General features: G+C 42.2%; 2 protein-coding genes across 2 annotated transcripts; both read right to left on the minus strand.

Moving 5' to 3' along the window:
* Nucleotides 1-14,774: 14,774 nt before the first annotated feature.
* Nucleotides 14,775-79,105, minus strand: KCTD1 (potassium channel tetramerization domain containing 1). The gene is made up of 5 exons (XM_030445143.1): nt 79,075-79,105; nt 47,792-47,970; nt 21,220-21,364; nt 18,596-18,901; nt 14,775-14,969 (listed from the first exon to the last, which is right to left on the minus strand). The coding sequence occupies exons 2-5, from the start codon at nt 47,953-47,955 to the stop codon at nt 14,811-14,813; spliced, it is 774 nt and encodes a 257-aa protein (XP_030301003.1). The 5' UTR covers nt 47,956-47,970; nt 79,075-79,105; the 3' UTR covers nt 14,775-14,810.
* Nucleotides 53,484-82,199, minus strand: LOC115597820. Its single transcript, XM_030444681.1, has 2 exons — nt 80,343-82,199; nt 53,484-53,665 (listed from the first exon to the last, which is right to left on the minus strand). Exons 1-2 carry the CDS (start codon nt 82,197-82,199, stop codon nt 53,567-53,569), a joined length of 1,956 nt encoding a protein of 651 aa, XP_030300541.1. The 3' UTR covers nt 53,484-53,566.
* Between the last annotated feature and the right edge of the window lie 61,980 nt (nt 82,200-144,179).

The raw sequence follows: 144,179 nt of genomic DNA on the forward strand, positions 1-144,179 counted from the left end.
CTGGCTGCTTTCAGGTGCATCATGCTGGGCACCTGCCAAGGCAGCTGCTGCAATCACAAGTCTGCTTGGCAAATCTAGATGGGAGATTGAGATGGAGGAAACTGTCTGTGCTGCTATTGCTGAAGTTACTGATTTTTACCTCCTCTTGTTTTAAATTACTTTGTGGCTTTATGTGCTCTCAAGGAGACAATTGGAAACTTAAAACACAAGAGATGTCTTTTGTAGTTCAAGAGGCAAAAGACTTGATTTTCCTGGGATTTCTTGAGTGTTCAGACCCTGGTTAGGCTCCCACAACAGCTACGAGTCGTGGGCAACTGTTGCATCTCAGTCAGGTGCTACCAATTTCACCAAAGCCATCAGTCTGCACTGCAGTGAAATATTTGCAATATGTATAAGGACGAAAGCTGTTTACCACCCACTGGTGAGCTTTAATGTGTAAAACGCTCCTTTCACTCTGTGCTGAAGCAGACACTTGCTTTGATAGTTATATGAAAAAAAGCCTTGACTTTGCTTCAGGATATTTATAACCAAAACATGCAGAATTATTGGAATATAAAGTCTGCTTCACTGGGTCTTGCTGAAATAAAAAGAAATAAGAAAGAAAAAAAGAAAAGAAAAGAAAAAAAAAGAAAAAAAAAAGAAAAAACAAGGATAACATAATGAAGAAAAAAAAGGGCAAGTTGAGCACACAGAAAGAACACACTTCATATCTTCAGCATTATATCGTCTCAGCAATGCCACCAGTTCAATTTGAATCTTAAGGAAGACGCTGATGCTATTGAAGCACTGCAAATTAGCAACGTTGAGCCCCAGCCTTGTACATCACCCCTCCATGACAACCTGCACATCAAACACCTTTGCTGCTCTGCTTGGAGAGAGAGTGAAGGAAAAGTAGGATGAAAGTGAAATGGTTTCTTGTCCCCTGCCATGCCAGAGGCAAATACCAGCTCTGGGTGTTGGAAACTGTAAGGCAAGGCAATCTACAGCGTTATGGAAAGAAAACGAACCCCACACTGGCAGGAGGGCGGGCAGAATGAGACAGAGGTATTTTTAATTGATGCTAGACGAACATAAATAGATGGAGCTGGCATTAAGCAGCACAGCCCTTTTTCTCTCTCTGCCAGGTACCCATTTGCCCGGGCTCATAACCAAAGGCCAACATGACATCAGAAGCCCTATGGTGTTTTGCCTTTGGGCAACAGCCGGTAAAACTGGTTTCATCTGGCAGATGAGCGTGTGAGCTGAGGCAATTGGTGTGTTCTTTTCTGCCTCAGATTCCTTATCTCATCCTGAATATTCCCATAACCTCCCTTTTCCCAGTCCTTTTGTTTCTCAACAAAAAAATATTTACATCGACATAAGCAGTAGGAGCCTCTAGATCGCATCACAGGGAGACACAGGTGCTGGTAACTTCATGAACAATGAGCAGTGCAGTGACAGCTGCAGAAAAGATAAACTGGAAATGGGAGCCTTTTTCCAGTGGGACATTTCCTGCAGAGCAGAAGGGGTTTGAACAGACACCATTTGATAAAGAAGCCTCACTCAAAACCACCTGCCACTCCATTTTTCTTTCACTCCTGAGGTTGGTTTGGATTATTTTTATGCAGTGTTTTGCAACTGAGGAATAAAAAACCATCTGAGTGTGATGGAAGCACAGTGTGGGAGTCTTTCTTTCTACACACCAAGGCTGGAAACACCCAGGGCTGCCTATCTCCAGGTCTGCACTAGCAGTGCTTTGCCAGTTCAGCCATCCCAGGTTATGCAGAGGTTGAGCAGGCTTCCTGCAAGCATCCCTTGCATCAATTCCCTGTTTTGCTCACTGAGGAGAGAAGGGTCATGGAATAAATCCTGCCAGCAAAAGCATGTTTTTAGCATATCACTGATTGTACATTATGGGTTTTTCTTTGTTGCATGGGGATGAGTGGTTTACTTTATGGTAGCTGTTGCTTTGGGATGGGCACAGCGTGGCTACAGGATGCACATGCTCAAAAAAATACCATGGGGCACCATGGTCAGGTAATGTCTGAGTGTGTAAGCTTGGTGATGGGACAGACAATTCTGGCTCACCCAAAACAGGTGAACTTCTATGAGCTGCCCCTGGGAGGAAGTCAGAAGGCAAAAAAGATTTTCTTCTTCTTTCCAAACATAATAGTGATAAATATAAATGTAGCAGAAGGACTGGGCACCATGCGTACATGTGACTTGTTGGAGATAATGTTGCTGCTCTGACATGTTGGATCAAACCAGGTAGCATCCTGCCTCCATCACCTGTAACCTGAGGAAACATGGCCTGCTTTTCAGAAATGTTATTCTTTCTACTTACAGGTTCTTTTTGGAGCTGGAAGGTGCTGGAAGCATGGAGTAGCTTGGGAAATACGGCCACAGAAAAACCCAGACACTGTTTTAACCTCTCAAATTGGAACATTTTGAATTTTTTCTCCCTTCTCCTATGGAAATCACTGGTGAAGCTTCCTACTGAAGTTGAGCTGGATCTCAGGTCTGGAAACCCTGATGCATTAAGAGGAAGAGGAAAATACAGAACATAAGATAGAAAAGAGAGCCTTTAACCTGCTGAACAAGGCTAAAATACAAATCTAGTGGTTATGTTAAACAGTCCAAATGAAAATTATCCAAATGCACAGGATTATAGGAGAAGAAAGAAGAAAAATTACTGGAAAGAGATGATGAAAAATGGGGTAAGGGAGGAGGAAAATATAAAAGCTGGGAAAATGAATGGAAAAACCCACTCTGGGATGAGGGAGAGGCCAAAGAAGATACTACAGGACACAAGTGGAGGAACATTGGTGTGAAACAGGAGGTGCTGGGTGAAGGAATGGACACAGGGGCTTTGAAATCTGACAGGAAGAGATTCCCCTGAGGAGAACTGATGCCTCCAGAGAGGCTATAAAATGTCTGAGCTGTTTGTGATCTCTGTGGAAAAATACATAAGGGTAATGGATAGGAAAGGAACAGGGGGGATGGATAGAAGGCCTCTTATCTTTTCCACCTTACTGGATGTTCCCCAAGGACCAAGCCCAAGCAGAGGCTGCAGGTGCCCCTGCTTTATCCCAGGGGGCTTCCTGCAGGACAGAGGAGCACAGGGCAAGGGTGTGCAGCACAGCAAGCAGGGCTCCCCCACCACATCCCTCCTGCCCTGACACACACAAGCACAGCCCTCTTTTCTCTGCCCTGATGCTCCCAGCACCTGGGGTTACCCTTGACCCCCATGGGTTCTTGTTGGCTTCACACCCCTACACAGATATTTGGGGGCCAGGGGGATTGAGAGGCTGCTGAGCTAACCAGGCTGGGCAGCTCTCTTCACAGCCCCAGCCTTGTACCTGCTGGGCAGTTCAGTGACAGCACACGATGCTCCTTGGCCACCAGGTTGCAAACCAGGTCCATGTATACAAAGATGGGAATGCAGTTTTGACTTCTCCTCATATTCCTGTCCTGTCTCCTGCAGTCATCAATTTTTGGCCAACATCCCCCCCACCCCTTTTCCCCCTCCCTTTGGTGAAATACTCACTGTCACACCACTCTGGCAAGGAGACAAATGCCTCAGGTTCAGAAAACACATTTTGGACTTCTAAGAACAGTGCAATGAGGCTGCTGCTCATTGTGGGCAATTCAGCTTAATGTGATACTGAATTCAGCAGCTTAATACACCCAGATGCTCTGGCAGTGAGTATATTAAAAAAAAAAAGTCTTCAATGAATAATGGAGATGTGAATAGTTGTTTTTTTCTATTTGTTTCCTTTTTTAATGAAAATGGCAAACCCAGTAATTTGCTACTGTACAACTGCATCAGTTATTTAATATGACATCTTGCTGTAGCAATAATCCAGCAATATCCAGTATTACATATGTATTCATAAAAAGGTTTATGCTTGTTTTGGTGCATTTGCTGTCTGCCAAACCAATTATATACATTTTACAATAAATTACACATATTGAACTGAGAACCTGCTGTGTTAATTTCTCAGATTTTTACAGGGAAAAAACATGGTCATGGAATGATTTTTCTTTTTAAGCATATTGAAAGCATGGCAGCAGAAAATGCTAAGTCTTCAGTTTTTCAGTGATGAAAAAAATCAATATTTAGCCCTCCAATCAGTAAAACAAACAAAAAAAGAAAAATCAGAAAGAATGAACTTTGGTGAAGCTTTTGCTGGTGTCTTCTCACCCTTCTTTCCTTTAGGCAGCTGTGTCTTAACCTGGTGAGGAGTGGAAATACATGCAGAATATCAGTACTGTGAGTGTCCCATTGAAATGAAGACTAAAATTCTACCAAACTGATGGCTAAGGACACCCTGAAATGCCTTCCCAATTCAGGGCCCCACAAGGGAGCTTGAAGAAAACTGGCTCTTTACTTTTCCCAAAGCTCTGTTGTTCATTTGTTCATTCTTCAGCAACAATCTCATGTAATTACGAGCTTCAGCTTCACAGCTGCAGTTCACAGGCTTTCTATGAGTAATACTTTAAACACAGGTTATTGGATCAAGCTCAGCACTAGCACCTGATGGCTTTCAACCCCCATTAGGACTGAATCCTCATTCTGTTCCTAACTGGAAAAAAAAAAAAAGTTGTAAAAGATCTCTCTCAATTGAAAAAAAAAAAAAAGAGAGGACAGAATTAAAACCCCAGATAGCACAACAAGCAGAGGAAAGCATAATGAAGGGATATCTTACTTTTAACAAGATTGAAGACAACTGTGGTGGTCCAGAAATAAACAACCTAAAGTAAGAGTGACACTTGGAAATACATTTGTGGCTTCTCTGGCTCTCTGAGGAGTGCAAGGAAGCATGAAAGCCTTGCTGATGCTAATTTTTTTTCTTTTTTTTTTTTTTTTTTTGAGGCAACACATGCAGAAAATGTTTCCAACACTGTCTGAAAGCCTCTGGTTTTATTAAGAATCATAGAATGGTTAGGGCTGGAAGGCATCTTAAAGATCATCAAGATGATGATGGGCAGTGAGACCTCCCACTAGGCCAGGTTGCACATGGCCTCATCCAAGCTGCCCTTAACACCTCCATGGTGCCTCATCACAACCTCAATGCTTGTTGCAGGTGAGTTCCTGGGAGAAGAGCTCTTCCTGCAGGTGAGTACCTACTGTGTAGAGGGGAGATGTTCTCCTGTCCTGTGCTTCCCAACTCAAACTTTTGCTCAGGCTCTGCCTTGCCCAGATTCTCTCAGATCACAACTGAATGTCAAGGTGGGAGGGTGGACAGACACAGAGTGTACACTCATTTTTAAAAAAAACAGTCGTGTGTTAGTGTAAACAATGGTTATTTCTGGAAAAGAAAAAGATATGTATCTATATATTGTTTTGATTTCCTTTGGAAAACTTTCTTACAGTCCATAGCACACTTTGAGACAGATAGAATGAAGTGTTGGCCAGGCAGAAGATTTACTTTTTAATTAATATACAAATGGCAGCAGGAGAAAGTAATAAGCACATCCTCTATAACAAAACAGGCCTTTTCATGATGTCGCTTCTTTTTTACCCAGTGTTAAGGTGGCTGGTTGGCATTTTTTGTGCAGTAACAGGAGTAAATATAGTTTTTCTTCTTTAAAGAATGAAAACAATCAAGTTTATTTTTCTCCTCTGTGCATTTTCACTGAAATTCCTGTCCTTCTCTCACTCAGGCATGCAAAGCAAAAGATATATGCTTAACAACTTCCTTGTCATTTATCATTCCCATGTTTTACCATCACTAACCTGAATTAACAAGCAGCATACAAAATACAGACCTAATACCAGAGTCATAGAATCATTAAGGTTGGAAAAGACCTTCAAGATCACCAAGTCCAACTGTCAGCCCTACATCACTGTAACCAATAAACCATCCCCTGAAGTGCCACATCTACACAGTTTTTTGATACCCCAGGGACAGCCACTCCACCACCCCTCAGGGCAGCCTGTTTCAGTGCTTCACCACCCTTTTGTGAAGAAATTATTCCTAATATCCCATCTGAACCACAAATACTTCACCTGTGACATTGCCATTAGCCTTTTTTTTCTTTTCTTATAACTTACAGCTTTGTTTTCCCACATTAAGCCCCTTTCTTGTTTACACAGTGTTTCTTCCTTCCATATGCTACTTCCACCCTTACAGAGCTGAGCTTGCCCTGTAGAGAGGCAGGACTGAGACCCAGGACTCTGATCCCTCCATCCACCTACCTACTCAAGCATGCACTAATTATCCCTCAGGGACACAGCTGACCCATCCCAGTAATACCCTGCTCACACCCCAGTGTACTTTACCAGTACCCTTGGTCCTCAGGAGACCTCAGTGCTTTTCCATGGAAGGCTTTGATGCCTTTCTGCAGCCTCCTTTCTCTGGTGTAATTTTTTTTTTTTTTTAAACAAGTGTTACTGGCTTATTCAGGGTGCTACAAGCACCAGGTTTACAGTATTGCTGGTTTGTGCAGATAGTTCTTTTTGTGGCCTGGCTGCACACTTCTGTACCCAGCACCACCATCCCTCTGGAAATGTTTTGCACTACAGGTGCATTGCTCTGCAGAATAAAGAGGACCTTGATGGCACCAGGTAGAGGGCAAGGTCACATTTCACTCTTCAAGACAAACCTTTCACATCTCAGTCAGTCAAATCTTCTTGGAAACACAGGGAATCTTCTTAGTTGGTTTAGAAGGGACCTCTGGATCATTTTGTCCCCTGGTTGCCCAGCATGCTGGGGAAGGCACCATTACAATAGGAGGCACTTGGTCCCCCATGTCAATTGGTCACCACATCTGCTGTGCAGAGCACCAGATGAAATTGGACCAGCTGAGGCTGTGTAGCAAAAATAAAGCCAATACTGAGGACAAGGAAATGCTCTATTTTTTTATGACATACATTGAAAGAGATGGTTCACCGTTTGTTGCAGCTGCTATCAAGCCAATCAGAAAGACAATAAAAAGCAACAAACCAAGGATGTGGCTAAATCACTAAAGTTAAAAAAAAAAAGAGTTGCATGTTTTGAATGAAAGCATACTAGCTAAAAGATGACAGAAAAGACTAAGATAAAGAGTAACCTTTGCTACCAATATGTGCAGAAACATTTTGCTTCCCAGCTCCTTGTCACAACACACATCTTGTCTTTGATAACTCACATGCAAGAGATTGGAAAAAGATCCATACCATGCACAATAGGGAACAGGAAAGAGGCACTTCCTAAACTTTTTGAGAAATGCATTTTTTTTTCCTGCAAAAACAAACTATATGCCACTCTGATTGATTTATTATCTCAGCAGTATCCTTTGGGTTCAGTAGATAGATGAACATCAAACAGGTAGACTTAAGAATAACTTCAAATAGAGCTTACAGTCACAGATCAGACTGATTTCTGCTGTTGTACAGTGAAAAAAAAATTGAAAATCTCTATTAAATGTAGAGGGAAAGACAGTTGTGTTTAAGGGTGTCAGGCAGAAGCTGTATGTGGGACTGTATGTGGCTGTGAGCTCCTTGTCAAAGCAGTGCATGAACAACGTGGTGCAGTTGTTTTGGTCTCACAGAGGAGGTCCTTGTAGTTCCTCACTAAGCTTCAGAGTACTCCAAGTACTCTGCTCATGCAATTTCTGGTTTCAGGCAACTGGTGTGGCACTTTGCCTGAGCTGAGAAAATACATTTGAAGTCTGCATTCACAGGCAGCTTCAACATCCTTAGGAAAATGCTTTGGTTTTGTAGCCTGAAAGTATGTCACAAACATGAATAGAATTATACGCTCCCTCTCCCTCACCCTCAATCCTCTTTACCTTAGGAAAAAATTATACACTTCCAATTACAGGGCCAGTTAAAATCAATAGAAAGGTGGGAGAAAACAGATCATTTTTCTTATGGAAGTAACTGTTTTCATTAATTTTTCATTAGTCCTGCTTTTGTTGTGCTATCCATCACTGAAGGAGCTGGAATGCAGTAGATTACATTTAGGTTATCTTACATGCTTCCAGGATTTAGTAGATATTGCCTGATAAAGCTGCGAGCTTTGTGGCTTTAACTTACATCTATCAATAATGCATCAGAAGAGAATTTTTCTGCAGAACAGCTGTCCCTGAGCCAAGCAGCTTCCTCCTGGAATAGCTGCACTGGTTACAGCTGAGACGATAGCACAGCTTTTAAGCTATTCATCTAAAGGCTATAAGTGCAAGAAAGAAGAGCAGATGCTTAAGGAGGAAGATAATCTGTGAGGGTTTGAGCCCTAGTTTCCTACTGCTGTCATTTTTATTTTGGAGCACGTAAAGCCAGGAGGCAGCTGTGCTTTGCCCCATAGCAGCAACCACACCTGAAAAACATTCCTGCTCTGGACTACCAGAGAACACATCAGGATTCTATTGTGACCTCTACATAAATGACCAAAGCTCCTTCAAAAATTGCACAGGAGCATTTTGGGGTTGTTTTTTTTTTCCCCTCTTGTAATGCCTGAGCACTGTGATAAGGAACCAAAACATTATAAACAGAAAATTATAGTCACTACTGAAGAGCTGAGCCAGAGGAAGAAGATGAAGACATCAGTACTTAAAAACATGAAAGGGGAAGGGAATCTCATTTCATTTATTTTTCTCTCACTTGGGAAGGAATTAGAAAAAAAAATAATCTCAAAGGTACATCAAGCCTTACATGGTTGTAGTGTTCCTTTTTAAGCTTATTCAGACATCCCAGGGATGTTTTGCATTTGCTTAAATAGCTTGCAAGTCTCAGCTTTAAAAAAAATCCAACATGTGTCATAGCTCCTCAGCAATTCCATCCTCTTTCTATACTGCAAGAGGCATTGTGAAAAAGGGTGGCAGCTGAGCGTGACTCTTGAAGCACAGCTTGACACCTGGGTGGTTGGAAACCAAACCTCTCCAGCCTCCCCAGCTGCAAGGTGAGTTTTATTGCTACCTTCTTCCCTTAGAGGTAGAGAGATGCTTAATTGAAGGTTTCTACAATGCTTTGAAGAAACCAAGCACTGTATTAGGGCCAAAACTATTACTCTTGAGCCACCCAGGCACAGCCCCAAGCAGAAGAAAAGCAAACCTCCTGAGCTGGAGAAAGCAAGGGAAAGGAGCACACAGCTACTTTTGTTACTTATCTGGCAGTAAACGTTTTTAGGGTGAGTCACCCAGAGCTGCAGTGTGTATTCAGAAGTGGCAGGGATTATGTGAAATCACAGGTCTTCACAACTCTTGTTCACGCTCTGGTTTTTTTGCCTTTTGTTTTTTGCATTGAGAGTGATTGCTTGGAGATTAATCAAAACAAGTATCAACTACCCACTGGTGATCCCTGCTTGTGCCCCTGGCTAGAACTGGAATGAGTGGAGCAGCACAAGAGTTTTGGGGACCTCAGCATATGTAGTTTTTGTTTAAGTCAGTGCCTAACGTGAGGTGTGCACTGGATGGGTGGCTGCCTTGCCCTTCAGTCTCCATCCTAAGAGTGAGCAGGCAAGGCCAGCCACCACACACTGCCCACCTTCCTTGGGAAAATTAGTAACAACACTGGCAAGCTACATAAGAGAACAGAAGCTAGAAGACCATTTGGGCTTGTAGGTGAGATGATTTATCAGCCAGGCTCTGGAGTACAGAGACAAATCTCTTTCCCTCCATCTCTCCCCAGACCAGCAAGTCAGACTTATGCTCCAAGGACCAGGGCTCACTGGGCTGGGTGAGGGCACCAGACCCTCACACCCTCTGAGGGGCATAGACCCAGCCCCTTCACTCCAATAATGGGGTCTCCAGAAAGAAGAGCTCATGGAAATAGTCTCAGTTGGGTTGAAGAAAGGAAAGCCTGATCAAACCATGTTTCCTCTGAGCTGCAATGGAAAAAGCTGTATTTTTTAGAAGCGCCAAGTGACAGAGACAATATACAATTGCTGTCAGTGCAGCAATGCCAACAGCTGATCAACACATCAGGCATCTCTTTGCAATCCCCAAATTACACTGATCTGTAATTCAGTTCATAAGTTAAGCGTGGGAAAAGTTTACCATGAATACAGAGGGCAGGAGATGGGATATAGTCCGTAATATCTTACATCAAGTGAAAAATAAACTCTTCATTATTTCAGGGGACTCAACAAAATACTAAGCTCTTGGCCAACATTCTTTGATGAAAATTTACAGATTTAAGGAAAAGCAAACTTCTCCCAAACCATCAGAGGATGCTGCTGTTTTTGGAGCTCAATCTTGTACAAAGAGAGGATGCTTTGACAGGTTGGCCCCAGGGTTTCCCCCGCATGGACACTAGCAGCCTCGTTACCAGCCAGCAGCACTGGCTCAGCTTACAAAAGGAAGAACTTTAGTGTTATGTGCCTGTATCTTTTTTTGGAAGAGAGGTAGGGATGTGATTTTCACAGTTTCAAATAAAGGATCCCAAATGCTGTGTCATTTTTGAGGTCTTCAATAACCAGATCAATGAGGGAGCAGCCAAAGCCAACACAGAGACCTGAAGTAAGATGTTGATTTTTGGTGGTGGCGATCCCTCCAGATCCTCAAGAAATAATAAACTGCTCAAACTAAGTCTGAGAAAAATCAGTTGGTCTAAAGGCCCTGAGGATGTCTTGGTTTCATTTCCACTGTAAACAAACCTCAGGCAGCAAGAATGCCTACATACAAATACCAGTTGTCCCAAGAAATAATTCATAATATAGAATTCCACAGTCAAGAAATGACAGATGCAAGTAAATGTTTTTATTTCTCTGAAAAACTGACCATTGGTCAATAAAAGTTCTTTTCTCAACCCCCCAAATCAAGCCCTTCTTCCCACAAGCCCCCAAACATGTGAACATTAAAGAAAAATGCACTTGACAAGTTGCTTAGGTGACAGTAAAATCCCTGTAATTAGTATAGCAATCAATTTTTCAAGGTTGCTGCAAAACATTATGTTCATAAGCATTTCTCTTCAAATTGAAAACAGTGCCTGTTTAGCATAAAGAAAAATAATTGAACGGGTGGCTCAACTTTCATGTTTCAGAGGGCAGTAGGTTGTCACCATTGGATTTTGTTACAGATTTTTATTGGGCATCAAAATCCAGGGCCTCGACTGTGCCTGCTTGTGCCAGTCAAGCACTGAAATGACAGCTTGCATGACATGTGACAACAGAGAGGAAAAACATATGCCAGATCAGGCTATCTGGCCAATCCACACCTGGGAATAGAATAAATTAAGGCTTATTTTTATATATTAGTTCTTCTGGAAGGAAAGGTTAACCTAAGCAGGTTAAGCAAGACCGCTTTCTCTAGAGCAGGGTAGATTAACTTGATCTTCAATGGGACACTTGCAGTGCAAAGGTTCTGCCAGGATCCATACTTACTTTACATAGCTGTCTGGTATATTAAGGAGACAATAGGAGAGGAATTGAACCCTGGGTCGATGGTTATCACAGGAATCAGCATTCATGTTGCCAAAAGAAAGGATGAAGGCTCAGTTCCTCTGCCCGTGTCTCGGGAAGGTCTGTGAGGTGGCATCTGCAATCTCTGCATGCCCACAGCAGTTCTTCTGGCAGCTGCTTAACCAAGTTGCTGAAGTACAATGTTGGCAGCCAGAATTCACTGCAGCTCTTCCTCTTGTTATTAAATACAGCACCACTGATAGCATAAAATGGAGTCGTACTTTTTAAATAAAATATTAGATAAATATAAACCATTTTACATGTCAAAGTAATTAACCTCCAGAAGAGAGCTTACAGCAGTCTGGTCCCTAGTTCCCCCCACTTCCCTCTTCCTGGATCTATTGCTCATTTGTCTGTTGATCAGTTTTTCTAAAGAGTACTTTAAAAATACACGGTTACAAGCCTCAACTACAACCAGGACTAATCTTATTTGCTCTCTAAAAATCTTCACTTAGCTTATCCCCGCACACATTTTTCATCAGCTGTCATTTTCTTTACTCAGGACCTCTTATTCCCTGGCCAGACTGTACTAGCAGTGACATGTACCATCATAGCCTCAAAATGATTTTTGACTCCACCAATACTGAACGCAGGCTCAGTGGGAGGGTGACCAGCCAGCTGGGAATTTGGGAGGAGCACAAAGGTACCTTTGGTGTCACGGAGTGAGAGGGGTATGTGCTGAGCAAGCAAAACCACCAACTGAGCACAACCTACTGGCTTTGGAAGCAACACCAAGAAAAGCAAAGTAACAGGTTGGCCAGGGAGGCTGTGAATGCCCCCCTCTCTTCCAGAGTTCAAGGCCGGGTTGGATGGGGCTTTGAGCAATCTGGTCTAGTGGGAGGGGTCCCTTCCTATGCAAGGGGGTTTGGACCTAGGTGATCTTTATGGTCCCTTCCAACACAAACTGTTCTATGATTCTATGAAAGCTTCTCATCCTCCACACCCAGCCTGTGCAAAGGTTGCAGGCAGCATGGGCACTGCCAGTGCTGGGAGGTGGAAATTTGGGGGCCACTGATGCTCCTGGCCAAGCTCCTGCTGGACAAGGAGCAGGGAAAGGAGCTGCAGCCTACCCCAGCTCCAGCCTGCATGGGAGCAGATACCCACATATAAACGCAGTGGCTAGCAGGGCAGGTCTGGATGTGAGAGAACCTTCAGCCTTAACAGACAGTGTAAACACATCCCTGGGTAAACCATGGAGGCCCCAGAGGTGAGGATCCCCCTGGAAATGCAGGGAGAGCTGCTACAGCCAACAGTCTGAAACATCGCCTTGCTTCGCACAGGGAGCCCTTGAGGGGGGGTAGCACCTTTTTCAACATCACAAATTTCATACCACTTCCAACAGTCTGAAAATCTGTTTAAAAAATATTTATTTCCCAGGATTTTAGCTTTCTGACTTCTGTGCAAATTAACAACCAAATTGTGGGCAGTAAGAGCAAGCGTTTGTCTGTTTTGTAAGAGGACTACTTGCTGCTAATTGAAAACAAGCATTTCAATGAGGCAGCTGTTTCAGTACTGTAAATAGACAAATCAGCATCACACTGAAGATCTAATAATCTGTTAACAAACCTTAATTTGCTGAGCCCTCCCTACCCTTCCCCCCATCTCCATGTTTCAGTAATTTCAAAACCACCGATATGTGCTGCCGGAACATTATTTAAGTGCGCCCTCTGACATATTTTAATAAAAACCAGAAAAATGGTAGGGTGTTTTTTTTTGAGTTATCAGACTATATTAAAAACCTCGTTACATGTATTTAACAATCCCCTCCCCCCCTTTTTTTCCTTGAATAAATAGCAAAGTGTCACCAAAATGAATGGAACTCCGGCACCATTGCGTCAACAGAAACTTCCACACTCGGATGAATACACAGTCACACTCTGTAATATTGCATAAAAAGGTACTTTGGAGGAAAGGTGGTGGTTGCTGGTGCATTTTAGATTGTGGAAGCATCAACCCATAAGAGGTTCACACAGTGGTATCGTGATATGGCACCTTTGTGAAATCTCACCAGCCCAGACAAGGCAGCTGCAGTGGTGGCCTTGGTGAGACTGCAAGAGAAGAACTCACAGGACACATCCCAGGACATGGACTTACCACCTGCAGCCAACAGGGTAACACCAGGGGCTGATGGTCTCACTCTCGAGGCAGAACACCACTAGCTTTAAACAAGGGAAATGAACAACATTAAAAAGAAAGAGGCTGACTGACACTCAGCAGAGCAAGGGCTCGGAGAGGTGAAGCTGCCAACTCCTTGGTCAAGAGGAAGGGACGCAACTCTTCGCTGTTACGTTGAAGGTTAGACGACCAGGTGCCATTTTTTGATGGGTTTCCCTGGGCTGAGCCAGGGTTATTTTAAGTCTGACCAACAGCCTGTCTTGAAACCCAGAGAATGCTCAAAAAGACAGGAAGACTGGCAGCCCACGACAGTGTCTCTGACCTTTAACCTGCTCCCCCATGCACAGAGTAGCTGCTGCTCCCAGGCACCTGCGTGCGGTGAGCAAGGTCCCATCTCTCTGCTTCTGTTGGCTTAAACCAGACCTTCATTATTTTAAACAGAGTTTATTGTATTTAATACATTATAAAATTTGAAAAAAATTGTAGGAAAGCAGCAGATTCAAACCAGAGCATCTCTACCAAATATTAATTCTTCTGGCCCCCTTTGAAAAAAAACAAACGAACAAACAAACCAAAAAAAAAAAAAAAAAAAAAAAAAAAACAAACACCAAAACAAAAACATAAACAACAACAACAACAAAATAAAACCTCATTCAAAAGAAAAGTTAACCTTTCACATCTGTGAGGGCAGACAAAAAGTGTGCGACTTCTGTACAAACTACATTTAAAATTTCAGTCGACTAGCTTGCCAATGCAATGGATGGTCGTCTCCTGAACACCTGCCCATCCACCTCTAAAAAAAAGACAGACATGAACCTCCATACGCAGATAAAGTTGAGTCAAGGCGTGTACACGTTAAAAAGTGGGTGGGTGTTTGGCAATGGAAAATGTGTGAAGAGTATCTATGATTCCCCCAATGGTAATGGCTTGTACACCGTTAAGTGGGCCCAAGAAAGGCCTAGGACACTTAATGGCCATCACAGCACCAACCTCATCTACCACTTTTTTGCTGTTGCATTTTCTACCCTTTGACATATACATACATATATATATGTACATACATACATATACATACATATTTTATATATATATGTGTGTGTGTGTGTTTTCTTTTACACCTTGAGGTTATTATTATTACCACTATTCCAAATGTTCCCATATGAATTCAGGTGTGGTCTCTATTATTTGATATAAATGTGTCTTTTATTCAATTTTAGTTCCAGGACTTCTTTGGAGTCCAAACTGCACATGAAATGTCCCCCTTTTTTTTTTTTTTTTTTTTTCCCTCTCCTTTTATTTTTTTTTTTTTTTGCATAAAGAAACGTGTCCATTTTAGTCCAGAGGCTCTTGCTTTATTCGAATGACAGAGGGAGCACGAGATGTCCTTCTGAGTTCTCGTCTCAGTACGTATTCACTGAATTGGGAAGAGTCCACGCCACCTCCACATGAGCCAACAATCTCAAAACCTCTTTGCTGTAACCTCTCAAGTACCTGCAAAAAAGAGGAAAGTAAACAAACAGGCTATTTGCAGTTCAAAGATAATAAATGCTGTTTTGCTGTTTTAAATGGATACAGCTAAGGAATAAAAGCTGAGTGGGTTCCCTTGGCTTCTCTAGATTGGACTGATACCTACTGGCTTTGGCCACTGAACAATAAGAAGAAAATGAAGAAAAATGTCTTTTTTTTCCTGTCCTGTCAGCAAATCTAGGATTCTAGCTACAGAAACATTCCTGGAAAAATACTTTCTGCACTTCACAAAATTTACACTACAATAGGGCAAATACAGGAGTCCACAGCAGACTCCAGGGGATGCTGAGCAAACACCTCAACTAAATGGTAACGATGCAGATACTGCAGTCATAATTTCAGTCAAGTTACCATCATGCTTTCTAGACACTCAAAAACCAACCATGATCCCCAAAATCTGTGGTTTTGGCTAACTATGATAAAACCTGGGACCTTTTAACTCTAATTACAGGACTAATGAGTCCTACCTATCCACCTTCTTGCTTCTCTTTTCACAACCTGAGTGTCACTTCCAGTGGGAAATACAATAGCAAAAATTAAAAACCAACCAAAACAAAAAAACCCAGGAAAACAGAAGAGTCAGACAGGGCTCTCAGCAAGGCAGAGGGATGGAGGGATGCATCCAATCCATGCCAGTTAAGGAGACCTTTCCAGGGCTTACCAGGGTCAGCTGTGATGGCCACCATCCCCAGAAGAATGAGCTGCTGCTCCCACACCCCACAAGATGTGGGACCCTCTGTCCAGCATGACCAGACCACACTAGGGCTGTGCTGGGAGCAGGTGCCTACCAAGTCTTTCCCAGCTATTTCATGAATTAGCAAACTGGCTTGAATGTGTGCTGGGACAGCAAGGACAAACACAGTGGCAGAGGCCTGCTGAAGACTGGGGTGGAGGGAGAGGCAAACTGTGGTTTAAAAACACCTAAATCATGGCACGCCACATCTTTGTATGTATTGCTTCAGGTTGGAAAATGTCTTTCCAAAATATCTGAGCAAACAAATTTCAGAAAGGAGGGGGTGGGATAAGCAACCACCAAAACATCTGTGCAATTTCTGTTTATCCTGATCTTTAGCTTGTAACAACATAAGCCAGGATACCCCAGGATGCCTCAGTGCAAGCCACTGAAAAATAGCATAAGAAATTAAGTCCTGAGAAAAACTGTGATGGTAGCAATTGGTCAGGAAACTAACTCAGCCTTGGACATATAATTTAGTCTGTACTTCACTCTCCAGGTCTTTTGTTCATCCCTGTCCTACCCCACATTATTAGGACTAGGATATATTTAATGTCCCCCCAAAATGGAGACATATTGCATTATCACTGTGGGATCATTCACTCTCTTGAAGCCTGTGCATGTTTTGCCATTTCAGCTTCGGTTTTTCACATCAGTAAATACGCTTGGCAGTTCTTAATTGTGTGACAAAAACGCAAACATCAGGACAAGAGAGAAACTGCTAAAGGATATAACTGATTTGACAACTATCAGATGATGTTTGGCTAAATAGCCCTTCTTGAAAGTCCTATCCCTTTTCAGCTGGAGTCTTGCATTTAGAGCTGCTCTGAATTTGCATCTGTCACCATGACAAAACACCTTTGATGTTCCAGCATGACAGTAAAGGCAGATAAGAGATACAACTGTCCAAGCATAACATGGGTTAACCATATCTAGATAGGTCTAGATAAGTCTACCTAGACTCCTGTGTTAAGTGCTAGCACAACTGCAGCTAGATGAGCCTTCAGAGCATCCTGTGGTGCCTGGCTCATTCCCTCTGGGGAGAGAGCAGTGCAGAGCTTCCCTATCTGGACAGCAGGACCTGGCAGAAGGAAAAAGGTCACGCTCAGCTTGCAAGGCTCTTCTGTGGGAGAACTTGTTCATGAGTCTGTAGCATTTAGGAGGGGTATCTAAATCAAAGAGCATCAATAGTGCTAGTGACAAGTCAGATGGGAAGAAAAGCTCTCACTCCAAAGTGCTGGCTGTGCAGGATGTACTAAGTAGGTAGAGACAAGTGTGTGAGGTTGGTTGCTTTTAACCAACAGATGGCAGATAAAACAGATGGCACTATAACTTATGACTTTATTATAATTCTTCCAGAAATGACCTGCATTAGTCTCCCAGATTATTTCTTATCTATTTCTGATTTTAGATGTTGCTACATAGAATCACAGAATGCTTTTGGTTGAAAGGGACCTTAAAGATCACTTAGTTCCCTCCCATGGGCAAACAGAACTCTTACTAGACCAGGTTTCTCAAAACCCCATCCAAACTGGCCTGAAAGACTTCCAGGGATAAGCTTCCTTGGGCAACCTGTGCCAGTGTCTCCCCACTCCCACAGGAAAGAATTTCTTCAGAATGTCTAATCTAAATTTCCCCTCTTCCAGTTTAAAGGCATTATGCCTATCACTACACACTCTTGTAAAAAGTCCCTGCCCAGCTTTCCTGTAGGCCCCTTCAGGTACTGGAAGGCTGCTATAAGGTCTCCCCAGAGCTTTCTCTATTCCAGGCTAAACAACCCCTACTACGCCATAACAAATTAGGAAAAACTGCTGAAAGTGAAAGGGTCTTCCCTGAGACAACAAAAAGAGATGACTCTCTACATGCAGTAAGCAGACATGCCTTCGTTTTCACTACCTCAGCAAGGAGGAAGACTGAGAACAGTAAAGTAAAAAAGTATGCGGTGACTTATTCGAGAAGTATTAGGGAGGTCTTTAACAATTGCAAAAGACCTAGGTAGCACTGGAAAAATGACACACTTGTTTTTAACCACACACCTTGCCTGACAGTCTCACTGAATGGTCAAACCCCTCCTGGGATGTCCCAGTTTGAGGGGCAGCAGAGGGCACTGAGGCAAAGTCCCCTCTCGAAGGGTAAGTCTACTCAACAGATACCTTCTGCATCTGCAAACGGCTCTCTTCTCCAGAAACACTGGATCCTGTTTCAGGAGAAAGGAGGAGGAAAGCTGGCTGTGTTCTCCATCTGTGAAAGCGTGGCCCTTATTACAGCAGCTGGCTAATGCTACCGTGCAGTCCTCTCTTTCTCACGTTCATTTCCCTTTCTCTTCCCCCAGAATAAAAGCCCAGGGCTTCACCTTTTGCTCCTCCATTCTATTTAGTTGCAGAGCTCCTGTGGACTCTGGCAAGTTCAAGTACCTCCACTACCTTTTTCAGGGGAAGGCACAACTCCTGATACCCTCACAACAGGCTCCTTGGGGATGCTGTATCTTCCCTCTCTGGCTTGAGATGTCCCTGTGCTCTCTCATTAATCCAAAAAACAATCTATAACAAACAGAGCAAGGGACTGGAAGTAGGCTTGAATGGTTGCTTTGTACTCAAATGTCAAAAATTTTTTACAAAAGTTTCCTTTATATTGAGGCAAACTTTCACCTCCTAAAGCAGGTTTTTAACACTCCTGTAGTTTTCTTGACTTGGTGATGATATGTATGGATTAAGTTAAGAAAGCAGCCATGACCCCTAGAAGCAGAAAGGCTCAAAGCCTCCAGCTGATTTTGTCCATCAAAATGCTCAACTGACAGAGCAGGGGATCAACCCACTAGTACCTGGTACCTTCATGAAATGCATAGGTGGCTCCTTACCTGAACTGAGTTGAGGTGACAGTATCCGTTCAGTGGAAATCGGATGACGTGCGTTGAGTCGTGATTCCAGCCGGCATTGACAGAATTGCACATCACGTCACCAATTTCTGGAAACACTTCTTCTATCAATGACTTATCCCCACTCAGTGTAATCCTTTCTCCAAGATCTGGGGCAACTCGCACCACCAGGCACTCACAAGACTTTGAGAAGCGGCCACTCTCCCGGTCCTGTTTCCACCTTTCCATCTCTCCTAGCATGGGCTGAAGCTGGAAATACTTTGCTTCTTCATATAACAAACTGTAGTCCTGAAAGACACATATATTACTGTGCACAATTAAGGAAGAGGCATTGCTAATGTACCTCTTAATGTATATGGTTATTCGGGCTAACACTGCTCTAGATCTGGAATCCCTCAGACATGGTTCGTAATTACTGTGTAGGAAGGTGTAATAAAATAACAGTGCAAGCAAAAAATAACTCTCAGACACTTGAGACAGACTTGGTACAGCAGCACTTGGGAGAGGGAGGGGGAGGCTATGCTTGCTCAACTCCCTCCTGCTATGGAATGATCCAGGCAAAAAAAAAAGAAAAAAAAAAAATTAAAACATCTCACTTTTCCCCATATTTTATCCCCATAGTGATGTCATAAAATAATGACCTCATTGAACAGATGGAACAGAATTCAATCAGGATTCAGAAAATTCATCACTAGGATCCATTGTGTCTTACAGCAATACTAGCAGGCATTGTAACAGGTATAAGAATGTAAATGAGGGAGCCTGCAATGGTTCTAAGTGTAAAATGATTCAGATATTTGCATAATGAATTGCACATATTACTGCATTTTTAAAATTAAGTATTTAATACCTCCCCATTTTGTACTGTTTACCCCAACAGTATTGTTTACTACATTGTCTCAAATGCCAGAGCAGAGAGAATGCATTTCTAAGCACAGCCAGTACACAAACAATTTAGAACTGATGATCTGGAGTCTGTATACTGCCATTTTTTAAATTATAAAAAAAAAAATCTTGTTTTTCTAGGTTAAGAGCATAAGGCCATTTGGAAAATATATATACAGAGAAAAGCAATACATGAAGACAAGGGAAGACAGAAGAACAGAATGACTACCCAGGAAGACTGCTAATGGTCAATATAACCCTGAATTTGAGCTACAGACAGAATGCTTTATGACAACGGGACACCTAAATCACACTCAAAACACAACTTACATTTAATGTGTAATAAAAAAGTCCTTGAACTTATATATTTCTGGAGAAACAAGAACCACTGATCATTTTAAGCACTGATCTTCGGGACACCTTAAAGCCCAACGGGGAAGGACACCCCTTTGAACAACACTGGTTGAGTGAACTTGCCTGGCATTACATTTTTAATTTCAGCCCAGCTACAGGATATTTATGTGTCTAAAAGGCTCTGCATATGTAACTTCTTAATGCTGCATGGAAGGAAACTCTTCCTTTGGCTGTATTTCTGAGGACCTTGAGGACAAGTGCCCAAAACATCACAAAGCCATGCTAAGGCTTCAAAAGGGATATGATGCTTATCAGCTAGTTCCAAACTCTCCGTTTTCAGACAGGTCTACCCTTGTCACACATGGCAGAGGTAAGGATGAGTGTACAGCAGATGACTCCAAGGTTTCCACCGTATGGGTCCTGAACTCAGCCTCACACCTATTACGACCCAAACACCTGAAAACCTGTTGCAGATACATGGGATAAAAGACAGGATGGTGGGAACTGCTCTAACCCTTCCCCATCACCTTTCCCATTCGATTGGAACTGCTGTGTTTCCTGCAGTGAACTGATGGTCCAGGCAGCTATGCAGATACACAGAAGTTCATTAAGTAAGGATAAAGATCTGTTCTGATTGCAACCCTGGTCATACACACCCACATACCTACAAGCGGACAAACACAGAGCCAACACACAGAGTCTGAAGCTCTACCTCTGTAGTCTAATGTGGTGAACTACCCCAAATTTAATTTTTTATTAAAATGAAAAAAAAAAAAAAAGCAGGCTCTTTAATAAAGTTTAAACAATAAATGGGAAACTATTCTTCCCTGACTTCTCTAGAATTCCAAAATTAAACTTGCAGTATGCATTCAAGAATCTGAGGGAGAATATATTCTGTGACTTAATGCTCAAATATTACCATGTATGCAGTTTATTTTGTCAATACTGTGATTCCCACACCATTCTCTGAGTTTCAGCGTGGGAGTGGAAGCTGGAGTTGCTGCAATCAGAGGGGAAGCATAAAAGCAGATAAGAGGACAAGTAATCAGCAAAGCTTACAGTTGGTTCCAGACTGTAAGATCCTTTCTGTCTCCATCACCTTACTGCCATATTTAATTTCCCTAGGTCAAATGTGACGAGGTTGCTCCATTACACTATAGCCAGGAGGGGAAAACTTAATTTTGATGCCACTCTAGGAAAGGATGACAGATGCCACTTTAGCAACCCCCCACTTACTTTTGCCATGTACTTTAAATCAAGCACCATACCCTATATATCCTCCCCATCTAGGGCTCCATTTTGACTACATGCCAGATACTTGCTTTTCCAAGGTACATGCAAAACACCCAGGTCCTTCGAAATCTCACCTTGAAATCGTCAGGAATGAGGAGTTTCGATGTCCTTAAAAAATTCAAGATATATCTGAACATCTGCCCATCTCTGTCGATGAAATAATGCTGCTTGAGACTGTCGAGGACTATGGGCTCTGTGCCATCGAAAAGCCGTCCGATTCTGGAGAGGAAACAAGAGGCAAGTGGCAGGGTCAGACCAGTCCCAGCTTAGCAACCCAGTGCTGCAAAACACCCTCTCGTGCTGACTTCATGGAAGCAGCTCCATGGCTCCTCTTTGTAAGGAGAGGACAGGTTTCAAACCATGGTTTAAGCTGAGTGATTTCCAGTGCTGCCTCAGAAACTTCTGAGTAACACCACTGGGGAGGCAGAGGGGGAAGCAGATGGGCAGTGGCTTCTCGCAGAAGTCTCGCTTCCAAAATCTGTGCTTTGTGAGTTGACACCTCCTCGGTTATTTTGGACACTCCTCTTGATAGTGCCCATCAGCAGATCCCACCCCCACCTCCCCCCAGGGTGAGACAACCCCCTTGATTGAGTTCATCCTGCTTTCTGGGGGAATGCACAGTGAAACTGACTGAATTTGGAAACCACACTCAAAAATAGGGCTTTTTAGTTGTTTTTGTTGTCTTTGCTTATTTCTTTGTTTTTAAACCTAGAACATTGTTTTGGTTGCCATTTACTGCAACTAACACTTGGACAGGCACACCTGATAGGGCAGCACATTGTGGGAAGGTGCAGCTGGGGATACAAAGCTAAAAACATTTCAAGGTAAGGTATTAATTTCACAGTAAAAATTAACTGTTTGTGGCAGGTATCAATCAGCACACTCTAGAATAATCAGGAAAAATGCCTGACCACCACAATCACACAGCTACCTAGAGAGCCTCTGCTTGGCAAGACTTTTTGCAACATCAACTGCTAGGCGCACACACACATTTTCTAGATATGTGCCCCACAAACCTGCTTTCCTTAGAGCAGTAGGAAGGGCTGCAAATTCCAAACAAAACCTCACCAGAGCAACACAAAATACATGGCTGCGTCTCTGCATTTGCAAAATGTTCCTGAGTCACTGGCGGTTTCCCAATGAAATCACCAGGAGAGACTGGTAGGTTGTTTGATTTTGTGTGCTTGTTTATACAGCCAAATGGGGTATGTGGAAACACTTTCTCATTCTTTCCAATGCTGGTATCTCCATAGCTGTAAACAAAATGGCCTCTAAATAGCTCACTTGTGATACATCACACGGACACTCCTCGTGAAACACAAGCAATGGTTTTGGACGTGACTTCAGACACTTGCTGCTACATTCCCTGATATTCTGCAGATTTTGTGTTTTCATTATTTAAATGAAAATGCTAACTGATGTATTTTTTTTCCCAGTATAAGCAACCTGGTTTGGGAATCAGTCATGCAGAATTACATAATTGTTTGGGTTGGAAGGAACTTAAAGATCATCTATCTCCAGCCCCTTTGACAAGGGTAGGGACACTTCCCACTGGACCAGGTTGCCCCAAGCTCCGTTCAAGCCTGGCCTTGAACACTTCCAGGGAGAGAGCTGCCACAGTTTCCCTGGGCAAACTCTTCCAGTGTCTCACCAGCCTCACAGCAAAGAATGTCCTCATAACATCTCATCTAAATCTACCCTCTTCCAGCCTAAAACCACTACCTTATCACTAGTCTTATCACTACACGCCCTTGTTAAAAGTCCCTCCCCACCTTTCCTACAGCCCCATTATGTACTGGAAGGCTGCTATACAGCCTCCCAGGGACCTTTCCTTCTTCAGATTGAACAGTCACAACTCTCTCAGCTTGCCTTCACAGGAAAGGTACTCCAGCCCTCTGACCATCTTTCTGACTCTTCTCTGGACTTGCTCCAACAGCTCCATGTTTTTCCTATGTTGGGGACTCCAGAACTGGACGCAGCACTCCAGGTGGGGTCTCACAAGAGCAGAGCAGAGGGGGAGAATCCCCTCCTTCGACCTGCTGCCTGTGATTCTTTTGATGCAGCCCAGGATATGTTTGGCTTTCTGAGCTGAAACTACATGCTGGCGGCTCATGCTGAGCTTCTCATCAACCAACACTCCCCAGTCCTTCTCTTCGGGGCTATGGTCAATCCATTCTCTGCCCAGCGTGCATTTGTGCTTGGGATTGCCCCAGCCCATGTGCAGGACCTTGCCCTTGGCCTTTTTGAACTTCATGAGGCTGGCATGGGCTCACTCCTCATGCCTGTCAGGGTCCTTCTGGATGGCATCCCTTTCCTCAGGCACTGGCAGCAGGTTATTAAACATCTGCAGAGTACTAAAGAGCATACAGTACTATCACTGGACATCAGCATGGAGTCTGGGGACTGATTGCTACTTACGTTCCCTGACTGTGCTCAGTTTGTGGCCTAAGTAAGAATACAAGTCTGTCTTTTCACAAGAGGGATACACCAAGCACAACAAGCAGTGTCAGCACACTGTTTTTGTTATAAAGTGAAGAAAAAATGGCTCCCCACCACCAGCAGCAAAAAATCCAAACAAAAACTCAGGGATGATCAGCCCTCCTGGCTGCACGAAGCATCCTAACTTCTGTCCACAAGCCAGAAGAAGGAGATCTCCATGAAAGGTTCAAGAGGCAAAAGATGGATTCCCCCCCACCCCAAGGAGGGGGAGGATGGCAAGGCTTGCAGTGAAAAATGCCCTTTGAAAATGGCATGAGCAACACAAGTGGAGTCTGGGGTGATGTCTGTGCCCATGGCAGGGACATCAGTAGTGCATTCACCAGTAAGTTGTGAGCAGAATACCAGTCTCATCAAGTCATTCTCTCCAGCTGGGAAAGCTGAAGACCAGAAAAGAAATAAAGCCCCATTAATCTCAGGTGGCCACTGACAATTCTATAGGAAATGCCTGAATTAGTTTGAGTGGCGTGAAATCTGTAACATAAGGACTTAAACATGTTTTGCAGAACGATCAGGTGCAAATATTTTTTTCTCAATATTTTTTCCTTACAATAATTCAAGCTTTCTTCCTCAGATACTTGTTACTGCCTGCCCTGCTGCTCAAAATTAAAGCTCTGATGGGCCATATAATACAGATTCTTGTTCACTATGTGGATGAGCACCATTTATGTCTAATATGGTAGCACTCAATATTTCTAATTAATTTTCCCCTATACTCAAGCATGTTGTCTTGCGAACTATGATGGAGTTCACACACAAAACACACCTATCTGGCCAAGTCAGTCATTACTGAAATGTATAACAGTAATTGGTTTCTGCAGCATTTTCCTAGTTCTAAATTACTACTATAATTACATATTTTAAACCTCTAGGCTTTTTGTCTTCATTTTAGTAATTGTTTCGGAGAAAAACAAGATAATATCAGAGGATGGAGCCTTCTGACAAAACCATAATGCTGACAAGAGCACACAACCATCTGGAGTGCTACCTGGGACCTGAAAGATGCGGGCTGGAAGAATTAAGAGAAAGAAGTGCCTTAGTACACTGCTGAGTTCAGCAGCAATAAAAACCCAGGAACTGTAAAGTCCCAATCCCTCTCCCTTCCCCTCAGTTTTCAGGACCACTTTGCAATGCACAGCTTCACTTTCACATGTTAAAACAGCTTTGAAAGTGTAGACACCATGCAGAGAGACTTCTATAAACAAAAGTAAAGCCTTTCCTTTTCAGATGGAAAAATATAGAGTTCAACTTCCTTCAAATGGCCTCCAGGGAAAGACTTGAGATAATATGGGACCCAATTCTGGTGGCGTGGTCCTTTTCCTAAGCTGCATTTGCTACACCCATCAGGAGAGCAGATTGGGTCATGCCAGGATGTAGGGGAAGCCCAACACCTCCACCCTCTAGCCTCCCTCTGTACTCTCTGGTTCTTGGAAGCATAGCAGCAAGCTCTCTGCCATGCCCCCCTTGACAGCTTCTCTATACAATAATATTTCAGTACCCTCCCTCTCTGCCACCCGTAGTTCTGCTGCTCCTCCTGTTTGGGCTCACACTGCAATTATAAATACTTAAGGGGCATCAGTTTTGCTGGCATCAGAAGGGAGCGTTAAGGTACATTTATTATAATTTCACTTCCAAAAAAAAATCTGAAAGATATTTTTGCCTATATCCTTCTTGACAGCATTGGCTGATGATTGGCAAAGACATGTTGTTTTTTTTTTTTAAATAATTTGAAAAAGACAAATATGAAACAGCTGAGTGGATTTCCAAATGGGAAAGTGCTTTGAAGGGGGCTTGCAAAATAAGCTGATAATTATATGCAGAATTAGTCAAATATCAAGGGTAAAGGATAAAGAACTGTAGTCCATTTACAAGAAAATGCACTTCTGAAATATTTAATTAAAACTAGCAGGCTGGAATTTTCTGTATATCAGGAAAATTAATGTCCCATGGGTTGAAAGTGCGACCTCCAATGGGTAATAATTAATGTCTATGGCTTTAAGTATCATATTCCACTGTCAGAAAGCAAATGCTTCAAGGGTTGAAAAATATAACCAGTGGAAAACTCAGCTGCCATCAGAGAATTAGGTTTTACTTTAAGGACACAAAACAGATACAGCCACAAGCCCAGTTTTAGTGAGGAGAAAACAACTGGATACGGAAAAGATCAATGTTTTACTCCCATAAAAGCCTGTAGGGAACCTTCTCCTCACAGACCAGCACTCCCATAGCAGCCTTTCTAGACCAGAAAGCTGGCATGGGAAGATGACATTGCTTACAGGATTTTTGAAACTCTTCAGAAACAAGTTCTGTTTGTCAGGTATAAAAATACAGTCAGTCTGCAGCAAAACTGTCCACACAGTGTGCTTATAACCTTTGCTCTCAGTGTATAAATATTTACATATATTATTATACACATGAAGAGGAAGACTTCCCTTTATTATATTCTGCCTCAGTTGAGAATTTGGAAAAGCAGAAATAATTACAAACAAGATGGCCAATATTAATTAAATAAGTCAACTACTGCACAACTTAACCCTAAGAAAAATGACACAGCTTAGTGGACAGAGCCAAAATTCTCCTCCTTTGTAATCAAAGGGATACAAGGAACGTGGAAAAGCAGCAAGCCTTGGTGTCTGCAAGCATACAGAATACTGCATTACTTTCAGTCTAAGGCATAAATAAACCTAATATTATTTTTTTTTCTGAGAAAACAGAGATGCCATATTATTGAATATATGCGGTATAATATTTCTCATAATTATCAGAGGACAAAAACCCAAATCTGAAAATTCTTTTGCAACAAACTGTTTTCAAGAGTTCCAAGCTGTCAGCTTTCCCTGCTCCCTGTCTCCTTCACTGAACAACAAAAAGAGAAGAAAACTGCTGTTTAATAAGTTCGCAGGGAGAGCTGCACAGCAGGAGGAGCACTGGTGATGCCCTGGCACATCAGGGTAAGAAACTGCCTGGGACTCCACTGAGGTCAGATATTCAGTGGCTGGCAAAGAGCAAAGCATTCATGCAAACGCATCCCTCTCCCTCCAATAATGACAATATAGAAAGAAAAAGTATTTTAGTTGAACTCTCACTCACCTGATTGGAGCCACTGTGGCAAAGTGAGCAGGGGTTTGGTACTTAAGAGGGTAAGTGAATGCAAGATTTACTATCACCTCATTATATTTATGTGGCTAATGGGAATGCTTACTTAACACTCTGGGGTGTGCAGACAGTGAGCTGGAATACGTTTTTACTTTTTTCTCTGTGACTTTTCAGTCTGCGTTGTCCTTATTAATTTCTTTTAATTTTCTTTTACTAAGTGCTCAAAGGCAATTTGCGTAAGAGCCCATTATAAATTAGATCTGTTTAATGGTATGCTCATCTCATGGCTATTTAATTTTACTCCTCGTATGTCTAAATTACATAATTTTGCACTGTCCCCTAGAAGCTAGTACATTTGGAAAGGGATCCATGCCAACAAGAAATGCTATCCTGTCCGAGCAGATAATTCTTGTTTCAGAGGCCCACTTTAATGGTAATAATCTCCTTCTCTTTTTTCAATACTTCACGCCACTTGGGTCCACAGTGACTGAATACCTAGCAACCTTTATAACTCTGCATAACAAAAGTTGGCTCATAAACATGATATAACAGAATACATTTGCAATTTTCAGGAACATATATTATGAAAACCGCATTTTAACCAAATACTCTGTTGTAATCTCTTGCTCTAAGTGCTATTATAATTTGTTCTTATCTCTTCCTCCTTACATTTAATTTAAGGTTTCATGTCCGTGAGTCTCAGGAATTCTTTGGCACAGACAGTTCCTACATTATCAGAAGAAGCATGAATACAATAGTTATAAAGCAAAGGTAACAGGGGAAAAATTTATTAAAACCTAAAATCTCATTAAACCTTCTACAGAAAAGGTATTTATATAGGAGCCAAAATGACAGAGCAGAAAGGAAGTATGGGAGGAGGTATTAAAACACCAGTTCTTATGAGAGTTCAAAGAAAATGTTACATGGCATTTTAAAGAACAGATAAATTCCAGTCACTGAGTAGAAGGATGTCAAACCTTTGTGGAAATATTTGCTGAAGATTAAAGAACTGAAGCATTTACATGGAGATCATTTCAAACATCTAAGATTGTTATTTGAGCACAGAAGCCAAAGAAAAGGTAAGGGCAAGCTCAAAAGGCTAATGAAACATTTAGAAGAAATTGAGATAGACGAGAAGTGGTAAATAGACTTAAACACGGAGTAAAGCATGCGAAGAACAGATGGGAAGGGTCTGGAATAATGAGTGAGGTGGTATTGTCAGTGAATGCATCAGAGGAGAGAAGGAGAAAAAAAAAAAAGCATCATGGTATTTGCTATAACCTGCCTGATCAGAGGCAGCACCAGAAGCAGAGATGAAAGCAAATCAGACATGTTACAAAATTAACTAATAGCCATTGGGATCTCAGGCACATGGACAAACTGACACATTAACTAGAGAAGAGTAAATTGCACAACAACGTGTAGTCATGTTGCAAGAATGCCACTTGCATGAGAGTGAACTACATCTTTCTATGGCACTGATGAGTGTGGATATGAAGAGACACATAACGAAATGCCATCTGAACAGGAGAGGGTGTGTGGGTCACAAGAAACATTGGGGTGAACATTGGTAAAAAATGGATGGCTAGAGCTCCAGAAGTCAACAGCAACATCCTTATCTCTGTTTGTCTGAAAAAAAATTTTTTACAAGAAAAGTCAAGGCCTGTATTTTCCTGCTAAATGGGTCATCAAACAACCCAGGAGATTCACCCCAGAAGTAATAATTACACTACAAAATACAGGAACTCCTCTGATGTACATAATATGCTAGTTAGCAGCCTTATGGTGGGTGCAGAATGCCCAACAATAGAAGGCCAAAAAATGAAGGCTCTGTCACAACCTTCTCCAGGCATGTTCAAATGCCCATTCCCAAACTCAGGACCATCATTCACCCAGACTAAAATGCCACTTGCAGAAATGCTGACTATTTAGAAAATAAATAAATAAATGGTTGGGATGGGATGTTAACAAGAGGTGACTCATGGGAAGAAAACGATCTATGTGGGCAGACGGAAACCATCTCTCACATTGCAGGATGGCAGCCAGGGTGAGGCCAGAGGAGCACTATCCCTGGACTGCAGATGACGGGCCAGGGAGTTTCTGTTTACCATATACCTTCTCTCTCTGCTCTGGTATACCAAAGAGATATAGACAGATAAGAGGAACAGGCTGCAACCCAAATCTCCATCTTTTCACACAAGGCTGGGCAGGTTAAGTCTTTTAAAAGCAATTTCAATACTGTGGCTGCCAAACCTCCTGAACCTCAAGGTTGCATTATAGGCTTCAGATGTGGCTGAGAGAGGTTTGTCCTCTGCTCTACAGCTGTTTCCTAACCCCAAACCAAGGTCCTCACCTGGACAATCTCCCTCATTTTTTGGCACAGTGAGGTTCCTCTATCTGCAAGACACTGCAGTTGGTGGCACTCCCCAAGACATCCTACCTATCCCTGACAGTTTTGCTTGTCTCCAGTTACCAAGTTCTCCCTTAAGCCCTTTTGCTACCATACAGACCCGTCACAAGAAAAGCCTTGTAATTCCAAAAAAGGGTGTTCCCTCAGCCAAACCACTACATACAGAGTGGTATCACAGCCCTTCTTTTCCTCTAGGACCCTGAGACACCTCTCCAAACAGCTGGTGCTGATGAGGCCTGACCCAGCACACATCCCAAGCCAGGAGACCTGGAGCAGAGGCCGAGGCTGCAGATACCTTCTGTGAGCCCTCTTGCACCACAAGAAGTATTTTGCTTCAGATATTTGTCAGGACCTTAAAAACTTTTCAGTTTTCCAGTGCCAATCAAAACCACTTTTCCTAAAATCATTTAAACCAATGAAACATTAAATCAATTATTCATGCAAATATGTTTTCCATCTCTGCTTTTTGTAACCAACTTTTCTTGGCAATGATAACATTTCACTGAAAAAATTAACAAATATTCTCATTGCTTGCCAAGATAATTTTACTAAGCTGGAATCCGATTTCACTGAGGTTTGTTATTTATGTTTTATCTCGAGGGAAGCTGCCTATTAAGTTAGTAGCAACCGTGTCCTTTTGCTTATGATACGGTTATTACCAAGTTATCAGAAGTACCTTTAAGTTATTAGGGTGCAATGGCAAATTAAGTACTTTGCGTCATAATTAGCTAATAACGTTTGAATTATATTTTAATCATGTTTAAGATGGTCAGGTTTGCTGTGAGTACGGATAATGGAGGACAGGAGCAAAACTGGAGCGTTTATCATGCAATACCAAAAGCCAGAAAGTAGCTAAACTGGTGAAAGCACAACATCCCAAAGGCCATGATAATCTATATATTCAGAAGCCTGAACCCTTTTGCAGGCAGCAATGTAATAAAGTAGAACTTGTGTCTTGGGATCATGTTTAAGTAAAAAGGAAAAATGTATTCTCTCCAAACCACTCTCCTTCAATTCTGACATTTTTTCTTAAAAAGACATGGTAGTAACCTATCTTTAAAGTCTTATCTGTAAATGCAGATTCCACAGAGAGAACACTGGTAAAAGGCAACTTTAAAAAAAGGTACAGGAGCCATTTCCCTTTCAAAAATCTGGCAACTGAAAAAAAAGCCCAAAAACCAAAACACCAAAACAAGAACAAAAACACCCAACAACAAAACCTTCCCACAATGGGAAAATTCTTTGATGTGTTCCTCTCTACATCAAATTTGCCCCTCAGCTTTCATGAATTTCATTCAAACCACTGTTAGCTCTCAGTATTTCCTCTGTACCCTCAAGAAGGCTCAGCATCAAAATTTCATGTACATATCACCGGAAAGCAGGAAACACTGAGATTCTCCATGAAATCCTTTACAAAACTATCAGCAAAAGGAGGTCTGGATCCAAACCCAACAGATGGCTGTCCCAGTTAAGAACATATATGCACTGCCTAAGAAGTGCTATAGTATCACTAACTCTGCCCCTTCCCAGAATGTTGTTTTGGGAATCAGGCATTGTACTACTTACACCTGGAGCCTGTGCCCCTGAGAACAACAACCACTGCAATGCAACCGTAACAAGGTTTCCAAGATCTTCACAACTTTGGCTACTTAGCCAGAAATCCTGTCTATGTTGTTTTGTTACCTGGTGCTTCCTCTACGAAAAAGGACAACACATTTCCACAGACAGCATGAGGACACACTTGCCCTTTCACTTTGCAAGAGTTGCAAAAACTCCTTCCACATTGCAGCTCATGAAGGCAAGAGATGGTACAGGCAACTTCTGTGTGCTGTACTAGTGATCCTACAGACTCTTCAAGAGAGAGGGGCCAGTTCTACTATAAGGCCTAAGAAAAAGCTTCTCACTAATGAATAAAATTCAGAGAGAGAAAGTGCTTCTAAAACCTTAAGCTGTTACCTACACAGAGACTGTGTCCCCAGAAAACACCATCCTCCAGACCCCAGAATGGAATAAAGTATTCCTAAACATCCTTGCTCCTCTGCTATCAATAAACACTGGTGAAAGTCACCTGCAAAGTCTGTAACATCCTTCTCAAGTGCAGTTCATGCAGCAGCAGCCCATAAAACAGATTAATAGGTTTCAGCCCTGCTGCTGAACTTGGTCTTGGACTGTTACAAAACAAATTTGCCAGGGAAGGTTGAAAGGATGTTCAGCTTGCCTTTCTAAAGCCCTACAATAATGGACAAAGAAAAAACTTACATATTTAAAGAGCATTTTTAAGGTAGTCAAAATAAGCTTCTCCAGTTCAGATGTGTCAAATATTAGAGATGACTCTGCAACTTTCATTTTCAAACTTGTCTCTGGACTATTGACTTGGTCTTTACTGATCCATTGTTATCCTATTTCATCCCTCAATCCAGGCAGCACACAACCTGGGTAGAAGCTAGTGTTGCAGAGTGTAGCAGACTTGCCATGGGCTCTGATTCATCTGTTGGAGGAGTAGGAGATGGTATAATGCATGAGGAGGGGGTTCATAGACTCATAGAATGGTTTGGATTGGAAGGGAACTTACAGAGTTACACTTCCCATGGGACCAGGTTGCTCAAAGTCCCATCCAGCCTGGCCTTGAACACTTCCAGGGAGAGAGCTGCCACAGCTTCCCTGGGCAAACTCTTCCAGTGTCTCACCAGCCTCACAGCAAAGAATGTCCTCATAACATCTCATCTAAATCTACCCTCTTCCAGCCTAAAACCACTACCTTATCACTAGTCTTATCACTACACGCCCTTGTTAAAAGTCCCTCCCCACCTTTCCTACAGCCCCATTATGTACTGGAAGGCTGCTATACAGCCTCCCAGGGACCTTTCCTTCTTCAGATTGAACAGTCACAACTCTCTCAGCTTGCCTTCACAGGAAAGGTACTCCAGCCCTCTGACCATCTTTGTGACGCTCCTCTGGACTTGCTCCAACAGCTCCATGTTTTTCCTACGTTGGGGACTCCAGAACTGGATGCAGCACTCCAGGTGGGGTCTCACAAGAGCAGAGCAGAGGGGAAGAATCCCCTCCTTTGACCTGCTGGCTGTGATTCCTTTGATAGAGCCCAGGATATGTTTGGCTTTTCTGTGCTGCAAGTGCACACTGATGGCTCATGTTGAGTTGCAGGAAGGGAACATTGGTAGGGCCAGGGGGGGGGATGTGCTCTGAAGAAATGAACTCTGTCCAAGTGTGTGTCAGATTTCCTACACAACACTAGCACTAAGCATGCCTGCCTTATTTTTTTTTACCTCCTTCAACTGAAGCAAGAAGGTACTAAAGAATGCTGCAAAGAAAGCATGCAAGAATGGTTCTTCAAATAATATATTGAAAATTCAGCTCCAGGACACGTGTTGAACTAAGGAGGAACAGGAGATGCTGATGACCTGTTTATTAACTAAGCACCACGGTTCTCTGTGCACAGCAGGCAATCTAATATTGGAGATGATATTCCTACATGTAGACCACAAAACCCAACAAACTAGGGTTGCTCTGGCTGCTCTAATAATGTCATTTTTCTGTAAAGCTGACTTTAATTGCAACAAAGAAGCTGCAAGGCCACTTCTCTCAAACGTGTTTTGCTTTACTCACCTACTCACAGATTCCTCCACCTAAACCAAAAATTGTACTTCCAGACTAACATCCCAGATCATAAACTCTTTGAGAAAGGCAGTGCAGATAGCATGAGAGCATACACAGTAGAGGCAATACAGATGTGGGTGCTTTGAGCACAAATTTTAATATGAGAATCAGAACACCATACACTGCTTTTGATGAACCCTAATTTATACACGTGATGATCACATTGCTGTGATTCCTTGTGTAGACACACACATGTGCCTACATAGTAGAGAGACGTGTTTATACCCATATAACTCATACCCATATATTTACATGTTTAACTGCTTCCATGCTAGAGGTTGAAATGATTTAAGCATTTCAGTAAGTAGGAAAATTACACCATTAACCAAATCAGTCCATACAAAACCTGTGAACTAATCAGTTAAGAGGACAGGAAAGTCCACCTAAAACAGCTTAGGCAGTGTCTCTGAGCAATAAATAATGCTTAATGCAAAGGTTAGAAATGCCAAAGCCACACCTGCACATTCTGCTGGTGGTGGGGTGATAAAAACCATAAAGATAACATTATTTCCATTGGCAAACTTTAGATATACAAAACAGTGGCTTTATTGTTTATTAAATTAGATGCTGTCATGGTGTAATCATCCCTGCAGCCATTCCAAACCCAAGAGTACCTCAGATGTATTTCTCTGGAGGATGTAGAGAGAAAAGAAAGGAAAAAAGCTGAGATACAGTACAGAAGCAATACAGCCCCATGAAAAGAGACAGAAGGAATGATAACTCCACATATGTGAAAACAGATACTATAACTGCAGACAGTGAAATCCTCAAAAATATCACATGACAAAACTGTTACATCACGGTTCCTTTGATGCATGACATCCAGGATGTGATTGAGCTGCCTAAACACAGGTGTCTGGTGCCACTTGAGATGCTGCAGGGCACCTCTGGGGACTCCCAAAGGGCTGGAGGGGTGGCACAGGGACACTACTGTAGACCTGTGTGTGCCTGGAGCATTCACAGGAACCTTCAGGCATGGGCAATAGCTGCTCAGGTTATTGCAAACATACCCCCCACACAAAATGGCCAGAAACTGGCAGTACTGAAATTCGTATATTAAACATAGTGCAACGCTATTCTTCATCCATGTTTTCATCTTAATCTTCTTTTTTCATCTTCATACTCATTCCAAGACAAAAAAAAGTCTTTACTAAATAAAAAAGCAACAAATTTGTGTGATACAAAATTGTAAGCTACAGTTTGCACTGCTCCTCAAATGTGTAGGAATTTGTTGGGTTTTTTTAAATCAAAGCACTATTTTACTCTGCAGTCAGAGTAACTATTTACTCTGCAATCAGCATAACCTCACACAGAGGAGCTGCCTTCTTAGCTTCTTCCCAAGATGCAGCTTGACCAGGGAAATTACAGAAGAGAACCACTGGAAGCTGTATGGTCTCCTAAGTGTGTTAGGATCCCCATTTCCTAAATGCAGACAGTGAGCCCCAAGTATTTTAGCAGGGTTTTGTTGAAGCAAGATGACTCTTGTGTCGAGCTACAGCCAATGGAACAGGATGCAGACACCCATGGAGGGCAGCTCAGCCCTGCACACCATGACTATTTCATTATTTCATTCACTTTGAAACCTATCTCTAAAAAGATAGAATCAAGTATGACTTTACTTGTATTTTTTTGAAAAAAGCAAGCAAAAAAAAAAGCCACTGCCTAAGGGTCTTTTCCCCAGACATTAATACCACTGCACCAATCTGGTATCAACAGATGCAGTTGCATCTTGCACTAGATAGACTGGAACTGAAAAAGAACTGATAAACCACCAAAACAATTGAGAATGCCAAAAAACTATGACATCCCTACCATCCAGAAGAGGAAAAAAAAAAGACAACAATTTAGTGATAGAAATCCTAAATTTCAAGACTTGTTTGTTGGGGTTTTTTTTTTGAGAATAATGCAAGTTCCAATATCAGCATTTTCGGGGTCAGAAAACTATTTCAAAAAGTTCTCTTCCACTCTGCTTGCTGAAAATAAAACATGTTACAACAACCTTGCATGACTCTTTCTACTTAATACTGATATGTTCTGCTCTGTATCCGAATGCAAAAAAAAAAAAAAATCTAGCAGAAATCCAGTGTTTGGTATGTTTCTGATTTTTTTCTATTGCATCACCACAAGGCATGGATATAATTGTTTTCTACAATCTTTACAGAAGATCTACAGAACCACATTATTGAAAGGCACAGAAGACAAAAATGAGTTTGGAGTAATCAAGAGTTGCACTGTTTCATCTCTCTGTGCTATGATGATGCGCCCTTGTTTCATATGTACACTTAGTCAGCAACGTGCTACAACAAACTTGACCTTTATCGGGACAAGATTTACACAAACCCTGTTTCTTGGGGGGATCTCAACCCATTTATTTTGTTCTGTTTGCAGCCTCTGCAATTTCCAACTGATAAAGCTTTCATCAACCCTTCCCAGTGGAAGCCTCCTGCAAAGAAAAATATTCAATCATGCAAGGCCAAGGAACATAGTCCTTTCTGGGATTCTTCTTAGCAAAAGAAAGGGCCCTTGGAAGAAACATTCCCAGAGCATCCCCATCAGGAACAGCCCAGCACACCCTGTCAGACCTTATGCAGGTTTGGGGACAGGTTTGGAGAAGAACCCAATTTTTTTTTTTTTTCTTTAAATGAGAACTGCTCTACTAGCTTTCTGCCTTTTGTATGGTACAGAAGCCTATTTTATGTTCTTCCTCAATCTTAGGGCCCTTTGTGTTTATCATGACTTCAGGACTTCAATAAAGAGAAGGAAGAAGGACTAACACCTCTGATTTAGCTACTCAGCATTTTAATAGGAAATAAAATTATGTGTGCGGAGGCTAAACACAACTGAAAGTCACACCAGCTATTTCTGCTTTCAAACCAATGCTTTGTGCCTTGTAATAATACCAGACAAGCAGCAACTTCCAATAGTGTCCTTTTCACCCTTTCTACCAAAGAGAGAAGTATGGTATGTACTAGATTAGGGCTTTTATTTCTACTTCTGAAGAGAGGAATTAAACGCTCACCTGGAACCTGCCCTCTGTGGTCCAGGGAGCACCATCCATTCAGTTTTGGAGAGTGACTCCATCCATCCAAAGCAGAAGTGGAAAAGTGCAATTGTAACTCTGCTGATGAGTTTATTTGGGTTAGCTGCTAAGCAAGAAAAGGCCAGTGTGAAAAGAATGGCCCAAGGCTTAGCTTTATGAGAAAACAGTATTAGAAACTGGGAAAATGAGAATGCCTGATAAAAAGTGGAGCCTCCAAATACACTTTAGCTACAGAAAAACAACAGTTTTTCTCCTCTCCCTTTCCCATGAGTTGGGTCTTCCATGAAGGAAATGCAAGCAGGTCCCTGACATCATTTCCCCAGCTTACATCTTCTTGAATAATTTTTACTACCACTTCCTTACTGGTGTACCTCCTTTGCACCAAAAAGATGGACACTGTCACAGGCTTTCCTCTGCAGCAAGGTGAGGTTTCCTCTGGAGCCAAGGTGACTCCCTACGGAGTTACTGCAGTAGTGCTGGAAACTCCTGCGAGCAGGGGTATGGCACAACATTCCTCAGATTTTGGAAGGCCAGAGGGAAGATTAACATTCAGGGAGGCTTATTCCCAAGTGAAGCCAGTAAAGCAAAATTAAACCTTTGTATTCTGCAAAGGATGAGGACAGTGTTATTGAGAACATTAGCGAGACATGAGAAAAATCAGACACTGGCACATCAGGAGCAAATCATGATGGGCATCAAAATGTTTTAGCAAACTAGAAGAGGAAAATAAATATGGTCTATGTGATTGAAAAGTGCCCATGCTGACTCTCTGCTTTTCATATGCTTGATGGTGACTTCAGTCCTTTGCAGCTCCATCCACAGCACTTGGAGAACAAGAAACCATCTTATTGTTTCAAACAGAACATGAACAGTTTTCATGTGAGAAGCTCCAAATATAAAATTAAAAAAAAACAACGTATTTTTCTAAAAACTCTGAAATTGTGCTTCTAGTAAGCTAGAATTTAATAGTAAAAATGAGTAAACAATAGCTTTTGAAGCTGAAGAAGTTACCATTATGGTGTTATCTAATCTCTCCCCAGAAGTCAAGAATTATGACTAAACCCTTCCAACATACATATTGCCTGAAATTCTATGTCAGAAGTATAACCAATTGCATTTGGCAACCCTTAGTCAAGAGAGAGGCTGACTATAATTGGATGAATATTTGAAGTGCTTCATTATTCATGTAGGAAGGCTAGGTAAAAAGTGTTTTGTAGTCCCAAGACACTGGAGGGTGTGTGTTATTGGGTAATATGCAATTAGGAATGTTGACAGCACTCTGCCTTTAGGATCACCCTGTCCAACGAAGCACCTGGGTGTATGTTGTTGTGCAAAAGCACACACCCGCTGCCTACTACTCAGTTTATTTAAGCAAGCCTTTCATCAAAGGAAATGGAGGACACCCCCAAGGATGTGAAATTGACAGCTCAGTTGTGTTCTAAAATACTACTTTGTTCTTCCTATTGCCCTCCTTATATATATATATGTATATATATATATATATATATATATACTTTGATAGCGCTGCTGAATTATTGATACTACTGGTTACTGAAAACAAATCTGATTTCTTCTGTCTTATTGCACATAATCCACCAAAGAGTAACATCCATATTCATTGAAGTTAGAAAACACAGGCAGCAAAAAATGAGCTCTTAACAACATAATCTAGCAAAAAACACCACTATGTCATTAGGTAAAAATACTGAAATCTCAGAACAATAGAAATCAAAGATTTGTCTTACATGCTAGTATCAGAAAGACATCTGAATCATTAATACAGGCATGCAAGAGATTTTTTAAATTTCACTTTTTTAAAAACTAACAATTCTGACACACTTGCTCACAATCAACACCAATTTAGATTATGACAGTGCAAATCTAACCCTTTCACAACTTACAGAAACAAGGCTAGAAGGCACTGATGATGCAAATGATGCACCTATTTTTCTTTCTTCCCTTATTTTCTTTATCCTTGTAATGCAAAAAATCTGAAAAAAAAGTTTGTATTTGCATTAAAAGCAAAGCAACTTCTATAAGAGATGCCTAGCAGGACTTTCTCACCTGCAAAAGGAACATTCAAAACTTTGAGTGATTTGCTTGTTTCAGACATGTAAAATATGAAACCAATTTGTTATAAGGAGGAACATATCAGTTTTTCTGCAGCTCTCATTTTCTGGCATCATATTTAGCCAGTACTGCAGCACTTTCACTGAAATCCCCTGAATACCACTTCACCCTCCCCCCCCCATGTATCACCGAGATGATGATGTTTTGATGAAGCATCACACACGGGCCCTCGAGATAATGGATTCAATGGGATACACTTAAAAGATCATTTTTCTCTTTTGTATTGACTGCTTGCACTGCTCTAAGACAGGAAGGGCTTTCATTTTTCATGTAAGCTGTAAGACCCTGAGGGCCCTCTAAACTGTTTAAGAGGGATCAATTTTCAGATGGGTGGAAGGGGCCCAGCAGACCTTCATGGTTTGAAACGCCTTCATCCCCTCGGATCGCTGACAAGTTCAGGCGAACCTAAAACCAGCTCCCAGCGGAGCTGCTCTCTGGCATTCCTACTGTTTAGGATTTGTGGTTAGCATTTGCACAGAACTGTAATTTATAGTATGCATACAGGCAACAAAATGAGAGGGTAAAAAAAAAAAAAAAAAAAAAAGGTTTCACAGAAACAAAATAGTCACTACTGCTAATGGAGATAAACAGCAATGGGGCTGCTAAGCAAAGCAGTTCTTGGCACTGGTGCAGCGGCAGGAAACCATCATCCCGTGACAAGGGTTTAATATACTGACATTGATGCAATTACATCCAGGCAACCTAACAAAACAAATTCATTGTATGGCAGAAAATATTTCCAATTCAACATTGCAACATTTATTTTTTAATTACAGCACAAAGGCGACTTTTGGGGTGTGGAAGGACGTAATCCATCATTTGCTCTAAAGTGACACACTTATGGCAAATGCTGTGTATTATAACTTTCTGTGCCACAGTAAGTAACTACAAGCAATCTCTTGGGTGCGGAATGCAAAGGCTTTGGGTGTGGTCCTGGGAGATGCTGCTTATCCCATCCCATCTCCCTCCGTGTCAGCGGGAGCCAAAGGCAAGCCACGCGTTGCTGCACCGGGACTTCAGTCACTCCTCCTGTTTCACGTGTGTGTCACACAAGCTTTTGACAATTCTCTACCTGCAATGTCCCTTGTATGAAAAGAGTTTTTAACCACTCAATATGGCCTATGTAAGAACGCAAATACAAATTTTAATTAAAAGGAATGGGATTTTAATAGGTCACTTAAAGAACAATTATATCTACTGTTTGACTGACAGGCATGTCACATTTTAGCATGAAAACCTCACTGGGGTCTCAGAGGTAGAATTAATCTTTATCTTTATAAATTGATGAACTACTGGATTATGCCCCATTGCATTTAACACTGCTATGCTCAACCATCTCATCTTATGAACGAAAACCTTGCATCTTTCTGTTATTTTCCACTTTCACCTTTTTTAATCTTTCACAATTAAAAATTTTTTGAATCGCAGAAACCAAATTGCTGGTACTCCTCTCCTTCACTGAGTGCCTATTCTGCACAATGCAGTGGGGTGTGTAGATATATAGAAGATAGGTCTTCAGTAATTAGCCTGGGTACCAGACACAGCAGAGCTGAGTTAGCTGGAAGCAGGATAAACAAGTCCAGGTGGAGCATTGTGCTGTATTGCTTTGAGCACCTGAGCTAGCCCCAGTGCCCACACACATGGCTCTGCACAGTGGAAGGACCAGGTGAGAAAGTGACCATGAGCATGCTGCTTTCCTCAAGTTGTACCCCTACAAAGCAAGCCACACCAAATAGCCACCAGCTCAGCCTAAATGTTTTCAAACTGTTGCAGGTGCCTCTGAAGTTCCTTGAAGCAGGCAGAGAGGGGCTTGGGAGTGCCTAGAAAATTGTCCAAATGTGGTGGAGAAACAACTGTCCTGGAAGAGTACTACAGATCCAAGCTAATGTACACATCACAGTTGGAAATACTTTACTTTATTACCAGTGAAGACTCAATGAAAGAGATCAATATCAACGAATCTCAGAGCACCCTTTCATCTGATGTTACTGAGAGTGGAAGCATCATCTGAGATATCTATAAAACATGCTGGCTGCTTAACTACTCAAAGAAAGCTCATCACTAACAGCAGCCAGAAAATAAATAATATGTGGGGAGAAGATGACAAGGAAGCAAGCAATGTGCCTTCACATGGTCAGGTAAAGATCACCTCTGATCTTTGAGAGGTTTGACTCCCTCTGACAGTGATAGAAAAGTATAAATGGAAAAGAAATTAAGACAAAGCAATGAGAGAATTCAGATGATTAGTAGGGTTAGATGCTCAGAGCAAAATAGGAAGAGAAGAAAGATACTGAAGGGCAGGTGTCAAAGAGACAAATACAAGGAGGGAAAGAAAGACTGAGAACAAATGACAAAGGAGAAATAAAGCTTGCCAGATGACAGCTGTCTGGGTAGGACATGACCACATTTGAACAGAATGTAAACCAGTTAAGTTAGAAGACATATTCATGTAACATGAATGGGTGATGCTCCCCAGGCCAACACAGCATTTAAGCATTATTTGCACTAAAATGACTTCAGATAACCAGTCCTAAGCACTTTTCAACACTTCCTATGCAACCTTCGCAAATACATCCTCAAATAGCAAAGAGACTTGTGCATGTGAAACCTAGTCAGAAGGCTGATCATTACCAGAAAGAAGTAAGCCATTAATGGAATCTATATCCTAAAGCTCCAAACACACCCAAGAGGTGTCCGGGTGTTGACAGTAGAACTGGAAGCTAAATGTTTACTTCTGCAATTATGTAGGCACTAGATGCCAATTTGCTTAGCAACTACGTTACAATTTATGAAACACCAGTGAAGTACAAACAGTTCATGTGGGAGCAGGATGACAACCTAGTGCTAACAGAGAGGTACTTGAGATCATGGACTGAGCACAGCAAAAAGCAAAACAAACCACTGAACCTCAAAGACTATGGTTCAAGCCTGGATCCTATCAGAAATGACCGATAAGCAGAATACTTCAGTGACACCTTGGTTTCTAATGGGCTTTTTCTTATCAGACCAATGGACTCAGCACTCCTTTTTTTTCTCCCCAGGTATTTTCTTGGTCAGTTAGAATGAGAAATACTGCTTGGGTGGGTGCCTTCAGCCTGGTTTATGCAGCCATGCTACTGGGTGGAAAAGTGCAAACACTACAACAACAAACTGTTCCTCACTGCCAAATTTCCATCCACGGAGCTGACATCAAGGAGTCTGTGAAATGAAAGGCTTTCTCAGAGCACAAACCCTTCAACTAGCTACGGACAACCTCCCCTCTTCTTGACTTACAGGTCGATCCAACCCACACTGCCTCGCCTGAGCCTACTGGGAAAGGCATTTATGAACCATCCTGATGATACAGATATGGATTTTCTTCTTCCCCCTCAAGGAAAATGTTACTTCAGAGGACTACCAGCCTCAGAAATAAGGAGCTGAAGCCTTTAGCTTTTTTAACGCTCCTGAGTGTAGAAATTTATTCCTCTGAACACTTCCACCCTCGCTGTCATAGCCATGTAGCCATAGCTAAGAATGGCATGAATCCAACTCCTGCAATATAAAAATCTGCTTTCTTTGGATCTACTTTCTTTGGATCTGCACAGATGCAAAGAGTGCTCTAACAAAGCCCCACCTTGATTTTGCTGTCATTTTACACATTCGAGTGCAGATGCATTGACTATGTGTAAAACACTGCTTTTTGACCTCCAAATAATAATAATAAAAAAATACACCAACCCGACGCTTAGAATGAAGAAGACATCAACTCCATCACCCTCATGACTTCCCACCAGTTACTGACCACGCGATGTGAGAACTTGATAATCTGATCATGCTGCTTCTTTCATCAGCCACAAGCAACAGCAATGACTTGCTGACCTGGCAAGTTAGACACATTACAGGACTAAGATTCAGAAAATAGTAATTTCTGCTGATGCAACTGTGATGACCGACCTGTGGTGATCATTAGCTGAGGCAAAATGAGGTCAATATATACCCTAAGTTCAACATACACATCTAGAGATACAATTAATCAGAACTGAGCTAGGATCAGAAAAACAAAACAAAACAAAAAACCTCTCAGCTCTTTATTGACAGAGGAGTGCTACAAAAGATTTCTCTTTACAGCATCAGTTGTGTAAATTTGCTGAATTTCTTTAAATAAGCATAAAATATACTACCAGTTCAACTGCTATTTCTATTTTTGTCTCAAGTTTGTATACGTGCTTACACAAACAGAAAAAACATGAACCCTACTGCCTAACTGCATTGAGTCTGGTCCCCAGGAATCAAGATTTCATTTTTTTACTAATACACTTTCAATCATTATCCCAATACGTTTTAAAAATTGCTTTTTTTTTATCCTTGGTAGGAGGCAACCATGCCTCAAAGTCAAATCAGTTATCTTGGACCACTGAAGGGAGTCCTGGGTCAGTGAGAGGATCGATGTATTTCCTTATCCCAAGCCCTCCCTTTCCCTTGCCACAAGACCATGCAGTAATCAAATGAAGAAATATAGAAGGCAAATAACTAGGTGAGCAAGCCATGGTAAGTAACCAAGTTCACACTGAGCCTCTGCCAACTTCTTCTGCCTATTCACTCCTTGCCGGGAATGTTAGAAAATAATATAAAACCTGTGACCTGGACCATTCAGGCTAACACAACAGACAGAGCTTGTGTATAGCAATTTTGAAAACTCCCCAGGAAACTTGCTCTTTACAACTTACAACACAGTGTTTGTTCTCAAAAAGTGCAAGCCTACTGTAGTGTCATCTTTGGGCTTTGATACCCTAGGAAGATCACCAAATACCTCCAAAGATAGAGACATACCTTTCAGAAAGACAAATCCAAACAAAGAGAGTAGAAATAAAGGTGAAATAATACCCATTCTGTCCGTGTTCCCTTGAAAAAATATTCCTGCAATTCTCATTAGTTAAAAAACTTTGGATTTATTTCTTTAAAACATTAAGATCAATTACAGAAGTTTGAGATGTACCATCCAAGGTGAGTAGGAAGCTTGACAGGGACACTGTCATGGACGCATTACAGAGGGAGCCCTGCGTGAAGTGCAGAAAACCACAACAGATATACTGAACCAGAAATCTCTAGTAAGGTGCTGAAACCTGGACAATTGTGAACTAAGGGCTACATCAATGTCTTATTTTGGAACTGGGGACAGCCCACAGATAACAGAGACTGCCCAAGCTCTGAAACAGGTAAACAGTGCTAACCTGCCTAATTCATAGCATGTCCTTGGAGGACTACCTACATAATCTATGAAAAATAAAGTCTTGCTAACAAGCTTTAACAAGCTGTTGAAAAAGGCCAAGGACAGTCTGGGCATTCTCCTAAGTAATTCTGTGTTCTTGATGCAAAAGAAACCCTTACAAGCCAAAAAAATGCCAGTGTCCTAACTGGATCCAAGTGTGTGAAATTTAATTTCCCTGAGGGCTGAGAGTGAAGATTGGGTAAGAGAACTGGGACACGAATGAGTTGGTTCATATGAAAACCTGAAACAGCCCTGGGCAGAAATTTGGAAGTATTGTGAAATACCATATAAGAAGAATCCATCTTCATATGCAGGGAGTAGCTCAAGATGGGAGATGTAGCCATGCAGATACCCCAAAAGGTTCTACAAAGAAATATATACGAGGTTTTCCATAGAATCTTCCCATGCTATGGTGAGAGTACAGGATGTGGCAATCCAGTGCTACGGTGTTATGCAAATATTTGTACCAGATGACTTGGACAGAACTAATTAAATGTCCAAATGCTTTGAACATATAAGATAGACAACACTGCTGATATTGCTGATATCAGACAGCTGATGCTCATATGATCAAAGTTAAACATCTTCCCATTTAGCTCTGATAGTCAGTTGAGGTTGTCTTAGCATGGTGCACAGTAACTTTTGGTAGACACCACAAAGACAGCTTTAAGGTTGAGAGATTGTAGGAATGATGACTCCAAGCAAAGGGTTCAAAAGTGCTGCAAGATGCTACAGCACTGAAAGGAGAGTAGGCTGCTTAGGCTTAAATACCAGAACTAACAGGTCTATGCTTCCTCTACTCACAAATCCTAAAACCTCAACTTGTTTGCCTCAAACTCTCTGCTGATGACAGGGACCAATGAGACAGCATGATGCAATGATGCCTCAGCTCTCAGGGGAGAAAGGCTCCTCCAGCAGACCCTCATCTTTTATCCATCTTCCAGGGAATAAGAAAAAAAAATGGGTTTTTTTGCTTGTGTTTTTTCGTTTTTTGCTTCTGGGCAGTGGAAAGCAGAGGTATTTTTTTTAATTTTCCGTCGCAAAACCAAAATAATTTTAAGACACTGTGCACCCAAATCTCTAACAGGCAACTTTTTGTTGCCAAATATCATCCTACAGATCTGGTGACTTAAAGTAAAACAGGAGCAACAATCTGTATACAGGTGAATGCATCAAAGACTACAGTATTATTGGAGAGAGGTGCACAAAAGGACACCTGCCACCTCCTCAGGCATTTAAAGAAAATGTCTTCTGTCAGCAGACTGACCATACAGTAGGTGGTCTTGGTAGATGTACTGATTCAAATTGCCTTGTCTTGAAGCCTAAGCCTGGCAAATTGTATTACTCAGCTGCATGAGATCATGTCTGAGGAATGGCCTCACTGGTGTCTTGGGAGAACCTGAAGCCTGTTGATGAGATAAAATAATCTTATGGGATCTTCCTTGTGAAAACTGTAGGTTCCTCCTGGTCCAAAATATAACTGGGGTCCTTGAAATTCCATGCTACTGGATTTTTAATTTAATTGGGGGGTGGGGGGAGAGGGAGGAGTTAGCATTATTTCAGCTTCAGAATTTAAAATTCTAGGATTAATCAATTCAAAACATGTATTATAAAAGGTGCTTGTCTGTCAGATTGCTTCACTGTCTCAGCCTTTGGCCAAAACACAGACAAGCTCTGATTCCTCACATTCTTCAATCACAAGAACATTTGAGAGAAGTCCCCAATGGTTTTTCAATAGCAAAGGGCAGGAACCCCCCATCAGTAGCAAGATGCTATTATAGTTGCACCTGTGTTTCTTTGCAGGAATGAATGGATACCTGTCAGTATACATTCTACATATCAAGGTGCAAACCAGTTTGGAGGACCTAACAAAAGATTTATGGAAAATGAGCCTTGTGAGCTCCAAGTCTTTACCGGATATCATTTAAGGAAACCTTTCTAGAAGTACTCTTTCCAATTCCTACTCCACTGCCCAAGAAGGAGAAAACAGAGAGGTGCAAGATGGGATGATGCTATTGAACCTGAAGCAAGAAGGAAGAGCATGCTTGCTCCAAAGCAGAGACTGCTCTATCAGGGTAGGTCTCATCCACACCAGCAAGTCACAGTGACTCCAAAGCTGATGGATATCATCTTTTCAACCTCACAAAGAAAGATGACTCTGGTACCTGGCCCACAGATGAAAGGTTCGTTTTAGGCTTCTGGCCCTTAGACTAGATGTAATGCGAGTCAGAAGCCTAATGACTTTCATGCCTCAACCTGTTAGATGCTGGAGCCTGCAACCTATGTCTTGACTCATCCCTGCAGCAGTGCTCTTTCAGGCAAGATAATCAAGGCCTTATTTTTCATAGACAATACTTCATATGACAGTAAGCCTCAGGAGGCTTCAAGTGGCCCAAAGACATCTATGAGACCTTGCCTTAGTTTTGATCTTATTCACACATGTGATATTGGTAGAAAAAAAATCAAGTGATGTTGGCAAAAACCTTGGATTAATCAACACTAACAAAGACTGTAGATATAGACTGACTGCTTCAGGCTTCAAGGAACAATTTGTATTGAAGTCCAAATATTACTGGTTTGTAACAAGCATTCAGCATATCTATGTATATACAGAAAGAGAGAGCCGCATACACACATCCTCCCTCGCTGGAAGAAAAAGATAAGGTAAAATGTCACAGACAAAACCCTAATTACTATATAATGATCATCACCTTACTGCTTCATGCCATTGTCTTGACATCCAAATGAGTTTAATAATTGCTCTTTTGAAACTGCTAATGTTAAAAAAATAAAATAAAATAAAATAAAATCTCTTGAGTTCTGAAAGTGGTTGGGAATTCCAGGTTCTAAGAGCTACACTCAAAATATTCACTCATCGTGGGGTTCAAAAGACACTTACTGTCAGAACTGAAATGCAAATGCATGTCAGAACGACTTGAAACAGAATGAGTCTAACTCAGAGTTTGGGTTTTCTTTAAATTATGTTTGAAGAGCTTTAAAATGTTTAATTTATTAAACCGGCTTTGATACTAGAGGCATAGTTTCCACTTTCAAGTGCTACAATGGCTCAATTGAACACAGAATACATTAAGCTTAAATTCCACTGCCACTATACACACTTAAGAAAGACATTTTAGTGTTTCTTCACTTGAAGTAATATGCTGTCCCAGTGAATTTTACATGGAAAGAGGAGCTGCACGTATTAATAGCTGCAGCCTCTCATTCTGTACATACAACAGTTTCAGACACCATCACTACTCCAGCTACTGAAAAAACACTAAGTAACCACAAGTCCCAAGAGCTGAACACAAGCAAATCCCAAAAGTTTTCCCCAAAACGATAGATTCGGTTTTCAAAGAACAGTTCAAGTTTTTCCAGACATTGCTTCAACCTCTCCTGGCAGGCCTGCACTTTTGGCATGGCTTCTATTACTTCCTTCTGCCTGGCCTTCCTTGGGGGGGTTGTCGTAAGAAAGGCCATGTGCCCAGTGGTTTCTCTTTCATACACCTTTATTTACTGCTCACTGCCTCTAGCCCTGTCAGCTCTTAGTGTTAGAAGTCCTGCTCCAGTCCCACCTAAAACTATACAGAGGCTCTAGCACCACTGAAACTCATGCTTAGAACAAAATCAAATCCCACAAAGAATGGCTTATACCCGTTGGCAAGGCAGGTGAGACCTGCGAGATCAAGAAACTCAAATCTCCCCAAGTGGGAAGACCATGAACACAAGACCATGTTCCTTCTAGAGCAGGGTCAGGTCACCAAGGGCAAAGTATAGACAAATCCTGCAGACACAATCAACACCTGCTAACTGATAACCAACTCTTAAATTACAATATCACTACAGTGTTTATCTGCCATCACCACCATGTACTATCCACACACACTGAGTTCGATGCCACTGTTGTTTTCATAAAGCTGAACTCTTATTTCATCTACATACACCACCTGCTCATACATGCAAAAGTTTTCTAACTGCTTAATACCAGTAAGCTACCAGTCACAAGTGTTTCACTTGGGAAGTACGTGAGAGTTAAGACTGATCATTTGAAAAGATTTGAAAAGATTTTGTAGAAAGTATTCAGTTAATGCTGTCCTGTATTTTGTTACATACAACCTTGCCTTTACCTCAAGTGACACATCTGAGATAACACATTGATAGTACAGGAGAGCAGTTACTGCTCCAAAAGAAACAAAACAAATACCCCAACACCCCCACCTTTGGACTTAAATGCAGTATTGCTACAAATTTTGAATGTAATTAACCACAGGACAGGTACTCTCGCATAAAACCAGAATTCAAGGTGGTAGAAATTAAGTTGCCATCAGCTTGGTTTCAGTACATACACATAGGGATCAGCAGAACTACTGAAACATAGTGGAGTAGGGAAAGCAAATTCAGTCTCTGACCTCCTATGAACAAAGAAACCTAATTTAATTTTGAAAGAAAAGGAACTGAATTTATCACTTGAAGACAACCCTAGGATGTCCAAGCATGAAATGGAAGACAAAGAGTTGCCAAAGACATGCAGAACAAGCTTTTTAAAGTTACCTGGAATCAGGATATTTTGTAAGCGTGGCCAAGCTGCTGGTGTACATGTGCCCACCCACATCAATGTGAACTGGTGCGTTGGATTTTGTGAGCTGTGCTGGAGTGGGGATGCCTTGATTGTTCAATGGAGATGCAGGGGATCTAGTGATCAGAGGTCTTGACATATTGGGCCGACTGTCCTGTGAAAAGATAGACCTAGGTTAATGATCTCCTTAAAAAACCTCACAGAAACCCACAGTCTCGAGTCAATAGCAGCCTCTCATAGTCTCAGCTCATGATTTTTATCTTAGGAAAGTACAGACAAATATTTGGCAGGTTTCAAAATCAACCCAGCTCTAAACATTTTAAAGAAGTGGGACAAAATGCAGTGATAAAACCCACAAAGTAGAAATCTTATTCCATAAAACAAGTTCTTCCTAAATACTGATCATGATGGGCAATCCATACCAGGAAAAAAAAAAAAAAAAAAAAGTAATTCTCATATTTAGGAGCTGATAAAGGCTCTGCCGGAAAGAGTTGCAGATAGAAAGACCAAAAACAATTACTGTTTTCCTTAGTTAAGAGGACCCCAGGCAGACTTTTCTGCTCCTTCCCAAGCCCTCCGTCACTGCCACGCAGCCAGAACAGAAATACAAACCCTCAACTCCTCCATCCTGCACACTCTTCTCTTGAATTCCCAATTCACATAGCACGGAAACAGAAGCAGAAACACCTGGACTAGTCAACTGCTCATGGACTGCAGACCACTGGACATCGGCAGCCTTTGAGAAAGACATTTTCCATTTAAAAAAAAAGTTACACGTATGGCGACAGGTGACCCTGAGCGGCTTCCCCGAGGCGGGCGAGCTCCGGGGAGAGCGGAGAGGGAGCCGATGCTTCGCTGGTGAAACCAACTTTTAGTCACAAAGGAAGAAGAGCTGTAACGCCAGCAAAGAGCAGCCCCAGACCTGCGCACACGGCGGGTGGGGCAGGGCAGGGCTGTGTGCTGGAGCCAGTAAGGCAGGCTGCATTCAAACTGGGGGATTAAAATAGAAACACGCTGGAGAGCCGTTTTGGGAAGACAACCCCGCTTTCTGACTGGAGGAGAGGAGCTCCCAACCGGGTGGAATCTTCTTATAGGGATGCCCTGAGAACTGAAAGCCCTTGCAAATTAGTCGGTTTTACATTTAAAAGGTAAGCAAAGCAGCGAGAAGTCAGATACACTTCATCACAAAACTCTCTTTGTTCTTTCGACACGTCTTTGGGCTGCAAAAGGTAATGGATTCCTTGTAAACATCTGCACTGAGCGGGGCAGCAAACCTGGCAGAAGCAGAGCATGGCCGAGAGACAGAGAGCTACAGGAGATTCGGACCAGCAAAGTCCGCCACCGAAAACATCATGTCTCCGTTTTTCATGCCTGTTAAAAGACTGAAATCATAAAGGCAGTGCAAGCCAGGTAAATGTCTAACCAGAATGATTTACAGGCCCATGTTGCACAATAAATCCAAGTAATATGTAACAAAAAACATATATAAACCACAAGGTACTTAACTAATTTTCTTTCATACACAAAAGCAAGTTTGGGTCAAATACTAATAAAAACCGAAAGGGATGAAGAAAACCATCTAGTTTAGCAGTTGGGGGGGGAGAGGATTGGCTTTTTTCTGCTTCTTTATAAGCAGAAGTTAATATAAATCTGCAGAAATACCATGCTTAATCACTACAATTGCTTGAGGAGGTGCCTGCAGCGCAATGAAGACAAGTCCAGGCAAAATAAGGTACACACGCTATGCAAAACTAATGTCTGCTATAAATGCTATGTGGTACAACCACCACCCAAGATGCTACTGATCTGCAGTATGATATTTAGTAAAATAATGAAGAAAAAATTAAAAACAACAACTGCAAAGGCAAAAGTTAGAAGACAAGGAATGACAGAACCAGGGGGAGGGGAAGCATGCACTGGACACTTAGCAGGAAGAAAGAAAGTGGGTTTGAGGAAGGGAACATACTTCAGTGCCTAAAAACAGACAAACAAATTGAAAAAAAAAAAAAAATAAAACCATCAAAGGCTGAGACCAAAATGAAAAACAAATTCTGTAACTTGTACGAGACAGACACCACCACCTCCCTTAGCAGGATCCTCTCTGGCAGAAAAACACAGCCCTGCTGCAATTTAGCACACTGCAGCACCACCAAGCCTGTAATAGTTTTTCAATTGGACACATTCTCCTGTATACCCTGCCTCAGGCTGCTCGGGAGAAAATGAACAGATTTGCAGGGTTAATATTGTAGTTAGGCTGAGACCTCATTCAGCACAGCTGCAATAGTGCTGGCTCCATGAAAACGTAGAAGAATGTGCAGTATAAACATCACTGCCAGGATGGGAGATAGGTCAAAGGGCTGTGGGCATTTTACAAGGCACAAAAATCAAAACCAAACCATAGAAAAAGGGAACCAGTTTCCAAAAAGGAAGCTTAACCAAGATCTCATATACACAGCTTATCCACTAAACTTCCCAAGAAATAAAAGTGCTTTATAATAAATCCTTTTGCTATCTTGGTTTCACCCTCTTCCTTTTCAATATTCCCCTTTTAAGTTACCTGCATTTCTTGTGCCTCCAGAAACAATGTCCATCTGCTCAATGTTTAGATATTAAATACATTAATGCTAACCTTGCTCCAGCCTTAGGTTCATGAGGCAGACATCCCCTGGATCAAACAGTTCACTACTGTTTGGGAGACCTCTTTGAAATGAGACAATGGTGTTTCTACTGCAGTCGCCTCAGAAGATACTAAAGCAGAAATGGGATTCAGAGAACCAGGTGTTTAAAAACCAGCTTCTTTTATGTGGCACAGCCCTCAAGCACAGCCACAGCACAGATCAACATCCAATGGGTATGGCTTTATGACCACTCCAACATTTTACAGATCTAAATCTAAAGGGGCTAAATAACTGCATTGGTTCAGCTATGGAAAGGGTAACACAGGGGCAAATTGTCTCTGAAGAAATACATGGCTTGCATTGGACTGCTGCAAGTGAACAAGCTTAGGGAACAAATGGTAAAGAAAAAGACGTTGATAGTAAATCAAGCTTCTCCTACCTAAAGTGATCACAAATATACTTCCTCAGAAACAATTACAGGAGAAAGGAATCACAGAAGATAAATGCAATGGAAGCCAGCATTTTAATTAGAACAGCTGATGACAAAGAGGATCAAAAACCTCTTTAGAAGCCTTCCTTCATATCAGGCAGGTGAGACCTGCACCCAAGAAGGGTTTATAGCTCAGCCATGGCTGTTCCTACAGGGGAGACCACAGAGTTTGTCACCTACTTCACGAATGACACCAGATTTATTCATGAAGGGGACACAAAGCACAGCTAATGCCTGAATAGGCTGGATGGGCAGGGCAGCAACCTTTCTGATCTGTCAGCAGTCAGTTTTTCACTTGGTACCTTTTTTCCTCAAACATTTTAATATTTACAACAAATTAAATATCAGTAGAAAATCCCAGGTTCAACAACATCTCTTGAAGACCAAAATATTTCAAATAGCCTGCAAAATATTTATCATCATTCATGCTTAGATTTTTCTTTTTTCCCCAACAACTTTAAAAAAAATAACAAAACCCAAAACAAAAGAGTTCTGACTTTCAATCAGAATTAATTTATTACTGAAACTATATATTCAAAGGTGCTGAAAGCCTGTGTGCTAGGCATTTAGGTCATACAAAACTCTCCAGTTTTGGGTCAGCACACAAAAACACTGCTCTAACAGAACGCAGTCTGGGGCTCCTCTCATTCTTGTCAATATTTGAAGGAATCTTTCAACAGCAAGCAGTTGGTATGCCCAGGTCTTTTGAGTATATCTGAACCTGCTTCTCATTTTCTGCTCTAGGCAAGCCTTCCCATAGACTCAACAGAAGCAAAAGCAGACCTGCCCAAACTCTTCCCCTCCAGGATTTACAAAAATCCTTAGGATTTAGAAATCTTTCTACCGAGAGAGGACTGAGAACCATGGAAGAGAGCTTTTGGATCTTCTCCTCTGTGTCTTTTTCTTCTATATCACCTCCCCAACTCCATATTGTTAAAGAATACTTCTTTATCTGGGCTGAAAAAAACACAGTAGCTGTAATGCTGAGATGCTCACCCATGCAACTGGTCTACTGAGGAAGAACAGCTTAAGAACCACGACAGTCTTCTGGCAGCAAGTGGAAGAAGTAGGAGATATCTGAAGAATGCAAGTTATTACAATATGTGGCTAAGTGTACAAAAATTAAAGAGACAGGAGGCTTCCTTCTCTGCAGAAAATATTTGCTCATGTTCGACTGCTATGATTAGCAGTGGTTTCAGAAGTGTTATTTACACTCTGTGGTCTTGAGTAAAGTCATTCCAGATCCCTTCTTAAGCCAGAAACCTTGACAAAACCCATGGCACTACAAGACAACCCAAGATCACTCACAGGGGGACTGATGTTCAAGTACACAACATCTTGACTCACTGGACTCTGTGGGGATTATTTTAGGCTGCAGGTGCAGGCATTGCTGGATGGGGTTATTACAGCCAACATCTCTGTCAGCCAGTCCAGCCCAACCAGGAGTTTGTAAGTTAAGCTTCTACAACCTCAAGTGATTACTACTCAATATGCTGTAGCTCTAGCCATTGCAGCAAATTCTAAAACTACCAGATGCTGCCTGTCAAAGCCCAAGCAATTGCAAAGAAACTTGAAGTTATATATTTCGAACTTGCTTGCATTTCTAGTGGGAGGAGGGGGGGGGGTGTGAGGAAAAGCTTAGTTATCTAGTCTAGACATTAGAAACTGTAACCATGTGGTAGTTTATTCTAAAGCATCACATCCATCTGTGTTATCTTTTTTTTCACATCAGCAAGCCATGAGACAGGGGTTTCTCCTCAAAAAAGCATGGTGCTCATGAACAGCTGGTAAGAGCAATGAGTACATCCACTTTAGCCATCTCTTGCAGAAAAGTTTCCTCCGAACACACGCATGAAGAACAAACCCAAACAGTGAACAAACTTCGAAAGTTGGAGACAAAAATCCCTTTTCCTTCAGTATAAAGCAGGAATCACTCAAGTGCCACAGACAGCTCCATACACCTGACTGAAATAAATCACAGGCTAAATCAAGGGTGCCTGTGGGATGTGGGAAAGCCCAGTTCAAGGCCCTAACCCAAACCAGGAACATTAGGACTATGCTCAAATTCAACTCCTGTAAGTGTCCCCATTTTGAAGATGCACTTCTTCAAAACAAACATTTCATTAAAGATTAAAAAAAAAATAATCATGTCTCACCACAATGCTTAAAACAAGTGCCCCTCCGCCCCCCTTTTTTTTTTTTTTCAATTCAGCAAAAACTCTGGCCACAACAAAGAGGCTGGAGAAAACATTTATTCAACATAAACAATATCAGTACAGTACAAACAGCACTTCTGAAAGGTGTTGCAAGCAGGCAGAGATAGAGAGCTATGTGTGTCTAGCAAGCCCAGGTGCTTGTCATGCTGGAAGGGGAAAACCCTTCCCTGGGCACCTCTGTGGGCTGGTGATGTCCACACACTGAATTCCCTGGCTATGGCATGCTGCATCCACAGATGACACCAAATTTTGCTGACCCCTCAGACAAAACCCTTCAGGGTGGTCAAAGACAACCACGTGCACAGGACAGAGTGTGCAAGTAGCATTTTGGTCTATATTTAGGCATGCTAACAAATGCCATCTTCATCTTTGCTCTGGAAAGCCCAGAAGCACAAAAAAGTTGCCCAGATCTTGGGTAAAAATTCTTTACATATGAACACATCCATGCCCTTTCTTCTGCTTCTTCACCCTTACACCGATGGACATTTCTGAGGAGACAGTTGGGTGGTATTGGTGCCACTGGGTCTGCAAAACAAAGAAACAGAGCATTGTTTTCCCCTGGCAAAAATATGCCAATTGCACTGTCATGTTTTGCCTTTCACCAATATAATCCGAGCGCTCTTTCCCTCGCAGCTGCGAGCTTTAGGATTGCTGACTCTGAACATTACAGATTATGTTTATAAGGCAAAACTCCAAAACAATTGTGTTTGAGTGCCACATGAGAAACAGGCCCAAAACACTATCAGCTGCAATTCAGTACCACAGTCAGCAGAGATACCAAGTCCCTGGAGACTCAGTGGTAGTACTAGAATTATTATTTTAGACCTCTAGAGGAAAAGCCTCATTTTTACAACCTGAATGTCTGTCAAGATGTGACAGAAGGCCAAATTATCCTATGGAAGACAGTGAAATATGACAGAGCTTGAGAAGCAGAGAGGTTTTCTTGAGATGCTGAGGCATCTCAAGTGCACCCAAGTGCAGGAGAACAGTTACTGCTATACTGAGCATCCTATACTCACTCTTCCCACCACCAGTGCCATGTTTGCAGCACTCAGTACTATTTGCAGAAATGCATGCAGCAATACAATTTAGAAAGGTGAATGCCCCAAGGCTGCCTGAGAGGGGAGACTGAGGGTTTGTTCTTCATGCCTGTGTTCAGAGGAGACTTTTCTGCAAGAGATGGCTAAAGTGGGGGTGCTAACTGCTCTACCTAAACAGGTCTATCATAGCCAGGGTGAAAGGTATAGGCCATTAGAAAACAAAACCTTGGCTGAAACCATTTCCTGGAGTGGCCAGGAACTGTGTTAGGCTACCTTTTGTATCCCACAATATACATATATAGGCCTAATACAGATCAAGCCTACAAAGGCCATAACAGACCTCATGTCACACCGGAGTGGCTACAGTGTTGGTGACTGGAGCACTTACCCAACAGGACAATTTTCACTGCTACATCCTCCTGGTCCCAGAGGCACTGTCCCCAGGATGGAGCACTGATCTGGCTCCTTGAGATGGGGGGAAATGTGTGTCCCTTGCTCCACATCCTACATGCTGACTTCTCACAGCCTCCTCCTGGAGATGCCAGCGCTGCTGAGCACGTAACACCCACTCAGAGCTGTGAGTGCTGGGAGAGACTGTGGTTGCATTTCCTTGGTAAAATGAGTCTTGCTGGGGTTTCATCAGAGCTGATCAGGACCTAGAATAAATGCCAGATGTGCAGAGAACCAAACGCAAGGCAAGGGGGTGAAGGGAGCAAGATATTTGTGCTGGATGGAGAGCGCTGCCTACCTGGAGATGCAGAGCAGTTAAAAAATGCCCTTGGACAAGAGCTTTGAGAATCCCAGTGCACAGTAGCTGAGCCTGCAGCACACAATAAACTTCAGCAGAACAAGCCTAACCACACCATCAGAAACTGGTCAATGAGACCTTAAGAAAAATCTTTAACAGTAGAAAAAAGGAATTAGATAAGGAGTCAAATAAGAACCTGCACTTTTAACAGTATGGCAATGAAAGTGAGCCCAAAACATGGAAAAGATCAAGGTTAGAAACACAGGATGAATCTTCTCAAGTGCTTATAAACTTAAAGATTCCCCTAACCCTTGAAGCTGCAGAAAGGAGTTTAATACCTCATTCAAGATATTATACAGATAGATGCTCTTTATTGAAGATTAATTCAGTCCGCTTGCTTGTTTTGGTAAGCAGTGCAGAACTGAGCCCAAATGATGTCATTTATTGCATTCAGGCCCTCCAGTGCCTGCCCACTTCTTCCTGTGCACACCCTCTACACTTTGGTCAAGCAATTGGTAAATGCAGCTGGCACAGGATTTGACTTAAGCTCATAAAGCAAGCAGAATCTTTGGCATACATCCAACCCACTGTACTGTTAAAAAAAATAAATAAATGAAAACCAGTGTAAATGTATCTTGGAGGTCCAGCCCAACTTCACTACCCCCAAACATACACTTCCACTGTCTACTTTGGCTTTCACAATGGAAGGAGGCAACTCCTATGGTCTTCAGATGTGCTGATCCGATTCTTGCTCAGTAAAAGCATCCATTTAATTTACAAGCAAAACCGGATTTGAAAGCTGCTCTCAATTACTGCATAGCACACCGCTGCCCACCTGACACTCTATAATCACAGGGTGTTTACCCCAGAATGCAGCAGGCAAAAAAAAAAAACCAAATTAAAAAAATCTCCTAACCATGCTGGAGGACACAGTGTTTAGATGTAGGAGGACTTTGGACCAAAGGTCAACAGACCTGCTGTGCTCCTTCTAATGGTGTCCTGTGATAGGGGCTGACTGGATACCTGGCATTTCAGGCCACCTGCTCCACCAGGGGCTTGCCTGCTCTGTACCAGCTTCTACTCAAACTAGCAGTAAAATTGATTTAGCAGTGACTGAACTGAAGCACAACTGCCCAGCCTGAGCCTTCTCGAACCGGCCATGCCCAGCTCAAAATTTGTTCACGAGGTGTACAGCAAAGCAACTCGGTGACCTTCACTCAGCCTTCTTTATTCTCACAGGCAAATGAGGAACAATGCCACATACTGCAGAAACTATTACGAGTCAGCAAGTGCCAAGAGATCCCCGAGTCTCAGCAGAGAAAGGCTGTAGTTATGGTGGACACATTTTTTTAAAGAAAACAGGAAAAAAAAAAAAAAGGAACACTATTAAAAGGATGAGCAGTCCCTGGGAAAGAGGCTGCAATTTCTGAAGAGCCTTTAGCAGTCTGGCATCCCTGCCCACAAGACTACAGCTGATACAAAAGTCTTTGCTTCTGCTGCCCTGAGGACAGTTTCATTCGCTTCCCTTTAAACCTGGAAAATAGGTCACATTTCTTCTCTTACCTCTATCAAACCTCAGGTACCAGAGACAACACAAATTTACCTGTACTTCATAGAAAAGCAAGCATATAAAGGGAGTTTCACCTTTTGGCAAAGGACAGAGACAACAGACCAGTTCTCCTGTGTGCAAGGCTTCAGTCCATTCCAGCAACCAGCATTGACCCAAACACCTTGGACCACTTCATCCCTGCAAGAGGTGTGGCTTGCCAGCACCTTTGCAAGTAACATACCTAGATACTCTGGGGTTCCAGAGTCCATACCTCCCATCCTTGAAAGAGGCAGCTGCTTGGGCAGCTCTCCCCTATCCCTGGGAACAGGAGAGCAGCCAACAGCTCCTGCCACTCCCCTGAGGGATAGAGGATCTCCCAGATCGCCTCCTGCACCAGTGAAGACAGGAATGCAAGAGGCATCTCCACCCCATGCATGGGGTTTGGACCAAGAACAGACACAGGAAGGGACAGGGGAGCTCTGAACACTGGAATCCATCTTCCAACTGTTCCCAGGCAGACGCCTCGCAAGCTGAGATATAATAATGTAATCTTCAGTCAGACTTCTCACAAGTGTTGTTGCCTTTTATCCACTTCTAGCAGGCACTCAGTGCATATTTTGTAAGAGTCTTTACATAAGAAAAGGACAAGAAAAAAAAATACTCCCTTCTGGGTTTAGAAGGAAAGGGCTTCTGTTTGCCAGAACCATGCTGGTACATTTGAATGCAAAGTTAAACAAATTCTTAAAGACAGTGTCAAAACTTGAGTGGGAAAGAAACCAACTAGTTACATTCTTCTCGGACCAAATTTTCAATTTGTCCAATAACTTTCTGGTGAGAAGCAACACCAAAACACAAGCATTGCTAAAATCTGTGTTTTGTTTCCAAGTTAAGATTCTATCGGTAGTACATGAATAAAGATTAGCATCTTGAATTGCAGTCATATCTGAAGATTTTAAAGACCCATAAAAATGCAGACTTCAGTGGGGTAACTGGAAGACCGTCGTGAACTGTCACAATTTGAGAAATGGGCTTTTCTGCTTTAGATTTGACTCTCAAATTGAATAAAAGTAAGCCCATACTGCCTTATTTGAAGTTAATTTACACTCCAGTTTGAATAGCACCTGCCTTTGGGTATGTTCCAGAAGAATGTCTACCTTTCCACAAAGGGAGGCTTACACCCATTGTAAAACTTCCAGAGGCACATTAGATGTCTATTTCCCCCCCCAGCAATTTCACCCTTAGAAGTAAAAGGAACGCTGCCAGTTACAGCCTGTGCTGAGGAAACATGAGTTATAATTTTACCCTGGGAAAATTGCTGAACTGGGAGCTTCTGGTGTGGCATAGGTCTTGCCTTCGCAATCCAATGGTTCTTTTGATTCAGAGAGGCTTTGAAAGGGTGGTGATGAAAAACATAGCCTCTCCCTTTGAATCAGCCAGCCGCCTGCTTTCCTTTGCACTTTCAAAATTTGGTTTATTAATTTGCCTAGGAGCAGAAAGAGATAATACTGACCCACCTAGAGAAGACGCAGTTTTGGACATATGAACAGAATATTATCCACTGTTCAGACTGAACATCCACGGAACAAAAGCCCACCTTCAGACTCTCTGACATGGAATCACCTTACCAAGCTTAAAAAAACACACTGTAAAGCCTCTATTACCTCTTGCTGCCATGTGAAGAGGAAAAAGGAAAGGGACAAATAATACAAATCCAATAAACCCATGTCTTTGAAATGCTGTAACACACAAGAGCTCTAAGCACTCTCTAGATGTTTCTTGCAGCAACAGATAAACTGTTCTCAGATGGAATTGTAATTTTGAAGACATTGTGTCCACTTAGTAATTATGAGACTAGACAATAAAACAGATAGACGGCTTAATCTATAACCTAACTGCAGAAAAGAAGGCACAATAGGGCTTTAAAGCCACACATTTGTAATTATCTAATTTATGATGATGATGTAAACAGAACTGCAATTCTGACAGTAATAATTCAGGCTGGTATAGAATTAGAAATACAGGGCAAAATTGTAGTCTTAAATTATACATCCCTCACTCCCAGCACCAATGCAATGCTATGGGCAAAAAAGGATTGACTTTTAGGAGCTCTGTGTCATCACTGGGTTTTCTTCCTCTCCCCCATTCACTTCCCCTCCCAGCAAGCAGGTCTTCGAAGCTGAATTTAGCAAAACAACAACCTTATCTCACAAAAATTATAATCTACTGAAACCCCACCAGAGGAACAGAGACTAAGATGGAGAACAGCACGAAGAAAGTGTAAAAGCTGAACTTACTGAAATGACAGGGTTTTTGGAAGTCCTTGTTAAGACAGATTGCAATAGGGACTGTTTACTCAGCTCTGCCTGGATGTATATCCAGGGCTGGCTGGGACTTTTTCCTCTCTTTTTGTAACTCCCATTAAAACTGTCAGCCTACAGATTTCATAACATAGCAGGAGAATGAAAAAAGCCCAAGCACTATCACAAGAAAAATCATATTATCATGAGCTATTTCAAAATGAACGTGGGTTACTTAACACCTCGGGACAGGCAGCAAAACACTACACACAGGTACATCTGGTGTGGGGACAGGGAGCAACCTCCCTGCTAAAAATACACATGAAGCAGCACACAGCAAAGAGAGGCCTCCCCAGAGCTCTGGAAATGGGCTATCCACATGGCATACAGGAACTGAGCTGAAAACCAGTGACCCAGATACTTCCCTACCCTTGCCCCATACTAAAATGCCCTTAGAAGAATAAGTGTGCTTTTGGGGGGCTGGTAGGAAGGGGCTGAAGTCCTGAAGTAAACTAAATACAGCTGTGGTTATGTGAGGAATGTTCCTTCAATGCAGTAGTGTGTGAAGGCTTTTAGTTTGTTTTACCTCTTTTCTAGTGTTTGAAATTGGGAAAGCATTTAGGGACAAAGTGAGAAAATAAAAGGCAGAGATATGACTATGGAGGTCAAGCAGCAATTTTTTGCTGGGTGTGAAGGGCAGGATTTGAAGAAAGAACACAAGAGACTGCTCTGGAAGGCAAGAAGAGTGTTAGGCAAGATGATGACCATATGACATATGAACAGAGTGTATTTTAGATTTGGTTCACTTGATCCCATTATGCAAAAAAAATATACTTCAGGATCCAAGCTTTAACATATACAACTTTGATTATTATTGTTTTCAGACCTGTAGGGATTTGTCCAGGTAGTCATTGTACCTCATAGAATGAAAACATCAATTTGGCAACTAATTTTAGCATTTTTTGCCCACAAGGGTGGATTAAACCTGAGTCTACATAAACATGTGCTGTATGGTAACAGAAGCCACCACTGCCATTGCCAGCCACATAAAGCAGCGATCCACTACCTAGTTGTAGACAGAATGACCCCTGTGCTAACTACCTCAGCAAATTCTTAATTTTATATTAAAAGGCTTTTACTTGATCCAACACCACAACTGTGCACATACCTGTGCACTCTTATACAATATTCATTTCTTTGGACTGTGTGACCCGTTTTTAAGTCTGCATTTGTGCCTTTCTGGTCACTACTAACACACAAAGCACCAGTGCTTGGACAGTAAAAGGACCTGAAAATGTTTAAAGAAGCAGAAAAGATTATGCTTGTCAATCAATAAGACATGCCTGTTTGACTTTAGCTATTTGTTTGGAGTTTTTTTACTCCAATGTACAATACATTTCAATAAAACTGAAAAGCAAGAAATAAAGACGTATTCACATAAACTGATAGCACATATAGCTATTTCATAACACAAAAGGCAACAACAGATAAGAATCACATCAGTAGATGATTCTGAAGGACAGTTCAAAATAAAGGCAAATAGCAGCTTCACTAAGAAATGAAAGCTAAAAAACCACAGTTATTTAATTTTGAAAACATAGAAGTTAAGTGAAATGACACAGGAGACACTATTGCTTGCCCTGGCTGGACCAGCCACCATGTAGGTATGAAATCTCCCTTTTGGTAGGCTGTTCTCCAATGGGACTCCTCAAGAAGCTGGCCCTTGGGGCAAGAGGTTTGGCTAATTTAACTGATGAAGCAGTAAGCTTTATATGAAATTATCCTCATTCCAAATAAATCTTGAAGAAAGCTTGGTGAGAAATAAGGGAGGAAGACTTCATGTAGCTAAAGCTACAGAAAACAAACTCATTGAATACCTGGAGTGGTAAAGATCATGACAATAAGTGGAAACATTCTCTATAGATCCAAACTGATAACTCTGACATAAACCTAGCTTCTGCAATAGAGAAAAAGCAACTTCAAAGAAGGATCAAGACCACAAGACCTGAAAGCATTGGGAAAAAAAATCTTTAAAAGTGCAGTTTCAGCATCAGAGGTATGAAAAGTTATCAGGTAGAGACAACCATCAACTACATTGAAATAATGATTTTAAAAACACATGCAAAGCCCCCTACACATTCCAATAGAGACCTGAAAGGTGGAAGAAAACAACACAAGAGGAGCAGCTGACAAGTTAAAGAGTAGATAAAGGGACAATCATACACAGCAATACATCCAGAGTCTTCAAAAGACCAATTCCAGATAAAGTCAGTGAGATAACATCTGCCAAGGATTTTAGCTGGGACCAGGTAAGTTTGAGGCAAACATTAAGAAGGCCTTACAGCTTTTGTCTTACTTGTCTCTGTTTTACACGATGCATGTCTCCTGCCCAAAGGAAAAGTGCAGGAAACCATCAACTCCCTGCCAGGCATGGAAGAGGAGGAATGGAGAGAGGCTGAAGCACTGCTCCAGAGGTATAAAATACATTGGAAGTGGGAAACCAAAGCATCCCCCATTGGAACAACAAAGCCCTGCAAGAACAAGAACTAGGCAGGCAGAAGAAGGAAGAGGCATTTAATCAGTAAAAGTGGGAAGAAGGGAGGTGAAATATATATTTAAAAACAAAACCCAAAAAAACCTCACAAGCACAAACAAAAATCCCCTCAAAAAACCCCAAAGAACATTATAGTTGACAGGCTTTGGTCTCAGGAACAAATATTTGAAAAGTTTGCCTTCAGGAACAGATTAATTGTAATGTCATAAATAAAAGAGCATTTGAAACAAACAGGAAAGGTTCCTGGGGTCTTGTGGTGATCATCTAGTAGAGTATAGCAGAAATTAACTTCAGCAACAATGCCTAAATTACAGATTTGTTTCACAGAAGCCACTTTCTGTCCCACTACAGACACACTCAACCAAGAGCTTGCTTTCTGCTGAACACTGCCTTGAAGGGGATTAGTTTGGAGAGAGGTTTTTCTGGGTGGAGTGAAAGGACGCACTGCATGAGTTTTGTTTTCCAGCAGAAACACTAAATGTCATGATTTCCACCCATGCTGCCTTGCACAGCAAACAGAGCTTCATCCCAGAGGACAACAAGGGGTGAGGGTATGTGTGTGTCTTATTCCACATATTTGACAAGCAGTGTGGAATGAGGTGTGGTGACTGGAACTCATAAATCCAGCCCTGTCTGGAAAGGGTGGCTGGATGCCAACCATGCCATAAAGTCTCATCATCTAAACTTCAAGCCAGGTTCACTTTCTCATGTTGAGATGTGCCACAGATACAGAAAAAAATGTAATTTAGCCATAGAGTTTGATAGCCACAGGAGTCTCAGTCACCACACTCTTGCTTTAAACAAAACAACCCTAAACCATCTCACAGTGAAGAGTCTTATGAAGTGCTCAGCACCAAGTAACTTTACTGAGAAATAAAGTGCTCCTGCCATTTGACCAGGAGCAAACCTGAAGTTTCTAGGACACTGAAGCTGTGCTAATTGGTGGAAGACACCTACCAAAAAGGATGGAAGTTCAGATAGTGGTAGCATAACAAAGAAAACCAGGAGACTCCTCTGAGACTAAGAAACCCAAAAGAAATTTGAATGTATGGCTGAGCTTAAGCAGTAGCAGTTTCATTAGAAATGGGTTTAAACATGAAAAGGGACCTGAAGACAACCAGATAAATTCTAACACTCATATGCAAATTAGAATCAATGACAATGATTGATTTTTATAAAGGGTCTAACGATACAATGAAAACTAATTCTTCCCATCTGCAGCCTGGAATCATTTGGTACATTTAATTCAAAATAATCCTGAGTGCCTTTTTTGCTTCCTCCCCTTCTTCTGGCTCTTTTACCATGCTGATGTGTGTTTGCATTACATCTATTTTGAGCTAAATTAAATAGGAGAAGCAGAGTTTTGATTCAGTAGTAGCAATAAATGGGGTTAGCCTGGCATTGATCTGTGTAAAGAGGCCACAGCTAGGACTGCCAGAAGCAAAATGTGGTCAGTGAACTCTACAGCACTAAGAGTGACCCTGCAGCTGAATTCCTAGCCCTGATTACAACAGAAAGAGACTTGCTTTCCTGAACAAAGACTATTTCAGGCAGCAGATTAGCAAGAGAAAGTCTACTTGCAACAGCAGACAGGAAACAGATCAAAAATAAGAACCACAGCACACTTCAGAGTATTTTAGAATGCTTCTGAACTGTGGAAGACAAATGTCTCCCCTGCTCTATGTTCCTTGTAAGCCAGTGTTAGGTCCAAATGCTGAAGAAACAGCATTTTTCTTTTGCATCTGAGTTAAACAGCTTCAATTGGTAAGTGTGCTGCAGGGAAGATGAGCCAAAACCATGTTAAGGATAGGACACTGAAAAAGTTACCTTGCAGATTAAGAACATTTGTCTTGCAGCCCCACAGAAAGGGAAATAATGTTTACTACAAGAGGAAAGTCCCCATTTATAAATCAGACTTCAAATTCAGCCAAATTTATACAGAAGGAAAATTTCACAATCCTGAGGAAATACAGATCAAATTCACTTGCTCTCTGGGTGTTTGTGCTGTTGTGCAATGCAAAATAGCAAGAGCACAGCAGTAAATCTAGCCTCATGACTACTGAGTTTAATCACAGTTTATCTATGATGGAGAACAAAGTGCCTCTTATTCCTGCTGCACCGTGATCCCACCAGATCTCAAGCCAAGCAGGGTCAGTTCAGGCCAGCATTTAGATAGAGGCCGGCAGAGCCCTGGAATAGGCAGCTCCAAGGCTCAATCCAGCTCACACCTTGCTCCCAGGGAGGCCACTTCACACAGCAGGAGCACACAAGGTGCTGGGTGCTCACAGGCATCCCCATCAGCACCTTCAACCACTGCTTTGGCAGCTCTGCCAGATATTCACAAGTCCTGTATGAGGAAGAAGGTGTTGAGAAGAGCACCCCTGCCAAGCAATCTGACAGGGCTAAACAGGAATGCTTCCTACCCTTGTCTTTTTTTTTATCTGGAATGATGACACTGGGCTGTCTGGCCAGAGCTCACCATTGCTGGGAATCCTGAGACAGCCCCACTCCTTGTGCTGGTTTCACCAGAAGCAGTGGGGACCTCAGGCCCAAGGAGAGAAAAAAAAAAAAAAGAATTACTCATCACTACTTTGACTTTTAACCTGTTTCTTTTCCATATTTTACATTCAGTAAATGCTCACTGACATGAGCATTTATTTCCTTATAAACACAGATCAGAAAATACTGAGCCATGTCAAATCCCTGTGAACAAGCCGTTAAAGGTCTTCCACCCATGAAGTCCCATAATGGATTTTTTGCTTGCTGCTTTATCAAGTAGGAGCAGGCAAGGTGGGGACCCATAGAGGAAAAAGAGGGCAATGTAAAGAACCTGACTGTGCACTGACAGCCTGAAAAAAAATTAAATCTGCAAGACAGCACCCTGTTTTTTAATGCCACTTGTTGGGCTTGCCACTCTTATTATGGATTGATTGCACCCTTCACTTGAGTTTTGTCATGACTATGTCAGAACATGGGACGTGGTTGTCACAACTGAGAACTTGCTAACTGACTTTTGGGAACTTACAGGCCCACAAAACAGAAAGATGTTATCTGCTTACATTCTGAATGTTCCTTTTACTTCTTATTGACCAAATCTCAGGCAAGTGAAAGCTTATTTTTAGTTCCAAATCTGGTTTCCCTTCTGTGGAGGGGAGTCCAAGTGTAATGGACTTCTGCTATGGAAATCACCCCACAGTATATTTCTCCTGAATACCTCTAGGTCAATACACCTACATTGGTAACATACCTTGAAATGAAGTTATTTTAACTGTTTAGAGGGCACTGAGACATCTCAGGTAGATTGGCTCATTTTTAAAAGTGGCAATTATTGTAAATTGCACTCTTCACAACAACAACAGCCTAAGCTTTAAATGTTATGACACCTGCCTGACCATTCCCTTTCAAATGAGGATAGCTGAGGTCTCAGACTCACCATCGTGTAGCAAATAGCTGTGCAATCTTTTTTTAACCACTCCTCTCCCCAGGGCTACCACCCCCATAGCAGAGCTGGCAAAACAGACCATATATGCCCGTGCCTCCTGTGTTCCAGTTCACAGACTAAACACAGCAACTCAAATTGCTGGTGACGATGACAGCACCCAAAAAAATAATAACCCCTTGACCAAGGTTTGCCAGAGCCACTGAAGCACAGGCACATGGTACCTTTTCCTGACTCCGCAAGGGAGCAAAAGCCTTCCACAAGGAAGTAGGGCAGCCGAGGGCAGTAACATCAAGCTAAGATTTGCCAGGGCTTGCCTCTCTGAGGACAAAGTCTTGCATTTTAACCTTTTTTTTTTTTGGCACATTCCACAATCAGTATTTTCAGGAGCTTTCTAGGATGTTTATGAAACAGCTGCAAGGTAGGCAACTAAATAGACGGCGGCACAAAGAATGCCTCCCCACATTCCTCTCCCATGCTCTACCATTGAAATAAATGAAGATGTAGTTTACGTTTCTGTAATTACAGTTTGTTAAAAGGAGAACAGGTTGTTAAGCTATGGTAAGGAGTCCGTGAGCGTGCCCCTTGCTTTGAATACCACAGTGATGTAGTTTTTACCAAATAAAAGGACCAATCAAAACATTACTCAGAAGAAATTAATGCTCTGGTATCATCCAGCATAAAACAGTCTTCCTTTCAATTAGTCACATTAAACAAACCAATGAATTGGAAATTTTTCTTACGAAAGCTGTTTTAAGAGAGGTGACATTCAGAACACTGACAAGTTCCAGTGAATTTATATTAAATACTTAAAGGATAATATTAGACGTTTGGTTTAGATATTTTTGTTCCATGTATCATCCCGCTGTTTGCTTTTAATTCTGCATTTCCCCATTAAATACTTACAGTATTTATATAGCCTTGTAAAACTCCAGTACAAAAGAATAAGAAACAAGAGCTTTTCCCCATACATTACTTACCAACTTAATTATGTAATGTGAAATGTTTATGGACACCAGCTGGATCTCATTACAGCAAAGTTTCTGTCTTTTTAAAATGTACTTTATATTGAAGCCATTAAGAACTTCACTTGAGGATACACTGAGCTGGCATACAAGAAGTTTATACTGCAGGACACTAACTTATTAAATAGGTTCACAACAAGTCAAGTTTGTAGATGCTTATTTCCAAAGTTTAAAATGCATCAGCTAAGTTTAAATATTTAAGTATTTGAAGCCAACTACAGATTATTAACACTTCAGTTTACCTCAGTCTTCCCCTCTCAAGCTTCACAGTAATGAGAAAGATGCTAGTCATTGTACAATAAGAAAACTAAAAAGAAAGTTAAAGTTTCAAGAGAGCATTGGTATCACCTCCCTCCTGATACTGTCAAGACTCAGAAATGCACAGGTGTTTTTTGGTTATACCAAACTTCTCTAAAAAGCAGGAGTTACAGAATTGTGAAGAATTCAGTAGCAAGACCTTCAAAGAGTTTATTAAATACTCAGGTGAAACAAAGCAAACTTGTTACACACTTTGGTATAACCAGTTGAGAGATTCCTGTTCAATCGTGAGGCAAGAATTGTGGTTTAATAAATGTAGAGAACAAAACCAAGCATAAAAAAAATCATGTGCAGTGATTTTATTTTTGTTGTATATTTGACTGTAATTACTGTCTTAAGTGCTTTAATTGCCTGGCAACTCCTCAAGTGCCTTGCCTGTGGGGAGGCAGGGCAGTTTATAGTTTGTTATTAATGATAAAGTACAAACAAGTTTACCTTGTCTGTAATCAACATTCCCATCAAAACACTTTGGGAGGAAAATGCAAAGGGGTCCATCCATCCCACAGGCCCAAAGCAATGGCTTTAATATCTGCTTTTTAATTATTAATGTCCTCCTGCCATGTTCCTTACACCTCAGAGCTGGCAAACCTCCTTATAAGACCCACATGAGAAGCATCACCTATTCACCCATCCCAGTTCCCTTCTACAGCCATATGCTCTGGGCCACTGATCTGGGGATGGCGTCCAGGGGACAGACACCCCTGGGGCCTGGCCCCACATGACCTCTCTTGAAGGCATTCTAGGTGAGAAAAGGAGGATGTGCACTGAGGGGAAATATGTTCTGCTTTTTGGAAGCAAATCTGTAGGGTCATTTACAATTGCTCTGGAATGACACGCATCCAGCCCCTCTCAGCTGGAAATAATTCTTGCCCGGAGTGGAAATGAAATGAAGGGAAACAAGAACGAGTTGCAAAAAGAAGCCCATCCAGGATAAAATAAAATATACTCACCTGCTTCATTATGAAATTACTAAACACAAGAAGCCATCAATAAAAGTCAGTACAGTTATATGAAGATGGTGCCAGAAGGATGGAGAAGCAAACTGCTATTTTTCATGATTACTGAAAAAAGCACGGAGAGAACAAATTTGGCCATTAGTCTGGTTTTCCACTTAAATTGGTACAGGAGACTGAACTTATAGCTAACATCACATTCACAGCCCAGCAGACTATCCAGAGAGCAACCACACCATCATCAGAGCAAGCTTCCTCACATGGCCATCAACCTAACCTGGTGGTCAGGAGGTCACCTCTGGCACCATGGCAGCTCTATCCACCACCTCACCACTCAGGCTGCCAACAGGAGCGACAATCAGTGTTGATTCTGGTGGCCTCCTCCACTGTGAGGATACCAGGATCAAATTTAAACTGCTAATTTTCACATAAGTCACAAAAAAAAAAAAAAACAAAAAAAAAAAACAAAAAACAAAAAAAAAAAAAAAAACAAAAACTGCTTTAAGAACAGCTTTAAGAACAAACTTTCCGTTACTACAGATGAGAACTTTTTTCTCCCCACCCTCTTTCAGGCTAGATTGCTGCTGCAACCAGATTAACATCTCTTATCAGCTTTTTCAGTCATGTAAATCCATCTCCTCCTTATAGCCTTTAATCAGCTGGTACACCACCTCCAACACTGTCACCTCCTACCAATGGAAGCACAACTTCCTAACCTCGTGGCATCATCCCCCTGGCAAGCAGGCAGCCCACTGCTCACTCCAGGGAGGCTTTCTGTTGTGGTGGCCACTTCTCATATACCTTTTTTCCACAGTAAAACAACAAGGTTTAATTTCCAAGTCATGAGAAAACCAGCATCCTTGACAGCATCTCCAAATTACAGTACTACTGCTTTTGCAGAGCTCAAAGCACCCCCTTACCATTGCCAACAAGTAGATATTGCTGATCAGATGAACAGCTCTCCTCGAAGCTTCCTGTTCACATGCTGCTCAACCACATATTTTAACACAGCTGCATATAAGGCAGGGTAGAAGATGCTGTAAATACTGATTTGAGGTTTCCTACTCATTAAGATGACACCTGATAGAGATCTGGAAAGAGCATGCATAGTTTACAATATATTTATGAAAAAGTGGAGTACAGTATGATAGCAGCTTAACTTCTCAAGAGTGGGTTGCTGAAAGCTAGTTCCCAGCCATCTATCACCAGAACCAATTCCTGACTTCTCAGAGCTATGACCCTACGTTTGTATCCTTAGGGGAAAAAAGGTGTTTTGATCAAGGTACACCACTGAGACATTTAAGGTTGTCAAATATAACATGAGCTGACTACACAACAAAAATACAGGCATTAACATACAGAAAGGACTAGCACACACAGGTCATTTTGGATGCAGGCAGCTATGCATGGAAGTAATTCAACAATCTGCAAATCAGGTAAACATGGGACAAACAAGACCCTCCAACTGTCTCCTCTTTTCTAGATCCTGTAAAGCTGCCCCAAGCCTTTCCATCACACAGTGGAGCTGCTCTCTGTTTGACATCCATGTGGGATGAAGTGGTCCTTGAAAACAGGAACCCACCAAGGTTGTTCTCAGAAATTTTATGAAGCAGATTAAAGATTAATGGAGTAGATGACTGGTTTATACAGCGCTTTGATCAAAAACATCTTTTCCCAACTTCCTCACTGAATTTTAACAAGATGTGAATGAGAAATTGATCTGGGCACTTTAGTTTACAAGGAGTATTTCAAGTAGCTTGGGGAAACCGGTTTATTGTCCATTAGGCATGAAAACAAACACAATGCTTATGGGCCATTTTACCACAGTGCTGACAGTGGATTTCTTCTGCGATACATACCCAAGAACCGATGATGACTCTGACTCAAAACTCTACAGTAAACCACTAGTTTAAATGTCACATTTTTTTGAGATGAAAGAAAAAGATCCTTAGATTTTACTTTCCATAACAGGCAAGAATACCATGTACTTAATTTACATTATACTACTTCTAACTAACTTGAAAGTTGAAGAAAAACACACACCCCTTTTTACTGTTCTTTTACATTTTGCTTTAGCATTTTTACTTTAAAGTAGAAAGATCCTCTGGATCTATCTTTTCCTTGATCAAATCTTCCCCAAGTGCTTACTACATTTGTTACTTAGTACAAGGAGAAACGGATTAAATAAATAAATAAATATCCTAATTTTCTCTTCCATTTTAGTCGCTTTTCAAACAGTAGTATTATATCCCACCCCTTGAATCCAAGCTAATCCAGCAGAGGCACAGTGAAATTAATCTATTTTCCAAATTGACATGCTGCAACAAGACAGTAAAGTTTTCTCACCCTGCTTTCTCCCCCTTATTTTCTACTTCAAATTTTGTCTAGGAATTTTTCTTCTTACAAAATGTTCTGCCTTCAAAATCCTTCCGGCACAGCTATTTAACTCCCGCTTCCTGACCTCCAAATAAATAAGTGGGTAAGCTCATTTCTTTTCTCCTCCACCACCCCCCCATCCTCCAAAATCTAGTCCCTTCAGGTAAAGCTGCCTCTCATCACTGCCATTAATGCTGAAGAGAACAAAAGTTTTTCAAATTAGTGCTTATCTTGGAGCTTTTCAGTTTCAGAAGGAATAGGAAGGGTCAGGGGGAGTGGGGGGAGATATTTTTATTTTTCTTTACAGTATTAATTTACTATTTTGGAAGAAAGCCTGAGAAGCCCCAAGGAGCCCAGAGCCATGGGCTGACAGTAGCAGTGCTGGGCATCACTGCAGCAGGGATGCAGCTTCCAGTGTTTGCTTGTGCCAGAGCCTGAATCAGCTTGCTACAGGAAGGACAGGGCCATGGAGGACTCTGCCACTTCACATGCCCACCAAAGGGCAGGGAAGTCATCCTGGAGATCTTCACAGAAACTGCCAGAAAATCACCACACCGGATCATTTTATAGAGGCTAACATCAGGAAGATCATTACCCCTGTAGCAAAAAAGAAGTGTCCAGTGGAATCATTCCAGCACCTTGCAGAAACAGAAATGCCTTCGCAACTTAAAATATCCAGCAGAGCTAAGCCAACAAGCACAAGAGCAGGGGGAGGTTGTTTTGCTCTTTTAGCAATAATTTGGACATGGGTCTTGGGAATCTATAAATAAATAAATATCTCAAAATCATAGAATAGTTTTGGCTGGAAGGGACCTCAGAGATCATCTAGTTCCAACCTGCCCCCCCCCCCAACACACAAGATGGGCAGGGACACCTACCACTGAATCAGGTTTCTCAAAGCCCCATCCAGCCTGGTCTTGAACACTTCCAGGCAGGGGGCAACCCCAACAACTTATCAGCTGTTACATCTTTTCCTGGACATATACGAATTTGACCTAATGCTTTATTATCTCTCAACAATTAAAACAACACTCATAAGCTTCCGAAAGTGTCTGCTACACATTTTACATGACTGCAACAATTACTACCATGTCATTATCCTGCACTGGAAATCTAGCCTACCATTATACTCATGATCCTGACTACAGCTATTAGCAGTTCAGAAGCAAATAAAATATACTGAGGAAAACTGACTGGTTAAAATTCAACTTCAGCACAGGCATGAGGAATCCTTTCCTAATGAATCAGCATAGCAAACTTTAAAAAAGCATTGAATTATTTTCCATTGTATCATGGGGATACTTTTGCTATTTACATAGTAGTGCAGTGCTACTTTCATATACCCATGTACTAGCATTTCAATTAATACTATGAGTAGTATTATTTCACTGTACATTTTAAACTCAATACCCATTTTGACACAGTTGTAATTGCTGTTACAGTAAACCTGGATTTTCATCAACATTTCTTTTTTTTTAATAGTTTTCAACACCTAAAAGTGGAGAGCTTATATCTAAAAGGCCTTTCAGGGGAAACATTTGTATCCAGGCTTTACATAAGAGATATTTAAAAGCCTCACAATGTTTTATTCGAAACCAGCTGGCAAATGCAGGTCTAGTTCAAAACTAATGCATGTTTAAAAAAATAAGGTAACTTGCAAGACTTTTAGACAACCAGAAATAAGGCTTCTTTAGAAGTGTGTCAAATACCACAAAAGGAAGGCAAAACTACAAAGTTAGGACAGGACACTGAAGTTGTTTCTGCTTTAAGAAAAAAAAAACAAAATGGTAACTGTGTTACACATACTGCTTTGGACTGGCAGCAGCTCCAGAAATCTGATTTCATAGCAATTTTATTTTTTAAATGACACTGAAACCATGTTAGTCCCACTCTGCCTGTTTGTTTTCAAACAGTACTTGGACAAAAGAATCAGAATCAATAGGTGGAGGATTTGCACTGCCATCCCTCCTAAGGAGTATAAATTTTTCAAGTGTTTGTGCTGGAAAGAAACCTTACTCCTACCAACATCAGTCAGTTGGAGAAAACTTGATTCTTCTCATGTGGATTCATGGACCACAGAGCTTTGCTTTATCCCTTATTGCCTCCTTCAGCGCTAACAAATTGAAAGACTTAAGAAAGTGTAAAATCTGCTAAAAGGCTACATAGTTCTTTAGAACTATAACTTTGGTTATTTTCCAAAATCCACATGTTTAAAGAATCTTATTAAACACCACCACCCCACCCCCTAAAATAAGAGAAATAAGGGCATTTTAAAGAATTGAGCAGAAACATGAGCCTGATCTTGCAACAGCCTAGTAAGAGCTTCCAGAATTTAGTGGTATGATGACAGGAAAAAGATAACATGTTTCTTAAGCCACTTGATAAAAACCTACACAAAACCATCTCCGGATCACCCCAAATATGGTCTGTAATCATTTTCTTAGCTAACTCCTGTGACTAACAACTGCAGCCAGTATCAGCTCTTATATCTGAGGGGGAAGAGTAAGAAATCAACCTTTACATGAGCACTGCTAGTGCTAAAATTATTAGAAACACTCTGAAAGCCTCAAATGGCCAATTCAAGCAGGTTCTCCATCTGACATTGACACACCATTTGTAAGACAGACAGTAGGTTGGTTTGTCTGTCACGGCATCTGTGCTCCCATTTATACTTTCCAACTTGTCAACCTCACCACCACACTTAAGTCCTCCCAATTTATCATCAAAACTCTATGGGTTAACTACAGCACTTCAGAAGACTCACGTATTTCTGAACAGGGTGATTTCAATATGAGGGAGGGAATTTATCAGGAGCATCACAGGTAGCAGCCAGCTCTTGTAAGGAGGGAGAGAGGAAGGAAGCTGCTTAAGCCCACTTCACCTCCCTCACTCCTCCTCTTCTCCACATTTCATACACAGGGAGAGAATGTCTACGCCCATCCCAAGCAGAACTGGGGTGAACAGGGCAACTCAAGTGGATTTCCCCTTCTCTTTTGTGTTAAACCCACATACCCAACGCTCCCACCCCCACATGGATCAGACACACCACATGCTTCCGCTGCTGCTTCTCTCTGGGGAACTTTAAGCCAGAGGACACTAGCAATTAACTACTGATGATTTCCTGCTGTGTCTGAGAATTTTGGTGCTGTTCCTTCAGGAATGCCTTAGAGTTTTGGTGCTGTTGCTGAAGACCCGTGAAGCAAGAGCTGATGCTGGCAAGGCGAGTGAGCACAAGCTTCATAGCCAGGAACTTCAGATCATAGGATGACTACACTGGACCTTAACTCAAGAATTAAAGCATCAGACACAGCATGCTATACTTACTCCCGAACAACCTCTCCTTGCCCCTTTTGAAGCCTGCTAAGAAAACATGGAGAAAAAAAAAAAAAAAAAATCAACAGCAGCAAAAGAAGCAGCTATATATATTGCTGCAGTGAGTAAATGCTCAGGACTGAGCTGAAGGATGCTGAGAAATCACTCTTGAAATTTCTCCAGCAATCCTTAAGCATACATAAACAGACACACGCAAAACAAACAAACAAAAAATAAGAGGAGCCTAAAATACAGTGGTGTCCTAGAGAAGAGTTTGTTTATACCATTACATTTCCGACAGATGCAAAAGTAGTAACAGCGAACACAGGAACCAATTTGCAAGGAAGCCCAAGAGCTGTGGCTCCTTCATTTAAGCTACCAAGCACAAGAGGCCCAACTACACAGCCTCTGCTTCATCCCACTCCCTGTATCAAAACTAAACCAAATGACAGAGTCAGACTCAGTTCCTGGGCACTTTGAGGAGGAAAGAATGATTTCAAGAGATAAGCCCCAGCTCAGAAAGCACCCCAGCAACTCCACAGGATCCCTGGGATAACAAAACAGAAGGAAAGACAAAATTCATCCTCACATCTTGCCTCCAATAAAGTGATGCTTGCCCCTTCCCTTCACCAGGACAACTGCTGCCACCCGTGCTATCTGAACAGCACCTACTGAACAAACTAACTACCCCTGTGAGTTGTGCGCTACCAAAAAAGCTACACCCAAACCTCCTCTCCTAACCCAACTTTAGGAAAGCTTCACCAAGGGATTTACCATCCATGGTTTCCTGAAGATCACATCAGCTTTGTCTTCCTGGACTCCTGTTGTTCCCCAGTGGAAGATCTTGAGACTACTACAGAAAGAGAATGGGTTGCATACTGCTGGTGCCACTGACTGAAGTGATTACCCCTTGCCAAAATCTACATGGTAACGTATTATCCAGGCTACTCTACTTGGTTTAAGCACCAGAAATACTGCAAACCACATCAGCACAGAGCACCACCCAGGCCACTACAAGAAGCAAGTCAGGAATCCTGAGGAGGTGCCAGCTCAAGTATCCATGTACAGGACTGTGTCACACAGAGCAGATAATACAGTGAGAAAAAAAAATGGTTTCATACATTGGTAAAGTGAACAGGGCTTTAAAGATTCACTCAATTTCAAATTCATTAAAATGATCTGTCCTAGCTACAGAAGTGTGACAATGCATACAATAAGCAAGCATATCAATTAACTAAGAATTTACTGGAAATTTATGTACTGAATCTGTGTGCTACAACTTTGATTATTTCCCCAACTAAAAATGGTATTAAGAACAGATCAAAGGCACTTGTCCTGATTAGGGATTAAGGCTCTAGCAAGTTTGAAGGTTTTCAGATCAACTAACTAAAATCAGCTGAGTGCAAAAAGCACGTGAATTTCTAAAAGCCCAGAAAAGCCATATTCCCTCATGGATAATCTCCTAAAACTAACCAGAACAGAATTCATTTTTAAGTCTTCCAGTGTTACTTTTAGATCAAGGTATTATGAGACATTTCAATCCCTTCCTTACCCCTTCCTCAAATGCCTGGAAAATACTTAGAAAGTATTCCCTGGAAACATGATTATATATTTTTACTATCACAACACTAATAAATCTCTTCTACATCAGATAAAATGCAGTTACCAACACTTGTCCCTTCAATCCCAAATATGATAAAAAATTATCTTGCACATACATATTTGGTGACATGCCCTTAACAATTTCCTTCTGAAAAAAGGGTGCATTTATTGCTTCAGAAACAGAAAATCAAAACAATAACAACAACAACAAAAAAAAGACACAGGGAAAAAAGATGAACAGAAGGGCTTCGAAAGTAACTGAAAATCTACAACATCACTAATTAGGTTCCAGCTTCTAACACAATAGTGGGTATACCATGGTCTGTTATCAAGTTTATAGCCAAGGGCACAAGACAATACAACCCCACATTGAATTTAATTACAGCCTATGGCTTCTGCTGTAGTGGTGTGTTTCAAAGGGTTTAAGCACTCATTTATTTCTACACCATACATGAAATACGGCAGGTCACTGTCATACAGACTCACCAATTAGACTGAACAGTTTCTGATCTCTTGCTCTCTGGAAGGAAAGCAGTGGGCAATGGGAAATGTTTTACAGGATAATCACAGAAGACTTTTTGTTGAAAAAAAAAAAAAAAGCATCACAAAAAAAAACCCAGCCCCCTGCTGCCTTTAAGTTTGTGCATTTCATCTTTGATGTGCACAGAGGAAGAGTACCAACATATTAATTTCAGATGCTATACAAATAAGGGTCAAAATCCAGCAGTGCTTCAGTGATGCTGGGTTTTTCCTTCTAATTGTTCTAAAAAGCTCATCTTCATTTGCATTATGCAAAACAGATCACCTCTTGCATTTCTAACATCACTGAAGACTGGACCAAGCAAGTTTTCTTGGTCACATGATGCAATGAAATAAAAGGAGCCTAATCTTTAAAAAATAAGCAATTTTTTATAACTAAAGTGATAATGGAAGAAATCACCATCTGAAACAGCTAGAAATCATACCAATGCAACCACGAGGACCTACAGTTTCATTTAAAACTCTACAACCACAATTCTAAATTCTTGTATTGAAATGTCATTCTCAGATCTGTGAAACAGTCTCCTGAGCCACCATAAACTGAGTCCCTCACTAACAGCTGATCCAAAAGGGACCAACTTCAGACTTAAAAAAACAAAACAAAAAACAAATCAAAACAAAAAACAAACAAAAAACCCAACCAAACAGTTCCCTTCATTCCTTTCAGCACATACAAACCCCCAAGGCTGGATATGAGGTCACTAAGCATAATCTCCATTCTGCTTTTCTTGCACTCATCATGGGAAACATTCATGTTAGTGCTGAAAAAGGTAACTTGGAATATCCTACTGTCTTAAAAAAAAAAAAAACAACAACCCAAAAAAACCAAACAAACTTATGGTCCGTGATCTTTAGCAACATTCAGTTACAAACACTGACTTCCACCAAGGAGAGCAATAGCCAGGGTTCATACATTTCATTAAGATTGATAAGAAAGCTCTTCAGAGACCATACTTGACACACCAGCTACCCTACCCCATCTCCCGAGGATTTCAGAGCAATTTTGATGACTATCAGGTATAATAAGTCCCTTCTATGCTTAATTGCTTCCCACATCTGTAACTAAGATGATGAAAATCTTCCCCATTAAAAAAGCCACAAGCAACCAAGAAACGGTAGCCCTTGAGGTAGAGTGTTGTTACAGTTCCTTTAATCCTCACACATCCACTGTTTCTGTTTCAGAAGACACCAAGCAAATCCTAGATTTTCCTGCAACCTAGGATAAGCCATGAGTCAAAGAGGATGGCACTAACTGGGCAGTAGGGCAGCCAGTACTAACCTCTGAAACCAGATCAGCACAAGTACTGCCACAAGAACTAACAAGGTGTTTAGCAGTCATCAGTCATTAACAGGTACTGTACTTCAAGCCTTAAAGATAGGGATATTGCCCCATCTATTATCTCTGTATAAATAAAGCCTAGCATCCTAACAGTGCCATCCTAACCTAAGCATCCTTCCCTGAAGCTGTCTGAGGAGTCCTACCCTACATACCTGGAAAGCACATAATGGTTATTCTAGTCAGAGTACTAAAAACATTTGTACAGAACACAAGCCTTTTTTTGTAGTTGTTTCATGGAGATGGACAGTGCTCCCAGACCAAAGATCAAGCAGAAATATTCTTATCCATCTCTAAAAAACTCCAAAGAAAGTGTTAGACTAACTCACCAGTTACTTTGACTTGTTCCCAGTTGTGCCTGCTGCCTACTTACTTAAATTCATGTGCAACCCTTTTGCCTTCTGAGAAACCTGTAGTCAGAACCAGATACCCTGTTCTGGTCAAAGTAAGCCATTCAAAGAGAGCATAAGGCAACAAAAATGACATGTGCCAGATCAAAAGAAAACAACTCAGATCTAGATATAAAGCAGGAGGAAAAATGGTCAGGGATTCTCTGCAACAGCCAAGAAAAATGCACATGAGTGGTGTCTTAACAACTCTTTGGTCCTAATAGTTGATGCAACTCTTCACAAGCAATCCTGAGAAGCCAAACTGAATTAGAGAACTGACATACCAGAAGCATTTTCAAGTGACATACAACTCTCTCCATCCATGGCAGAAGCCACTAATTTCTTAGACCTATTTTCAAGTATTATTACTGTAGTAAGTTCAGTGTGTACCAGAAGTATAAATCAACAGCTACCACCACATTGTAGCATCAAAAGCTCAAACTTCAGCTATTGTTCATCTTTCAGTAACACAAGAGATGAACAACAGCCAAATTACATCCCTCTGTCATCAGCTTGAACTGAAGTACTGTCAGTGGCAAGAAAATTGCTACACTTCAGAGCAAATGAGGACTGAAAAGAAAGTTGTGCATGGATGGCACAGTGCTGTATGCTTAAAATACACTCTACAAATGCTGCTCTGAAGGCTGCAACCTAAAGCAATAGCTGGATCAAGATGAACTCTTAATGTACCCTTCCCTAAGCTCTAGAATAGGCTCCTAGAAACCCAACAGTGAAGAGAGGAAAAAAAAAAAAAAAAAAAAAAAAAGGGGGGGAGCAACCACAACAGAAAAGCATACAATTAATGTATTTGCTCCCATTCTTAAAGTTTGTAGTCAGGGCAAATTGAAAGCATCTCATCTTTGTTTGACCTCTTCCATACGTTTATCTCATTGATAGCATCAAGCAAAGAGCATACATGCATGCTAAGAAGCCAAATCATCATCTATCATCTATCATCAACAGAGCATTGCAGAAGTTTATGAGGGCAGCAGGATAGGTCCCCTGGAAGAATAATTACAAGGACAACCCAATAAACCACAAGCTTATGACCTTCAAGTTTTCAAGGAATCAGTAATATTTGTCAACAGTGGAATTTAGCATGATGTTACTTGATGAAGTGTATTCAGTAAAAAAGGCCTGGAAAGTCTTTGTTTATAATTAAGCAGCAAGGATTGAAGGCCAGGGCATTTCCTGGGGATTAATGACCAACTGGGAGAGCCAATGATTTGAGGCATTGCCTTGGGCCATTAACCCTGGCCAGTCATTAATTTCCCCAGGAAATGCCCTGGACCTTGATTAGAATAACTATTATAAAAGGTAGCTATGGCAAAAAAGTTTAGCATTAACATTCTCCCAAGGTAATCTATGTCACAGCCAGTACTTTTTCATTTTGTCGCATCCCAGAAGTGCGGAGAGCTAGAAGTGACATGAGAAGATCAGTTATTTAAAAAAATAAACTTTCCCTTCTCTGAGAGACTTAAACTAATAAGTTTTGCAGCAAAAGCAACGTTGTGCTCCAGAAGTGTCTGGGCAACTTGTTGATCTCATGAAATCGTGAATGAAGATGAACATTTTTATATAATTACTGGAACCATCCCCCTCTCCCATACACACTGGTTACTATCCTTGTTGATTGCTCATCTGCTTTCTTTACACACTTCAGAAAACAACACACGCCTGTGTACTTTATCATCTATGTTAGATATTTCCCTCTTTCCCCTCGCAGCCCTCACTCGTGAGAACTGCAGCTCCAAACGCTTCACGTAGGAAGAGCAACTCTGAGACACAGAGAGCAGCAGCCGGCACTCTCCTCATCTAAGCTTTATGCAAGCGTGAAGAGATTTGTGGTCAGGGGTAAAGACGCAGCTCTCCAGCCTGAAGGTACCACGACACCTCATTTATCAGGTTAAAGATACGCGGAACTGTTACCACTAACTGGGTCGGAACTGCCCGGTTCCCTCTTCCCCTTCCCGTACTCACGTGTGCCGCTGCTCTAGAAAAGCCAAACTATGCCTGAACTTTTTAAAATTACTTTCAAGGTCATGAAAAGCAAGGGTAAGAGGAGTCTAGGGTTAAATACAGCAAGGAGCATTAGCTTATACCTGAAATAATGAGCTAGAGCAAAAACATTTATCTGCACATAATCAAACCTCTAAGCCATTCTGAGACACCAGATACACACAGCGGGAGATCAAACTACAGCACTCCACTGAAGTGGTCATTAAAAAACAAAACAATCCTTTGCTAGAAAGGCGAGGTCACAGGTATTTTAAAGAACATAGATGCTTATGCAGGCATTCACAGAAAGTCTCCCTTTCCCCGCCCTCCTTCCCCCCTCCCCCCCTCCCTCCCAATTAGCCTTCAGGCTGGTTGATTAGCTGGCAAACTCTTTGAAAAGGTCAGTCTGTCCAGAACTGGTATTTCCACTTGGGAAACAGCTCAGGCATGTCATATACCTGTGCTCACCCAGCGCCGCGCTCTCCGGCCGACGGCTGCGCGCCCTGTTATTGACACAAGAATGTAATCGTGTAGGGCAGCCAGCAGTAAAGTTCTTGCCTGAAACGCGGTCTTTTTTATGGGGCACAACGTTAACTCTACGCGCCTTAGAGATTTCACTATAATTTATTTTTTTTATTCCTCCCCTCCAACCCCCCCAAGACAAACTTCAAGCCAATTGAAGAGGTGCAGTTGGTTTTTAATTGAAGTAATTTAGCTCAAACACCCGTACCTTTTGGAGGATACGGGGAGCAGGCACCAGCACGTGCCGGCAGACAGCAGAGGGGGGATCGCAAGGCGCGCATCAAGGCACAGCTCAGCAGCAGCAGCATTTTTGACAAGACCGCTTTACCTCAGCGAAACACAGCTAATGAACTTGGGCTCGTTCCACATTTAAGCTACACCTAAAGCCGGTTAATTGTGCTCTTACTGTATATTTCACCACCATGGCAACTAACGCAACTAAAGCCAATTTGCCTTGTTTAAAAAAAAAAAAAAAAAAAAAAAAAAAAATCACTGCCAGGAAACAGAGCTATTTTAAATAAACAAATACAAGATGAATGCAATTGCCGTATTAACCCTCTTGTTAACTTCTGAAGTTTAAAATTACACCCTCATTACTAGTGTGTAATTGAGTATTCTCCTGGCTGTTTCCTGCATTTGAGGTTATTCAAATACTTCATTAGCACATCAAGAACACCACACACACTAATGATACCTGAACGCCCTTATCTACTATTTTGGCCCGACTTTCATAACTCACATCTCCCGCAAACAAAACAAAACAAAAAACCAAAACAAAACAAAAAAAAAGGAAAACGGAGAAAAAGGAGGGAAAAGAGAAGCCCGAGAGGCTCAGCCGTCAGTGGTGGTGCCGCTGATGTGGAGCATGGCAGCACTGGGGCACCTCTCACATCTGCCCCATGGGCATGCAGCAAGTGGTCACCAGACCATTAGACCAGGGGCAAGGGGTGAGAAAATTGAAGGGGTGAATGAGCTGGAAAACTCACATTTGGGTTCGTAGGGTGCCTGAACAAAGAGTCACCCCAGGAGCCACCCTGGCAGTGGTGGCTGGCAGTGTGCACAGGCACCCAACCTTGGGGCAGATAAGAAGGAAGGAGAGGGCAGTGGGGGCTATGTGGGACGGGGTACAAGGTTGCCACCTTCTTTTTTTTTTTTTTTTTTTTTTTTTTCTTTTTTTTTTTTCTCCTTTTTTTTTTCCAGTTACCTGTGTGGGGGAAACAATAGCAGGTGAAACTACTGTGGGTGAGGTGGTGCTTCTGTGCCCATTGGCTTCGGGGAGGAGGTGAGGCAGGGGGTCTTGTTTCACTGAGACCACCACCACGGCAGGCGCGGCAGCGTCCAGGGGTTCAGCGGGGCGGCGGCAGAGTCTTTTGGGGGAGGCAGAGGGCCCACAGGCATCGCCACCGGCCGCAGCCCCTGCGGGGAACACCGCCTCGTAGAGGGGCCGCTTGGCCGGGGCCACGGCGGCTGCTTCTGCCTTCACTGACGCGGCATCACCGTCTTTGGGCAGCATGTAGGGGTTGGCAGCGGGTAGCCGAGGCCGGGGCCCACCGTTGATGGCGGCAGGGGTGTAGCAGCCCCCGCCAGCGGGGTGATGGAGGAGGTGGTGGTGGTGGTGATGGGGAGGAGGATGGTGGTGCGGCGGCTGCGGCCCCCCCAGCTTGGTGCCGATGCCAGCGATGCTGTTGAGGGTGGCAATGGAGACGGCGCCAATGCAATGGTTGGTGTAGGTCTTTGAGAGCTTGGCTGCCTTGGAGAGCATCTGCATGCGGGTGCCCAGGAGGTTCTTGCCAATGGCCTTGTTCTCGTACCAGGTGATGTCACCCTCACTGCAGTGGTCCCGTGGGCGCTGGAAGAAGGCCTTGCAGAGGGGGTTGCGCTTCGAAAGGTATTTGACAAAGCTGGCATAGGGGCAGAACTCAGTGCCAGTCTCATACATGCGAGGCAGGTTCTCCTCGTCGCTGCTCTCCGCCCGCTTCTTGCTCCAGGAGGATGAGCGTGACTTGTGGTAGGGCCCCAGTGCCTTGAAGTAGACGAACTTGCGTCCATCCTCGTCCACAGCTAGCCCAAAAGAGTCCTCCTCCAGCTCCCGCTGGTTCTCCCGGCCCCGCGTGCAGAAATACATGCAGGTCTCGAACCAGACCTTGTTGAGGAGGCCAAAGGGGCTCTGGGTGCTGAAGACACTGCAGGTGTAGAGCTTGCGGAGGTCAGCGCGGGTGATGGCCTGCTTCTGGACCACCGGACCGGCGCCTTGCTCTTCCAGCTTACGGATGACGGCGGCCAGGGTGAGGTTGGCAGCTCGGAGCTCAGGGTCCTTGGTGAGGTCCAGGGTGCGGCAGTAGGGTGGCTCGTTGAGGTAGCGGTTGAGGGAGCTGCGGATGCTGATGAGGGAGGACTTGGAGTAGAGCTGCCCGCTCTTGGAGCGTGCCTCGGCGTAGAAGGAGCGCAGGACGCGGCAGAGCGCTCCCTTGTCCATCGTCTCGAAGTCGGGGCTCTGTGCCTTCTCGCTCAGGTACTCGCGGAAGATGCGCACAGCGTAGCGGGTGGCCAGCCGCGTGTTCTCGCTCAGCCGCGCCCGCTCCGGCCGCTGCAACAGCAGGGCCGCCTCCAGCTCCGCGTCCTCCGCCGCCCCCCCGGGGCCACCGCCGCCGCCACCCCCCGGGGCAACCACCGCGGCGCCCCCCGGGGCCGCCCCGACGCCGCCGCTGCCGCCGCCGCCCGGAGTACGGCCCGGGGCGGGCGGCAGCGGCTCCGTCTCCTCCTCGCCGTCCCACTCCAGACCCATCTCCTCTTCCTCCTCCTCCTCCTCCTCCTCCTCCTCCTCGTCCAGCAGCAGCCCCCCATCGGCTCCGTCCTCCTCCTCCTCGTCCCCCGTTATCTGCACCTCCTGGATCTCATCCTCCTCCTCGCCCTCCTCCTCCTCGCCTGCGCTGCAGTAGCGATGCGGGCGGGGGGCAACGCCGCGGCCGGGCGGCCGGTCCCCGGCATTGTTCCCGCCGCCGCCTCCGCCTCCCCCTCCGCTCCACTCTCCGCCGCCGCCGCTGCCAGGCATTCTCGCCATATTGCCGTCTTCCTGCCAGTCCTCGGGCAGGGCGCATGCGCTATATTGGACCGCAGCGCTGGAGCGCTTTTGTGTTTTAATGACCTTCAGCTACCGGGAGGCAAAGCCCGGGCTCTTAAAGGGGCCGCGCTCCCAGTGGTGGCGGCGGGGAAGGGGCGGGAGGGGTTGGGATGGATGGGGAGGAGGCTGAGCCGCGATAAGGGGGTACAGCGGGAAAGGGAGCGGTACTTACCGCGCCTGACGCTCACCTCGGGTCCGTCCCGTCGAGCAACGGAGGTGGACGCCGCGGGTGAGGGGAACCGCCGGGCCCGGGGGAACGCAGCGCCCGACGGTTCCCCCCACCCCACCCCAGGCACTCGTCCCACCTCACCATCCCCGAAAATAAAGCACTCCGTTCGTGGAGCGGCTCTTTCGGAAGCGACGGACCGCCACCGAGCAGCCGGGATGGAGGTCGGCGCGCATCACACCTTCTAACACTCGCACATCCTCATTTCATAGTAACTTAAAAAACAAAGATAGAGGAAAAAAAAAAAAGCAAGCCACCACAAAACCAAAACCTTAAACGAAAAATAACCAAAACAAAACCAAAAAACACCAAAACCACCAAAAAAAAGTCGAGCTGCCGCTGACCGGCAGCACGGCTCTTCTCGACGGGATGCTGCCTGGCCAGACCCGGTCCCCGCTAGCGGGACCGCCGCGGCATCGCCCGCCGCCGGCCTCGTCGCACCTTTAGCCGTGAGCCTTGATTTCGATCCAGGGGCTCGGGAGGAGATGGTCGCTCGGGGCTTTGCATCCGTGCGGTTCGGAGTCCGTCCGGCAAGAGCCGGCTGGAAGCCGCGGCGCTCGCTTGGCTTGCGGCAGCCCCGGCAAGGTTGATTGCGGATGGAGAGAAACAACAACTCGGGGGCTGACGGGCCGCCCTCTAGCTCGCTGGGGCTGCAGACTTTAGGGGAGCCGGAGGGCTCTCAGCTCCCCCGTACCGCCCCTGCCTCCCAGGGAGAGCGGCTCTTCTCTCAACTGCCCCCCCCCCCTCTCCTTCTCTTCCCCCCCCCCCCCAACCTTTAGCGATGGGGTGAAAACTGAGGGGACTCTCGCAACCACGCCGGAGAGCGCGGGGTTACAGAGCCGGCCCTAGCAAGGACACTCTGCGGGGGCTTCCGTAAAGGGTAATCGCCGGACACCCCAGCGTGGGTGGGGGGAGCCGAGACCCGGCCGACTACAAGCCCCCTCCCGGTACGCGCCAGCGGGGTGCTCCTTCCCTGGGGCAGCTGTAGCTAGCGGAGCTGTAGCCAGAAACCTCGCCGCTCACGCCTTACCCTTCCCTCCCCGGGGAAGGTTTCTCGGCCGGGATGGGCAGGGGGGCACAAGCCCTGCGACAGCGCAACGCAGAACCTATCCCACTCAGGACAGGTCAGGGTGGCTGTACCCCCCAACACTACACGAGCGGAACCACCACACAACTCTCCCCAGACCGCTCAGGCGGGCTATTTCTTTTATTTAGTACCTTGAAATAAATATTCATTACGACTACTGGCTACACCTGAAATTATAGCACTAATTGCAGAGCTGCTGGCCTGAGTTGCCACATTTGCTGCTTACTCATCCGTAGGCAGCTGCTCAGCGCCGGGCCCCAGCAGCGGTGGTTACCTGGGGGGTGGTTACCTGGGGGGTGGTTACCTGGGGGGTGGTTACCTGGGGGGTGGTTACCGGAGCGGCCGGGGCAGCTCCCGCCCGCGTTTTTCGGAGCAGACGCGGGATAACCAAGAAAGGATGATCAAATTATTGAGCAAATTAGGCCAATTCGAAGCAAATCAGCACTCCGGGAAGAGGGCTGCCACTCCCATAAAATAATTGAAAAGAACCCCGGGACTGTTATATTGATGGAGCAATTACACGGAGGTCAAAGTTGTTGCACGCACTAAAGAAGTTGTACTAGCTCTGTAGTTTGAGAGTAGGTTATGTTCCTTTGCAGGCCGATGGCAAATATATATATATATTATAGAGATTTTTTTTCCTATGTACATAATGAGAAAATAACTTTCACCTGTCCTCCATCAAATGCCATCTCCAACCCAATCATGAACTAAATTCTCAAAGCCCTTCCAATGAGATGGACCAGATGCTGAAACAGATAGTTAAAAGCAGCAAGACATTCTTTTGGTTAAAATCTAACTTACCCAGACAAGGTCCTTTCAGAGCTATAACAGCCCACCTTATAAGACAGAGACTGTAGGGCTTGGAGCATACAGCCTTTCTAGAGATATTTTTTTTTTCCCTTTTTGCCATAAATACTAAAAAATAATATGACTGGCATGGACTTTTGAACTTAATTCTATTCTATTCTAGGATCAGAGAGAAGACCCTTTATTTTTTTTTTTTTTTTTTTTTTTTTACTTTAAAAAGGATGAACACCAGGTTGACAGCTTTTGTACATGGATGTTCATTTAATCACCATTTCCTGATTGCAGAAAGTGAACTATGTTGACAGACTTGCATATTAACATGGAGCCCAGGTTGGAGGAGTAAAACATATACGAAGCATCCATATTACACACATCAATTGGAAGCACCTCAGCAGCCAGGGGGAATTCAGAGAGTAGCAAGTGAGGTGTTTAGAGTGCTGCAAGTGCCCATAATTGGAAAGACACCCACATAAGGTGTATATATATATACACCTGTACATAGGTCTGTGTATGTATTACACATAGATATGTAAGTCAGTCACATATATGTGTTAACTTACTTATTTGTCTACTTTTCTAAAGATAAGATTCAGCCTAGTCAGTTGTATTCTGAAAGTTTACATCCTACTGTTCAAGTTCTCAAGTTAGACGAGGTAATCAAACTGCATTCCAAAACTGCCAGAGTTGCACAAGTTTGTCTAATGCAAGTTGGCATAATAACATTAAACCTGCATCCACTCCACCCTCCATGTCACTACTCAGAGTTTCATCCTGTGCTCTGCACAGGCATAGACAGAATTCTCCTCCAGGACTCAAGGTTTGAGGCTGATTCTCATACAGGTCCCGTTGACACTTCAAGAATACATTTTATTACTGTTGTCAGTAAAGAAGATGTAATACCCACAGAACGCTAATAATGCACCTGCCCCACTAAGGCTGCAACCCTAGACTGGGTTTTCCTTCCTTGTATATGCTTCGAGATCAGTTCAGATGCCATAGAACTAGGATGCCAGGTTAGAAACCAAAACCATAGAATCATAGAATCATAGAATCATAGAATCATAGAATCATAGAATCATAGAATTGGCTGGGTTGGAAGGGACCTCAGAGATCATCAAGTCCAACCCTTGATCCACTCCCACTGCAGTTACTAGACCATGGCACTGAGTGCCACATCCAGTCTATTTTTAAATATCTCCAGGGACGGAGAATCCACTACTTCCCTGGGCAGCCCATTCCAATGTCTGATCACCCTCTCAGTAAAGAAATTCTTTCTAATGTCCAACCTAAACTTCCCCTGGCACAACTTAAGACCATGCCCTCTTGTCTTGCTGAGAGTTGCCTGGGAAAAGAGACCAACCCCCACCTGGCTACACCCTCCTTTCAGGGAGTTGTAGAGAGTGATGAGGTCTCCTCTGAGCCTCCTCTTCTCCAGGCTGAACAGCCCCAGCTCCCTCAGCCTCTCCTCATAGGATCTGTGCTTGAGTCCCTTCACCAGCCTAGTTGCCCTCCTTTGAACCCTCTCCAGGACCACAATCTCCTTCCTAAACTGAGGAGCCCATAAAACCTTCTGCATGAGTCAGTTGGTTTACATTAAAGGTAATGCTTGCAACCACATTACCAAATAGTTTCAGGCCTTCCTTCACTTCTTTTTGAAGCTACTCTTCCCCCTGGCCCCTGGTCTTGGTCTTGGCAAGCACAAAGCTTGCTAGAACCACGCGGTTTCACAACCTGACTATTGTACTAAAGCTCTCCACAGTCTTAGTGTTCTTCCAACCAACACAGGCTACTTCTCCTGCTGTCTCTCTGAGTGGTTGTTTCACTTAAAGCCACCTAGGCTTTCCTGGTTCAGTGTTTCTTGGTAGGTGTTTCGTCATGAAGCTTCACTAGGAACTGAAATGGAACATCTCCCAAAAGCCAAGAAGCAAAAAAAATCTAGTGGAGTCATTTGATCCCCAGGATCCAGTCTACGCATCTAGAAAGGATTTTAGGAAAATGGTGATTAAAACTTGTGGGTTAACCCTAAGGCTGATTGCAAGCCCTCTTTTTAAGAAAAAAGCTTTTTCTTCAGGTACAATTGTCACTCTAAGTTCAACAATCACATTCTTAAAATGCGTTCATTTGTTTCTAAACACCAGATATTTTTGCTGTAGAGGCAAGTTACATGGAAATCAGTATCAGACATCCATATTGAAACTACAGAACTAGAAGGCAAATAACACTTCGTCCCTTGGAAAATTCACTTCAGGAAAAATCATGTCCTAGAAATCCTTCTCCCACCCAGAAACACACAGTTTTGAAATAAGCTTTTTTAGCATTGCAGAACTAACATTTCAATGCTAATTCCATTTTTATTTTATTCTTTTAATTGTATATAGGTAATTTTAGATGTTTCATTACTTCTTGATGCTAAGGACAGCTGATACTGGCACATAATGTGCTATAATAGATTTTAAGCTTATTTTATTTTAATTTTTTCTTTTTTTCAGATTAGCATCACCTGTCAGTGTGGCAATGAAATGGCTTTATATAACTAAGCAAAGGCGACGTTGATTTAGGAAAGCAATGATGTATCCATCAGCACCAAGTTGCAGCTGCTCTTAATGAATTTTAAAATACAAAGGCTATTTCACCTCTGAGATTGTCATATTATGAAATGTTAGTGGTAGTTGTGCATATCAAAGCACCAGCTTCTACCAAAATGTTGTGAAACGTGAAGGCAACATCAAGCCAGACGCCTCATAAAGTTCCATGCTGTCAACTGAAATGGTATTTCCAAAGTACACTCCTATTTTTTTCTTTTTTTTTTTTGCTCCAGGTATTTGCCATAAGCTACTTTTTTTTTTTTTTTTTCCTTTCACAAAAGCAATATTTTTGTTGCTGAAGCCATAATTTGTTTCCTGGTTGCTCTTTTTTCCAAGCAAATGGGAGAAAACCTGAGTCATCATCTTCGCAAGAAAGCACGCATTTAGTGCTTTGCAAATTAAAAATCAAAACTTTGTGAATCATCGTTATTTTCAGTGTCAAGCAGCTGGAGCATTTTTGCTTCAGAAAATACAGAAGAGCTGTGTTGTCAGACAGCTTGGAGAGAGGCAGATAATAAATTACATTGCACTACATAAAGGTTTGAAGGGTCTTTTAAAACATGCTGGAAGTAAACTGCTAGGAGATATATTAATGTTTTATTTAGCTGGGTTTCGGTTTATGTTTGTCTTTGCTTCTGTGGTGATGGGGGCACTTGAAACAAAGTGGATGATCTGTGAGGCACAGCAGTAGCAGGATGTAGCTGCTCTTAGCAGCTGTCTGGACAGTTCTATGAAGCACTGACACTGAACAACCCAGCAGGTTAGTGGTGTCACGTTTATCCACTGTGGAAAGGAAGAGCTCTTTCCATCCAAGATGAAAATTTGTGTTAGTTTTCAGTCCTCTTCAACTGGGTCCATAATTCTACATGGATGTGAGCGAAATTTAGAAGGCCCAAGACAGTAACTCAGGAAAGGAAACTCCAAAGAGAGATCCCTGTGAAAACATGAAGCCTGTTTTATAGGTGTTGTAGTCTGTGTAAGTGCAAGTTTTCACTTCATACAGTGTTTTTAGTACTATGTAATGGAGCACAAATTAACGCTTCTGTGGATATGGAGCTCTTGAAATACTATATTCTGTTCATAATCTTCCAATTAAATATTTTGAACTAAAACTCAGGCTGGAAATCACACTGGGCTGAATGATGTTTAGATATGAAGGGAGGGATGTCTGGTTATATGACAACAATGTCTGGCTGAGAAGGCTTCTTAACCATTCCCTTAAGAATAAAGGAATAAAAAACCTGAGCCTTAACAATATAATAAACAAAAATGTAATGTAATGAGACTGAACAAACGCACTTTCCAGCTTGTTTCTGTACCTTGTGGCTTCTATCTTGTTTACTTTTTCAGTCCTCATTGCATGACACAAAGTTTTTGTGTTGTCATGAGGTGTGCTGAATGCTTGTGCAGGCCCTTTGAAGGGCTTTACAGGCAGGGCTGTATACTCCAAAGTATTTATTCACAACAGGTTTTTCTCAGAGCTGGGGGTCCCCAAGGGACAGGGAGACAACTGGCCTCCAGCACAGCCTGGAAAAGGGAATCAGAGAATCTGACAGTCGGCTAGTGGCTTTAATGCCTCTTTATACCCTGAATTCACTGTCAATATACTTTTGTTTTGACTTAGTAACTGAAATAAACTGATTATTCCCCTTTTCCACCAGTGTTATGTCTGTGTCACAGTGAATTTAGAAATTCCTTTTCAGGTATCTATGTAGCAAAAACCCCAGCACCAATGGCCTGTCTCTTTGGATTTTCTTTTCTGGATTGAGTTATCTCAGCTGCGTTGACACAAACCCACTTTAAGCAACTTTAAAAATGGGTGAGTTCAAATGATGCCCATGGAGACCATAACCATACTGTAAAACAGTGTCAGAGCCCTTCTCAAGCTGTCACCCAGACCCACCTTTCTATTGCTGGAAAAGTAACTTACAATCAAACACGATTTTATTTTCTACTCCTTCCTTTTCATTCTCCCCCATTTTGTGCGATGTTATGTTGACAAATCTGACCTGTGCAAATTTTGCATCTATTTTCTTTTAAACTATGATCTGGTCACAATGCTTTCTGGTCCTAATAATAGAATGTCACATTCCCTTCTCAGTGTGAGAGGTGCTAAAGCATTGCTGGTTACACCATGAGATACAAACTGACAGAAACTGCCTAATTAAGGTTTGCTTCACAGATTACACAAACTGGTTAAGCAGCACATGAATAGATGGGAACACATACAGAGATGATATGGAAGAAAAATATAGGGATAAAAAAAGTATAGCACGTTCACCTCCAGCCTCCATGACGTCCTTTATCAGATAATGATTTGATCAAGGAAAGCAGTTGTAAAGCATGTAGCAGAAGTAAAGGTGTCATCAAATAAATAAATAAAAATAATTCAAAACCCCCTAGAACCAACACTTGGCACACTCATAGACTGTATTATTTCATTACTAGAAGGTAGTAATTTGCTAGTAGAAGCCCCACATTTTGGGATCAATGAGCATTGCTAAAATAAACAAGAAAAAATGTAAGTTCTTTTTTTGCCTTGTATAAAAAAAGGTCATTTTTGTATTTTGCAGTGCAACATCTCTCCATTAGCAATCATTGCAAAGGTTTATCAAGTTATTCTGTGTAATTTTCTCCAAGTTATCAGTGTGTCACTTGGACTGTTACGGACCTGACCCTGCAGTATACTCTGCTGTTTACCTGTGTATTGTCAGACTTATTCTTGCTGACTTGTGTCAAAAGAGAAAAAAGCAGGTTTTACAATCAAAGCTACAGTATGGAAGGATATAAAGTGTGAAATCCAGACCCATTGCTTTCATTCTGGCTTTAGTGATCATAGAAACCTGCTGTAGGGCAGGACTAATCTGCCAGAAAATTATTATTGAGCCCTGGTAACTCAGATATATGTGCAGACTTGAAAATGTTGTTCTTTGTGCCAACCCCAGGTCCTACAAGAACCTCACATAGTATCCTCCACCTGGCTCAGAAATATGCTGCATTCCACTGCAAAGAGAAGGAAGTTTGTTAATTCCCAGGCAGCTGTGAACAATTTAATCTCTTTCCAAACAAACTGGCATTCTACTCCAATGGCAAAGTTTCTTGGGGGATGGCTAGTTTGAAGAGCTTGTGAGAGATAATTTACTTGAAATTCCTACAGATTTGGCCTAGACAGTAACATCTTGATAACAGGATTGCCAAATCTCACAGGCTCATGATATTTACTGGGTTTGCAGTTTCCTCCTCCATATGCTGGAATGGAGGGATTGAAAATTAGTGTTTGGAAGACAAATGTGAAATCTGGAATTACTTCTCTGCAAAAACTTGGAAATCAGGTGGAGAACCACAATTTTCTAATTTTAGGATTAAGAAATGTTAGTGATTTTTAAGACAGACTTCTTGTTTTGAAGACTGATGATGGACATTCCTGGGATTTCCCAGATCAACTTGCCTATGAAAACTGAGCTGGTAACTTGACTTGATTTTCTGGACAAGTCTCTAAATCACTGACATCTTTTCCTCTCAAGATTTCTTTATCAGAAAGTCACCATCCAAATCCTATGCAAGACATTTTTAACACCTCTCTTGCACTATGTTAAAAGAATCAAAGAACCACAAGAAAGTACTTCAAGAAATTCATATCCAGATTTCTTCATGTTCTCAGAACGAATACCTCTCTTCTGGTTATTGGAAGGTCTCTTCGTACAAAAACTGTTGTATAGGTATTTAAGCCAGCTGTATTTTTAAGAGGTTTGCACCTGATATGGTTTCCATGGGATCTGCTTGGTGCTTAGCCATTTGCAAACATGGCTGCTTATGTAGATAATTAAATTGAAGTTAGTGAACACAGTGTTTTTCTGAAAATCTGACTTGCTCTTTCTGGCATGCTGCTAGAAGAGTGAAACAAAATATACTCTTTCCATGCTTCACCTGTTCTGTACCACAACTACAATTCTGTACCACAACTAGCTAGATACTCAGGGTACTTTGACCAAACACTCCCCCCACTATTTCACTGCATTTCCAGCTGTTACAGCTGCAATGTTCTCCCCAACAATAGATACAGCATTTATTCAGCTTAGTTCTTCCACTTTCACTGGAGTGCTCAAATTTTGAAGCTTTTCTTTTGTTCAGCAAGTTGTATTTGGCTTATCTTACTCTAAAATGTTTAGTAATACTTTCTAAGAACTAGTTTTATTCCATTTGAAAGTACTGGTATTTAAGTACTTAGGAATCTCACTAATATGTAAAGCGGAGAGGCAGAATTACAGATTTTTTTGTGAAGCTAAAGGGATCAGAGTGTCTGGATTACTTAGTAATGTGGGTTTTGGGTTTTTTGGGGGGGAGTGGGGGGACAGGCACTGTATTTGAAAGGAAGTTCTAGATTCAATTGAACCCATCACTTCAAGAAAGCTTGTCAGATCTGAAACAATGAGGGACAGGAGCTTGTCTTCTCAATTCCAGTTTGGCCACTACTGCCTGGGCTAATTAAGGTTAGGTAGAGAGAACCCCCACATGCTGCTGAATAAACTAGAAATTCCTGGTATCCCGCTGAGGTCAGCAGCACTAATTAGCATCCATGGACAGAAAATCTGCTTGAACCTGCCTGCTACACTTCCTGGTTTTGAACACATCCAAAATCTTATTGAAAAATTATTCTGATGCTGTATCATAGGCAGAAACACATGGTGTGTCACTCATGGGCTAACCTGTCCACCCAGGACTTTTCTAATCATTCTCACCCACTGAGGTTGCTGAAATATTGTTGTACAGAGGGTAGAAGCCCAGAGGCTTTTCAGTGCCCAAAAGAACAAGTGTGTCCCTTGCAGGGTACCTCTCTGCACTGCTCTTAAGCTCCATGAGGTCCAAGAAGCCTGGTACTATTTTTTGGAAAGTCATGGTGAGAGTTTTGGCTCTCAGCGGTAATGCCAGTAAGAGGCAGAAGCTACACAACCAACCCTATGTTGGGGAAGGTTTTCAGGTCTTAATTTCTTCATGCTTTCCGGCCACAAACTCCAAGCTTCCATCAAGGTTCCCCCTAATTCCATGAACAAATGCCACTACCCCATTTCCCTGCCCTCTCAGAAGACCACCCGAGGGACAGGCTGCTGCATTCTGGTTTTGTGCATGCTTGCTGAAGGGCTGTCATATCTCTTATGCTTTATCTAGATCTGGGTGACCATTGTTAAAACAACAAATACTTCTTCAGTATTTCTGAATACGCTATTGTAGTAATACCTTCAAGCTTATAATATTTTTACTTTTTTATCTGCTGGTCAATAGGGAGATTTTGAGATAAAAATTTGAAGAGTTTATACCGCAAGAAAGCTTCAGAAAAATCAAAGATTTTTCATCACAATTTTAACATAAGCCCTGTGGTATTTGCATTAGGCAAGTTTACTTCACTTAGTACATCAGTAATACATATTTTTGATATAAGGTGGTCAATACTGGTCCTACAATAGTTTCTCAAAGTCCTATACCTGAACTTTAATAGACAGTAGGCTAGCACTTGCCTGTATGAGAGGTATACCATTCATTTTAACCTCAGAGAGAGAACTATTCCTCTCAGTTTCTTCTGCTTCGCAGAAAGGACATGAAACAACAACAAAAAATTTGTGAATAATCTACAGCTTTGGATTTGAAAGAGAATAAAAACCTAAACCAAAACAAAAAGCCACCAAAGCTAAAAATATACTAATGTAAACAAGAAAACAAACAAAAAAATCAGGTAAGAAAACCTGTGGCTTGGATGACATGAGGGCTTTCCACAGTGCTAAATGAAGTTCTTTTCCTCAAGTGTATCAGAAATGTCACTGAGTCAACAGTCTGCAGAAATGGGCAGTAATTGTATTGTATTGGCATAATCAGTCTGAAGGCACTTGGTTAGATAATGAAGAGGACACACTCATCATGTAGAAATTACCCATTACTACAAAGCACCTTTTACCTATACGGCAAAGCAAATCACTTCCAGAAGCATCTAAAAAGCCAGAAAAGGGAAAGCTCTGAGTCTGTGGCCACTGGTTGCACCTCTTTTTTTGCATCCTACCATGAAGAGCATCATTGTGTTCTGGGCTGACACAGTCTGGGTTGACTCTGATGAATCTGCCAACAGATTATGTCCTAGCAAATAGACTGGGAAAGGAGATTGAGTCTCAGCTGTTTGCAGTCTGAGAGCATCTGAGAGCTTGTGGTGATCCATGCCCTGCTGTTTGTGCTTGCTGCAAAATGTATACACCTTGGGGGAAAATGTTAGTAATCTGGGCACAAGAGCAAAAGACTTTCCGGTAGAATAATCTGCATCACATATTTGGCTCAGTTCCTTCATGGAAGAAATAAGGGCCCTCTTGCTCAACCTGTATTCAACTCATTATATTATTTATTTAAAGGACATTATCTGTTAACATCAAGAATGTCAAGACTGCTGCTGTGCTCTAATGATACACATGAGACCTTTATGTTCCCCTGTTAATACAGAGCTCATAGTCATAAAGATTTTCCAGGAGAGAGAAGGAGCTCTAGAAAATCTCCCACCACATTTGCAAATCCAGCAGTATCAGAGGGAGCTCATCCTGAACTCATGGCAACCAGTATGACATATGATGACTTGCAAAGTCATAACAGATAGAACTACAATTTCACCATGAACATGCCTCTTGAATTAAAACTCTCCCAAAACACCCCAGAAATCCAGACTAAACAGATAGCTATTTCCTCCATTAACATCCTGTCTTGCTCCTTTTGAACCAGTGCCACAGCTGTATCAGAGAATATCTGATACCAGGGTGCCAGGTTGGGGCTGAGTTAATCAAGGAAAACAACCTGAAACAATGGTGAATGACAGAAAAAAAGTGGGAAGCTGGGCTACAAAAGAATAGGAAGCGATTCTGAAATTACTCCCACTCATGTTGTACTTTGCTCCAGCAATCCCTGCATGCCCCCTAAGTCTGTTGGCAATTATCTCAACCTTTATAGCCCTAAAGCCATCCTCTTGTCAAACTGTGTGCAATTCATCCTATACTTTGCTGAGAGGAGCATTTAATAGAAGATGATGTGGTATGGCTGCCTGCAGTTTCTTCCCAGCAGCAGTCTCAGTGGATAGAAGAAGTCACCATGGGAGGATTCCTACAGCCCCGATCCATCTGTGATCCTTGAGCACATACAAGCATATTCATGAGCATATTCACCTGTCCAGAACAGGTGAACACTTCTCAGTGGCACAACTAAGTTTGAACTCTGCTGTCCCAGTAAAGGGGCAGTAGTGGACAGGGTTCAGGGCTAGTCCACATCTGACACAGAAAAGAGAGGGGACAGGTGTGACAGGGCTACAAAAAGGGTGTTGTAGAGCCAGACTTCCTTCATTCCACAGCTGACAAGAGGAGGGATCTGAGCCTCTTTCCTCCCAGCAGTGACTCTCCGTTGGTGAGGAAGGAACAAGTCTCATTTTCTAGGGCTCAGGCATAGGTGATGTAGAATTTGGGCCAGAGTCGGTTCTTTCCTCAAGGTAATCTGCTGCCCTCAGCAACTTCTGCACTGCAAGAGCCTCAAGCCAGCCCTGCTCAAAGTATCCAGCAATCTTCTCTCAAGTCAAACTCCTGGTGTTACTACCTAAGCCTAAGTAAAATTGCTGTGCCTGCAGAGGCAAGAGAAGATTTCTCCTGGGACACTAGTAAAGACTCTAGACAGCGGTACCAAGTGGCACACATCTTGCAGAGGTCATGCAGGTGTTGTCATGGGCAGTCACTTTGCCTTGAAGGTGGCTGAGGGTGAACAAGCAATCCAGTTTTAAGACACATCTTCCATTTTCCTTTCTGCAGTCTCCAGAGGGGTACAAAACATACTAGTTTCTCACTGTTCACTCTAATTAAAAACAACTGTGGATAAATTTATCTTACATCCCTTCTGCTTTTTCTCCTTTGATGCCACTCTTGGCAGTCCAGTTTCATTCTGGTAAAATTGGCTGATAAGTGCCCTGGGACTGGCACATTTTACATTTTGTTCTAAGAGATACTCCCTATTTTTAAGTCTCCCTTGTGCATCACTCCTAGGTAATGAAGATGCTGAGCATCAGTCCCAGCATGGGCAATACTTCCTCTTCTTGTCTGCCCTCCATTCTGTCCAAATCATCTTGTTATTTCTCCTATATCCTCTCCTTCACCATCTCATCTTCCTTCAGCAATGAGCAAAGGTATGTGCCCATATGTCTGAACTGTTTCCTAGATTGCTGGTGGTGTGGGTCAGGAAGATGAAAGACAGAGAAAGGTGGAACAGAAAATACGCTGAGCTGATATGCCAAACTACCTTGAACACCTCTTTCACTATCTACCCATTCTGCTTTATCTCTTCTCCTTTGCAATTCCTTGAAAACTGGCAGGAAAAAGCTGAACAGCTGTCAGCTTCAAAGCAGAGGAAGAGGAAAACTGTTCCCCTCTGAGCTGTGATAGTATCTCAGTCAACGACTTCCACTCTTTTTCAGAATCCTTGGCTGTTCCACTGTTCCTACAGGGGCATACAAACAGCTGAACAGAAAGTGCTAATATCTTTGAGAAAGACAGAAACTTCCTTCTGCAAGGTCCTCCAGTTTTGTATAGCCCTGCTTGCTTTCTCCAGAGGTTCCACCTCCTCCCCTTGGCACTGTGATGCTCTTCTCAAGGTGGCACCAAGCAGTGCAGCAGTCTGCCCATACTGATCTCCCTCACCACCCGTAGAGGAGTCTCTGTACTTTCAGCCACGTGTCCTTGCAACTATTTGGATACAACAGTGCCCAGTCCTCACCATTCTAAAATAGTCATGGCCACAGGAACTTCCCAAACCAAGCATGAAGAAATAGAAATAGCCCGGATTATTTTAAAGCAGTGTATTTGCGATTATTCCCTTAATTTCCAGTTTTAAGATTTCAGATTGCTTTTTGTTAGGTTTTGGTTTGGTTTGTTGTTTTTTTTCTTTTAGGTCCTATTCTGCCTTCCTCTTCTCCCAGTGCCCTACTTATTCACCCTCCACCTCAAAGATAAGGGGCTAAGGTTGATTGCTTCTCCCTTTGAAATCTGAGAATCTCTTGATTCCTGGATAGGAGGCACGGGGAAGCATACTAGGAGGTGACGTGGTGAAGAGGCTTGGCAACCCAAGAAAGCAAGCAATAAACCAGTCATTTCCTTCCAAAGCATTAAATTCCACACTCTAGAGTTAGTGTTCTTTATAACAGCTTAGTCAAATAGAAAAAGACACAGAAAAACAGAGGAAAATGATCCTTTGTTTTCAAACTGATGCATGGTCAAGGTGCCAAATAGTGGTATTTCTTTCTTTTGCCACAAACTGGGTTAGCTTTGAGCTTGAAGGAAAGAGAATAGCGGGTTTTTAAGTACTGCTTCTGGGCCTGGCATCAGCACTTCTGTTGCCATAATGAATCAGACATCAGAGACAATACACATGAAAGGATGCAGGCCAAATCCTAGGCAAAAAGGAGTGGGAGAGGACTGAAAAGCAAGTGCACATGGCATGGAAGAAGTACTTCATCCCCCAAAAGGCTCTGAAATTACAACCTAAATTTCCTTCATTTCAGCAAATAAAGTCACTTTGAAACAAAACCAATGGAAAAAACCCTCTAAAATTCTGTGCAAGGTTAATTTGCCAGAGGCAGATTTTGTTCTATTAATTGCCATTTGCATGTACCAAAGCCACAGTCCCCAAATGCTCTTGCACTTTTCCCATCAGACAAGCACGCCCATGATTAAGAACATTTGAGAAGTCATCCTTAGGACTGTGAAAAATATAAATCCTTAAATGAAGGGAAATTAGACTTCTCAGTCACAGATGCTCCTTCCCCTTGCCACCTACCAGGACTTCTGGAGGGCTCTTGGATGACTTTGGGGGGTAGACAACTGACTCTAGGGACAAGCTATGGGATGGCAAGTACATTGAGGGAAAATATTGGAAACTTTGACTTGCACCCTTACTTGGGGGCTCCCCTGGGAACTCAGGGCAGTCAAGAGACACATATTTGGCACTTCTCACTTACCTCAGCTGCCAAGGAATTCCCTGATTTGTTCTCTTCTGCATCATATTCTACAGTTTTTTCTTCCTCCTGTTTATTTTCAGACCATCCCTTCTTCTTTGCTCCCTCTTTCAACTTCTAGCACCATGACCTGGAGAACTGATACACCTTGCCTGGTGCTCTTTTTTACTTTCCCTTGTTCTCTGCAACACTTCATCAAACGTAAGCATCACAAAGAAAATATCATCTACAAGAAATCACAGCAACTTGCTAATCAGCTGGTACAAAATGACCAACTACGGATCTCTAAAACACCTCCCAGGTCCCTTCCATTCCCTTGTCAACTTGTCAACCCTAGACAGTTTACTAATGTGATTGACTAATGGAAAAGTTTTCATTTTACTTTGATCAACAGTTATAGAGTCTCAGCACCATTATCACAGTTGCACTGTTGTGAAGATGACTTACACGAGCCACCTTTCTGGTGAGAACACCACCACCCAAGTGCTGTGCGGGTGCAAATGGGTATAATTTCTTTGATCCTGGATATGTCATGGAGCCTGCCTTAGGAATTAGAGTGGCATGCTACCAACTGTAAAAAAAACCTCCACTAAAGCACACAGAATTCAATAACCGTGTTTGAAAACCTCTGTTACCTCGGTTTCCACAGTGTTAGACAGGGCTAACATGATAGAAGCCAAAAAGGTGAGGTCACTGCTCCAATGATAACAGTGTAATGAGCAGAGGTATCCACAAAGAGTTTGCACTCACATGCCCTTGTTCTGGAGTCAGCTAATAATTAACACAGATTAACCCCTCTGCCTTGTGGACATAGTATCAGGGTTTCTCCAAAGTGCAGGAATCCATGGATATTCTATAAGGATTTTAAAAAATATTGTATTTTTTAAGACAGCACACTGGTGACAAAAGCAAAAATCTTAGAGTGTTTTAAAAATGTATACAATTCCTGACTTTGCTGCCAAAGACCAGCCATTATTTTACATCTAGAGCCTTGGTATTAGAGGTCATGCCTGAACCTTATGTGACCCCCACACATGTTGCAATTAAGGAGAACTTGATAAAGAAGCAGGAATATGATTGAACTTCTATCTGAGGATTGTTCCTGTCTCATTTATGTTGCTGAGAGTTTGTGGGCACCAAAAAGAATATGGTAAGTTTTCTTAGCAAACTAAGACTTTGACATCAATACAAGTCACCCAGCACTGGAGTCTTCCGTGCAGCCACATCTACAATAAAACCATTTCTCCACTAATTAGATTAAAGCCAGCATGGCTGTGCTTCTCCTACTGTCACATTTTCTTTTGCACTTAATGATCTAATCACATCTTCTCTTTTCTACAGGGCCTTTGCCTCATTCAGTGCTCAGGAAGGATGGGACTCATTGAATAGGCATCTGTAGGCTGACAGTTCATCTGCAGATTTGCCTGGAGCAGAAGATACATCCTTTGATTCTACCCTTGGCTCTGCAACAAAGTTCGTATCCTAAGATACTGGACTTAAAACAAACCCAAGTGGGCACTAAGAGCCTCTTTTTTATTCTGTGGATGCCTGACTCAACTAACTTAAGATCTAATTTGTGAAGGAGCTACACACTCACTGCATGCAAGTAGAGCAGAAAACTACAGAAATGTTAAATATTCTGAAAAAAAGATAGACACTCAGCAGCTCAAACTTAAAATTGGTGCAGAGTTTTAATCACAATCTCCCTGAATTTCCTTTTCTTTATACAATTTGCTTCTTCCAGCATGAGGAAAGTATTATAGTTACAAATATGACTTTGGGAAACAATATTTTGTTGGGAAGTTACTTTCTTTTTATAAAATGTTGAGGTTTCACGCCCCCATTAGAACAAAAAGAAACCATTCACTGTTCTGAGGAGGGGGGGGCTCACATATTGATTTCAGGTGTTCAGGTCAGCCCATGTAGTTGCTTGAATCAGCAGACTTTGGGCATTTCTAGGTCATTTGTACACTCCATTCAACTGAGAAAACTTTCCTGGATAGGATTTCATCAAAATCAATACATTCCAGCAAAAAGCTTCAGTTTTGAACAGGAATTTTCTTCTCAGACAACTTTTTTGCACACATTTCCAGCCTGGACTGCTGAGACTTGCTGGAAAAACATGCACTGGTTCTGTTGTACAGGTTTGTTTCCAAAAGCTGTTGCTTTGGGGGAAGTCAAACCAGGCTTGCAAAGGCAACATTCACCTTCATCTGAGCTCTTGTGGTACCAAGTATATATGGTCCACAGCTCCAGGGGAGCAGCTCACCTGGCTCAGGTCATCATTCCACACTACCAAGGGTGACCAATGTCCTTGGAAAAGCCAGTAACCCTTGGAAAGGCCATTTAGCCAACCTGCAAGGCCTTCAGATTTGCTCAGAAAGGTACCTCCTTCAGATTCAAAGTTGTCAATTGGTAGAAGATTATAGAAACTATTTGAATGAAGTTGCAACCTATGTAAGTGACAAAAGCTTCTACCTTCTTCACATGCTTATGTCCCAGTCCATATCTGAATGTCACAATCTTAAAAGTGAGGTCATCTGTCCTTCAAGTCCAGCGGCCAAGGATGGCAATGAGCACTTTGAGTGGCACTATTTATGAGGCACTACAAAAGCAGGGGCAATCAAAGCTCTTCCAAGGAGAGGAGACACTAATTTTATCCTTCCTGGCCTGCAGCCAGGTATTTCTATATCCTTTTCCATCAGTGCTTCACAGTCTTGGGGGACAATAAAATTTAGACCAAGCTATTAAAAGAGATGACGGAAAGATTTTGGGAGGTGGTGGCAGCAGCTACAGACTTTGCTGTCTGGGTTCTATGTGCATAATTTCTAACAGGGATCAGTGCAATCTGGCATTTAAATAATGTTACTGTGGGAGTGGTTCTTTTCTGCAGTGTGCTACAGTTTCTTGTGCGGTGTCAAGTTTGGTATCATTTTGACATCTGGTCTGTGGCACTCATCCATCTGTTGTAACTGAGTAGGTGTTGGGTGGGGTTGGCAGTAGAGGTTTGTTTAAGTGTTTGTTTTCATCCTGTAGAGGAACTGCAGAGCCAGCTCAGTAATTAATTAAACACTGATATTAAAAAAAAAAAAAAAAAAAAAAGTGTGTAACAATATTCTAAAGAAATGGTGAATAAGGCAGCTGGTGCTTCTTACTGCTTAAATGCAGACTTTGTTCCCATTTCTCCTTGGTTCCATGTTTTTTTCAGGAAGCCTTCCCCATTAGACTGGCACTCTGGTTGCTATTCCTGACTCAGTCAAATCCCTCCTGGCTGAATTTGGATAGGTCACTCCATCTTCTGTGCAGCAGAATTTTACATCTCTGTAAAATTCATCCAAAGTTAAACACCTCTTTTGTTATAAACTTTGAAATCTGCTGATATCAAGTGCAATGGAAGAGGTGGCCATTACCATTACTATCATTATCTCAGTTTCTGGTTATTCTATTGAAATAATCATTGTTTTAAATTAACCTTTGGAGTCATATGCTCATAGCAAAACAGAGGCTATCCTGGGCACAATGGAAACATGCCCACAACTTCTGTGGCTGCCTCTCCAGGTAAATCTGTGTCTTTTGAGAACCTATTCCTCTCAGAATAGAGGATAAAAATCCTTCTCTCCGTCTAACTACCTACCCATAAATTTTCATAAATACATGGTGTACCAAACAATCCTTTCCTCCTCTGTGTGTGACTAGGGAATGATCCACCTGCACAGTTTTAACTTCTTTTAACCCTGGTATTAATTTCTTTGCCTTAGGACAGTGACTCCTGCTGTTCTGTTTGCCAGGCTACCGGGAAATGGTTGCATTTTATATCTAATGATCAGTTTTACTCTACTCTGTGATCAGATTATGGATGGAAGAAGAAGTTATTGACAGCACTGATTAATGCCTTCAGCAGAATATTTATTTGCAAATGTAATAGATAACCAAGAAAATGAAGCTCCCTATGCACATCTAAATACAGAAGGTTTTGTCCAGTGTATCTAATCCTGTGAGGTTCTGGCTCCCTCCACGGAAAACCTGGCACAGAGCGGGATGCTCTAAGCAGCTTGCAGATTGCTATTTTGTGGCTGACAGACATGAATGCCAAATTCATTAATACTCAGAGTATATTTAAAGATGTGTACCCATCTATGGAGATTACATAGTCTGCCCTTGAGAAATTCACTGAAAATTTACTGATGTGGCTGCTCTCTTTTGTCCCCTCCCCTTCACATGTACACACAGCAATAGGTGTAACCCTACAAGTCTCTGTAAAAGAGTTTGAGGGAAGTTATCACTTATTGCATTTTTCCTATTTTCTGTTGGCCTCTGTAAGGCTGGAATATCAGCACTCTCCGAGGTAGTGACTTTGCACTTAAGATGATCAGCCATGTTAGGCAAAAATAGAAGTCTAATAGTAGACTTTCAGTGCAGTTTCTTATAAAATACTCTAGAGCAAGAACAGAAGCATCCACTGGGGACAGTGCTTAGAAAGGGAAAAATGTGACCTTTATTCTTTTTAAAGCTAAATAATAATAATAAAAAAAAATACATGTTGACAATATCACCCTGAAGTCACCTATGTTTTACCTGTACTGTCACCTCTTTACTAACTGGGACAGATGGAGGAATTAAACTGATTTTATTTGTAGATCAAGTTAGGCAGAGAAGCTTTGTATTATTATTTCGTAGTTTGCTGACTGTATGTGGGAACAAAATTCATCTTGTATTTCTCCATTGTGATTTGTGTCATAATAAATTTTTAGGTTTTTCTGTCTTGCCCACCCCAGGACTAACAAAATTTCAAATAACTCATACTAAACTGCATGTTTTTCTCTAGTAATTTTGAAGCAGAACAAGGCCACAGCAGGAGAAAGGGCATGAAAATACACAAGAACAGTGAAAGAAACCTTTGGGTCACAAAATTTACGATTATGAAGGGTCCAGTAGAGTTGTCCTTGAAAATGGATCACAGGTTTGTGGTAGGCACTAAGTCCAGTCTTTGCTCAGCCTGGTCTTCTATCTCTCTCCCAGGGACCAGCCTGCATGAACCTCACCATGCCAGCCCATACTGAGGTAAATGGTGTTTGCTGTCAATTATGCACTGCATCAGGGAGATTCCATTTGGTACCAAAATATAATTCCTTTTATCAGCTTTAGACTTGCTGGCTTTATGTTTTATTTGATTTCTGATCTTTGTGAGAACATTGCTCTGGCTGTTTCAGTTTGCATAGAGGGAAACTCACATGGAAACAGGGACGTGGTTAGTTTCCTTGCCTCTGTTTTTTCTGTCCTCTTTACGTCCCTCCTGTGTTTACCCTCACTTTTGTACAACAGGTTGACCAGACCTGCTCACTAAGGTGAGATGCTCTCTCCTTGCAGGCCAGGCTGTATCCCCCTGGTCCTGGGAAGCCCCCCCAGCACCTGGTGAGGAATCTGGGTGTGTTATGGGACCCTTCCTCTCTGCCCTCTGGCTCTGGTGCTGCCTGGGATCTCTGCAGCTCTGCCTTCAGCAATTGCTCACCACAGTTTGCCCCTTCCACTGCTGCTCTCCCCTCACACGGGATACATAAAATAAGCCTGTAAGAGGTTTTTCACAACCTGATGGTGTATGCAGAGAACTCAGTATTTATTCTCATATTTGTCACTGTCCATGTTACCAAAGTAAAAAACGAATGTCATCTTCCTCTTCACATAACCGCATTTGAGTCTCCAAGTATTTCAGTGTCTTGTCTCACTCTGGGTGACCAAGGGGACAGACAATTTCAAGAGTGTTTTTACCTCCAAACATCCCAATTTATTGTTCTGATAATTCATCAAAAATTTTAAGATCACCCTTAGGGTCTAGCTGTGGATGTTCTACTGCCTTCCTTGCTGACCTTTCACTCTTCATTCTTGATCTCTTTTATAAAACACACATTAGGGTAGAATTTTGCATCTCTCCTCATGACTGCTAGATTTTCTTAACAGCATCTTGTGAGAAAAACCTATCAAAGACTTTCTGAGATTTCCTCTAAAATGTATATTTAGTGGTTCTGCATAAGCTTCATTGTGATGTTTCAGAGGTCTTTTAGGATGTTAAATCTTGCTTTTCTGTTATTGGATTATAATGTTTAGCGTTAGGCTTGTGTTAAGGTTTTATAACTCACTAACTTATATTTCAACTCCTCTTTTTTGTGAGGTCAAGATTATCTTGATTTTAAAGTAAAATACATGCCATGTTCTATTGATCTGGTGTAGCAGAATAAGTCTTTTTTTCAAGGAAAATTTGCATGATTTTGTTAACAACTATCAGCCTTGATTGATGCCATCTGCTCTGGGAGATTTGTTATCCAGCATGTCAGTCCTGCAGTTTCTCTTCTGATACCTCAATGTTTGACAGGCTCCCATCTTAACTAATTAAATAAAATGGGTAGAGGGTGAATGTATTTTCAATCAGTAAAGACTGATGGGAGGATATAATGTAGTTTCTGTAATATCTGTCATTTTTTAATTGCCCCTTTCATCCAGAAAATCCACTAATTCTCTTTCAGATATTTCTCATTTGTTTGCAGAAATGTATCTGCACTTGAAAATTTCCTCTCAGTTCTTCTGTTTCGCGTTTCTCATTTTTCCTTGCCAGCTTGTGTTCCTTTCTTTAAGGGTAGCCAGGGCTAGATTTCCTTTTCCTGAAGGTTACCTGTTTGGTTCATCAGACTGTGTTTGTTTTTTCTTGCCTTCCTGCTTCCTTTTTGGTTTCGGGGTATGCATACCTTCTGTGATGCAATTATGGTGTGCTTAAGTAGTTCCATGTTGAGGCTAAGGATTGTAATGTCTTCACTTCTGACTTGTTTCCCTCTCCATACATCTTCCCAACTCCCTCCTCCCTCCACATTCAAGAAATGTAAAGTATTATATTTTAATTGCAGTGCAGCTTAGGTGTTAGCTAGCTACTAGATTTCTATCTCCACCCTAGAAGGCTTTGTATGATGTTTTGGGTTTCTTGAATTGTATTTGGGTGAGGAGTATTTGCATTAGCTTCTTTAAGACTGGCCCAGACCCAAGTCTCTGCACTTCTAGATGCTACATGAAACATGGCTGTGACACAAAAAAACAGCAAATGCATTTTCCAATACAATTCCCTCTAAAGCACTTTGAGGGGAAATGAGGAATTCAGGTTGGTCGGACTATGGGATGCTAGAGCATGTGTTTAAGGGTGCTAGCAGGGTTTGGGAAGAAAAAGCTGGATGTCTTATCGGGCTGGTGCTCTCCAGGAAGGGAGGAGTTGCTTTACTTTTTTTACTGCATGATTCTGCTTAACTATATTTGCTAAACAAGAAAACAGGAAAAGAGTAAGATAAATCCTGATTTAAAACCAAGAGACACACATGCTTTTTTTTATCATCTCCCTACCCTGGTGGGACAAACTGCTTTAATCAGTTCAAAACCCATGAACAGTTCTGGAACCCAAAGGAAGGAAAGAAGCTTTTTTTTAAAAATGCCCGAAGCACTGGGAAAGGGGGAAACAAGAGGGTCAGAGAGAGAAGAAGTGACATCTTACTTTCTGCTCACACACTGAAAGCAGGAGCATGAGCTGTACAGGAGGTGAAAAAGGGTAAAAATGAGGAAAGGGTCAGGCAAGGCTCTGAACACAAATGGTTTGTATATATTTGCTGGCCATAAGTAACACTTTATCACTGGACTGTAAAGCTGCAACCAAATCCACACTGGTCTAACTTCCAGTGGGTAACTGGGAGTGTTTCAAATCTGTATGCCTGATCCAGTCCCATCTCAGCTCTGCTCTTGGCAAGAACTCACTGCTCTTCCCTGTGAGCTGGTGCAGCAACCAGGTGGGAGCTCTGCACCCCTCAAGTCACATCCCTGGTTTGGATGTCTCGGCACACAGCTGGCACAAGTGCCACTGCACACAGTGGAGGTCACGTTAGAAAGGGTGTCAGTGACTTCAGCATGGTGGCGTGGGACCTATTTGGCTGTGGCTAAGTGAAGTTACTGGAAATCACAGAAAAGTGTCCTTCCTGATGTAAGTGCAGGACTGAGACCTACATGGGAAAGGAAGAAGCAACTTCCAGTTTTATATTGTTATCTATGGCCTTCAAAGTAAGGCAACAACGTAACATTTACTTGGCTTTAAAAGGAGATGAATAAAATAGAAGAACATATATTTAGGGCACAGGCAATTAAAAAAGAAACATATTTTTTTAAATTGACCCTTGGCAACCTGCTTAAAAGAGCTTGAAACTATCTGAACTACACAAGGGAAAAAAAAAAAAAAAAAAAAAAAAAAAGAGAGAGAAAGAAAAACATGCCCAGAAGGGCTGAAAAATCAGTTCAGTATTAGATGACTTCTAACTTTGCAACAGAAAATGTTTGGCAGGCATAATTTTAAAGTGTTAGGAAAATATGTGTGATAACTGCTTGGGTGAAAGAGCAAATGTAGTCCACAGTGAGAGTTATCAAATGGTCACACAAATGGTCAGAATCTGGCAGGGCCAGCTGCCCACGCAGAGGGGCAAAGAGGATCACAGTTCTAAACTTTGAAAATTTAATGAAGCTCATTGATTTTTCTTTGAGCATGTTCACGTGTCATGGGAATGCTAGTGAGCAGGAGGCTCTGACAAAATGCCAGCTATATGGCATAAGGGAAATAAAACCCTCCAAGCACCACCAAAGGCCAAACCACCCTTTCTTCTTTTAAAGCTGCAAAGATTCTTGATGCATCAAACCCCTGAGCATCCTTACATGCATCCTTTAGTCACACAAACAGCCCTATTGACAGGATTGCTATTATCAGGAGACTGTCTAGGACTGGTCCCTTTTCAAAGAGACCAAAAGAGCACTGAACTTCCTCTGCTTGTGTAGGAATGTGCACAGGGGCTTGAGTCAGCCATCAAAAGGAGCAGCCAGTACCAGCTGGGGTATATGTGGGAGCAGTAGCTGAGTATCTGCTTACAAAAGTAAAGAGGGGCATCAAGGCAAAAAAGGAGGTACAGGACTAGGAGAATAACAAACAGGAAAAAAAAATTGAAAAAGCGGTTTAAGCCAGAATTTAGTTATCCTTACTTTTATGCTAGAGGTATCTAAGCAGCTTCCATTTGCTGTTCTGCAAATGAAATGATACACATCTATCAAGGATGTGTATTTTTAAACTCCTTTTGTGGCACAAGATGTTTTTTAAAAAGTAGGTTTTATGGTTCAGAAACCTCAAAGATCTCCTATGCCAGTGATTGAGACGTGACCATGTCGCAGTGACTGATGACATCTGGGAACACATTTGCTTATGAGCAGGGGGCCATGATGGCAGCAAACACCCAGCTGCAGTGTCTTGTGTGCCAGAAATTACAGGGCACTGAAAGACACACGAAGGCAGTGAGGTGCCTCAGGCCTGGGGAAGGCTTTTGGAGAATGAGAGATGTGCTAGAAAGATGTAACAACCATGCCCAGATGTAAATGTCAAAGGGGCAACAAGATGGCTGAGTTTTGTGTTCATTGTGAGAGTCTTGACAGGTTGTGGGTAATTAGATCATTTAGACTAGAGACAAACCAGCAATACCTTAGTCTTGATCCCACATGTGCAAAGTATGAGTGGGAACGAGGGGTACCCAGCTCCTCCCAGGGATAGGCCATGTCCCACATGTAAAAGGTCAGAATTTGATTCTGCTTTTCACTTTCAGCAGAACTGTGCTGGCTTTCCATGTCCCCAAGGATGCATGAAAGCTTTGAGTCTGTTTGGTCCAAACTGTTTGTAACTCATATTTTCCATATGAAGTTCACCATAAAATAACAAAGAGAAACAACTTAATTGAATTTGTTTGGAACTCAATATCAGAGCACTGTAACAAATAGAAAACAGTGAAGTGCCACACAATCAGTTAAGGAGAAGTTACAAATTTCAACACACGCAGCTCCCTTGTGGAAAAACAATAGAAACTACTACACTTAATATGGCTGTGCTGCTATAATAATTTCCATTCAGGCATGGAGAATCATTTAACATATTTTGCTTGAAATTTCCCTGTACCATTTCCTGGGACTAAAAGGGATGTCCACAGCTGAGTGATTAGTCCAAGATCATCAGGCAGGATATCGGGAAAGAGAATTTCAGACTCTTCGTGCTGTGCTGTAACCACAAGACCATCCTTCAGTCTCCTTCACGCTGATGACTTTGGAACTTGCTTTGAAAGACCCAGTGAGACACAATGATGGGAGTGCTAGATAGCTACACTAGATAGCCAGAGGCAAGAAAAATGATTAGAGACATGTGGGGGTATTTCTAAACAAAAAGATTAAGACCAGAACTATTTCATTTAGAAAGGAAAACAGTAAAAGATGATAGAATTGAGGTATATAAAATAATGAATGGTGTGAAGGAGAAATCAGATGCCCTTCATAAAACAAGAGGGCACCTAATGGAATTTAAAAAGGCATTAACTTATAAATGGATAAGGATATCACTCTTCAGCTTATCTCCAAGCAACTCGTGGAACTCTCAGTTGCAGGACATTGATGTAAATACTTCAAGGAGATTAAGGAAAAAGAGGAAAGATTATATGTATCCAGTAATAAATACAGATTTTTGACCTAAAGAAAATACTTCTTCAAAGCTGTAGTTTTCCTTTGAAAGGACAACCTCTTTCCCTGTGAAAGAGTTAACTTTTTTATACAACAGATTTGAGTTTCATCTGCCCAAGTGCAGAAGGCCCAGCAAAAACTGCAGCTGCTCTCTCATATGTCCCCATTCCAGGTACACACACACACCTACATGTTTTTCAGGAAGCCTTTTCCTCAGCAGAGCATCAACAGCCTTAGAAATTTAGCTTTCTGCTAAAAGTAAAAATCACATCCTCATTCTGCCTCCAGGAATCCCAAGCTGTCTTTGTAAGGAAAAGCTGCAGAGGGTAAGGAAGGTTGCACCATCTTGTTCTTTCCCCCTTAGTTCACACCTGCAGTCACCTCCAAACTCCACTGCTTCTTCCCTTCCTTTTTTCTCCAGAGCAAAGCTGCAGATCCATGTAAGGTACCAAGTGGATCCATCAATATCCATCTCTTGGATGTCTGGTGTATATCCATCAACCCTTTTGCTTTTCTACACAGAATGGAGCCTTAGCTGTCCAGGTCTCCCTTTTGACTCTCTTTGAATCCCTCCATTAGTGCTCCGTCTGCCAGTTTTTACCAGTCTTCAAGGCTTTCCCTAACTTCTCTGCATCTGTGAGTTCCCTTTAATAATCAGGGTGTTAATTGTCCTCTATAGATCTATCATGACCTCTTCTCATTTTCTTATGTAATACATATGCCTCTACTTACAGCAGAACAGATAAATCCTGTTGAAATTGCCAGTTACTGGTGAGCTGTGGAGTTCTATTTACATTATGCCAGTGGTCCTTAGCCATGGATTCTCCCTCTTCAGTGCTTAGAAAAGTGTTTGGTATAACGGGTCCATAATGGGCTACAGGAATTTTAATGATCTGTTAATTGTTCAGCACTGGTCCATCCAGCACCCCCCTGTCCCTGATGCTGAATGGATAAACCATCAGTCTCTCTTCAGACACCTTAACTAAACCTGCAGGCCAGTTATTTTGCCTTGAGTTATTTAGAAAGCAGTACACCTTGAGGAGACCAGCATTGGTATTTTAGGCAGAGACCCCCATTTTATTCCTTCTTCTGAGTCTGGGGAACTGTGGCACTCCTCCCTCCCTCCTTCCCTTGACAGCTGTAGAATCATGCTGATGGACCTGTACTCCCTTTGTAATATGTGACATGCACTGTGCTGCTTTCATCTAAAGCCACTGCCAGGTTCAGTTCACACAGGGAAATAAATCTGGTTTTATTTCATAAGAACACTTTGCCTTGACTTTGAGCTACTTCAGCAGCCCCTGGATACTTTGGTTTCCTGCAGTTATTTATATGTTCTCAGTGTCTGCTACTCCTCTCCTCTCTTCTCCCTGCTCCTCTGGCAACACTGACAGAGGGAGCTATTATTAATTACTTGTTGAATACCTGCAGTGCTCTGCTGTAGCAGGATAGACAGTCCTTCTCCAGCAGGATTTATATATTGGGTATACAAGTAAACTAGAATGCAGAAAGTTTGTTAGATGAAGAGAGTGTTTTTAAGTCAATGTTTGTAAGAAGGTGACAAAAAGGAGCTCTTTGGCCCTGTCTCTTTGTTAAATCTCTCCTCTTGCTCTTACAGAGTATGATGAAAATCAAATTAATGCCACTAAATAAATCAGGGGAAAGCTGATTTATTTAAAGCGTGCACCTTAATGGTCTGACTTGGAAAAAATGAAGAACTACAGAAAAAGTTTTGCAGCTGGAATGAAGAAGAAATTAAGGACCTTCTCTAAAGAGTAATTCCTCCCACTGACAAACATTTACGCAAACTTTTCACTGATCATAAAAACAGACATTGACTGAGGATTTTCTAATGTGAAAAATTCAGGTTTCCTTCTCATTTTTTTTCTGTCAGTATTTTTTGTAATATCTGTCTAATGAAAATTCAAAATAGTGGGTTTCAGGTATGAGAAGGGTCTGTTTTCAGTTTTGTAAAAGAGTATCAAATTGGCTTTTGACAGATTTAAAAAAATATTGAAATGTAAATTTTGTTAAAAAAAATAAACCTTTTCTCTTTGACAGAAACATTGATGAAAAAACCTGGTCAACCACTGCCCTTTGGAACCATGCAGGTAAGGTCACTGAGGTAAAGGTTTGGCAGTGCTTTGTTTGGTAAATATTCTCCAAATAGCCCAGGTTTTAAAGACATGCCCAAGGCAGAGTATTACCAAATTTAAGGTCTCATTTTCAATGCTGAATCTTCTAGATAATGTGTCAGAAAATTTTCTAGGAAACTATTGCCTAAACAGGGACAGTTTATATCCACTTTTACTGTCATTTAGCTTGAGCTGTTATTTCTCTTTTCTGTAGGACTCAGTACCTGTGTGTATTTATAGGGAACAGTTATATCACTTTCCAGGCTACACTTTGCTAACATGGACATTCAAGCCTCTTCCAATATCCTTTCAGAAGGCACACACTCCTTTTCTCAGTCATCCCTCTAGCTGTGGTTCCAGCTTAAATTCGCCTTTCTGAAAGATGGATGTTCAGGCTGCACACCATGCTCCAGATTAAGTTTCACCTGCACCTTACACAGAATTGTTAATATTTCCTCATGTCTGCTGGAAATGCCTGAGAAAACCTCCCATCGTTTCTGCCAGACCAAATCACAGTGTGACTTCACAGCTCTTCTGTGAGAAGAGAAAGCTGACAAGGTGAGATCTGGCAAAACCTACTAGAGCAGTAGGAGACAGTTTTGTCCCCACCCCAGCCGCCTGTTTGACAGAGGCAGCCACACACATGGAGTGTCAGAGGCACACGCCTGAGCCTATGTACTACCAGTCAAGAGCCCTAAACATTAGCTGTTCTCCAAATCATCCTGAATTAGGCCAGTGAAAATAAAGAAAAACCTCTAGATGAACCTGAGTGTTGGGGCAGAATTGAGTCACTAACGCTGGATGAGGAGGAACAACCACAGTTGTGACGGTCTTGTGTGAGAAGCAGCAAGAGCCTCAGCTCATTTCCCTACCATCTTGGGGCAACCCTGCTGTGCCATGTTACTTTTTGTGTTTCTAAAGACTGTTCCTTACTCATGAGTGCACTGGGCAGTGAAAACCGGTTGAGTAAAAGCCACTGAACAATTTGCCAGGATGAGCTGCCCTTTGCCCCAGCAAGAACTTCTCTGGTTTGTATCCCTCACCTGTAGACTTCAGCCACACAGAAACCACCTGCAAAGCCGCATCTGTGCTAACCTGCCAACCACATCAAACACCCAGTAACTTCCATTGCCAGTGGGGGTAACCAGACAGATCAACAGCTATCAAGAGAAGGTTATCAGGTGAGCTTTTCATTCCAGAAACACAGTCCTACAACAACTCAACATGCAACACTATCAATTTTGGTTCGGTTGGATATGGGAAGTTGCTGGTTTGACTTCTGGATCAAAAGCATGACTAAAATACATGAGAGAACCCAAGGTTAGTAAAGCTACAACATACATCATCAATATGGAATGTGCTAATGTCTTTCACATTATTTTTTCTTTTTAAGGTGTTATAAGCTAGGAAGATAGTAGTCACTCCCTCTTCCTGCCTGTAGACATTATCTAAATGTATATATATGTATATATATATATTCAACTTTATTTACTAGAGAAGGGCAAAAGAAAATATATATCTTCCTGCACTAGTAATAAAAGTGGACAAAATAAAAACTAAAGGGTGCATTTTATATCTTTCTCCTTCAACCTAAAAAAAAGAAAGAAAAAAAAATTTGTAATCTGTGGAAAGCAGGAAAACAGAAATCTGTATTTTAACACAAAATGGCAAATTAATTCATTGTGAAATAACACAGAAGTCAATGGCACTAGACCAGAGATGAATTGTAACCAGGCTGTAAAAAGAAAACATAAGTGCAAAGCAGACCAACAAAAGAGATTCCATTTAAAGTAAGAATTATGTTTCTGTCAGAAAAAAAACAACCAACTAAATTTGTTTCCTGGAAGGAGATCCAACTTGGCTTCAATGCAGCAGTGTAAAAGGATCCAAAATGAGTAACAGCAGGCATCTCTGCTAAAATTTACTTCTGATCAACATTATTTTTCCTCTGGTACCAGAGTAGAGTTGAACACACATTGCAAGTGAGGCACAGTAATTTACTTCACAGAACAAGAGAAAGGGAGCTTAAGTGCTGTTGTTTAAAACTGGGCTTAGCTAGGAAGTCAGTACATAGTATTAAAGAAACCACATAGACTCTGTCAGGCTAAATCCCACCTAAATGCTTTCTATTTCAGACATGGAAGTTCCAACTGGGGGGTAGGGAGGACAGATGGGGAGGAAGGATGAGTCTTAATTACACCCACGTTCTATGTCTGCTTCCCAACACATTAAGATGTAGGGTCAGACTCTGACTGCAGGGGTGTGAGAAACACTGAGGGACTATCAGCTCCCTCAAGTATCAGCATTTTGCTCAAGCCATATGATGACTACTTACGTGAATGCCAGAACTTTACATTAAGCTTTAGTGGTGGCAGTTTGTTTATACCAGCAAACACTTAAAAATGAACAGTAAAGCACGAAAATCACATTCTGTGTATCTCTGGCTGTTTTATGATATCCTGAAAATGTTTCTAAAGTAGTTGGAATACAGAAAGCAGAAATTACCATTTTCCCCAGCTGGGCTCATGTGAAATACTCTCTGACTGTGACTGGCAGATTTGATATTTTGTTAATTGTGAGAGACCCCACTTTGAATAATGCACTCACATTTGTTATGAGCAGTGAATATTTCCTTTCACATCGCATTTTCTCCATACATAAACCTATCATAATCCAATAAAGAGCATATGTGAGCAAGACGTCTACATGCAGCCTTCCCTATATGCAGGGGAAAAGCTGGCTTTTTTTGTGTACAGTGGTCATGCAGTTTTTCATTTCTGCCTGAGTGAGATCCACAGTGAATGGAAGTCTTCCTCACACAAAGTCGTATATTCTCGGGTTGTTCTGACACAGAACTGAAGGCTTCATTCAGAGATATTCAGTATGAAGCGCTTCTCAGAAACCAGTAACAAAAGCTGCACTAGACATGAGGAAATTGTTAATTAAAAAAAAAAGCAAACCAATACCAAAATCCAACTAAGGAACTGCACTGATGTGACAGATGAAATAGCAATGGGAAAAAATAATAAATCAAGAGCCGACGTAGTCCTAAAGTTTCACAGTAATTTGTGTTTTAAAAATCAGGTGTACACCAAATATTCTCCTGAAAAAACTTGCATCTAATTCAGTCATATTCAAAAGGGAATTTAGATGAAGGCAGAATTTCTAAGGGACTGAACAACACCTAAGGTTCAAATCTGACTTAAATCCAGAAGAATTCCAGTGAAATCAATGGTTACAGCAGCGCAAATCAGCAAGAGATCTAAATCTGTCCTAGCTGATTCCAGATCTATCTTTTATTTGCTATATGGCTTTAGGCAAGTCAGTGACCTTCTTTTTATTTCTCAGTTTCTCCATCCGTAAAATGGTGATAATTCTGCTTGTAATACATGAAGATTGGAGAGACTAGTTACTTCTCTAACACAGTCTGGATAAAAAAAAAATTCTGGGGATCAAAAATTTTCAGTCACCTCCATCACCTTGACCGAGTCTTTATGAATTTGATACTAGGCTTTTTGCTTCCTTGTGTATTTCTCTTTAAAAAACCATGAGCCATACCCTGGAATCCTTATTCAAGTTTTAAACTGTATACTTCCATGGCAGGATTCATGTGAGAAAGACAAGTACAAAATTTGGAATTTGGCCCCCACAGCAACACCAAACTGCAATATCATTTTAAACAGAACTCACAGATTACCGCGTGAAATTAAATTTCGTTTACTCTTTTATAACTCAAAGGAACCTGTGCGTTTACTGACCCACTGATGCCCAGACAACAAGGGCACGAACAAAAACGTCGGAAATCCTTTCATCTCCCTCATTGGAATGCTCTGATATCTGCAGCAACAGTCAGTGCTGTTCAAACGGTGAAACGGGGAAGGTGGTGGTGGTGGTGGGGAGATAAAAAAAATAAAGAACAACCCAACCCGAAAACACCCTAACGTCTGACAGCTCTGCGAGGGACCTCTAGTGTGTGCTAGAACATTTTGTGTTGTGCTGCGGGCGTAATTAATACAGCAAAATCACCGCAGTCATCTTGAAGAAGCGAGAGGAAGTTTAGCCGAGCGCCTCCGACCTGCGGGGCGAGCATCCTTCCACGGGCGCTGATGAGCCCACCCGGCACCGGTTAAAAGTCCCGGGTTTGGGGGTGGATTGAGGAGTGTGTGGTTGATTTTTTAGTTTGTTCCCCCCTCCTTACCCCTCCTCTTTTTTGTTTTTTTTCTTTTTCGTGCACCAACTTCCCCGGCTCTCCCCGGAGTTCACCCGCTCCACCCGCAACCCCCGGCCCCCTCCACCGAGCTTCTGCCGGCGCTCGGGGCAAGAAGATGAAAAGTTGCGTTCCAGGCACTGCGCTTGTGACGGAGAACAAAAATAATGACCCCAGGCCCACCAGCCCCACAGCTCCCGCCTGCTGCCGGGTGTCCCCCTCCTCCCCCGCAACCCCCGCACACTCTGCCATACTCGGGGTGCACCGTGTGGTTCTGCCCTTGCCCTCCCCCCGCCCGCCGGTAAGAGCCGGAGGTCTCTTGAGCAGCCGGCGGCGCTGGGAAGGGAGAAGCGTTTCGCCCATGTTTAATTCGCCCCAACAACCCGAGCACGCTCGGTGCCCGCAGGGCACGCTCAGATAAACTTGTATCTCAGTGACTGGAAACAGGCGGCAGGCGGCTTTTTTTCTACCCTGTCCCGGTTTTGTTTTGGATTTTTTTGTTTGTTTGGGGTTTTTTGGTGTGTTTTCAGCCTTTTTTACGGCTCTTTCTCTTCTGGGACACCGGGGGCCGGGGCAGCGCAGACAGCTCCGCGGTGGGGGCAACCGCCGTCCCGCCGCCAACGGCCGCGGCGCCTCGGTCACCTCGGCCCCCGCCGGCGCGCGCGGCTGGCGGCAACGGCCGCGGCGCCTCTGTCACCTCAGCCCCCGCTGGCGGCAACGGCGGCGCCGCCGCCGCCTCAGCCCCCGCGGCCGCCGGGGACGAGAGGGCAGCGCGGAGGGAAGACGGCCGCTACCCCCGCCGCCTCGACCCGCCGCGATGGCGGTGGGGGGAAGAGGCCGTCTTTCCCTTTTGCCACCCCAGCAACAAAGGGCGCTGCGGGCGGCTCCTGAGGGGGTGCGCGGCGGAGGGACAGCGGTAGAGCGAGGGAGGGGGAAGGTGCCTTCCGCTCTCCTTCTCCCGACCCCCCCGCACACACACAATGGCGGCCCCCTCCCGCAGCCCAGCGGAGAACAATGCCAACCGCGCAGCCCCCGCGCGAAAACAGAGAAATTTAAATCAAATAAATCCCCCCGCTCCGCACGCTCGCACCCCCAAATCCCCCGTCCTCCCATTCTCCCCCTACGCCCCCCCGAGAGAGGTGGTGGGGGAAGGAGGAGCCCCCCGCCCGCCGCACAGCCCCCTCCTCCCCTCCCTCTCTCCCTCCCTCTTTCTCTCGCTCCCTCTCCTTCCCTCCCTCCCCGCGGCGCTGCGCGGGGGCGCGGGTTGCGCGGGGGAGCGCGGCGGGCGAGGAGGCGGCCGCGCCGCGTCCCCGCACGGGGTGCGAGCGCCCGGCACATGCGTGGAAGCGAGAGGCGCCCGAGTCCCTCCGCACCCTCCGCTGCAAACAACAATCCCGAGCAGCCCTTACCTGGAACATCGGAGCCGCGAAAGAAGTGGTGTCCCCCTTTTTTTTTTTTTTTTTTTTCTCCTCCTTTTTTTTCCCCCTTTTTTTTTTTTTCCCTTTTTTTTTTTTTTTTTTTTTTTTTTTTTTCTTTTTTTTTTTTTTTCTTTTTTTCTTCCCTTCTCTCCCCTTTACACACCTCTTCCCCCCACCCCCCCAACTCACACTTCCGATATTTCTCTCTCCCGGCAGCGGTCTGCTCTCCTCGCTACACCAGAGAGAAATGCAATAGCTTGGCTAAGGTAGACAGAGCAAAATACAGAGAATAGTTGCTCCAGGGCTTTGAAACCCCTCAAGGCAAGGATCAGGATACAATTAGCTCATGTCTCTACCTCCAGTCTGAATCAATCTCCGAAATAAAAGTTAAATTAAATTAACTGATCACACGGGCATAAAATTGATCTCCTTCGAAACGTGCATATATATATATATATACATATATCGCGTGTATTTTTTTTTCCGATTTTTTTTTGGTGGAAAAAACAGTCTCATTCCAGCCTCCAACTTGCTTTTTACTCTCCTCTTGCACAGAAAAGCTGATTTTAATCGTTGTGATTAGTTTTGATGTAACGTTTCCGCGGGCGATTTCTGCAAATGGATGGAGTGTTTCTTTGCCAGAAGAGGGAAAAGCAGCAGATGATGATAATTATAAGGATTGTTGGTTGTTTCTTTTTTTTTTTTTTTTTTTTCTCTCTTTCTTTTTATTTGTCTTTAGAGCTGCCTCTTCACTTTCCCGAGTTGACCTGACATTGCCATTGCACTAAGGTCGCACAACTTGTTGATTAGGATCACCTCCCGTTTTGATCGAGGGATATGTGATAATCTGGCAGTGGAGCAACACATTTTCTGTTCCCTTGGCTATATAACTTCCCAAATGACGTGTATAAAAATAAGCACATGGAGTCTGCTTTGCCCCAATCAAGACTGAATCAATGCCTGGGGGTGATACACAAACTCATTTCAAATGTTCAACCATGCAGAATTACAAAAAGATTGAAGGAGTTGCAGTGCATTTTTTTTTCCTGTGGCTTTTTTTTTTTTTTTTTTTTTTTTTTTTGGCAGCAAAATTAAAATAAAACAAATCCATGTAAGCAAATCCAGGAATTTACCACTTCTGTTCATGTGACATTGCTCCCAAATGCTACTAACTTCTCTTCTCCAGTTATCCAGTTGAAACGGAGCCTTGAGTTTTTCCTTTCCTTCAGCCGGGAGTTTGCAGTTCCCGTCTCCTGGAGAAAACAAAACCGAGGATAACCAAATAATATACGTGTCTTATTATCCTTGATCGGGGTTCTCTCCTTCTTCATGTCCCCCTCCACTGTTTATTGCTTTGTCCAAAGCTACTGTGTATAGAAGCTGGATTAATTTGTTGCTGCTGTTGTTAAGAGTGGGCTATTTTGTCATAAACACACGGGTCACCTCCCATTAGTGTCACATCCTCGCAGTATACTTTTGTGAAACGGTATGTTTCTAAGCACTTCACAGTCCATTAATTCAGAGACTTGGCTGACATTTCATGTGAAAAAGACCAGGCTGTGAGGCCAAAACGGCCCAGTAAAGCCCCTGAATAAAACCAGACCTGTCCGGCGTATACCTACAATTAGCTTCTCATTATATGCTTTTAGTATTTTAAAGAAAGTAACGCGAAATATAACAATTGCCTGTTTCTCCTAAGGCAATTGCTGCAGCGTAAGGAATGACTAATTCTGCTTAAAAATACTTCCAGTCCAATACATTCTTCTCATCTTTCCTCTTCCGTTTAAATGGTAAGTATAACAACATTGTAGGATTTCTTGCATGGGAATCACGCCATTTACAATTGCTTCGTCATCGCAATATAATGAGCACAAATATGTTCGGTTAATTAACCAGGAATGGCTGACAGAAATTAAAAGGAAAAGCTTTTAGTCAGACACTTAGATGCTTCAAGAAAGACCCAACATGGATTCATTTTCAGATTTCATTTTTAATGTTGTTCCAAAACCTAGGAGCTCACCAGAGGAAAAACTCCCCTCAACCTCCTCCAGCTTGGGGTTGTGTGGACCAGGATCATTACAACCCTGACTAATGTCATGCAGCTTTAGCAAGAGTAATTTTAAAGTACTTAAAGAGTTGGTATAATTACTCGGAGGTTTTAATGGCTTGCCAATTAAAGAATTTTTTTGAAGTTTTTCATCCAGATGATATGAACCATTTAGTAGACTTATGACTTGTCCTAACTTTATTTCTGTCTTACAGTGTGTCACTGCAAAAACTTTCATGGCTTTTTATATGCGAGTGTTTTAAATGCTTCACTGCACTTCTCCTTTTGATAAATAAATAATTAAAGCAATGCCAGCAGCCTGGCACTCATTAGCGACCTGACTAATACAGGAAAAAAAAAAATCAGTACAGGAAAAAAATTCAACTGTGAACTTGCAAATCGCTATTATTGAGAAAGGTGAAGAAACATAGCAATGTACCATACTTTAAAAATGTGAAAAATATCTTGTGCTCTTATTTTACCTGCAGCAAAGAGTTTATCAAATGATGTCAGCACTAGATTAAAAAAGGTGTATTTTCTTCAGGACTAAGAAAATGTGTTTGTTACCTCAAGAAGGCTCGTTTGGTAGAACTTTAATCTCCGAGTAAGGAGATCATGGGCTTAGGTCTCCCATCACATTCACAGTGTGGGACAAACTGTTACCATAGTGTGTGGTAACTGCAGACCATTTTGGGTAAAGATTTTTACCTCCATTTGTCTGCTGTCACATCATGATGGGACTGCACCTTGGTCCTTCCTTCTGCAAGGTAGGGAAAAAATAGAAAAGTACCTGAATAATATTGGAGGTGTTCTGAAGAAGCCGATGCTAACTGCTGCACTGAAGTACTATCCATACCTCTTTTCATATGCAAATTAAACATTTCCATAGTACTTTCCCAGGAGAGAATAGGAAAGACCCTGTCTTTGCTTAATTCTTCTTTCTCACACTTTTTGGTATATGCAGCTTTCTCTGCCTCAACTCAGGTTTGAATTTATTACTGGTGTGGCCTTACTCTGATCCAGGGATGAATTTTTTACATCAATAGAGTTTACAAGCTATCAATATAACCCATACTGTAATGTATATGTAAAGAAGTGAGCAAGGTTTATCCTTATTAACTTCTTGGAAGTAAATTTGCATTAAAAAAAACCAAAACAAAAAACAAACCAAAAAACCCCCCAAACATTAAACCAAATTCTGGTCGGTTTTACTTGGAGTTATTAAAAAAAAAAAAACGAAAACAAAAACCAACAGGTTTACCAAAAAACCCCAACATTGTGTTTGTGCATAATGAATATTTTACTGATGCTGAATACAAACCTTAATGAGCTCAAACCAAGCTCAATATTTGATTTCTGAATTCCTTCCTCAAATCATCACCTGTTCATAATTAGCCTCTGGAAAACTACAGTAGTTTTGCCATATCATTGTCGAAGTGAACAGTCTGGGAAACTGCAGCTTTTGAAGAGGGAGGCTTTTAGACGATTGCAGATCGTATGTATCCCCCTGCTAAAGGGCATTTTTTCTGATTTAGCTGTAATTCTGTCTGGAAACAAGTACAGGGGCTCTTCTCAGGAAGGCCCTCTTGTCAGCCTAACCTTCTTTTTGAAAATTCCCTCCTGAAGTTCTGTAGGCTTCCTATGTGTTTGCAGTCTTGTTTCAAAAAGCATTAAGAAGTGTTGCTCAGTGCCGAATTAGAAGTTAGCAACTGTTGCCTTTATTAGCTATCTCAGTGGCTCCTTTTTCACCTTGGAAAAACCAGTACGATTTTACATGGTATTCAAAAGAGGACATTTATGAACAGTTTCTCCAGATTTGTTTTTCCCAAGAAGTGTTAAAAATAATGTGTGTTTTTTCTTTATTACTAGTGATATTTCGATGCAGTATTAGAAGAAGTAGGGCTTTTGGGTGGTTTTTGTTTGTTTGTTTGTTTGTTGTTTGTTTGGGTTTTTTTGTCTTCTGTGAAATGGATGAACTAGTGCAAACTGTATCAAACAGTGAAGTAGCCTAAATAATATCATCCCTTCTGCACAGTGAGAAGAAAACCTAGCCAGATATCTACTATAGCAAGGTGGCTGAACTAATGCAACAAGTACTTCTAACCTGTTTCTATGGAATCCTTTGTACCACTTGGACTTATGTAATTTTCTCTCCTACTTAAAAAAGAGGAGCAGAATAAAAATATTTCCATATCCCATGACAGTTCTTCCTTGTGAGGCTGTCTTTTCATTAAGCAATGCAAATGTATACAGAAACAGAAGCAGTAATGGATTTCCATGTGGATCCCTTAGCTCTGCCCTCAGCTGCCCAGATATGATGGTTCTGCCTGCCAGACATTCTGAAGGGGTGATATTTCCCTCTGCATCACAGTACCAAAATCTCTTGATCTCTGCACTCACTAAGTTGTCTGCTTCAGAGAATAAGCCCAGAGTCTGTGGGCAGCTGTTTTAAGGAGAAACAGCATCACTGGGGTGGGATGTGAAACTCATTTATGTAATTTCATCATTGGTGTGAAAACTTCCAGCTTGAACTAGCCTGTTCTCCAGAAACATCAGTTTTTAGTGTAGCAAAATCTCCTGGGCATTTCTGCATCCCTTGTGAAGGTATGGATAAGCTTGCAGACTGCATGGATAAGCAAGAGACTACAGAGTAGTTTCATAGAAAGTTCCTCTTCTGATTTTTGAGGCTCTTTTGGAAGCCTTCAACACCCCTAAATTATCTCTGCAAGCAACAAGATTTGGAGATGCTAAGACCACCAGCATCACTTGTGGAAATGTAATAGAAGAAGGGCTTAGGGGATTGCCTTCTAGTATGCAGAATTGAAAACAGGAACTCTGGAGTCATTGCCTCCTATGTGTAGGTGTAGAGAAGACAAACCAGGTGCCTTGAGTTGCCAAAGAGTGGATGTGAGTCCACCTGTGCCTGATTAGGACAGGCCCCTATTGGGCATGAGCAAGGCCAGGGGGCCAATAAAGGTGGGACACACACCCACAGAAAAAACCTCAGCTCACTCTGGTGCGAGGCATGGAGAGGCCAGCAGCTCATCGAGCCTCTGGAGCAAGAAAGGCTCTTCCCACTACACTTCTACCCTGGAAGCGCTGTGTGGTGGCTGGAGTCCTGGAAGAGACCAGCAGCTCGTCGAGCATCAGGAGCAAGAATGGCTCCTCCCGCTACATGTAGGCAATTTAATTTATTTATAATAGATTTGGGGAAATTCTCTGCATTTTTTCTGGTGTTCTCTGCTTCTCTCTCCCCTCCCCAGTTACTCTGCCCCCTGAGAAGTGGCCCCTCAGCTTGCTTGACGATTGCAGAGCCTTTCTGAGAGATAGAACCACAAGGACTTAGTTTCCTGCCTTCAGACAGTTGTTGCACAGAAACAAATGGGTGACAGAGGACCAATTCTGTACAACCTCTGAAGGCAGAGAGAAAATCAGAGTTCACCTCTGCTCCTGCTGTCTGCTCCTCTGTCTGGGTTTCCCCTATGCACATTTGCAATCTCTCCTCTTATTGCAAGCCAGATGTTTTATTCAGATTAGTTTGTATGCTTTAAAAAAAAAGATTAGTGTACCCTTATGGTTGATGTAAGCTTTTCTGGGCCAGATCAAAGGAATTACCATTGAGGCTGAACACAGAAGGAACTTCAGCTGGCCTAAGCATTCCAATAAAGGGTGCAGAATTCAGGGTATAACTGATAATGTATCTCATGAGACTGTACAAATTGCTCTAAGATTGTTCTACTTTAAACTGATCAGCTCATTCTAATTAAAGGCGACACTGAGGAAAAGAGGGTGAAGTGTGTGTGTGCATTTATATGTGTGTATGTTGGGAGGAAATCAGTAAGGAGAAACCAGCAAGGAGAAAAATAAGTATATGGTTAACTTATTTCTGCTATTTTGTATTATAGTACCCTGTAACAAAACAGTTACCCCACAGTTTCTAGAGGTAGCATAGTCTGCCTCATTGTCAGACCATGTAGTCCAGAGACACTCAGCTTTGCTTCACAGTCCTGTTGCCTGAGCCAAAACTGCTCATTAGAAGCCTTATAACACAATGGAAGTCCCTTCAGGGCACCAGAGAAATTTATGTTGGTGTATCTCTTTGTGCATCCTTTGGATGTTGGGATCTTGCAGCTTTCCTACCTGTAAAAATCATTCCCTGACACGCCTATATGCATAGAGACAATGAACAGAGGTATGTGGTATTGCTAAATAAAAAAAAAAACCTACACTGACAACCTTCCCTCCTAGGTTTTTAACATTAAAACAATTGTTCTCAGAAGTGTTATTCAACTGTACCATGAGTTTTCAGAGAAAAAACTGACATTTATGTGACAGTACTCTCATTCAATATAGCTATATTTCTACATACACTCCTCCAGAAAGGGTGGGATATCAGTATAATATGGTAATACATTGAGATAGTTATTTGAATTATGGCCCTCTACCCAATAAACCATCCTATTCAACTGAGGAAATAATTCAGAGGGAGAGGCAATACAGCTGCAAGAGACACTCCGTCTGTGAAATCTCAATTTGTGTCTGTATATTAAATAGCCCAAAGTGTAGGAGTATGTATATTGGTCTGTGACTGTCAAGAAGACGATTGGAGTAAAGAAAGGGGTAGAATTTCAACAGGGCAGTTGTTGTGTCCACCCTGCAGAAATAGTCTATTTCAAGGTTTTAGACCTAAAAATATTGATTGTAATGAGTGATTTGCAGATTCTGGAACCAGCCTAATACTCTACACTAATCTTCTAGACTCATCGTAGACAGAATGTATATTTTCTAAAAAAATATATTTGACAGAGAAAATCATTACCTTTGTGCTGAAGAAGAAGAAACTGTCTGGAACATTCCCCCTCCAAAAACAAAAGTGTACTGTACTTTGTGTTATATTTCTGTGAGACAGAAATTACCCTATGCATTCAATGCTCTTCATGAGCTTTGAAAAACTGATGCTGCAAGTATCTCCTTGCTCTCTCTTTGCAGAAAAAGGAATCTGTGGAAGGCAGATGTACTGTTTGGAATAATTTGGAGAAACCTGTTTTTAAATTAATGAAGGTTTTCTCTAAGAATTCCTGAAAAGCAGCAGCTTTTTACCTCATTTGTATTTTATATCATTGTGACCTCTCATGTTTGCAAGGAACTACAGAAGCTGGGATGAGTTTAAGCAAAGGAGCAAAGGTGCATAACGATCAAGCTGCTATGTGCTTTGCTCTTGGTTTCATAGCTAGTGTATATATCACAGCTGAACTTATAAAGGAAATTTTCCTGTTTTAATAATGTCCGAGTACCTTGTTTTATACAAGAAACTTGTAGACAATGAGCAGAGATAGACAACAGTAGGCTTTTGGGTCTTGATAGCAGTCAGGGGTACAAACCTTGCAGCCTCATCACAATCTTTGTTTGTTCATTTCCTAGGCAAAAATAGTGGTTTACCAGAAGCTTATAGATATTTTAATCCATTCCAGACTCGTCCTGTTACAGCTGCTAGGGGACATGAAGAGATCTAGAAGTTTAAAGAGGATTTTAGTTGGCTGCCTGTGCAAACAGACAGAGTCATCTACTTAATGCAGAGGCTGAAAATGTCTGCCTGGGAAAAATGCCCATCTGGCAAAACTCTCCTTCTCTTACCACAGTCACTGAAAATTGCTGTGCTAGTTCATGCGAAGGCAATAATCCCGTATATATCTCCAGGCAACCCTTCTCCATCCTGGCCATCAAGAGACAGATGTTAAGTCCTACCTTGTCAGCCAACCTCCTGCTGGCCTGCCTTGGGTTTTGTCATTGGTTTTCTTCCACTTTTCAGCCTTCTTGCTGGTGACTTGTACATGTTAAAGAGGAGTACCTAGAAGAGAGAGGACACGATGGTCACCAAATATAAATACAAAGTCAGTTCAAGGTAGATGGCACAAAAGAGGCTTCTCACAGGTACACATTGACAAGCAAGCATTGCTGCCAAGGCCTTGTATATACTAGGAACACTTCCCTGACAGACAAAATAGCAAACAGCACTGGCAAAGTCAGTGCCTTGATGTAGCTGGCACAGTTGCTTGTGAAAAAAAATGGATAGGGCTCTGTGTCATGGCAATTGACCGCTTTCTCTTCTCTCTGGAGCTATACTACCTGTGCACAGAAACAGCTACTCCAAAGTAGAAAAATTACTACTGCAGCTGTACTCACACAGAATAAACTGTCTTATCCCTCCCCATCCTGCACTTTTTTACCCCACCAAAAACTCAGTTTTGCTTACACAGCATCAGTCACCTTTGCTTTCCTAATATCAGCCAGCAGAGAAAAGCAGCATTCAAAATGATCAGGAAAGGTCACAAATACTGAGAAAATATTCCTTTGCCTGGGGATTTGTTGCCACTCATCAATGGCTTGGCCCTGGTACTGTCTCTCTTGATTTCTCTCTTAGTTTTAAAGAATGATGTTCTCAACTTGCCTTTTTAACTCGATGATCAGCTAAGCCACCCATACTGATACCTACCACAGGGGCACTCCTCTCCCAGTTATTTCTCTGGCCTATCATACAGAGAGACAAGACAACATACTGGTTGTAACTCTGCAGCAAATTCAAGCCAAACTGACAGAACAATTGGTGAGGTCACAGAGAGAACCTTGCCTATGTTTATTACCTTATACACATTCAAGATAAATTTCATTTGATTATCAGCCATCCCTGAATTCAGGATACACTGCTAATTCATCTCAGGCTTCCCACAGTTCTCTTCAGCTGCACGGGATGATGAGCATCATCAGTAAGTGTCACTCACTCACTGTTTATTTTCCTCTGCCAGATCAGTAGTGCAAATACTTGTTGATAGCAGTTTCAGTGTCCCCTTTGGGAGCGCTCTGTTTTCCTTCCCACTAGCAGCTACAGCCTCAAACCTGAAGGATGCCAAACACACCTGAGGAGGTCCTGGGTTCCTTTGACAGCTGTGGCAAGAGAGATGGTGCTTGCAGCCTTTCTCAGGAGCAAGCTGAATTAAATGAGGTGTAGACTGCATCAAGGCTGGGTTAATTTTTCTTCCAGTATTTTTTTTTTTTTTGTAGCACGCCTTAGAATTTATTGGTCATGACTTCCCAAGAAGCTGAGTGTCCCTGCTTCCCTGGGAGAATCGGGTCAATACTCTCTCAGCTGCTTTACAAACATTGACTAACTAATCCATGCAATACCCCCCAAGATAAGAAAACGAGGCAGAGGGATTATATGACTTGCCCAAAGCCACAGAAGGAATAAGTGTCAGGCTTATTATGAACAGGGCATACAGATCAAAGGAAATACAATGAGAACTCAGGAGTTCCTGTCTCCCAGTCTGCTTTTTACAGCAGAGAACAACACTACTTTTCTACTGTATAGCTTTTACAGGATTTTTTTAGTAAGGGATCTTGTCAAAAGCTTGAAGGAAATCCAAATAAATCATCTTAACTATCCTATATTGGTGCAGATGACTTAAGTTTGTGAAAGGAGTTTGCACGCTTGCCAGCTTTTGGTAAGAAATGATGTTATAAGATCACAAAGGCACAATCTCTTTCTCAAGGAAAGTTAATACAACAACTTCCCTCTGTGGCCTTAGATGTACAGCTGTGTGTTTGTGGGTTTTGTTGGGTTGGATTTTTTTGTGTTGTTTTTTTTTTTATTTATTTGATTTTACATGTGTGTTTTAAATCTTCTATTCTTAAGTAATTTAGTTGCAAAACTTTAGTAACCGGAAGATTTAATTTGTGAACTTGCTTGTAATGGATGCTTGGCTTTTTTTATCATAGCACTTCAGAAAATGAGGAACTTTTGTACAGATGTGTATCGGACACCACACAATCTCTTCTGGATTTTTCAGAGAGTTACTTGGTGCACTTCAGTCATTTGTATGTCCCAAGAAAAAAATATTTTCATTCCAACTGTACTTCTTGTCAAACAGAAATCAACAGCAAAATTCATATAGATTTCAATTTTTTTTTTTTTTTTTTTTTAAATCTCCAAATTATTTTTAGTACAGAGATCACATCACAGTGTAAGCCTCTAGAAACAAACACACGCAATTTTGAATTATGTTCAGTATTGGTAACAAGTAAGTCATGTTATGTTTTTTTCAGGTTTTAAACATATCCTGATTTTATGAGATCTGCTTTACAGGAGAAGTAGTACTGAATACTCTTCTGCATGTATGTGTATGTGTGTATGTACACATACGTATAGCTGTGAGCAACAGACAAAGCTATGCCCCAACATCTGCATTTCCAAATTTGTAAATGATGAGCTATACAATCAGTGCTCTATTTAGAATGGCTTTCTTTGCCAAAATTCTTTTGAGAGAAAAAAGGGAAAATGGGAAAGGCTGCCGGGCAGACCAGGGAAAGAATTGTGGGAAGATATGTAAATGTTATGCTGGCTGGATTGGGTCACAGGCTACCCAAAGGCTTTGGTCGAGGTGCTCATCCCCTGGCTCAGCCATGGAGTGTGTCTTGGTAACTGCAGCCATCCCTGAGTGCAATGGCATCTCAAGTGATGGGAGGTGACCTGTTTCCTGACTACCATTTGGAGTATCTCATCCCCCAAAGGGTGTTTTCTTTATTTGGCTTGCTGGATTCTACTGTGTGATGGTATTTGATTACTTTTTACTGCTTCTGTTTAGTATGGGAGTATGCCAATCAGCTCCTCCTTTGAGGTACTTCTCATAATAACATCAGGTTAACTCACCAGGTTTAAGATTTTTATTTTTCCCTTCAGCCTGCTAACTCCCTTGCACTTTTTTTTATTTTATACTCATAAATTTTTATCCAGACAATTTTCTAAAATCATATTAGCAGTGGTCTGACTTAATCAGTGAACATTTAGTCCTCAGTTCCTGTGTCAGGTTTCTGAACTAGCTGGACACTTAGACAGAAACTTAAGTTTCATTAAGTGCAATGATACTTAAGCACGCCTTGAAATGCTTTGAAGATCTGAGGCCTAAAGCTTCCATGTTGTTATTACACTAGATTAAGGCAGCAATTAAAATTTGCGAATTGGAAAAATGAGTTATTTCTGACACTATTGTTAGGATGAGCATTCCTTCCAGCATACTTGCTACCATATGACTTGACAGAAAGGCACTTTACATTTCCCCAGCACAAAGTGAAAATAAAGAGCAGCAAAAGGGAAAGGCTTGCTTGTGGGCATGCTGGTGTTTCCAGATTTTCTGGATTACAAGGTTTTGGAAAAATGTCTCTCCAAACCAGCCATGTATGAACAGGCAAAATAAGCTGGAAGTAGGTGAAAGAGTTGCTGTTGCTGTTGTGTTGAATTTTGTAGCAATTCTGTGCCATATTACCTTCAACTGTATAGAAAACATACTTCCTAATGTCACTTGCTGTCTCATTTGAGCAAGGGGACTGTAACATTCCTAGATTCATAAATCTCTTAGCTACAGTTAAACACAATCTCTATCTGCTTGTTATTTTCTCAGTCTCTTTGTGCCTGATTTTATCCTGTGCATTGCTTTTGCTGAGCTTCATTTCATATTTGAGAGGAATCCAAAAGGCAGGCGATGCTGTGCTGCCCCAGGCACATTTTGGCAGGTGTCGGCACAATTTCCAGGACTCCTGGGGACTGCAGATCCCCTGCAGACCTGAGAAGACCTTTCTTTCTTTTCCACCTCCCTGAGATGAGAGGGTGAGCTGGCTCATCTTGTTTCCCAATCTTGTAATTCTTTGCTCTTCTGCTGTGCTTCCTATCTGGAGAGAGCTGTTTTTTCATTATTTAACTGAGTGTCCTGAGTGGCAGTCATTGCTTCCTCATGTCTACCTTCCTCTCTGTTTGCAAATGACATGAGCTGGAAAGAGCTAAAATGTGGATAAACAGAATCCTGTGGATACAGAGAGTAAGACAGGTAGGTGTAAGAAGGAATTTTTTACTCATCTTGGACAAATCTGAACAAAATTTCTCACCATGCTCTTGGGTTTGTTATTCTGATGTCAAAATCTTTAAGAGAGAAAAGATGTCTCATCTGAATATGTCCACCCGAATTCAGTGGTGATTTGTTTACTAAGTTGACAATATCTTTGATTTTGGATAATTTTTTCCTTGTAAAGGAGATTAATACAGCCAGTATGAGTGTGTAATTATTGCATCATGCCCCACTCTCTTACTTTCCAAACTGCAGTGATGACATCTTCCAGGATCAATAAAATCACAGTGAAGATTCCAGTGGCAGAGAGCTAATGCAGTGCAAGGGATAGCAGCATTAGTTAAACTCAAGGCCAGTGTAAGTCCACAGACAATTTGCTTCAGTGTATGTCATAGAATCATAGAATGGTTTGGGTTGAAAGAGACCTCAAAGATAGTGTAATTCCTACTCCTCTGTCATGGGCAGGAGCACCTCTCACTAAACCAGGTTGCTCAAAGCTCCATCCAACCTGGCTGTCAACACTTCCAGGGAGAGGAGAAGTCTACACTTTCTCTGATGAACTTGTGCCAGTATCTCACCCTAAAGAATTTCTCCCCTCACAGGAAAGAATTTCTTCCTAATATCTGATCTAAATCTGCCCTCTTTCAGTTTAAAACCATTATCCCTTGTCTTATCACTACATCCCCTTGTAAAAAGTCCCTCCCTGGCTTTCCTATAGGCCTCCTTCAGGCACTGGGAGGCCACCATAAGGTCTCCCAGGAACCTTCTCTTCTCCAGGCTGAAAAACTCTCTCAAAGTTCCTCTCAAACTCTCCAGGCTGAAAACCCAACTCTCTCAGCCTGCCTTCATCAGAGGGGTGCTCCAGCCCACAGATCATCTTGATGGTCCTCCTCTGGACTTGCTCCAACAGCTCCTTGACCTTTCTGTGTCGGAGGCTCCAAAACTGGACACAGTACTCCAGGTGGGGTCTCATAAAAATAGAATCAAAGGAAAGAATCACCTTCTTTGAAACTGCTGTCCACACTTCTTTTGATGCAGCCCAGGATACAGTTGGCTTTTTGGGCTGCAAGCTCACACTGACAGCTCATGTTGAGATTCTCATCAACTAACATCCAGAAGTCCTTTTCCTCAGAACTGTTCTCAACCCATTCTCCACCCACCCTCTAATAGTGCTTGGTCACAAATACATTTATATATACATAGTGGTAAGATGATTTTATTTTTTTAGGATCCCTAAAATAAAAGTATAGATCCAGCTATCTGGTAAATGCTCCAGGGTAACGGTGACCTCAGGCCTTCAGGATGGAACAGCCTCACACCTGGCTCATGTCAATGACAGCACAAAGTTATCAACACCATGAACTCTCACTAAGCATCAGGACAATTAAGCCAAAGAAGAAAAGTTTCTCCTTCTGGTGTAAGAACAGCATCCAGTGTGTGCCATGGAAACTTGCCCCTGCCAGATGCCTGCCACTTCTGATTGCCCATTGGCCTCATCATCACAGATATAAAGGTTCTAATATGATGTCTCATTTTAGAGTGACTGTGTAAAATAATAAGGTGAAACACCCAGGGTAACAGCTATCTGAGTGGCCAGGGACTACAGCATCCAAAATGGCTCCCTTCAGAACAGGGTGGCAAGAGAAACCAGACTAGAAGTAAGATCTTGTAAACACAGAAAAATGCAATCAATATAAGCATGTGTTTGAATTGGGCTGAAAGTTTCATTCCAAAGGTTTAAAATCTCTTTATCTATTTCTGCTTGAATTCTTAGACCTGAACCATATTTTCTGTTTTTAGCACTGGACTGGATGGAGAAGCTCGCAACAAATAGAAGTGAAAATGATGGAGTTTCTGTAAGATGCTCCAGCTCTTCTGGACCAAAGTCTCAGGAGGCATCATGAGGAATTATTCAATGTCATGAATAATTAATCACGGAGCTTGTTTTTACTATTATTTTTGGCATCCTAATAAATAAAATAAATTTAACATTATTTACATAATCATACTGTAAATGAAATGGTCTGGGCTGCTTTATTTGGTGCAAGGTTCTGCACCTGGGTTGAGGCAATCCCATGCACAAATACATGCTGGAAGGAGAAAGGATTGAGGGCACCCCTGAGGAGAAGGACTTGGGGGTGGTGGTGGAGCAGAAGCTCAACAGGAGCCATCAGTCTGCACTTGCAGTTCAGGAAACCAACAGGGCCCTGGGCTGCATCAAAAGAATCAGAGCCAGCAGGTCGAGGGAGGGGATTCTCCCCCTCTGCTCTGCTCTTGAGAGACCCCACCTGGAGTGCTGTGTCCAGGTCTGGGATCCACAGCATAAGGAGGACACAGACCTCCTGGAACGTGTCCAGAGGAGAGCCACTAAAATGATCAGAGGGCTGGAGCACCTCCCCTGTGAAGACAGGATGAGGACATTGGGGTTGCTCAGCCTGGAGAAAAGGAGGCTCTGAGGTGACTTTAAAGCAACTTTCCAATATCTGAAGGGGGCCTACAAGAAAGCTGGGGTGGGGATTTTTACACAGATGTCTAGTGAGAGGACGAGGGTAAATGGTTTAAAACTTGAAGAGGGGAGATTTAGGTTGGACATAGGGAAGAAATTCTTTTATTCGAGGGTGGTGAGACACTGCACAGGTTGCTGAAGGAAGTTGTGATTGCTCACTCCCCGGATGTGTTGAAGGTCAAGTTGGATGGGGTCTTGAGCAACCCAGTCTAGTGGGAGGTGTCCCTGCCCATGCAGGGGGGTTGGAACTAGGTGATCTTTAAGGTCCCTTCCAACACTAACCATTCTATAATTCTATGATTTCATCTGAAGATGGCCCATTATTACTATTTTGCTAAAAAAATCAATATGGAAAGAATACTCACAATTCTTGAAATTTCTCCAAATGAATTATGAAGGGTGTGTGAAAGAGAAATTGAAGAAGAAAGGAAGAATGAGTGTCTTTATTATTTAGTCCTGTCCCCTTCCCCCATCCCCAGACTATTCTTAACATTACTTCTTTTAGCAGATACATAATTAAAAATCCCCCAAACCAGCCTGCCCTAATCTTCCAATGAAATTTACTGTGCTGTAACTGTATAGTTTTATAGTGGAATCTACAGTGTGTTCATAAACCAGCTTGGTTGTGCCCTAAATTTTATGGCACAAAGATTGTTAGGAGGAATAACCCCTTTTGTCTGGCACACTGGAGCCCAGACTGCCATGGCCGTGGCTCATGTTTTGTTCATGTGTATACATATGTATATATTTTCACTTTCTGCTCTTTTTCATTTATCTTGGAGCACTGAGGCTTGTGTATTTGCTAGTTTTAAATTTCTGCAGCAGGGGAACCGAGGAGTTTGCTTTTAATTTTTTCCCTGTTTGCTCCCTGAACTCTTCTTGCAGTTTAACAAGTCAAATACAAAACGCAGAGGGGAATAAACATCCACATGATGGTACCGTGCGTGGTATCACATCATTGATTGGATATACTGCATTGGAACATCACACAAAAGAGCCTGCAACCAAAAAAAATTCAGTTGCCTGGAGCTTTAAGCTTTCAAATTAGGCTAAAGAGGTTCCCCTGATAACCAGCAGTGTTGAAGCTTTCAGTGTTATTTAGCTGCCCAGGCATAAGTCATGGTTTTCAGTGAGAAGGGCCCCGAGAGCTAACACACCGGTAAGGTAACTCACCTGCCCACTCAATACTTTGGGATAAAAAAAGCTTATCAAAAAATCTCCACTTTACCAAGCATAACTGCAAGCAAATCCAGCGCTCCCTTCTTCAACACTATCTCCGTCTCTGCAGCCTATTTTGCATCAAAAGATCCATTTGAAAGTAGAGATCCCTTAGAGCTAAATATTCTAAACTGACAGAAGAATTTCTAGTGGCACACCAGCCTAAAGCCATATTTTTATGAGGACATCACTTTCTATTTCTAAGCTTCAGTATGCACTCATGCTTCCTCATCGCCAGAAGCCATGCCACAGCAAGTTGCCTCCTCCCAGCTTTTATCTTTTTTTAACGGAGTCCAGTTTTCTGCCTAACTTATGGCTATTTCTCTGGCAAATTGTCAGACACCTTTGCCACTAGCACAGAGGTGTCCTGGTGTGATGCAAGCCAGAGAGGACATTGTAGGTGTCATTACAAAAATAGATGGGGCATCCATTTTTGAAATCTCATTCTTCTTGAAAGTTGGGAGGGATTTGAAAAAACAAAACAAAACAAAACCTAAGCAGAACCAGAAAGAAAAGCCACAAAACAAAATGAAAAAGAAAAAAACCCAACCAAAAAGCCCCCACAACAGAAAATTTGCAGTATTTAGTGTTGAAGTATAAGACAGAGAGATAGACATGGCTGTTCTCTTCCCAGAGAGCTTTAAGTTTGTGGCCTGATCCTGTATTGCTTGTCACCTCACCTTTGAAGGGGATTGTGCTGGATTTTTTGCATCAGCAACACTGTGCACAACTTGCCCTGAGGTTGCAGTCTCCTTGGGGCAAGTCTCCTGGCTCCATGTACATCTTATTCAGCACTGAGCAGGCTGCTCACATTTAAATAAACTGCAATCTCCTTGATGTCAGGCTAGAGCCTGACAAGTCACACTGCTGTTTTGAAGAAACAGTAACGGACCTTTCTCGGTTTCATACCATGGGAAAGCACTGCTTTTACAGTATTGAAGCTCATTTTTTTTCCTATAAAAAGGCATCAGGGTTTAGCTGCTCCCTTGCCGTGCTGGGAAGTTTTAGCATTAGCTAAAATATTGTAAAGGACTAGCACAGTATTTCAGTCCTTAAAATTCCACATCCATCAAAGAAGGTAGAAATATTTATGTTAAAAAAAGAAAGATGTGCTGTTACAAGTTAGCAACTTACGTGCCTTTATCTATACAGCCTGCAAGACATCTGCAGAACATTCAGCAATTAAATATGCCCCCAGCTGAACAATAATGTTGCTGCTTGGTCTGCATATAAATTAGAGTGAGTTAAGGGTGGGTGCTCCAGATGGGCTCTGTTGTTGTCAATATCCTTTGCCATAAGCTGCCCTTGAAATCACCCAGGAGTCTGCAAAGGGCACTTGTAAAGGTCCCAGCCACATATCTCTTCCTCTCTCACCCCAATAAAACAGAACACATATCCTTGAAAGAGGGATAAGTACTAATCATTTGTCATCTTAGCTTAGATTGCCTCTCAGCCTGCTAAATCTGCCTGTTAGGGAGGAACAAAGGAAGAAGGAAGAGGGCAGGGAGTATTTCACCTCGGGGTCCCTGCTCCATGTAAGCACCAAGCAAGGCTGAGAGAGTGGCTGGAGAATCTCACTGCCCACCCCAGCATTAGGATTTTCCCAGCACTGCTACCAAGCATAGAGGTGGATTTTTAGATTGCTGGACTCTCTGTAATTTCCCCTGCTTGGCCCCTAAACTGTTTTCTGTCTCCCCAGCAAATGTCCTGTCCATCTGTAGTTTGGAGCTCTATAGAAGGTCTGGAGAAAGATGGCTAAAGAGGTGCTGCATCTACTCCACCACATTATTTCTGAAGGTGACTAGAGGATATTGGCACACTCAGCTAGCTACCTGTGGAATTTTTATTACAATAAAATAAGTTTGCCTTTTGTAGATCCAAAAGACTTCTGAGGATGTTGAGGTATTTCATGAAGTTGCTGTGTTGTTAGAGTGGAGAAGGAAACTGTAGGTACCCCCTCACAAATATAGCAGCAACAGCTATAGTTGCTCAAGAGATAGGAGCCCTTCCTCTGATCACTGAGCCCTCTCCTCTGCCAGAGGGCATCACTTGAAGGAGCAGAGGTAGCAGGACAGATGCCTGTCCATGCTTCTCTGTCCCTGTGAGGGTTGGTGCAAGGGTTCACATCCATCTGCATCCCTCACAAGGGACTGGAGCAGGGAGGTTGTTGGCACAGGATGCTTTCTGTGCCCCTGCTTAGAGGCAGGGACAGGGTCCACGGGTGGAGAGCTGGGGACAAGGACATCCACAATGACAGGGGCAAGACTGGCCAAAGCTCATCTTTCAGAACCTCAAGGCATAAACTTCTCAGATGACTTACACCCTCCTCATAACTGTAGCACCTCTTTGCTTACATTAAATTGCCTTGAGATTAAAGAAGGAAAAAAAAAAGCATTTAGCTGTGCCCTTTGGGGCTTAATCTCCCACAGAGCAACAAAGACCACATTTATAACTGAGAAAGAGAAACACAGACTTCTTCATTGCTCACACTAGTTATCTTATGTGGATAACCTGGAGAGGACAAGAAAATGCACAGCCACATGGCACAGCACCTGGCATGTTAACTGGGCTCAAGCACATGTAGTTTTATAGTAAAAAAATCCAGTTGGAGCTCTGTCTTCTGGGCAGAGCTTTCCATGTCACTTCTCAGCAGGAAAGAACTACTTATTCTGTGCTTTGAATCTAATTTTAACAGCACCTTTCTTTATAAGCACTGCAGAGTATCTATTTTCTTTCAGCGATTTTATGACAACAAAGAGCTTATATCTCTTTTTTTTTTTTTTTTTTTTTTTTTTTTTTTTGGGTAGGGGGGAGCTATTTGAAAAGAAGCCTGAATTTAGACAGGTACAAACAACACTTGACTTGCTGTAGGTGATACAATGGGATAAAGGGACTAAGAGTGTGCAGGGCAAAAGCCTTGAAAATCTTGATAACCATATAAGCTTTGGGGAAAAAGGAACAGAAATATCCAGAAGCAGTAAATATAGTAAGATACGCATAGGGCAACTACAGACCACCAGCTTGGGACTCATAATGAAATATTGCCATCTTTAAAGGCATTTTTGTTTCTACAATTTTTATGACATTTTTATGGCAATTCTGTAACTACTGTACTTCAGTGCTTTACAGTGATTCCTTTTTATGTCTTAAGATTACTCCAGGATGTTAGGATGTAATATATGGAGAGAAGAGCAACCATTGCATAGCAAACTACACAAAAAAGAGTCACACAATTGATTGCTCTGATGTCATAAAAGTCACAGTAGGCTGATCTGATGTCACTGTGATGTATTGGGACTTTTAATGCTTCATTTATGGTGTTCAAAAAAAAAGAAACAGGGGAAGGGTGGTTATGTCAAAACACATGCCATTCTTAATGTGGCATTAACAGAGCTAAATGGGATGCAATGATATTTATTTGACCACAGAAGTGTGATACAAATTCAGTGTTAACAGCATAAATGTGGCTACTTCTATGTGATTTTGGAAACAGGGGTTGAGGGCCAGGAGCAATGAATTTATTCCAGCCAAGGATCTTCTCTGATGTTTCAAATAATAAGGGAACTAAGGAATCAACCATGACTTTACCCCAGGTCAGGGGCAGCACATGGCTGTTCTACCTAAGGAGGAGCTTGGGAGGTTTGGGCTGGTGGTGTTGCAGTCTGTTCCCGCTTTCCACATGCTTTGGTGAAGCAAATCATAGAACCATAAAATCATAAAATGTTTCCAAAGCCGCTGCCATGGGCTGTGGACATGGACACCTCCCACTAGACCAGGATACTCAAAGCCCCATCCAGCCTGGCCTTGCATGCCCCAATGGAGGGACATCCATAACTTCCCTGGGCTACCTCTTCCAGTGTCTCACCACCCTCACAGGAAAACATTTCTTTTTCATATCTGATCTAAATCTTCCCTAATTCAATTTGAAGCCATACCCCCTCATCCTATCACTCCATGCCCTTGTAAAAGTCCCTCCTCAGCTTTCCTGTAGGTCCCCTTTAGGTACTGGCAGGCTGCCAGGAGGTCTCCCCTGAGCCTTCTCTTCTACAGGCTGAACAACCCCAACTCTCTCAGCCTTCAACATCAGAGAGATGCTCCAGCCCTTGGACCATCTTCATAACCCTCCTCTGGACCTACTTCAATAAGACCTTGTCCTTTCTATATTGAAAACTCCAGAATTTGATCCAGTTCTGCAGGTGGAATCTCACAAGAGCAGAGTAGAGTGGGAGAATCACCTGGCCTGCTGGCCTCTCTTCTTTTGATTCATCACAGGATACAGTTGGCTGTCTGAGCTGCAAGTGGATATTGGTGGGTCATGTTGAGCTTCTCATCAGCCAACACTCCCAAGTATTTTTCTTCAGGACTTGCCCTTCTCTTACTTTCATTAAGCATCATGTGCAGAGAGGAAGAGGAGGGGAACTGGAAAAAAAGTCTGCAGTTGTTGCCATGGGCTGAGCTGAATGGACACAGCTGTCACATAGTGATCACCTTCCTCCCCCTTACTCTGGTCTGCAGCTAGGGAGAGATATTTAAAGGGAACTATGTCATGGTCCTGGCTTCCATGTGAGAAAGATTTAAGGCATCCATAGGTCACATACTGTTAGGGCTTAGGACTGGAAAACTGTCCTGTTTACTTTTCTACACCCATGAGACAGGAGGAGAATGAGCTTTGAATCTGATAGGTTGATACCATTTCATGGTCACTGTATGGTGAGGAGAGGCACTATATTACTTTTTCAAGGAAGGAGCTTGAGGCTGGCATTTCCTATCCTAACAGTCAGCCACAGCCCTCTACTGAATCAGATCAGGTAGCTGTTTCAGCTTAAACTTTTATCATCCTGGTCCTTGAAAGTGTCACTGACAGGTTTCAGGGTCTGTGCACGCTGAGAACAGACACATTTGCATGGCTAGAAGCAACTCCATAGTCCCAGAAACTACCCTAGGCCCACAGGACTTGGTTTAATGTTGACTCATGTTAAGAAGCTTTTCTTTTCAACCTAGAGGACTGCAAAAATGAAGCTACTCATAAGTAAATACTATAGCCGTGAACTCAGCACATATGTGAGTGTTATGTGTAAGATAACCACTACTTCAATTCATGATGAGCATTCAGGTTTATGTCTGTAAAAAAATAATTTGAGTTATTCCCATGCTGGTCCTGGCTGCAGTTACAACATGATCCTCATCACATTGCCAGGCAGACACCTTAGCACTCTTCTACCAGGTCTGTCATAGCTTCCCTCACTTCCCCTGCTCTCCAGTCTCCACTTTGCTTTCACTTCTTTGCCCATAAAATCCCCTCAACCAAAGAATGTCTCTCTTGGCTCAGCAAAAGTGACCACCAAGCCTTTGGGAGCATTTCAAACAGGGTCTCCAGGATATATCAGCCCAGCACTGGAGATGGGCCATGGGGTCACAGTCAGGGAACACCAGGCTTCCCTTCCTGCACCTGCCAGCCAGGAAAAGGAAGATCTCTTTCACACAGCAGAATCTTCTGACTTTGCTCCTGTGGGTTCGTTGGACAAAAGTGAAGTGACTTATGCATGTGATCTGGCACTGTGAATCCCCTGAGGCTTTGGAGCAGGGCTTTCATTGCCACCAGAAATATCTGGTGAAATCACTGCCCCACTCTGCTCTGCATCTTCCCTTTTAACCAGCACATTTTCTGCTCCTCCAAGGCAACACCAGAAGAGAAGCCAAGGGACCCATTCCAGATATCTGTACTAGTGCATTATTTTTTTCACCATCATTTTTAAAGTTTCATACAGTCCTCCTCCTTCATGTTGAAAGCAGAGTAAAAGAACTCCAATTTCATGCCCTCAGGCCTGAATAAAAGAATAAAAACAACACAATATTTGCATCTCTTTAACAGGCTCTATTCTAGAAGTCTCCATGCAAGAAAAAAACGAGGGGGGAAAAGCCCCATCACTCCATGTGAAATGGTGCTGTTCTGAGAGTACTGCAGGAAGAAAAGGCACAGAAGAAAATTATTGTCATAAATGACCTAAGAATTTATGGCCTTACGACTGCAAACACAAAGTCTAAAAAGGTTACATTCTCTTGCTTCTCTGCCTACCCCTGATATCAATGAACATCAGCTAAAGGTGGCTGAAGAACCAATTTCATGCATCTACTGTAGAAGGAAATGAACTGAGCCAAGGGCAAAAATAAAATTATACAAATGTTATTATAGACTAGCCTGCTTCTGTCCTAGTTTAATTCAAATTTCAGTGCTGCAGGCTTTGCTGCTGGCGGTAGCCTTCCTGAATAAATCAACATTTGCTTACATCTAAATTATTAGAGAAACATGTGACTTTGTTTATTGTATAAATTATACGCAAGGTTAAAGCATTAACTGTTCAACTGGCTTTGTGCAGCCACACAATCACTCCCATCCCCCCCAGACCTTTCACCCCCAAATAGCATTTTGAGGATGAGCCATGCAGGGAGGGCTCTGTGGGGGCTGCCTGGCAGGAGCACAGCTAAAGGCACAATTTCAGGACCTTTTTCTCCAATGCGCTGCCCCGCGGGCAGTAATTTGCCACTGTGTAGAGCACACAGGGGATGTAAAGCACTGATGTGCTGACTGGGAAGTGCTTCAGACCTACTTTGCAGGAGTGTTTATAGCTGCAGGAGGTGATGGGGAGAACAGCCTTCAGTGCCTGGGCACGTTTACAGGAAGGAGGAAGAAATCTGCTTCTACCAGGACTGTTGAGATGGGTGGAGGGGTCCCTTCTCCTATCAGCCCAGCTCATTGCTGCTGTGACCACAGCACCCTTGTGGGGTCCATCAAGCTCCTGTGTGTGTATAAGCTCCAGACTTCCAGTGGATTTCCAGACTTCCTGCTAATAAATTTCAGCCTGCAAGATACTCTGTAGGAAACCCATCAATTTTGTCACTGCCACCGTGTACTGAAGGAGCCAGGGGCTGGTGGGGCATCCCACTGCCACAATGGTGATGCCTCCAGAGCCCCATCTCCCATCTCCAGCTCTGGGGATGTATAGCCCACACTATAGACTTCATGACTTGTGTGGTCTCTCTAAGCTGGACTCATCTTCCGTAGCTGCTTTTCCTTATTGCTCTTCAGTTAGTAAAAGGAGCAGTTTGCTTTCCCTTGGAAATACAATTCTATTGCAAAGAAAGCACCCCTGTAACACTTTGAAGCACTGCAGCTGTACAACTTCAAACTGCAATATCTGGGATTATTGCTACAAAGCACTGAAGAATCCTCTTTTCAAAAGAAAATAAGCAAAAATACCCCAAGGATCCCTTCTCCCCCAAAGTCAGTATCTCTTACAGACTAGTTGGTACTGTGCTTTCTGTCACAAGTATATCACCATGCAGCAGCTGAATGAATCTTTTCCACAAAGGTATCAGATGCCGCTAGCTCAGGGTCTAGGATGTGGAATCCAAATATGTCTCCTGGGTTCCTGCACTGAAATACTATCAGGAGTTTTCTCTGGCCAGAGCGAACTGAGTGGTTTATTTACATTTCATTTACACTTACAAATTAATATACACTTTCGATGCTAGTAAAGGGACATTGAACAGAGCACTAGTTTTATATTCAGCAACTAGATGTAATTTCCCTATCAATAAAACTGTTTGTTTTTCTCTGCACTCGATTATTATGGAAATTTCACAGTTTCTCAGCTACGGTGGTGTCTGGTGAAATGAGCAGGCCACTTATGTGGAATTTTTTTCAAGCGTCCTGACTCTTTCCCATTTATGCTAATGTTATTTTATGCTAATAGCATAGTATATTTTGCTTTGGTACTATTAAAACCTGGCTGGCTTGAGTAAAGGGAGCATTTTTATAATGCTTCTGGAAATAATATAACACAGTAAAACCATCTCCATTAAGAATGTGGTTTTGGAGGAGACTCTACCACCCTTCAATGCAAAAACTGAGAAATCCTTTAGACATAAATTAATTCTGCTGACTCTTTTTCTTATTTCTGCTTTTTGTAAATGATAACTTACTGTGTAATTTAGCTATGCTGCAAGGAGCTCTTATTCCAAGAGGAATTTGGGAAGCATATATTGTTTATCTCACCCTGTGAACAGGAGGTTTACAAATCCCATTACCAAATAATGGGATTGGAATTCCTATTTCAATTTTTATGCATCCTCTTGCAAAAATGTACTCACTCTCCTTTTCCCTCTTGAATAGTTGAGATCTTCCTTCCTCACTAGACGGGGCTCTGCATCGTGATAAGCTGTCCCAGCTTCCTTCCTGAATATTTCCACAAACCTCACCGGGGCTGTGCCCACAGAGCCAGAGCATGATCTTTAAATACAAGAAATTCCCTTTCAGCCTGAAATGTAAACTGAAGTGAACTCCAGCTCCATTGCCTGAAATGTATATCAGCTCCGTGAGAGGGAACCAGCTGATTGAAAAGGCTCAGTGCAGAAATGTAATTACTATTTAGGAATTTCTAACTGCAGAGCAAGGATATTTTCTATAAAGGCTCAGCTCAGACGTGCCTTTGGAGCCTCCCACCCTGGTGGCACTGAAAACAGCACTTACAGAAACAAATTCAGGGTTCCTGCAATCACCCCACTGGGGAAAAGGTGTCCTCAAATCCCGTGGCAGTTTTGGGGGCGATGTCCCAATGGAATCAAAGTGGTCCTTGGCCTCATGTAACCACCTCGGAGCTCTTACACTGGGGATAAACCCTGTGCAGTGATGTCTTCCCTCAATTGGAAAATTTGCCTCATCTGACTGACAAGCCTGGTTGCCAAGGTCAGCTGGGAGGCCTGGCTGAACAGAAGGCTGTAATGAAGACATTTTCTCTCTCCTGGCTGACCTCCTGCAACTGACAGATTTGAATAGCCTCTTCCCCAGCTGACAAAATGAAATACAGGCTAGCAGAGATCAAAAGCCCTTACCATTTATCTATCTAATTATTCACAAGAACCCCCATCACCATGGTGTCTGAAAGCCTCCAATGAACTGGGGAGAGTTCCCCCGGGGCAAGAGCCTCCAGTGCTTCCTCAGAGAAATCAAAATTGCTTCCTCAGGGTTGTTTTTTTTTCTTTTCTTTCTCCTATTCAGAATTTTTATCTGTTATTGCGGATCATGTGGGGATTAAAGGGAAGATTGAATCAACTGGGCAAAAGGCTTTGGCTGAATTTGCATACATACTTGGCTAGCTGTAGTGTTCTTGCTTCTGATCAAAACACTTATTTTAAAAGTGAAAAAGGAGGCTTAAGAGAGGAATTAAAAGTTTCCAGTCACAAAGTCGTATATAAGAGGAAACTAACTGGGAACAAGCTACCACTTTAAGAACAAGACTAATGTGTTTACACAATGAAAAGACAGATAAATGCATGGAGGAAATATTTTTACAATAAGATAAGCACATGGAGAAAATATTTTTACAATAAGATACAGATTTTTCAAGTGGGAGTTTTCTCCTTCCTTGCAATTTGCACAGTGCTTTAATCATCAATGATGCAAATCCAATAACTCGTTACCATTAGTATCAGGGAAACTAAATGTGTGTTAGGTTAGTGATTGCCTAATGAGGCTCACTAGAGATGGAGGCAGTGGTAGGTGGATGTTGGTCAGGATGGAAAGATCATCTGTTTGAAAAAATATATATGTATTTCTGCTTTGTTACATATCACAGAGATATTTTGATTGAAAAAGTCCTTTAAGATCATCAAGTACAATTGTTAACTCAGCATTGCCAGCTCCACCACTAACCCACAGTCTAATCAACATCTACATATCTTTAAAATATCATCCCCTTCTGTAGTTATTCAGGTCTCCCAGGTACATTGAAACAAAGGAGGACTGTGTGTCATGGCACAGGGAGGTAATGCTGGGCTTAGCACATAAACACATCTGAACACTGGAGGCACTGTGGGAAGAATGGGGTGCATCCCTTGGGCCCTCAGCTGCCATTTCAGGTTCCTGATGATTGTGTCCATTGGTTGTTCCATCTTCATTAATCACATCAGCACCTTACGGGCATCAGCCCACAATGTGCAGGCAACTGCATCGTGCCATTGCCTCAGTAGCTCCTCTCTCACCCAACTTTGGTACCAGCTACAGTCAAGAAAACTCAGGGCCATGAGCGTCTGGGTGCTTGGCCATAGCATCAGTAAATCCTGATCTTGCCCTGCTTTTCTGGGTCTTTAGTTCAAAACTGGAGAAGACCTGACAAGGCCAGTGACGTGGTTTTGGAATCCCACCACCCGTCTTGGCTCAAAAGCCAACAACTCAATACTATTGAAATTCTGTCTAAAATCTTCATGTTTGTCTGCCACCAGGCTTCATAAGGCACATCCTTTTGAGCTGCTAGAATTAATCTCCCTGCATAATCAATGCTATTGAATAATTACAGTATCGACTCTAGCAATATTTTCCATGAGTTTAAGAACATTGAGCGTTTGTCTTAAAAACACAGCTCCAGAAGGAACTCCAGAAGGCATTGTTGTGTAAAATTTCAAGACTTTTTTTAGAGTAAGTGTAAATTAAGAAAACATGAAACCAAAACAAAAAAAAAAAGTATTTCTTAAAATAAATTCCTATTATTTCTATGTTAACATAATGATTTCTTAAAATCTGATTCATGACTTCTGAACCCTTACTGCTAGTTTTACTAAAAATATCATGGCACAGATTTTACCAAGCAGGGACTCCAACTTTACACAAAAGCAAATACATGTTCAATACATGATATCAAAACCCAAACTTGAAGCATGTTTGGCTCCTGATTTTCACCCACAGCCTGTCCTTCTTTCTATGATCTTCCAACCTGAACCAAAAACTAAACCCAGGACTGTTGAGGGACTAAAAAATAGTCATAAGGTAAGACCCACTCATTAGCAGCCTTTTGAGACTGCAAGCAGGCTTTTTAATTGGTCTTCGCTCTGCTCCCAATTTGTTACCCTCTTTTTATACCACTTCTTATTGGTATCAAGAGACCAAATTCTTTATTGTTTGAGAGGTGCTGGAGTGATTCAGAGATGAACATCCTAAAGTTACTGTTAACAGACTAAGAAAAAATTTAGTCAAGTGATGCCACTGTTTGCTTCTTTTGCTTCACATTAAACAGTCAATGATTTATTTAGAACTTGTTCATTAATAAAGTGCTCAACCTGATTATTAAAAGAAACTCAAAGCAACAGAGAGGAGAACTTCTACTGGGTTATCTTATGGCAAATACAATCAGGCTATAAAAGCAAGCTAAAAATAAAACTAATATCTTCTTCATTGACCCCAGGCAGTTGCAACTGGATAAAGCACTCTTCAGTTTGTTCCCAGCAGTTTTGTGTGGTGTTGCCCTATGATAGTACTGTCAAGTGCATTCTGCTTGGAGGAAGATTCATCTTGGCTGTGTGTGTGGGGGGAAATTTTGAGTCTGTATGAAGCCTTAGATGAATCATATTTCAGGTGTATACAATTTTATAAACACAGAGTCAGAGAGAAGTGGCTGCTGTCATGGAAGCACCTATCTACAACTATATTTAAACATTTGAGCATCATGAGCTATGGTACAGGTCATTAATGTGACAGGGCAGAAAATCCTGATTTAAAAGAAATCTGTCTTTTACTGCCCAGATGGTGGCAGATATCGCTTTATTTTCTGATTTGGCTGTATAGGAAATTGTGGTAGTGGAATTCCATTTTTATGGACTAGTTAAGGTTTTTTTTGAGTAATTTTCATGTCATGACAAATAAATTAAACTTTTAAAAGTATATGTTTACACTGAGAATCACTGAGGTAAATACATCAGAACTATACTACATCCATTGGGGAAATAACTTTAGTGACTGGTGAAGTGTCCTTTTCTGGTTTATTTGGCAGTCTTTGGTCTCATAGTTGTTAATTTGGAAAATTCAGTGATTCATAGCGGGGCTGCCATTAATCAGTTTTAATTAACCAAATCCTGTCATATGTGTAAGAGCTTATTGGGATGGTGTTCTGAACTCCAGACTGTTCTTCCCACATCAGATATCACATAAATCATGCACAGAGGGGTGCAAAGGATCGATTCTAAGGGCTGTATAAACAGTCTTGATTTTTTTGGTTGGGAGCATAATGTTCTATCACATGAGAAAGCTGGGCTGTGGTGTTAACCTCACCTAACTCAGACTTCAGGAGCATCACAGAGGTGCTATTTTCAGCCTTGGAGGGATAATGTATCATGCTTGAGCACCTTGTTCACAGCAGTGCTGCAGTCCTGAAATAGGCTATCATCACTTCTCGGGGCTGATAGCTTTGTGCTGCAAGGTAGCAGCAGCAGCACCTAAGACTGTGAGGTGAGGGGACATGGGTGTGAGGGGATAGAATTTAATGAGAAACAGTATTTTGCAGTAATGCTTAAAATTCCTCAGGCTTTGTGTCCTGGTAAGCTCTAGGTAGGTGAGGATAGGCACAAATATCTTGGACTTTCATATTGAAAAAAAAAAAAAAAAAAAAAAAAAAAAAAAAAAAAGGTGTCTGTATATATATATATATATTCAGGGATTATTTTGTGAGCTTTACTTATAAGTGCTATCTGCAGTGATTGCTTCAGTGTTATGTGATTACCCTAAAGCAAGGCCTGGCTTTTGCTCAAGCTGGCACACACACACCTAAACCCTTCCCTGCCCAGGACAGGGGAGACCCAGGACAGTGGCAGTCTCCAATAATCTGCCCTCCTCTGTCAAAGGGGATTCAGCCTCCTCTCTCATTCCAAGCAGAAGGGATTCTGAAGGATGAGGGTCATTGAACTGCCTCTCTCCCTTGCCGAGTCCTCCATCCAAGGCCAGCCTCAGTTGGAGAAATGACCTATTCTTTTTCTGGCCGACAGTTAAAAAGAAAGGAGTGCTATGATCCACTTGGGACAGGGTTCTAAGCAGTGAATCCTAAACAGATTTTAACTTTATCTTACAGCATCTTAAATACCACATTAAAACTGAAGAGGTAAAACTGAAGATACACCCATTTGCCCAGAGTTGGCTGCAACGTTGCGCTAGGCCTGAGGAAGCTTCAATTACATTGAAAAGAGTATTGACTGTTTTAGCTATTGATATGAAGCACCTACCTTTTGTCAAGCACTGTGTACTGTGTTTTGACACAAACTTTTGCAGTGATCTAGCACTCAAAAATTAGCCACTAGCAAAATGGCATGAAGACTTCTTTTGCACCTCTAGATGTCAAGCTTGGAGCAGCCCATAAGCAAGTGTTCAGAAATGGGTTCAGCACTGACAGAGAAGTGTGGT

Source organism: Calypte anna, chromosome 2, assembly GCF_003957555.1.
Source record: "Calypte anna isolate BGI_N300 chromosome 2, bCalAnn1_v1.p, whole genome shotgun sequence".
NCBI classification, from domain to species: domain Eukaryota; kingdom Metazoa; phylum Chordata; class Aves; order Apodiformes; family Trochilidae; genus Calypte; species Calypte anna.

Coding starts and splice junctions, on each gene's coding strand:
- KCTD1 (XM_030445143.1), bottom strand. CDS start 47,955: ATGTCAAGACCTCTGATCACTAGATCCCCTGCATCTCCATTGAACAAT. Junction 18,902..21,219: donor TCATTCCTGACGATTTCAAG/GTGAGATTTCGA, acceptor TGTGTCTTTCAG/GACTACAGTTTGTTATATGA. Junction 14,970..18,595: donor GTCACCTCAACTCAGTTCAG/GTAAGGAGCCAC, acceptor TCTTTTTTGCAG/GTACTTGAGAGGTTACAGCA.
- LOC115597820 (XM_030444681.1), bottom strand. CDS start 82,199: ATGGCGAGAATGCCTGGCAGCGGCGGCGGCGGAGAGTGGAGCGGAGGG. Junction 53,666..80,342: donor CTATTGTTTCCCCCACACAG/GTAACTGGAAAA, acceptor TTTGTTTTGCAG/ACCCAGTGGCACCAATACCA.